Below are 144,179 nucleotides of genomic sequence, written 5' to 3'. Positions count from 1 at the left end.
AATCATAGAATCGTAGAGTTGGAAGGGACCTCCTGGGCCATCTGGTCCAACCCCCTGCTCAAAGCAGGATTCGCTAAATCATCCCAGTCAGATGTCTGTCCAGCCTCTGTTTGAAGACTTCCATTGAAGGAGAACTCACCACTTCTCGTGGCAGCCTGTTCCACTCATTGATCACTCTAACTGTCAAAAAGTTTTTTCTAATATCTAATCTGTGTCTCCTCCCATTCAGTATACAAAACTTCCTAGATACTTTCCGCAGGTTATTTGATGAGCCTGGACGTGTGGCCTCCACCACTGAGGCTCTTTTCAATCTTCGCCAGGGTTCCCTCACCGTAGGACAGTATGCTATCCGCTTCCGGACACTGTCCTCTGAATTGGGATGGCATAATGAGGCCTTGGTCGGGGCCTTTTGGAGGGGACTCTCCGGTAAACTAAAAGATGAGCTTGCCGGCCGAGAAACTCCTACCACCCTGGAAGATCTTATATCCCTAGCCACCCGTATAGATTTACGGTTTCAGGAACGCTCCCGGAAGTCAGTTAGGGAGAAGAGATCTTTTAGGCTGTACCAAGCACCCATTCCCCGCTCTCCGGCGTCTTCTAGTAATTCCACTCCCGAGCCCATGCAAGTGGACCGAGTAAGGTTATCAGAGCAAGAACGCAGGGAGAGAAGGACGCAGGGGCTATGCCTTTATTGCGGCGGGGCCAATCATTTTATGCGTACTTGCCCAGTGCGGCCGGGAAATGCCTCCGCCTAGGCCAGGTAAGAGAGGCCTTCCTAGGTAACAACGATTCCTCTCTGCCCCTTACCATTTCGGCTTTAATTGTTTCAGGTTGGGAGCGCAGCTCTGTGGAGGCGTATGTGGACTTGGGTGCGGCTGGTAACTTCATCCGGCTGAAAGAAGTAGACCAATTTCGGATTCCAATGGTTACGCTAGAGAATCCACGCACCATCGCCTCCGTGGATGGTAAACCGCTACCAGAACCCATCACCATCGTCACTGTCGAGGTGGAGATACAAGTTGGAGCTCTTCACCAAGAAAGGATCGCCTTTTATGTTTTGCCCAGTTTATCCCACGCTGTGCTTCTCGGCTTACCTTGGCTTCGCCTACATGAGCCTGTTTTGGACTGGCATTCTGGGGAGATCCTCCGCTGGGGACACTTCTGCCATGAACATTGTCTGTTGCCGGTATCTCGCCCTGGTCCGCAGCCAGCTCCTACCGATCTTCCTGGGCTTCCTACGGCCTACCACTTGTACGCTGATGTCTTCAGTAAAAAAGAGGCTGAGACCCTGCCGCCGCATCATTCATACGACTGCCCAATTGAGCTGTTTCCTGGTGCAGTTCCTCCCAGGGGAAGAACTTACCCTCTGTCTCCGGCAGAGACCGCGGCCATGTCCGAATACATCCAGGAAAACTTGGCTCAGGGTTTTATTCGGAAGTCATCCTCCCCTGCTGATGCAGGGTTCTTTTTTGTACGGAAGAAAGACGGATCCCTTCGGCCACGTATTGACTACCGAGGTCTAAACAGTATCACCGTCAAAAATAGGTATCCCCTTCCACTGATCCCTGAACTCTTTGACCGCCTGAGAGGGGCCCGGATCTTTACCAAATTGGATCTGCGGGGAGCCTATTACTTGATCCGAATCCATGCCGGGGATGAGTGGAAACCGGCCTTCAATACTCGGGACGGCCATTACGAGTATTTGGTTATGCCTTTTGGTCTCTGCAATGCTCCGGCGGTTTTCCAAGAGTTTGTGAATGAGATCTTCCGAGACCTACTCTACTCATGTGTCGTCGTGTATCTAGATGACATTCTCATCTTTTCATCTGACTTATCCACCCACAGGAGGAGTGTTCGGCTGGTTCTGCAACGTTTACCGGAAAACCGACTTTACGCTAAACTAGAGAAATGTCTGTTCGAGCACACCTCATTGCCCTTCCTAGGGTATATCATCACCGACTCCGGAATGAAGATGGACCCCGAAAAGTTGTCTGCTGTGCTCAACTAGCCACGTCCGGTCAGAGTTAAGGCCATCCAACGGTTCCTAGGTTTTGCAAACTATTACAGGCAGTTCATTTCCTACTTCTCTTCGGTGACCAAGCCCATCTCCGCTTTGACCCGGAAAGGGACCAAACTAAATGTCTGGACTCCAGAGGCTGAAGAGGCCTTCCTTGCCTTGAAACGGTCCTTTGCTACCTCCCCAATTTTACACCGGCCGTTAGTTAATAGGCCCTTCATCCTAGAGGTGGATGCGTCCTCTACTGGGGCAGGGGCGGTCCTTTCCCAGCGGACATCTTCTGGTCAATTGGTGCCTTGTGGGTTCTTCTCGAAATCATTCTCCCCCGCAGAATGCAACTATTCAATTGGAGATCGGGAGTTACTGGCCATTAAGATGGCTTTGGAGGAGTGGCGGTATCTGCTGGAGGGGGCAGTCCATTCATTCATAATCTTCACGGACCACAAGAATTTGGCATATCTTCAGTCGGCACAAAGGCTGAACTCCAGGCAAGCCAGGTGGTCACTATATTTCTCCCGGTTTGATTTCAAACTCCATTTTCGACCTGGGAACAGAAACATCAAGGCGGATGCCCTATCCAGGTCCTTGCAGTCACCTGAGATGGAGGAGGTTTCTTCTCACATCATTGAGCCTGCCAAAGTTATCTCCATGGCACCCGTGACACTCTCCCCCATTCCGCCGGGCAAGACCTTCGTCCCACAGAATAAGAGGTCAGAAGTCCTAGACTGGGGGCATTCCTCCAAGGTTGCGGGCTATGTCGGGGTCAAGAAAACCCTCAGCCTTCTCTCTCGCTACTATTGGTGGTCTTCTCTTCACCAAAATGTGACAGATTTCGTAGCCTCCTGCACGACTTGTGCTCTGAACAAAGTACCCAGAAGTTTGCCGGCCGGCCTGCTTCACACTCTGCCTCCTCCTGAGGCCCCTTAGCGACAGATTGGTATGGACTTCATTACCGATCTACCTTGCTCTTCCGGGTGTACTACCATCCTAGTAGTGGTCGACCGCTTCTCCAAAATGGCCCATTTTATCCCACTGCCCGGATTACCCACCGCACCTGAATTAGCCAAGGTCTTTATCGACCAGATCTTCAGGATTCATGGACTTCCTCAATGGATTGTCTCCGATCGAATTCACCTCCCGATTCTGGAGGGTGCTCAGCAAACTCATGGGTATATCTCTGGACTACTCCTCTGCCTATCACCCTCAGTCCAATGGACAAGTGGAATGGATTAACCAGGTACTGGCAACCTACCTGCATCACATTTCCAACGCCCATCAAGACAACTGGGCGTCTTTCCTGCCATGGGCAGAGTTTGCCCATAACAACCATCCTAATGAGTCCACCACTAAAACACCCTTCTTCGTGGTTTTGGCCAGAATCCGGGTGTTCTGCTACCTCTCGCCTCGCCTTCTGGTGTTCCCACAGCAGATGCGCTTGCTTCTGAGTTTTCTCAAGTCTGGAGAGAGACTAGAGAAGCACTTGAAAAATCAAGCATCCGGATTAAGAGACATGCTGACAAGAGACGCAGGGACCTTCCGCCATACCAACCTGGTGACAAAGTCTGGCTGTCAACTAAGCATATTCGCCTAAAGATGCCCTCTTACAAACTGGGTCCACGGTACATCGGTCCATTCGAGATTCTGGGACGCATTAATGACGTGGCTTATAAATTGAGGTTGCCGGCTTCACTCCGGGTCCCTAACGCCTTCCATGTCTCGCTCCTTAAGCCTGTTGTTCTTAATCGGTATCGTCCTGTACCACCTCCTTCCCCTCAGCCAATAGGGGCCGATAACATCTTCGAGGTAAGGGATATCTTAGCCATGAAAAGAATTCGGGGGCGAACCCTCTTCCTTATCGATTGGAAGGGTTTTGGTCCTGAGGAGAGGTCTTGGGAACCCAGAGAGAATGTTAATGCTCTTCTTCTTTTAAAAAAGTTTTTGTCCAATCTCAGGAGGGGGAGACGTAAAGGGGGGGTACTGTCATGGCTGCGGCGGTAGCCGCTGCCGTTCCAGCAGCTTCGGGGTCCGCCACTGCCAATACTCACCCGTCCTTGCCTCGCCGCACTATGGCTGCCTCCTCCTCGCTCCCGTTCCAACGGCGCCTAGGGTGCGGGCGCGCACTCTGCAGGTTCCTTAACCCTGCAGCACCCGCCCAGAGCTCTGGCCACCAATCAGACCGCTGCACGTGCTATATCAGGCGTCTCCAAGATGGAGGAGACGCCTGATTATCGTGTGCCTTTCCTGCGGTATTCTGGCCAAGTTGTAGGGGCTCTCCCTGCAACTCTTCCTCTGTCCTGTACTCTGTACCTCAGCCCTGTACTCCATGCCACAGGCCCTGTACTCCGTACCTCAGTCCTGTACTCTGTATCTCTGTCCTGTACTCCGTACCTCAGTCCTGTACTCTGTACCTCTGTCCTGTACTCCGTGCCTCAGTACTGCGTACCTCAGTCCTGTATTCTGTACCTTAGTCCTGTACTCCGTACCTCCGTCCTGTATTCTGTACCTCCGTCCTGTACTCCGTGCCTCGGTCCAGGACTCCATTCTCTGTCCGGTACCCTGCATTCAGTCCAAAACTCCGCCAGCTCCTCTCTTGTCCCTTGAGCCACCCCTCTTGGTTCTAGCAGTCGCGGTATCTGTCTTCCGAGGGTCTGCCCCTAACGGTCCCTGTATAGGGGTCGGCACCACCTGGCGCGCTCGCCCCCGGGAGCTCCAGTGCCGCGATCCATAGGGTCCACTCTCGGATGTTACCTTCCCGATTGTTACACACCCATTGTGAAATCTTGCTCCATACCCAGCTGCTCCGCTTGCAAAGATTCCATTTTTTGATTCTGCAGTGATTTTTTTCAGCAGACATAGCATAGGGATGGTTGCGCTGATAATAACCTGATCACCGCTCACAAGCTTGGTGCAGTACTCAAAGTTATCAAGCACCTCACAAATATCAGCGATCCACACCCACTCGACAGTTTTTATCTGTCTTGGCTGAGTCTCAGTGTGACAGGCATGTTTAAGCTGGTATTCAGAAAGTGCCCTCTGCTGCTCACTTACCCTTGCCAACATATGATATGTTGAGTTACACCGTGTTGGCATGTTGCAAATGAGTCTGTGGTTTGGCAAATTAAATTTCTTTTGAAGCGCTGCAAGACCGGCAACAGTGGTTGAGGAGTGGCGGAAAGGGGCGCAAATACGGCGCACCTTCTCAAGTAGGTACGGCAAGTCCGGGTATGTTTTTATAAATTTCTGCACCACTAGGTTCAGCATGTGAGCCATGCATGGCACGTGTACCAGCTTTCCGAGCTTTAAAGCTGCCATCAGGTTACGCCCATTGTCACAGACAACCAGACCAGGTTGGAGTTGCAGTGGGGAGAGCCACTGATCGGTCTGTTGTTTTATTCCTTGCCACGGCTCAGCTGCAGTGTGTTGTGTTTCACCTAATCAGATCAGCTTCAGCAGAGGATGACGAGGCGGAGGAGGAGAAAGAGGGGAGACTGGACATATATGATGAGGCGGAAACCCTGATTGAGGTTGGGCCCACTATTCGTGGCGTGGGTAGGATATGTGTTGATGGTCCAGTTTGAGACTTTGTCCCACCCTCCACCAGGTTGAGCCAGTGGGCCGTGACAGAGATGTATCGTCCCTGGCCACAAGTACTTGTCCACGTGTCTGTTGTAAGATGGACCTTCCCAGTTACGGCATTGGTGAGAGCCCGCTTTAGATTGTTGAAGACGTGCTGGTGTAACGCGGGGACGGCACATCGGGAAAAATAGTGCCGGCTGGGAACAGAGTATCGTGGGGCAGCCACAGCCAAAAGACCACGGAAAGACTGTGTCCCCACAAGCCTAAATGGCAACATCTCCATGGCTAGCAACTTGGCAGTGTGCGCATTCAGCATTTGTGCTTGTGGGTGTGTGCCTTTCATACATCTGGGGTACGAACAATTGGACGCTTTTCTGGGACAAACAAGTGGATGAGCTTGTTGTGGCCTGTGTCTGTGCAACCGCAGCTTGTGAGCAATAGGTATGATGAGCACCTGCTTCCTGCCCAGCAGATTGGAAAGGACGTATCACAGGCGACATGGCAGTGGTTTGACCCACAGTTGCAGACACTGATTTGGTACCCTGTTGTTCAGCCCACCGACTAGGGTGCTTGGCTGCCATGTGTTTCCACATACTGGTGGTGCTTAGGTTGCCTTTGCCCTGGCCTCTGCTCAGCTTCCTATGGCAGATGTTACAGACAACAACATTTGGTTCAAAAGGACTATCAGAAAAAAATTTCCAGACAGTGGCTAAACGCACCCTTGCCTTGACTTGGGGCACAGAGGGATTGCTCTTGGCATCAGTTTACCAGTTCGCACTCTGCTCAAACCAGTAGCCCTTGGTGCTTTTGTTGGTGCTACGTATCCACCTTCATCCTCTGTGCTGCTGTGCTGGCTATGCGTGCCAACGGCGTAGGTGGGATCGGTGGTCTCATCATCGACCACCTCGTCGTCCATGTCATCCTCCTTCCTTGTTGATATTGGCGACTGGCCAGATGGCAACTGTGTGTCATCATCATCAGCCTCCACCTCTTCAACCGGTATATTACATGGATGAAAGTGGTTTTCTTCTGGACGTGGGGTTTCAAATATTTGGCCATCTTCAACAGAGATCCTCGGAGTGACCAAGGTCTGGGTCAAATGTTTCCTGTGACTCCTGACTAGGTGATGAACTAGGAACAGGTTGAGAATAGGATGACTCAGCGTTATCTGTATGGACAGTAGACTGTTTTGTCATGGACGATTGGGTGCTGCTAGAACATTTTGTTGAAGCCTTATCAGTCATCCAAGACAGTATCTGCTCTTGTTCTCCTGGCTTCCAAGCCTGTTTATGTTCTAGACCTTGAAATTTCGCCAGGAACTCAGATGCATCAACTTTCTTGATATTGGGGAACAAGGAGCAGTTAGTGCTTTGTGGAAGGTAGCACTACAGCCTAGTACTGCTTCGTGTTTTACAAACCGCACCGCAGCAGCAGAAAAAAATTGCCCTGAGGTTTAAGGTGAGATTACGCACCCCAGTAACCACACAAGACGGCAGTGCTGCCACTAAAAAATTGTCCTGAGGTTTAAGGCAAGAATAGGCAGCCCAGACACCACACAAGACAGCGGTGCTGGCTGCGTGTCAGTTGTGCAGTACTGTGCATGCGCACTATTCGCTGTGATTATGTGAACACAGCACTGCAACAGCACAAAAAAACTGCCCTGAGGTGTAAGGCAAGAATACGCAACCCAGACACCACACAAGACAGTGGTGCTGGCTGCGTGTCAGTTGTGCAGTACCGTGCGTGCGTACTATTCTCTGTGATTATGTGAACACAGCACCGCAACAGCACAAAAAACTGCCCTGAGTTGTAAGGCAAGAATACGCACCCCAGACACCATACAAGACAGCGGTGCTGGCTGCGTGTCAGTTGTGCAGTACCATGCGTGCATCCTATTCGATGTGAACACAGCACCGCAACTGCACAAAAAACCTGCCCTGCAGGGGTAAATGTGACCTAAAAAAAGCTGGGAAAACGATCACTACTCAGTCCCACCCTAACCTTACACTATCAGCTCTGAAAAGAGCTTTTGGGTTTCACAGAGGATTTCTGGCTGATTTGAACCAAAAAACACAACTCTCCCTAGCAGCTCCTCACACTCTCCCTACACTAGCTGTTCTGCATGCCATGTGCAGAAAATGGCGGTGGCAGGGCTTAGTACCAGGTTATGATGACTGATAGGACGCTGGGCGGCCAGCCAATCATAGTAATGCCGCCCACAACCAAGAAGGGTGCTGCAACTGCTGGGCGGGAGAACCGAATAGCGAGGCGAGTAGTAAAATACTCGCTATTTTCTGAGTACCGCATCACTCGCCGAGTAACGAGTACCCACGAATATGCTCGCTCATCCCTATTTCTCACACATGCAATGTTACCTGGTGTGTGAACATTTTTATGATCTGTAAAACTGCAAAAAAGCTTTTAAAAATTGTGTATGCCTCCATTTTCTCAGACATACAGTGTTATATGATTGACTACAAATGCGGACCCCTGAAAAAGCCAACACGAAATGTGCATTTGGGCTGCTATCGTGGTGTCTGTCTGGGGAACTATTCGGCATTATTTGATCTTTGGATATGTATAGCATGGGGTGCATTGTCATTATCACATAATTTATACACTTCAAATTTGCATGTGGTATATGGCTAAGTCTGACCATGTAAATACCCACATGTTATTGTAAGCACTAGCATTTTTTAAAGTATTTTAATACATATATCTGATTGCTCCCCCCACCCCTTTACATGATACAGACAGAGAGACCCATTTTTCTGCTTTCCCAACCCTCTTTATGCTGCTTGTCTTGATACAGTTTTAAATCCATGTTGATGTGCCCTTATATTGAATAAAATTGCTATATGTTTGCACAAAATTTATTGGACCCTACTCTTTTTGTGTTCAATAGTATTGAGTGTCCATATGGGTATTTTCCAAGTCCTTAGAATTGAGGCAGAGGACTTTTTTCTATATGCTGTTATGCAATAATGTATTCTGTTCTGATTTTTTGGTTTTCCAATAAAGTGTTATATGGTCCATGAATATTTCTGTGATCTCAGAGAACAAAAGCTTTTAAAAATTTTAGAAGCCTCCAGTTCTCAGACATACAGTGTTACGTGGTGTGTGAACATTTTTGTCATCTCTAAAACTTAGAAAAAACATTGCAACATTTTTCTGGATTGAATTTGATTGTCATCCATACACTTTTGTGTACTTCCTGTTACATTATGGTGGCGTAAACTCACAAAAACTGCTTTGATTGCTGCAGGGAACCAATTTTTTTTCTTTTATTAAAAATAAACTTGGCTTCAAGAGACCTAGCAATTACAAAATACGTAAGGCGAGCGTTAAGGGATGGGTAGTGGAAGTGCTGATGATGGTTCACACAAATGCTGAAGACGTAGTGCAGGTGCGACTACACCTTTTGCTGGAGCACAAGAAACATGCACATCCATGAAACATAGACTCCTGTCCCAATTTGCAGGGAGGCACGGTACACTACTTGTGAAGTCAGAGCAGTATGAACAGGTAGTCAGTTGCATAGCAGATAATGCTTTCAACAGGCTTGACAGCACCACACGGTCTTCCACACAGTCCAGTCTCACCAGTCTAAAGTCTGGGTCACTTAATCCTCAACCTGATCCTCCTTCCTCCCATCATGTTGAGTCCCAGGAGACTAGTGATCCCACACTAGGACACTTCGAGAAGCTGCTTACATTTGTTCATTGTGGCCTCTCAACCTGCATGCTCCAAGAGGGACAAGACGACATTCTGTTTAGTCATGCACAAAACTTAGAACAGCAATGGCCATAAGAACACAATGATGGGGAACGGCATAAGGAGTAGGGAGATGATAATGTCGCACACAGTGTGGGAAGACTAAGTGCAACATGAAGGTGAGGGGAAGGAAGCCCAAATGGGGGAGTGGAGACCCCTAGGCAGATCTAATAGCACCCTGCCTCCCCCAAACATCCCTATATTGGTAAATGTATGGGCTGACAAACATTTACCCCTGGGTGGTTTATATGAACATACTGTATAGTGGAGAACCACTTCCTAATAATGAGAACATTGCTTTCAGAAGGCCCTCTTGTACATCTCTTCAAAGGGGTATTGGGGTGCTTCTAAATTTTGGCCAGGCCTTCCATTCACTGCATAGGCAAACAGTATGGGAGAACCACTTCCTAATAACGGGAACATCGTTTTCAGGAGGCCCTCTTGTATGTCGCTTCAAAGTGGTATTAGGGTGCGTCCAAATTTTTTGCAGCTCTTGCATTCACTGCATAGGCAAACAGTATGGGAGACCAACTTCCTAATAATGGGAATATTGCTTTCCGTAGGCCTTCTTGTATGTCTCTTCAAAGGGTTATTGGGGTGTGCCTAAATTTTGGCCAGGCCTTGCATTCACTGCAAAGGCAAACAGTATGGGAGAACCACTTCCTAATAATGGGAACATTGTTTTCAGAAGGACTTCCTGTATGCCTCACTGCATACGCAATAACAGTATAGGAGACCCACTGTTTAATAATGAGAACAACAAAGCATAGCTGGCTGATGGCTCTCTAGGAATATTGAGGGCTGACTGCTGGCCCTTTAAGAATAGTAAAGGCCGCCTGATGGCCCTATAAAAATAGGCTTTGTGACATTCAGAGTCTCTCCTTCATAAATGAAACAGTATGTGTCTGGTAATGTGTCACACACCACATTACCAGATGAGGTTGTAAAATGTTAAAATTATATTTCCCAGTGAATGCATTTGTCTTGGTTGAAAGCAATGCTAAAGTTGGAAAATGCACCAAAAACACTATGTGTGAACATAGCTCAAGGTGTGGAGGAGCATTTTTGTTTTGGGTTGTTTATTTTACCTTATGTACAAGTTTTTACCCTGGAAAGGATGTTCCTTAACATATTTCCCAGGAAAATACATTTTGTTTTTTTTGTATGTTTTATTGCGAGTCTGTAAAAGTGACGTAAGACTCTGACAGCATTGTGCACAGCAGTGACCTGGGAGTCAGAAATGCTTCCAGGTGTCTTCCTCATGCTGTTCCCACATCATTTTAGCACTGTTCCCATCGATTTCCTCAATTTCTAGTCCCTCTAAAGACCCCCAGGGAGGCCGTGGGAAAAATGCTTGAGTTTCCCATAGATTTACATTGGGCTCGTTGCGCGAGTCGAGAACCTCAGCATTGCAATTTGCTCGACACAACCAACAAGCACTCGAGCATGTTAGTGCTTTCCATCACTACTGATTAGCTGATTGACATTTGCGTTTTATAAGATGTGTAAGACTTTATTCTTCAGTAAATGCCAAATGTTTAAAAATTAGACAAGACAGGAGTGGCTTCAGGGAGAACTGGGTCTCTGGCAAGGGGGTACTGGACCACAAATGTGGGCAGTCAGGGAGCCACAGATGCTGACAGCAAGACAGGACTGTGTTCACAAGGACTAGACAGGGTCAGCTTCACACAGGACAGACAAGAAAGAAAGGAACAAGCTCACACTGGGTACTTACAAAGAAGTAGCAAGAGTACTCACTAAACACTAAAGTTGCACAGAGACAAGAGATTCAGCAGATAAGAGATCTGCATGTGTTCAGGAATTGCAGGTTACAGAGATTGGAACAGGTGCAGACACTGCAGATTTTAGGGACACGAACAAGTACAGACACTGCAGGTTTTAGGGATAGGAACAAGTTCAGACACTGCCGGTTTTATGGATAGGAACAGGTTCAGACACTGCTGCTTTTAGGGATAAGAACCGGTTCACACACTGCAAGTTTTAGGGATATGTTGTGAGTTCATGTTCCCCTTCACCATTGAGGTCTGATGAACTCCCTCTTCTGGTGAAGGAAGGTAGTGAGGCTGATTACCAAGCATCTGCGCAGGATGATGATGACTGGGTGACGGGAATTGCTGTCTGGATATAAGGCAGCCGACGCCCTTCTGCCTTGCTGGTGATCTCTCTGAGGGATTCTAGGAGACCAGTCTGATTCCTGCTCCTCAAAAGCTAAGTTTTCTGCTCTGTTTTTTGCATTTGTGTTTTGGTTTTGTTTTTCCTTGTTTTTCTGGAATTCTGCCATTCCCTGCTGGGGTGTGCTGAATTCCTTTTTGCTCTGTCTTCAGAAAATAGCTGAGTACTGATATAGTCTTTTTGAAGCCAAGCGTCTTCAGGGCTTTTTTCCCTATCAGCTGTTGGCTCTTGTTTTGATAGGGTTTTGGTGGATTACAGACAGCAGCTTTTCTATCCTGTCCTATGCAGTTAGCTTGGGCCCCATCGTTTGCTCAGCCTATCTTTCTATCTGTGTGAGTGTTTTTTCATCTTGCTTCACCGTCATTATATGTTGGGGGCTGCCTATTGCTTTGGGGTCTGCTCTGGGGCAGTTTAGATTTCCCTTTCTGTCTTTAGGCTATGTAGTTCTCCGGCTGTGATCGAGGGGTCTAGGGCACCGTAGGAACCCCCTCACGGCTACTGCTAGTTGTTGTTGATAGGTTCAGGGGTCTGTAATCCGATAGCTGCCAACTTCTCTGGTTTTCTGGACTTAGCTATTATTTCTGTTTTTGCCTCCTACGGTGACTCATTCATAACAGGGATAAGAGCAGGTTCAGACACATTAGGTATTAGGAATAAGAAAATGTTCAGACACTGCAGATTTTTGGGATAGAAACAGGTGAAGACACAGCAAGATTAGCTAAAGATTCAGACATGGATACAAACAGGTTCTGGGATAGGTCCTGATTCAGAAAATGACAGGACACAGGTACAGATACAGATATGGGTTCAGGGTTCAGAGTAGTCAGCCTCCAGGGTGGCAGAAACAGGAGAGGACCTGGCAACTCAGCAGGTGTACAAACACATTGAAATAGAATGTTGCTCAGGCACCTCCCAACAGGTGGAGGTGCTTTAAGTACCCGGTGCCTCTCAGCAATAAGCTGGGGACAATTTAGGAATGCATGCACTGTTTCTTTATGAGTCAGGAAATGCAGGAGTGGCCACCTTAAGCTTGCAGCCTTGAAGTATGCACAGTAAGCAGAGGACACAGAGCTTACAGCACACAGCAAGCACAGGTCAGAGAACTCACTGTACGGCCTAGAGTGGTGAGTACGTTGGTGTCCCTGCATGGTAAGGGATGGGAAGCCATGCAGGGATGCTGGCAGTGATGTTACACACAGGCATCAGCAGTCTGAGCTGTAGAGTAGTATTATTAAATACAAGTTACACTTTGCCTCTTGCCTTTGTCAAGCATATTTATAAATTGTATTTGTAGGAGAAAGTGAAGGGCATTATGGCCTTTGTCATAGCAGGAAGATGTTACCTCTGACAGTGACACAGCCAGTTTGAGTCAGTTGTCTGCGCAGAATAGTCTAGCTGAGACGACTAAGAGTCACCAAATATGGTAGATTTATTCAGATTTAAAGGTTCTGAGTTTTAGAAGCACACATTTATGCAAAAAATCTGCTATGTGTACAGTATATACCTAAAGAGTTTGTCAAATGATCTTTACATGCCTTTTAAAGGTTGCCCTACTCTCAATAGAATCTAAATATTCATATTCTTCATAGTATGTCCACAGCTGCCTTACTGGTATTTTACCAAACCTCTAGAAAGGATTTGATGAAGCTCAAATATTTAATTCTATATTAATACTGGAATTCAAGAAAATGCCTGTTCATTTGAAAGTCCAAGGTGGCAGACATATATTCAAAGGTGAGTTTTAAATCACATTTTATTTATTATGCTTTGCTTATAAAGTGCTTCCATATTCCGCAGCACTTTACATTACCATCACTGTCCCCAATGGGGCTCACAGTCTAACTTCCTTATCAGTATGTCCTTGGAATGTGGGAGGAAACTGAAGTACACAGAGGAAACCTCCCAGTGTTTGCATGGAACATACAACCATTTAGCCACCGCGCTGCCCATTTAACTTTGTTCATAGAAAGCATAGCGTATTAGAATCTGTTCTGTCTAATAAGAATGCCAAAATAGCAATGTTAAAAATGCCATTGTTTATACAGGGTGACTCAACCACTATTTTAGGTGCAAAATTGCTGTAACTTCTGAAAGAGATGGTCGACCACATTGAAATTTGGATTGTAAATACTTTGGTTATGGAGAAGTGAGAGTGCAATGAACCCCAGGGACACCAAATTGTCACCCCACAGGTCATCTCCACTATGAGATGGACCTGCTGCACACCTGCATACAGTTTGGAGGAGTGTGTTTTCATTGTGAAAACTTATTTGAAAACTGAGTACCAGATAGGTGCCAAAGTGAGTTTCTAAAAGAAGTTTGGAGGTTGAAATCCACCACCCAAACCATGTATTAAAGCTTTATTTGATGAAAGCAGTCACAGTCCCTTGGAGATTGTTCTAAGTTTGCCTGATTTAACACGGCTTGATTTTTTTTTCCTTTAGGGTCATTTGAAAGGTCAGGTGTGCAGTAACAAGCCACAAACATTCCAAGAACTTCAAAACAAACAGCAAGAAATTAATACTGCTATGGTAAATATTTATACTTTGATTATTATTTTGGACAATTAAATCTACCTATATATCTTTGAAAATTCTATAATTTCATATTAGCTTTATAAATGTTATTCAAAAAAGCAATAACACAGTGCGCAGTCTTTGATATAGAGGTGTCAGTGTGTTAAACAATCCTTCGTCTCTGAAAGTATAGTAAGCTGGGTAGAGCTGGTTTGATAATAATTTGACAGAATCCATAATTTATGATTTTGTTTTTCCCAACTTAAATAATGGTAATGTAATGTAAGAAACCATTCCCACTTTCTTTATCTCTGTTGTTGTAATAAAGACTTGTGACTTGGTTTCTGAGAACCAGACAAGAATTGTACACAGACAGACACTGGCTGTTTGTAATTTCTTGCCTCCAATGCATCATATTTATTTTATTTCATTTTAATTTGGACCAATAATGGCAGAGAAATTGGAGATATAGTTTGTCTCTCAACCTGAATTAGTTATCCTTGGAAGGGGCTACCGCAATTCAACAATATGGAACGGTGCTTGGATGCAAACAGTGGACATTTTCATCACACGCTGTAAAACATCAATTTCTCATGAACAAATATATGTACAGTCCAAATATCAGAACAATAGATAATCTCTTTTAAAGTTTCAGCAATTTTTTTACGATACAGTAGTGAGTGAATCACTTTTTATATTCTTTCTGTGTTTTAATGGTTTCATCTGTTTTTTTGGTTTACTCCAGGACATTTCTATGAAGGCTGCAGAATGAGTAGGTGTAGCGTGGGCTGGTACTCATGGGTGAGGCATTCTTCCCTGTCACGCCCTTGCATGCTACATGAAAGAGTGGGTCCTGGATGGGTGTTGGTGCTGTGAGGGACTGTGGCTGATGGTGTTGTCCGGCTAGGACCATAGGTTTTGAAGTTCAATAAGGGAGACTCCCGTTCGAAAGCAGTCTATACTGAATGATAACTTAGTATGGGTTATGTACAAGGGGTAGAGGGTACAAAATTTTATGGATGTTTCCTTCACAGTGAAACACATTTTCAGACACATAGTTTCCTTCCACTGTAGTCTAGTCCAGGGCCAATAGAGAACAGTGTTTTGCCCTACTTAGTGACAGCCTAGCTTGTCTCTAGTCAAGATCAGCAGGTCTCTACTTGCTCAGCAGTTCCATGACCTATTTCTTCCACTACCAGCACCCTGAATCTGCCACTCAGGACCACCCACTAGTCCCATGAACTCAGTCCTGTTTAGGTCTGTTACCTTTAGCGTCTAGCAAGCTCATGGTTTCCCATGACATGTTGTCCTATCCAAGGACCCCTTTAAGGTGTCAGGCCACTCTCTTCTGTCAGTTCCAGGTCGTGCTACTCCCTCATCCGTTTTGTCCTCCTAGTACACCCAACAGCAGCACTGTTCAGACACTTCCTACTACTACTTGAATTTGTCCCTATCTAATTATCTACAGGAAGCAGTCACTTACCCTAATGCTAAACCGCTCCCACCACAGGCTAGTTCTGAACATTAACTCCTAACTTATCCTAATGTCATTAACTAATTACAGTCAATACCTTGGACTACCTATCTTGTGTATTAAGCCCTAAGCTATGTCTTATCATGTACTGTATTCTACCAATATAACTCGTACACTACACAGGAAAACATATTACACTTTACTTGACATAATATGTACAAAAAACACATAACATCCAGTCCACACTCCTTACATAGGTAATAACAAATATAGATTGCTAGATCCATTTGAGGTAGTAACTGAACTCTAGTGGTCCCAAAATTTAAGTGTGTATTGATTATCTGATTGTTGATTACCTTGATTATTTTATGAAAAATGGAGAGTGGAAAACAAGAGCAATCATTTGGTAATACAAGGTCTTCTAGGTCCTAACAAGCACTAAATTAGTGGTCAAATGATCCTTAAAGCATAAAAAAGAACAAAAAGTATAGCAAACACCACATAAATGGTTACGCTAAAGGCCCTTTTACATTTAGCGATGCACCAGTGATCCGACCAGCGATACGACCCGGTCAGGATCGCTGGTGCATCGCTAAATGATTGCTAGTGAGCTGTAACACAGGCAGACCTCACAGCGATGCAGCAGCGACGCAGTGCACAATACTCACCTTTCACACACAGCGATGAAGACGTCCTCCCGCCCGCCTCCACGCGTCGCTCGTCTAACACAGCAGGAAGCCCAGCAGGAAGCGCCCGACGAGAAATGGAGCCACCTGATCTCGCGCGATCAGTGATGGACAGCGGGGGAGCCGGTCGGAGGTAAGTATCACACATAGCGATATCGCTATAACTTCACAAAATCAGTGACGTTTTAGCGATATTGCTAGCGATATCGCTATGTGTAAAACCCCCTTAAGGCCTATACATTGGGAGTAATAATCACAGGATTTGTCATCTGTTTAGCTCGCTTCGAAACCGTTAAATTATTTGTGTAATGAACTTAAGTGTCTCTATGGCATTCTCAACTGAGACTGGTCATGGGTTTTATGTGCTTAACAGTGTGTAAGGACAAATCATTTCATGCTCATAGTTTTCTACAGCGATATAAGCCGATTATTTCTTAAATCCAATTACATTAAGCCTATTTTATTCTATTTGTGGAGTGATAGCTAAAAACTCTTCCATCCTTTTTGCAAAACTCGGGAATAAAACAGTGAAGAGAATTGATTCAAACAAGGAGATAGGCACATTTGGGCAGTAATGAATTTGAAAATGGTTTTCATTTGCACCTGAAATTGCTTGTTTAACTTTATGTAAACTGTTTATTTGTTTTATTACTGGTTGAAAAGACAAAAAAAGATTTTTAGAGGAAAACATGGAAGCCTAGTGTAAATTGTATTCTATATTCTAGTCTTCTTATAGGACAATTGGCTACTACATTCAGTCGACAGTAAATATATGTTTAAAGCTAATTCTAATTTTGATCTGATATTTCCACCAGGACCTTTGCATTGTCTTTTTTTGTAGTCTTTGCCTTTTTAACTCCTACATGACCATGTTTTATTGTTTGTTTGTTTTTTTATTATGTCATTATAGCTGTACAAGTACTTGTCTATGCCGGATGTTTTGTAGATTGACATACAGTGCACTAGAAAATGTGAGCTGAAAACCCAAACTTTATTCCCATTGGCAGAGTTCATTTCTTCACGGCAGCGGGCAGGTTCAGAATGCTACTATCCTTCAGATTAACTCCATATCTGCAGGTTAGTACCATTTTTTCACATGACAGGTTCCCTTTAAAGTGATTAAGTATACTTTCTGAATCTGGTAACATTAATTTTTTTAAAGTAAAAACATGCCAAAATATAAATTTTCAAGACGTTAAAGTACTTTTCTTTTTCAAGCCTAATTTCTGTGTGTGCTCTATGAGTGAGAAGTAGTGTTGAGCATTCCGATACCGCAAGTATCGGGTATCGGCCGATATTAGCGGTATCGGAATTCCGATACTTAATTCCGATACTTTTTTCATATCGGATTCCGGGATCGGAATCGGAATAGGAAGTTCCCATCATGCTATGAGCCTGCTTGCTTTGATTAAGCCAATGGGAATCCTCCGAAGTGTGGGCACATCCTGTTAGGCATGTAGGCATGTTAACTATTGGCATGGCTGTGATTGGCTGCCGAAATGATGTCATGATGCACTATAAAAGCCACCGCAGCCGCCATTTCTGGTCACTCTGCTGTGAATTCAGTTAGGGACAGGCTGCTGTAGAAGACTGTGAGGGACAGTTAGAAATAGCGATTCCACCAAACATCTAGTGCTTTACCCAGGCTACATAAACCACCACTGTAGCCTTCTTTGCCCTAGCAGCAGTGTTCACAGCTGTCTGCAAGGGCTGTGTGAGTGCAGCTCACGCTGTGGAGTGGGTCCTGCAGCCACGTCAGGCTGTAGGCCACCCAGTGTGATCACTGCTGCCTCATACATCTTTTATTTTTTGAGCTGCATTTTTTTAATAATTTCAATCTAGTGTGCTTCCATCCGTATCCATATACGTTGGTTGCAAACACTAGTAGTAGACAGCGGAGCCTTTCTGCAGCCTTTCAGTGCTAGTGTCCACTTTGCTGCACTGTTCACGGCTGTCTGAGAGGTCTCTGACTGTGTGTGAGTGCAGCTCATGCTGAGTAGTGTGTCCTGCAGCTACGTCTGGCTGTAGGACGCTCAGCGTGCGTCACTGCCTCACACATATTTTTATTTGAGTGCAGCTCATTTTTTCTTCTATTAGTGTGCATCCATCCGTCTCCATCTACGGTGGTTGCAAACACTATATAGGAGTACACAGCGGAGCCTTTCTGCAGCCTGTCAGTGCCAGTGCCCACTTAGCTGCACTGTTGACGGCTGTCTGAGAGGTCTCTGACTGTGTGTGAGTGCAGCTCACGCTGAGTAGAGTGTCCTGCAGCTACGTCTGGTTGTAGGACGCTCAACGTGCGTCACTGCCTCACACATATTTGTCTCTGAGTGCAGCTCATTTTTTCTTCTCCTATTAGTGTGCATCCATCCGTATCCATCAACATTGGTTGGTTGCAAACACTATATAGGAGTAGATAGAGGAGCCTTTTTTTCTGGCTTGTGCCCTGCCGGCGCAGCCAGATTAGTATTACCCAATTTTTTTGGAGCCTCATCTTTTGCATTGTAGGTTACCTGCCTGCATTGTAATAGCTCCAAAAAGTTGGTGATACTATCAGTTTCAATTCTTTGTTCTCATACTTTGAGTTTGTTTCAAACAAAGAAACCACATAAAAAGTTCACCAAACACTACATTTTGAACTTGTGTAGGCCACATCAGCTCCTATTAAAGTCTAGTCCACACACACACACTTCATAAAATTAGTGTTTCTTGTACCTGTAACCAGCTGTTCAGGAATAAGCACACTAAGGCCCCCCTTTGTACTTTTTTGCCTATCTTAAGCAGTCTTGCAAGATGAAGAAGGCAGGGAGTAAGGCGCGGGGGCGTGGGCGTGGGCGTGGAGTTTCAGCAGGGAGAGGACGTGGGGATTCTGCAGGGAGAGGACGTGGGGATTCTACAGGTAGAGGACGTGGGGATTCTGGGCCTGCTGCGGGCACCAGTGGATCAGCATCCCCCAGTTTTAGCAGGCAACAGTCCTTTATGCGCAGCTTTGTAGGACCTCAACGTACCCCACTGCTGCGGGAGGAACAAATTGAAGCCGTTGTCGGATGGATGGCAGCTAACGCATCGACTTCAATTACTTCCGCATCCTCTCAGGGTCAGAGCACCGAAGAGCAACCATCTGTCTCTTCACCACCTGCCAAAGTGCCCAGGCAGTCAGAGAGACATGGACAGGAGCCATCACAGTCTCTACTTCTGTTCTCGGAATCTGTTGGCTTGGAAAGAGGGGGCCAGCCAAGCAGCATTCCTGAATGTGAAGAAGAGGGAGTATGCAGTGATGCGCAACTTCTTTGTCCCTCTGAATCTGAAGAGGCGAGTGGGCCAGTGCCTATGGTCAGCACACCTCAGTACGCATCAGATGATGACGAGACTCAGTTGCCACTTTCTGGTGCGTACGGTGCTGGCGAGACAACCCCGGAGAAGCAGCTGTTTGAAGAGGGGAGGGAAGATGATGAGGTCCTTGACCCATCATGGCGTGAGCAACAGGAAGGTGGTGGGAGCAGCTCGGAGGAAGAGATTCCCCTACCGGCCAAAACAGGAGGCAGAGGGAGGGGGAAGACTTGGTTGCCTGTACCCTCCACTTCGGCACCCGTTAGGAGCATTCCTCCTTCCAAAGGCAAACCGGGCGCTCACAAGAGTTGCAGTGCGTGGTCCTTTTTTGACACAGTTGCAGATGACATTTGCTTTGTCAAATGCAAGCTGTGTCATCAGAGAGTCAAAAGAGGGAGAAATGTCAGCAACCTCAATACCACAAATATGTGGAAACATGTGCGCACCAAGCACGAGTTGGAGTTGCAGAGACACCCTGAAGACGTAGGCCAACGTACAGCACCACCTACCACCTCTTCAGTTCGTGTTGGGCCCTCTTCCTCCAGCTCACACACTGCTGGTTCGGCTTCCTCACAGGATCGCCAAGGAAGAACCTCTGCCACTGTTGTCCGGAGACCCTGTCAGATTCCACCCATAACAGCACGTTCCCATCCATCACAGCCATCGGTAGCACAGGCATGGGATAAAAGGCGCCCTTACTCGGCAAACCATCCCCGAGCACAGTCTCTGAATGCTGGCATTGCCAAACTTCTGGCAGTTGAAATGCTGTCATTCAGGCTGGTGGACACTGACACCTTCCAGGACTTAATGACATTGGCAGTCCCCCAATACAACGTGCCCAGCCGCTTTTATTTCAGCAGGCGAGCCGTCCCTGCCCTGCAGAAACATGTTGAGGGCAAAATAAAATATGCGCTACTAAACGCCGTTAGTAGCAAGGTCCACCTGACCACCGATGCGTGGACCAGTAACCATGGACAGGGACGATACCTTTCCCTCACTGCCCACTGGGTCAATGTTGTGGAGCCGGGTACGGATCTGGAGAGTGGCGCTGTACGCGTTCTTCCAACGCCACGGATTGCAGGACTCCAGTCTGTACACATAGACTCCTCCTCCTACTCAAGTTCCTCAGAAACAGCAGAGCAGGAGCCTGTTACGACCGATATGAGCACAGCCGTGGCCAAACGTCAACAGGCTGTACTCAAATTAATTTCTTTGGGGAATCGAAGCCACACAGCGCAGGAGCTCTGGAATGCTATCAAGCTGGAGAGCGATGTGTGGTTTGGGCCAGCGAATCTCCAGCCGGGCTTGGTAGTGTGTGACAATGGCCGAAATCTGGTGGCAGCTCTTGGCCTAGGCAACCTCACACACATCCCATGTCTGGCACATGTTCTTAACTTGGTCGTGCAGAGCTTTCTGAGGGACTATCCGGATCTTGATGCACTGTTGCACAAGGTCCGCATAGAGTGCGCTCACTTGCGACGTTCCAGCACGGCAAGATCGCGCCTCGCTGCTCTGCAGCGACGATTTGGCCTTCCGGAACATCGCATCATATGTGACCTACCCACCCGGTGGAATTCAACGTTACATATGTTGGAGCGGTTGTGTGAGCAGCAGGCAGCAGTCATGGAGTACCAGCTGCATCAGGCGCAAACAAGTCGCACTGTGCGCCGTTCACACTTCAGCACCATTGAGTGGGCCTCTATGAAGGACATCTGCCTCGTTTTGCGTGCCTTCGATGAATCCACGCGGATGGCGAGTGCAGATGATGCACTAGTCAGCATGACTGTCCCCCTTATCTGCCTGCTTCAACAAACACTGCAAGCACTAAGGGATGAGGTTTCAGAAGAGGTGGAGGATGAGGAGTCCCAAATGCCATCTGCTTCTGGACAGTCTGCGCTACGTGTTTCCTCACAAAGGCCTAGGCAGGGGACACTTTGTGAGGAGGATGAGGAGGAGTCGATGGAGGAGGAAGACATCTCTCCAGAGGAGGGAGGTACACAAACCTCTACTCAGTATGTACAGCGAGGGTGGGGTGATGCAGAGCAGGTCGAGGTCACGCCTCAAACAGGGGACAGCGGTTCTTTGGCAGTTGGGAGTCTGCAGCACATGGTTGATTTCATGCTGCAGTGCCTGAGAAACGACCGCCGCATCGCCCACATTCTCGTCTCGGCTGATTATTGGGTGTACACCCTCCTAGATCCTCGCTACCGGGACAGCGTACAAAGGCTCATACCAACGTTGAACCGGGAGCGTAAAATGCGGGAGTACGAAGAGTCACTGGTGCAGTCCATAATGTTTTCCATTCCACCCGACAGCATTGTTGCTAGTGCTTTACAAAGCAGCTCTGTGCGTCGAGGCAGTGGAGGAAACTCTGCACAAAGAGGGAGCAGAGGCAGTGCCGCAGCACAAGGCAAGACCACTATGGCCCAAATGTGGCAAAGTTTTGTGTGTCCACCACAATTGTCTACACCATCAGCGACGCCTCGAGTCAGCAGGAGGCAACGCTTCCGTCAGATGGTATCAGACTACATGTCTTGCCCTGTCGCTGTACTCCCAGATGGCTCTTCCCCCTTCAAGTTTTGGGTCTCTAAGCTGGATACATGGCCAGAGCTTAGCCAGTATGCATTGGAGGTGCTGGCTTGCCCTGCTGCCAGTGTATTATCGGAACGTGTCTTTAGTGCCGCAGGTGGTGTACTAACAGACCGTCGCACGCGACTATCTTCCGATAATGTTGACCGGCTGACTTTTCTGAAAATGAACAAGGCCTGGATCTCCAAAGACTTTGCCATTCCTCTTACAGACTAAATTAGTGGTTGGCAACTGTATCCAGGTCTGCTGGTGTGTTCATTTTTCTACCACCTGAACTATAATCCCTGTGCTTCAACACAGCCAGTTGTCGCTCAGATGTGTCGTCTGCACAGAGAAACACACTAGCTCCTGTGTTACTGGGGTTCAGTAATGCCAGCTGATCCCCTGCTGTGTGGACGGCAGAGTCACCAGCTCCATCAACATTCAAACCACTACTGATTTTTAACCGTGCCCAACTTAGGTCTCTGGCTCCACTGTCTCTACTATTTCCCCTGACCTCCAACCCCGCCATCTACATCTCTGAAGTGGCGTCAGCACAATCTACACTTGTTCCTGTGTTCCTGTGGCTCAGTCCCATCAGTTTATCCCCTGATGTGTGTCCGGCAAGGTCTCCTGCTCTGTCCACATTCCCATAACCAGTAGTGGGAATGAGGACAGAGCTGGCGAACTTGCCGGACAAACATCAGGGGATCAACTGATGGGACTGAGCACCAGTAACACAGGAACAAGTGTAGATTGTGCTGACGCCACTTCAGAGATGTAGCTGGCGGGGTTGGAGGCCAGGGTAAATAGTAGAGACAGTGGAGCCAGAGGCCTAAGTGGAGCATGGTTAGAATCAGTAGTAGTCCACAACCTCCATAAAAACCGATGCCCATTGGCCTCTGCATGCGGCATGCGTAATCCTGGGCTCCAACAGCGTCAGTTGGTGTTCAGAAGTGTCGTCTCCACAGAGCCAAACACATTCGTTCAAGTGTTAGTGGGGTTCAGCACTGCCAGCTGTTCCCCTGCTGTGGAGATGGCAAGTCTCCTGCTGCATTCACCTGCCAAAATCCAGTAGGCCCCAGCCTGCTCCTCGCCTAATCCTGGGCTCCAACAACGTCAGTTGGTGTTCAGAAGTGTCGTCTCCACAGAGCCAAACACATTCGTTCAAGTGTTAGTGGGGTTCAGCACTGCCAGCTGTTCCCCTGCTGTGGAGATGGCAAGTCTCCTGCTGCATTCACCTGCCAAAATCCAGTAGGCCCCAGCCTGCTCCTCACCTAATCCTGAGCTCCAACAACGTCAGTTGGTGTTCAGAAGTGTCGTCTCCACAGAGCCAAACACATTCGTTCAAGTGTTAGTGGGGTTCAGCACTGCCAGCTGTTCCCCTGCTGTGGAGATGGCAAGTCTCCTGCTGCATTCACCTGCCAAAATCAAGTAGGCCCCAGCCTGCTCCTCGCCTAATCCTGAGCTCCAACAACGTCAGTTGGTGTTCAGAAGTGTCGTCTCCACAGAGCCAAACACATTCGTTCAAGTGTTAGTGGGGTTCAGCACTGCCAGCTGTTCCCCTGCTGTGGAGATGGCAAGTCTCCTGCTGCATTCACCTGCCAAAATCCAGTAGGCCCCAGCCTGCTCCTCGCCTAATCCTGAGCTCCAACAACGTCAGTTGGTGTTCAGAAGTGTTGTCTCCACAGAGCCAAACACATTCGTTCAAGTGTTAGTGGGGTTCAGCACTGCCAGCTGTTCCCCTGCTGTGGAGATGGCAAGTCTCCTGCTGCATTCACCTGCCAAAATCAAGTAGGCCCCAGCCTGCTCCTCGCCTAATCCTGAGCTCCAACAACGTCAGTTGGTGTTCAGAAGTGTCGTCTCCACAGAGCCAAACACATTCGTTCAAGTGTTAGTGGGGTTCAGCACTGCCAGCTGTTCCCCTGCTGTGGAGATGGCAAGTCTCCTGCTGCATTCACCTGCCAAAATCCAGTAGGCCCCAGCCTGCTCCTCGCCTAATCCTGGGCTCCAACAACGTCAGTTGGTGTTCAGAAGTGTCGTCTCCACAGAGCCAAACACATTCGTTCAAGTGTTAGTGGGGTTCAGCACTGCCAGCTGTTCCCCTGCTGTGGAGATGGCAGTCTCTCCTGCTGTCTCCGCATTACAAAGACAGTAGGCCTCTGCCTACACCCTCCTATTTCCTGGGCTTCAACACAGCCAGTTGTAGTTCGGAAGTGCCGTCCACACGGAAAGAGATACTTGCTCCCGTGTCTCAGTGGGGTTCAGTAATGTCAGCTGATCCCCTGCTGTGTGGATGGCAGTCTCTTCTGCTGTCACCTCATTCAAAATACAGTAGGCCTCTGCCTACACCCTCCTATTTCCTGGGCTTCAACACAGCCAGTTGTAGTTCGGAAGTGCCGTCCACACGGAAAGAGACACTTGCTCCCGTGTCTCAGTGGGGTTCAGTAACGTCAGCTGATCCCCTGCTGTGTGGATGGCAGTCTCTCCTGCTGTAAACTCATTCAAAATACAGTAGGCCTCTGCCTACACCCTCCTATTTCCTGGGCTTCAACACAGCCAGTTGTAGTTCGGAAGTGCCGTCCACACGGAAAGAGATACTTGCTCCCGTGTCTCAGTGGGGTTCAGTAACGTCAGCTGATCCCCTGCTGTGTGGATGGCAGTCTCTCCTGCTGTCACCTCATTCAAAATACAGTAGGCCTCTGCCTACACCCTCCTATTTCCTGGGCTTCAACACAGCCAGTTGTAGTTCGGAAGTGCCGTCCACACGGAAAGAGACACTTGCTCCCGTGTCTCAGTGGGGTTCAGTAACGTCAGCTGATCCCCTGCTTTGTGGATGGCAGTCTCTCCTGCTGTCACCTCTTTCAAAATACAGTAGGCCTCTGCCTACACCCTCCTATTTCCTGGGCTTCAACACAGCCAGTTGTAGTTCGGAAGTGCCGTCCACACGGAAAGAGACACTTGCTCCCGTGTCTCAGTGGGGTTCAGTAACGTCAGCTGATCCCCTGCTGTGTGGATGGCAGTCTCTCCTGCTGTAAACTCATTCAAAATACAGTAGGCCTCTGCCTACACCCTCCTATTTCCTGGGCTTCAACACAGCCAGTTGTAGTTCGGAAGTGCCGTCCACACGGAAAGAGATACTTGCTCCCGTGTCTCAGTGGGGTTCAGTAATGTCAGCTGATCCCCTGCTGTGTGGATGGCAGTCTCTCCTGCTGTCACCTCATTCAAAATACAGTAGGCCTCTGCCTACACCCTCCTATTTCCTGGGCTTCAACACAGCCAGTTGTAGTTCGGAAGTGCCGTCCACACGGAAAGAGATACTTGCTCCCGTGTCTCAGTGGGGTTCAGTAACGTCAGCTGATCCCCTGCTGTGTGGATGGCAGTCTCTCCTGCTGTCACCTCATTCAAAATACAGTAGGCCTCTGCCTACACCCTCCTATTTCCTGGGCTTCAACACAGCCAGTTGTAGTTCGGAAGTGCCGTCCACACGGAAAGAGACACTTGCTCCCGTGTCTCAGTGGGGTTCAGTAACGTCAGCTGATCCCCTGCTGTGTGGATGGCAGTCTCTCCTGCTGTAAACTCATTCAAAATACAGTAGGCCTCTGCCTACACCCTCCTATTTCCTGGGCTTCAACACAGCCAGTTGTAGTTCGGAAGTGCCGTCCACACGGAAAGAGATACTTGCTCCCGTGTCTCAGTGGGGTTCAGTAATGTCAGCTGATCCCCTGCTGTGTGGATGGCAGTCTCTCCTGCTGTCACCTCATTCAAAATACAGTAGGCCTCTGCCTACACCCTCCTATTTCCTGGGCTTCAACACAGCCAGTTGTAGTTCGGAAGTGCCGTCCACACGGAAAGAGATACTTGCTCCCGTGTCTCAGTGGGGTTCAGTAACGTCAGCTGATCCCCTGCTGTGTGGATGGCAGTCTCTCCTGCTGTCACCTCATTCAAAATACAGTAGGCCTCTGCCTACACCCTCCTATTTCCTGGGCTTCAACACAGCCAGTTGTAGTTCGGAAGTGCCGTCCACACGGAAAGAGACACTTGCTCCCGTGTCTCAGTGGGGTTCAGTAACGTCAGCTGATCCCCTGCTGTGTGGATGGCAGTCTCTCCTGCTGTAAACTCATTCAAAATACAGTAGGCCTCTGCCTACACCCTCCTATTTCCTGGGCTTCAACACAGCCAGTTGTAGTTCGGAAGTGCCGTCCACACGGAAAGAGATACTTGCTCCCGTGTCTCAGTGGGGTTCAGTAATGTCAGCTGATCCCCTGCTGTGTGGATGGCAGTCTCTCCTGCTGTCACCTCATTCAAAATACAGTAGGCCTCTGCCTACACCCTCCTATTTCCTGGGCTTCAACACAGCCAGTTGTAGTTCGGAAGTGCCGTCCACACGGAAAGAGATACTTGCTCCCGTGTCTCAGTGGGGTTCAGTAACGTCAGCTGATCCCCTGCTGTGTGGATGGCAGTCTCTCCTGCTGTCACCTCATTCAAAATACAGTAGGCCTCTGCCTACACCCTCCTATTTCCTGGGCTTCAACACAGCCAGTTGTAGTTCGGAAGTGCCGTCCACACGGAAAGAGACACTTGCTCCCGTGTCTCAGTGGGGTTCAGTAACGTCAGCTGATCCCCTGCTTTGTGGATGGCAGTCTCTCCTGCTGTCACCTCTTTCAAAATACAGTAGGCCTCTGCCTACACCCTCCTATTTCCTGGGCTTCAACACAGCCAGTTGTAGTTCGGAAGTGCCGTCCACACGGAAAGAGACACTTGCTCCCGTGTCTCAGTGGGGTTCAGTAACGTCAGCTGATCCCCTGCTGTGTGGATGGCAGTCTCTCCTGCTGTAAACTCATTCAAAATACAGTAGGCCTCTGCCTACACCCTCCTATTTCCTGGGCTTCAACACAGCCAGTTGTAGTTCGGAAGTGCCGTCCACACGGAAAGAGATACTTGCTCCCGTGTCTCAGTGGGGTTCAGTAATGTCAGCTGATCCCCTGCTGTGTGGATGGCAGTCTCTCCTGCTGTCACCTCATTCAAAATACAGTAGGCCTCTGCCTACACCCTCCTATTTCCTGGGCTTCAACACAGCCAGTTGTAGTTCGGAAGTGCCGTCCACACGGAAAGAGATACTTGCTCCCGTGTCTCAGTGGGGTTCAGTAACGTCAGCTGATCCCCTGCTGTGTGGATGGCAGTCTCTCCTGCTGTCACCTCATTCAAAATACAGTAGGCCTCTGCTTACACCCTCCTATTTCCTGGGCTTCAACATAGCCAGTTGTAGTTCGGAAGTGCCGTCCACACGGAAAGAGACACTTGCTCCCGTGTCTCAGTGGGGTTCAGTAACGTCAGCTGATCCCCTGCTTTGTGGATGGCAGTCTCTCCTGCTGTCACCTCTTTCAAAATACAGTAGGCCTCTGCCTACACCCTCCTATTTCCTGGGCTTCAACACAACCAGTTGTAGTTCGGAAGTGCCGTCCACACGGAAAGAGACACTTGCTCCCGTGTCTCAGTGGGGTTCAGTAACGTCAGCTGATCCCCTGCTGTGTGGATGGCAGTCTCTCCTGCTGTAAACTCATTCAAAATACAGTAGGCCTCTGCCTACACCCTCCTATTTCCTGGGCTTCAACACAGCCAGTTGTAGTTCGGAAGTGCCGTCCACACGGAAAGAGATACTTGCTCCCGTGTCTCAGTGGGGTTCAGTAATGTCAGCTGATCCCCTGCTGTGTGGATGGCAGTCTCTCCTGCTGTCACCTCATTCAAAATACAGTAGGCCTCTGCCTACACCCTCCTATTTCCTGGGCTTCAACACAGCCAGTTGTAGTTCGGAAGTGCCGTCCACACGGAAAGAGATACTTGCTCCCGTGTCTCAGTGGGGTTCAGTAACGTCAGCTGATCCCCTGCTGTGTGGATGGCAGTCTCTCCTGCTGTCACCTCATTCAAAATACAGTAGGCCTCTGCCTACACCCTCCTATTTCCTGGGCTTCAACACAGCCAGTTGTAGTTCGGAAGTGCCGTCCACACGGAAAGAGATACTTGCTCCCGTGTCTCAGTGGGGTTCAGTAATGTCAGCTGATCCCCTGCTGTGTGGATGGCAAAGTCTCCTGCTGCCTACACAGTCGTACCACTACTGATTTTTAACCGTGCTCCAATTAGGCCTGTGGCTCCACTGTCTCTCGTATTTCCCCTGTCCTCCAACCCTGCCAGTTACAGCTCCGAAGTGGCGTCTGCACAATCCACACTTGTTCCTGTGTTACAGGTGTTCAGTCCGGTCAGTTAATCCCCTGATGTGTGTCCGGCAATGTCGCCTGCTCTGTCCACATTCCCATTATCGGAATGTGGACAGAGCAGGCGACATTGCCGGACACACATCAGGGGATTAACTGACCGGACTGAACACCTGTAACACAGGAACAAGTGTGGATTGTGCAGACGCCACTTCGGAGCTGTAACTGGCGGGGTTGGAGGACAGGGGAAATACGAAAATCAGTGAAGCCACAGGCCTAAGTGGAGCTTGGTTCAAATTAGTAGTCTACAACCGATCTTAAAATTTCTTCAATGCAGCCTAAGCCTGCTCCGTGCTTGTCCCTGGGCTTCAACACAGCCAGTTGTTGCTCGGAAGTGCCGTCTTCACAGAGTAAAACACTAGCTCCTGTGTTTGTGGGGTTCAGTAACGTCAGCTGTTCCCCTGCTGTTTTGATGGCAATCTGTCCTGCTGCCTCCCAATTGACAGCACATCAGGCCTCAGCCTGCTAAGTGCTTGTCCTGGGCTCCAACATCGCCAGTTGCTGCTCATAACTGACTTTGGCACGGGTACTCCCTCCTGCCCAGCTTGGTTCCAGCCCTGCCTGCTGTTTCCGGGAAGTGTCAATGTCAGTTTGCCACCCCAAGTTGCCATGTCGTGTTGCGGTTGGGTTAGCCGAGGCTAGGGTGCCAGCAGTTTAGGTGCTTCCTATGTGGACTGCGGGTTCTGGTAAGAAAGGTTTGTTCCATAGTGCCAGTAGGACAAGCACCCCCTGTAGGACTGTGTGATTCGGTAACTGCGGCCAGCTTGCGGCATGCCAACTTTGCTTTTCAGGGGTAACTGTAGAAGTACGTAAATTTACTTTCAAAATATTTACGTTCCAATTCAGTTAGTCATCCATACAATTTGACGCGGTTATTCGTACATTAAAGTGGTATGTAAAACTCCAAAGAAGTGATAAAAATTTGTCGAGGTTAAAATTCTCACCCATGCACTATTCCATGGTCTGGGGTAAATTTCTGTGATATTGAACCATCCAAAAAAAGTTTAAAAATGTATCTGGATTCAATTCCTCATCAATGCAATATTTCATGTTCTGAGGTACATTTCGGTGGTATGTAACCCTCCAAAAAAATTATTTAAAAAAATAGTATTATGTTGCCATCCGTATAGTATTACGTGCTCTTGGGTACATTTTGGTGGTATCTAACACTCATAAAAAAGTTCAACATTTTTTTCCTGATTCAATTAGTCATTCATACAGTTTAACTTGCTTTTGTGTAAAATTACAGTGGTTGAAATTTTTACAAACAGCTTATCCTGGAACAGTTAAAATATTTTTGTTCAAAAAGTTGACTATTGTCACATATACTCTACACCTTGGTTTGTGTGAATTTTCATTGGTTTGACATAGAACCTAAAATTGGCCTGGTGCAGGTGTAGAAATTTGACTGCTCAAAAATGTCTTATTGTCACATTTACTCTAAAACTTGGTTGGTGTTAAAGTTTGTTGCTTTTAAAAAATACTAAAAAATTTTGCTGATATAGGTGCAGAAATGTGGATCCTCACAAATTGTCATATATAGACTAGAACTTGGTTTGTCTGAAATTTTCCTGGTTTGAAATAAAAAACAAAAATTGTCCTGCTAAACATGTACCAATCTGATCCCTCTGTACTTGGTCCCCAGCCACCACTACTTCTCTCGTTGTGGCTTTCCCACCTTATACCATCACATGTCCAGGAATATTACCCTTGCCCTTACCAATGCGGTTACTGTGATGATAAACTTAACACCAACACGTGTACAAGTTATTGTGGCTAGAGATGCTACATTTCCCTGATGGCACTCTGAGTGAACCTTGTGGAGATTGGGGCCGAGACCCACCCTGGCATGGCACATGTATCCCGGTTTCCTCCACCTCTTACAGCAGTTCCTGCACTATCTCCTGATCCTCCTCATTATCCATCTCCAATGTGCTATTTAAGAGCACATCGTCCATATCAGTCGGAAGCTGGACGCTCTGCAGCACTGCCTAAGCAAAGCACCAACAGGATCTGCTGAAGCTAATTTGTCTAGGAGACAAACTGCACACAGCAGCAGAGTTATTCAAAGGAATACCAGACATATATGTGACTCTTGCCGCTGAACCTCCAACCAGCCATGGTTGTGTGTGATAATGGGCGTAAACTGGCGAAGGCTGTGAAGCTTGGCAAGGTCACACACATACCATGCTTGACTCACATTCTAAGCGTGGTAGTTTAGCAGTTTCTGAAAACTTACCCAGATTTGCCAGAGCTTTTGTTCAAGGTACACTGCATCAGCACTCATTTCTAAATGTCGGTTACAGCTTCTGCCTCTCTGGCAGTTCTGCAGCAGTGCAAGCAAGTGCTAGCTCACTGACTGGCATGCGATGCACTGGAGCTCCACACTGCACATGCTGACAAGACTTTGTAAGCAACAGAGACGCAAGGTGTGGAATACCAGCTGCATCACGCCCGTTGGTATTCTGGCCAGCATGCATACATAATAACCGAAGAATGGGCATGCATGTCTTGCATTTGTGCAGTTCTCATAGACATTGAGCACTCCACAAAGATGGTGAGCAGCGATGAAACAATAGTCAGCGTAAGGACGGAGTCACACTACCTTACAATACAGCCGAGTGCTATGCGAGAAAACATCACATAGCACTCGGAACAGTATTACTTTATGGGGCAGCTCAGATCAGTGTATTTTTTCTCAGGCATATTCGGCATGCTTGTGAAATCGCAGCATGTTGCGATTGGCACAAGACTGATGAGAGACTCACCAATACAAGTCAATGGGTGTGAGAAAAAAAAATTGCACTGCACTCAGACCATGCGAGTGTTGTCCGATTTTTATGGAGCAATGTCCTTTAAAAATCCGACAATTGACACTTTGTTGCGCCTAACTGATGAGATACTTTGTTGCGTCTAACTGATGACTCCTATCCTAATTCTACTAGAAACTTTGATAACAACACAAAAAAAAAAATCGAGAATTACCCGACTCTCATGGAAATCATGAACCTCGACCCTCTATTACGCTAAAATCGTCTGACCTTCCTAAAAAAAAACATGAGACGTCAACAATACTAGCTGAGGGTACCCATTCAATGTCTTTGATCTCTTCAAGGGTCTCTGGACGTTATCTTCATGACCCAAAGATAACCGCTTCAATCAAAATTAAAAGTGACACATTACAATCAAGTGACTCTCAAACGCTGTCCATGTTCTCAGTCTCATTGAATAAAATTAAAAAGGACATTGCTTCTTTCAACTCCACCCTGGCCAATTATAAGGATTTTAAAAGAAAAAACAATGTTAAAATACGAGGGATCCCTGAGTCAGTCCAGACCTACCAACTAAAGAGCTACATATCTTCAGTGATCATCTACTTGTTCCCCAATGCCAACGAGAACTATCTGATCGAAAAAACTTTTCGAATACGCAGACCACCCGCACTTCCGCAAGACTTAGCAAGAGATGCTATTGTGTCGTTTTATCCAAACTGGATAAGAAATGCGTTTCTTGGAATGTCTAAAGAACCAAAATTCAAATCTTCCCCCTACAGCCATCTGTATTTCTTTAAGGACTTATCAAGAGTCACCTTACAAAAAAGGAAAGCATTCTCCTCTACTACACGTGAACTGCTACGTGCTGAGATACCATATTTCTGGACTCTTCGACTCTTCTGATCAAATATGCAGCAAGGGTAATTCCTATCTCTTCTCCAGATGAAGGGACTGACTTTTTAGAGTGTGCCGGAATTAAGACTTCCAAGTTCTCCCAGGGTATCACTTCTTCGACCATGGTCCTTCATCCGGACTGAAAGAACTGTACTTTACTTTTTTATTTTCTTCAGGTTTTCATACTTGCCTTTATTAGCATTATATTTCACTTTTATATTATTCTGGGATTGAACCGGACATTCCCCCCCAATCGGTCCCAGGGGCATCACCAGATACCCCAGATGGGGCAGGCTACTATATCTCTTATACTCTACTCTAGATATGTTCACTAATTGACACATTGGAGGCAAACGAGAATAATTCTTTTTTTTTCTAGGTATTAATAAGAAGATTTCTAAACTATTATTATAAGCCTTCTACGTTATTGTAGAGAAATTAAGCAACTGGATGTAACGTTGAGTTTGTAGTTTTTTCTTAGTTAGCACAGATATGCAAACATTACAGCATATTTCTGTGCACTGATTTTTATTTCTTACTGATATTTAACTCTGATGATCACTTAAAAGATTATTTGTATTATTCGAGGCAATATGTAAAACTCTGTGGTCTCTGATGTGTTATGTACATAGCCTGTCTATTTCCCCATTCTTTTGGGGATTCTCCTGTCTTCACAGGGAAATGTCTTTTTTTTTCCTATCCTATCCCTTTGTTTTTGTACCCCTTCCCTTATAAAAATTCTTAAAAATCTAATAAAGATTATTGGAAAATAAAAATCCGACAATTCATCTGTTGCATACAGTAAAATCACAGCGTGACGTGTTAGAATAGATAGAATAGATATATACACATAGAATAGATAGATATAAAGATATCAGAGTGGTAGTGGTGTGAGACTCACTACTGAGAGGCACAGAAGCAGCCGTCTCACTAAAACAGTACGGTCTGCTGCGACCAGTTCCTCGTTCGAAATCAGCCCCGTCCATCAGCAGACTTACTATATATCAGGTCAGAAACCAACCCGGGTAGCGTATAATAACCAACGGAGCGTGCGGACATGGGGATTTGTGTATCGAGATAAAAGAGCAGCCCAAGATTAATTTTATTGTCATGCCCTCAGCCGCAGGCCCGGTCTCTGCTGCACATGGAGAATGACGCCTATCTCACAACTCCACTGGAACTACTCACCCTGTCCATGGCTCTAGACAATCAGCGGCTCCTTTCTCTGCTAAGAACATGCATCCTCTTGGGAGGTCTCCTGGTAATGCTGTTAGTAGACGCGCCCCGCTTCCTGCACATACTTAAAACAGCAGGGCACCTGTTCTCTATTAGGTCTGTCTGTGCTGTGATGTGATGTTCTGTGCATAAAAGGCATCCTCCCTTTGAGGGAGGTGTCTGAACAATGTGTTCATTCTGTGGGATCTCTGCCTTCCACTCAGACCACACTCTGCTTTGCTCTGCGTACTGAAGGCTGTTGCAATATTCTAATATCTCTGTCTCCTCAGAATGCTCTGCTGGCAGTTCCCTCTCCTGGATCCTTCTGGACACTCTAGTTTCTACTCCAGACTGACCAAGGCTCTCCTCTTGGAATCATCCAGTTACCATTGCCAGCTAGATCAGCCTTTCTAAGTTTACACAGACCTTCTAGGATTCTCGCCACCTCTTCTATACGGTCTGTATGGGTCATCCCTCTGGTCCGGGTATCGCAGCATTAAGGTCACCTGGTGTTGTGACGGGGGAGCCTCTGTATAGTACACCTTGCCAAGTGCTCCACTACATAGTTCTGTGTCATGGTCCAGAGGCTTCTTCCCTCAGGCACTTTTTCCATTTGTTTGCTTCCTTTAATAAACATCCTTGGTTTTTAGAAGCTCATTCTCCTGTCTCTTGTGTATTGGGTATACAGTTACCACTGCACCATCAGTGGTCTAGTGAGTCCACTATACATCTTCACACCCTGTGGGCGTAACATTTATATCTATTCACCGAAAGACGCACTAGAAATATACAGGCATACATTTACAAAGCAATATACAGGTATACAGTTAAGACCACAGGGAGGCGCTGATGGATCACAGGTCCAAATCTTAGTTACGGGCTTTCCTGGCCATGTCAGGTAACGGATCCTCCTGCCAGTAGAAAATTAAGCTCAAAATGAGGAGCTGCCTCTTATCTCCTAGGCTGCTCTCTCCCACACTCTGTGCCCACCCCTACACTTGTGAAGCCTCTCTCCTCCCATATCTGAGAGTATGGTTTTCTGTCCAGAACCATGGAGGATCATAACATTCCGCCCGAAACTCTGAATGGAACGGCAGCGGTGCTGCTGGATTCTGCTGGATTTTATCTGCACAGGGAGACCAAATATGCCTTCCGTATGTAATCCCTGGTTGCTATGCTTCATAACTCCATAATACCGAGGTCTATAGGTGGCTGCAGGGCACGGGCGTGTGGGGGAGGGAATGCCGGTTCAGAGAATGTGCTCGGCTAGGCTCAGAGATATTGCATTCTGTTGTTATAGGTTATTTTCCAGATTCAATAACTCAAAGCCTTACTGTGACAAGGTGCTTGAGTTTGAAAAAAGGAATCCAGTTTGGCTGTGCCTACAGGATAGTTCACACCCCTGTGCTAATTGGTAATGACAGAGCTTCAAAGGGCTTGTTCCTGGAATTTAATTAAAGGAAAACATTGCATTGCCCTTTATCGCCTGGGGGGAATGCAAGGGTGGGGGCACACTCCAGGAGTGGACCGAGATCTACTTCATCCCTCATAGGGGGTAAACAAATGGAGGTTAGGCGGTCACAGATCTGCGTGAGAACACTTGCCACATTAACGGAGGAGGAAGAAGCAGCAGATGCGGTTGATTGGATGGACGCTGGTTGGCGAGGCCCGCTAGTCCACATTTCAGCTCAGTGAAATTCCCAGACTAACGCATTTGATCACGCATGTGGTGGTTTGGGCATGTAGTAGTCAAGTAATTGCAATTTTTGCCTCTACTGAGTAATTTTATGAAAAGTTGGCAGGTAACATGAGTTTGCACATTCTTTGCAGTCTCAGGGTATGTGCACATGTTGCACATTGCTGTGTGGAATTTTCTGCGCAGAATCTGCATCTCTTGGCAGAATCCACAGGTCAAAATCCACGTGTTTTTTATGCAGATATCCTGCGGATTTCCTTCGGATTTATTGCTGATTTGGTATGCGTTTTTACACCTGCGGGTTCCTATAATGGAATGATTGTGAAAAAACCCTGCGGAATCCGCACAAAGAATTGACATGCTACGGAAAAATAAACCGCTGTGTTTCAGAGCGGATTTTTCTACAGCATGTGCAAGCAAATTTTTTTCCCCATAGAATAACATTGTACTATCACTTGCGGATCTGCAGCAGATTCGCAGAGGCAAATCCGCTGTGGATCCGCAGCAAATCCGTAACGTGTGCACATACCCTCAATGTCCCTGGCTAGGCAACCCTTGCCGCCCTTGCAAACTGCAGAATCACGACTGCTGCTGGTCACAGGCAGAGTTGACGCTGAGGATGCAGTGCTTGACAAAGTTGCATCACTCCATGTCTGTACAGCAAGTAGCAATGTAACCTCCTCATCTTCCTTCTCTTTCACCTCCCCTGCTGAGCTACCCAGCTACATGCCTCTTGGTTCACACAAAGTGGGATATACAACCTCATCGTTATCCTCTCTGTTCTCCCTTTACACGGCCGGAGAGTCACCATGTGCCTCAGGTATATGATTTTCATTAGGATCACCTCCACGCTTGAGGGTTAACGTGTGGTGATGAGGGTCAGTTTCTGCACTGACCCTACTTTGTCCGGCCCCGCATCCAAATAAGAAAAATTTTGGGCATTGTTGCAGATGCTTTCCTCCTCTTAATTCTGTGAATGTTTGGAGCAGAAGGGTAATTTGACTGCCACTTCTGAGGACTGTACTGTGTGTGATGTTAAGGTGGAGACAGAGGAGCAGAGGCCACTTGTTGCAGAGTTTGCCATCCACTGGAACACATGCTCTTTTTGGCCTTCATCTACAAAGTGTACTGTTGTAAGGCTGCCAATAAAAGTTACTGAGCTTTTGCCTGAATTTTGACGAATTTGAGGAAAATACTCTGGAATCCGAACACTAATCCGAACGTGCAAAATTTGTGCCGAATTTGAGATAGGCGAACATTTTCCGAACAAGTTTGCTCATCTCTAATTGTCAACAACACCTGATCAGTTCCTTCCACATCAGGATGGCTATTTAATCCTGCTCAGGCCTTTGCTGTTTATTGCAGTTCCTATGTGCTTTGGAGATGAGTGGTGCTGACAATATTGGTAGCTATCCTTTCAGGGTTTTCCTTAGGGTTTTTCCCCCTGTCTCTTTGTGCTTCACACCCAGGGGATCTTGCAGAGGTATCCACCTGGTACTTGGCTAAGCACCAGCTGCATCACTGTCAGGTGACAGTGGGCCTAGGAAGGGCTCTGTTAAAGTGTCCCTTGCATCTTTGGGAGCTAGTATAAAGTATTCCCAGCCCTCAAGGGCCCTCCTGGCTGGACAGCTTGCGCCAAGTGCATCTGTGGCTGAGCCTTTGCTGGTTCGGTGCCAGTCTTGCTGGGTCTCTGTGTAGCGCGTAACAAAAACCCATTGCTTGCAGCTCCATTTGCAATTTCTAATCCATAAAACATCAGATATACTTCATGATAGACAAGTACAGAAACAATGTATGTAATCATGGCACATTTAGGCCATGTAGGCAGCCCATAGTAGCTAAAGCAACATGTGACTTGGCCTTTGACAGGTTTAAAACTGCTTCTTGGACATTCTAGAGAAACGGCTGAACCATTAGACATTATATTCCAAGCCCAAGGCATTCAAATCATTAGAAGGCATTTGCTTGACATTGAGCTTCGAGCCAGATGTCCATCTATAGGTGTTCCATTGACCTCATACCACTGCTCTCAAAGGCTATCGTGATGTACAGCAAAATGGCAATGGAGGCTGGAATGGAGGTCCACGATGAATGATTCATCAGCATTATGAAGGAAGCAGCCAGCAGATTTTGAGTGTCCAAGTGCATGGCAGAGAAGTCCTCAGACGTCCATTAATAACATCAACTATTACATGCCAATGCTTGTAAGGGCGCTTATACTGTACTTGATACTGAATAAACTGAGGTCCTAAATATTGTTTTCTTTCTTCATTGCTGTTGCAATTTAAATGTTGAAAAGTGTATTACACTATATTGTTACAGACTAAATGCAATAGTATGTGGCACACCAAGTGGTTAAATTGAAAATAAAAATAAAAACAGTATGTACTGTAGATAGAAAAAAACTAAAGCAGTTGCTGGTTTCTTATCTGATCTAGCAGGATTTCCGAGGTATTGATGTCTGCAGCTGATGCTCTGGTATAGGAAAAACATTAAAATGTGTAATTAAAATAATTTGCTTCAAAGCTGATATGCTATTGCTCAGACTGAAAGTTTATCCTACAGAGGATATGCATGGCATATGGCTAGATTAAAGCAGACAATAACACAGAGCATATGACATATTTTAATGTAATGTAGTCTTCCCTGAAATGATGCCATCCTCTTATAATCTGGTCTTCACATTTTAATAATTTCTGTAAAATTTTCCCCTTTTCACAAGTAAAGCGCCATGGAATAAATGGCACTATATAAATGTATAATAATAATAATTTACAATTTTTAATGGTCTTGCAAAAAAATCATATTGTGTACATTCTGTTCTGCAAAATTTGCACTCTGCTAAATATATGCTGTTTTTTAACCCCTTGCTAAATTCAATACTGTAATATATATGTTTGGTCTTAACAATTTTTTTTTTCTTTACCGCTAGCACTCTTCACTTCTATATGAATGCTGGTGTTCTGATGAATTTCAGTGATACAATATCATTAGCCAATTTCCCAGAGGACCACAGTTCATTGCTCTAACTACCCCAATGTCAGCACTTAATTGAAGCAGATTTCACATTTTCTAGGGTTCTCCTAAATCTCTGAATACTCATTTAAATAGGGCAGAAAATAATATCTGGAAAACTGCTTACAAGAAGGAAATGTGTAAACCAAACTTGAAATACATGTTTTTTTATATAATTTTGGATCTTTTTCTATAAAGAATATAAGCTATTTTTTATATTTCCCACTGTTAATTAGCTGCAAAAAGCTAATATGAAAAAAATGGTAAAGACATGCAATCTGTAAAATAGTTGCTGAAATTAGGCTAGCTCCTTCATCTTCATGATGACCTCATACTTCCTCTCCGTTTGCAGATGTGTGCAATTTTGTGTTTAAACACTACCATGAGTATAAAATGTTATGTAGACATTCTCTCAATGATCCAGGAGCAATATGGTTATGAATAATGTTTCTTCAGTTTGATGGAGCACCATTTCATAGAGTAAAACTGATAATGAAGTGACTCTGTGAAGAAAACCTGTTTTCCAGCATCCCAGGGCTAAGGGCAGTACTCTTGTAAATAAAGTTCAACAGAGTGATTATTTCTGTCTTTGAATAAACTTGTTACATAATTACATAGGTTGAAAAAGACCTAGGTTTATCAAGTTCAAACTTTCTTTACCAATTAGACATTCTTTGTCAAAGAACCAGGAGGTTCTTGTTCTTTGTGTAGCTGGAGCCCATTTTTATGTACACTTTGCAAGCTGACAGACAATATCCTAAGCTATAAGAAATACCAGTTGTAAGTGGTGTTATCGTTGCTCCTGAAAAAAAAAATATTCATTGTCGAATAGTTAGAAAGAACATAGATTAATCCGCTACCAACAATATATCTAAATGATATCTCCTCTGAAACATCTTTTTTCTAAGCTAAACAAGCCCAACTAATCCAACCTCTCACTATATTATGAGAGGCCTTCCAACCCTTCTAATAATCTAGTTGCCCGTCTTTGATCTGACTAACTTAAGAATATCCTTTCTATATTGTTGAGCCCAAAACTGTTTACCATATTCAAGATGTGGTTTTACAAGTGATTTATAGAGTAGTAACAACACATTGGGAATACAGAATTTTTTATTTCTATACACCTTAAAATCTTGTTTGCATATGCAGCTGCTGCTTGACATGGAGCACTGCTGTTCTGTCAACTTGTGATGGGCAAACCGTAAAGTTCGGAGTCCATACCAAATACCTACTGTCCGTGCACAGACCTAGAACACTGACTTCTCCAGGAAGTCCATGTTACTGTTCGGGTTTGCATCCGAATATTGTGTGTTTGTCACGCTGTCATCTGTGATAGCTAGAGAAACACTATGATCGGTGGTAAGAATGTTACCGCTGGTCAGAGAGCTGCAGTTCCCATGCTGTCAGATGACAGCATGTGAGCCAGCAGCTGTGACCAGCGATAAAAAGGTTACCGCCAGTCACAGGTGTTGGCTGATGAGTACTACTCTCATCATCCTATGCCTGCTGTCGCTGGTAGCAGCTGGAGCAGACAAGGCTGATGAGTATCCATCATCCGGCACCTGTGCAATAGACAAATAAAAAAATGAGGGGTCTCTTTTATTTTTGATAACCAGCGCTGACAAAACCGACAGTTGCATGCTGCAACACGCAGCTGTCAGCTTTATTATGGCTGGTTATCAAGAATAGAGGGGTCCCACGCTGTTTTTTTTAAATTATTTAATGAAACAATTAATAACCGGCATTGGCTTCCATTTATTTTTGACAACCAGCCATGCTAAAGCAGACAGCTGGGGGTTGGTATTGTGAGACTTGGGAAGAGGCCATGGATATTAGATTTCCTCAGCCTAAAAAATAGTAGACACTGTTCATATGTTCGGGTTTTAAATACATTAGATAGGGACTGCTCCATTAAGGGTTACCTTGATGAGGTGGAGTAGCTTGGTATACATTTTTTTGCAAAAAAACGTATCAACTAAATACCCTGTATTTGTTGCCATCTTTTTACCAGCACCTGCTGATTACTGTCATAAATGTTACTGCAGGGTATTTCTGCACATTTGTCATTCTGTGTTTTCTTTTTGTGTTTCAATCAGTGGGTGGTGTGAACACTGTCCGACCGACTTGTTCACATTTGTGCATGTCACATGTGTTTTTAATCCCTTTTTTCCTTGCTTATGCATGGTTTGAGAGACCCCACCCCTCTCTTGTGTGATATGCACATAAAGAGCTGTCTTACACCACGTGCCCATACTAGGAAGCGCCTGTCTGAATCCTGTTCATTTAGACACTGTTCATATGTTCAGGTTTTAAATACATTAGATAGGGACTGCTCCATTAAGGGTTACCTTGACGAGGTGGAGTAGCTTGGTATACATTTTTTTGCAAAAAACATATCGACTAAATACCCTGTATTTGTTGCCATCTTTTTACCAGCACTTGCTGATTACTGTCATATTTGTTACTGCAGGGTATTTCTGCACATTTGTCATTCTGTGTTTTCTTTTTGTATATATTTAACATGATGTACGCAAGGACATGCGTTTGCATGCTTTTGTGTATGCATGCGTCGTTTCATGGTGTGCGGCGGGGAGAACGCAACTGCATTTTTTGAGGAGTCAAAAATCTGTCAAATATGAGCAGGCATGCACATGAAGATGAGTGCGCAAAAAAAACGCATTTTTGTCTATGGGAACGCATTGGTACACAAGGACATGCATACGCATGCGTTCGATACGCATGCGTACTTCAGAATGGGAAGGTCCAGGTAATTGTTTCACCCACCCCCAAAACAAAGCTGTATATAAAAGGAAGTGTGGAAACTGCAATGCCATTACTTTCAAGACTCTGGATCTGACAACAACACTGGGTATGTAAGTATAGAACCTTTGAAAATGTCTGTCTCTGTCACTGCAGTCTGTACTTGTACTAATTTTTTTTTCTGTTCCTTTTAGACTGGTTGTCTCCTAGTGCTCCCTTCTCTCCTGGTGCTGGCGTCTCTCCTGGTGCTGCCGTCTGTCCTGCTGCTGCGATCTGTTCTGGTGCTGCTGTCTCTCTTGGTGCTGGTATCTGTCCTGGTGCTGCTGTCCCTCCTGGTGCTGCTGTCCTGGTGAGGATAACACTGTCTATGTAAGTATAGAAGCTTTGAAAATGTCTGGGTTTTTTTCTGCTCCTTTTAGACTGGTTGTCTCCTGGTGCTGGCGTCTCCTGGTGCTGCTATCTCTCTTGGTGCTGCTGTCTCTCTTGTTGCTGCCATCAGTCCTGGTGCTGCCGTCCTGGTGAGGACAACACTGTCTATGTAAGTATAGAAGCTTTGAAAAATATCTGTCTCTCTTAATTTTTTTTTCTGTTCATTTTAGACTGGTTGTCTCCTGGTGCTTATTAAATATTCATTGTGTGGGAACCTACTCTGGCACCTGCCTACGGCTGTTCACACGTCACTCTACTCTCCTGGTACTGGCGTCTCTCCTGGTGCTGCCATCTGTCCTGGTGCTGCTGTCTCTCCTGCTGCCTACCGTCTGTCCTGGTGCTGCCGTCTGTCCCTGTCCTGTGCTGACTGCTGTGCTGTTGGACTATTGCCTGTAATGTAAGTATTGGTGTCCATTGTTTTGTTTTTTTGGGCTACATTGTGTTTGGCTCTTAACAAGTTTAATTTTTGTTATCATTTTTTTCTGTAGTGTTTCACTTGACTGCTGTTTGCTCTTCAACCATGTCCTCAAGTGAAGAACTGACTGCTTCCCAGGGTGGACATGACACAGTTTATGTAATCACATTTGCTATACTGATTGGTGTGTATTGGCTGGCAATCCTATACCTGTGTTAAATCATGTAATTTTTTTACAGGTACCTTACACTGATGAAGAGCAGGAGCAGTTGAGTGGAAATGATTCTTCCCAGGGTCGTCGGGCTCATGTGTCTCAGGAGGAAAGACGGGGTGTAAGTATTCTTTTCATCAGAGTTGTAATTGAATTTTTTTTTCAGTTTTACTTAAAAGTCTTTTGCTTTATTTGACCTCTAGTTTCCACAATGGGAAGAAGCCAAAAGAGACATTCACAATGATCAACTAATTAACCTTGTGCAAGAGCGAATACCGTTGTGGGACACCCGTGATCGCCACAAAATGGTACCGAAGCTACATGTCCGCTTTTTATATGTAGAGAAATATGTGACTTCGGCAGCTAATGACACAAGCCCTTGTTGTCTGGACCTTGTGGCTGGTTTCTGTGAAACTTACAAAAAGTGTGGAAAAATACTTCTGGAATAGATTCCTCATGCATTTTATATTATGTGCTTTTTCTCATATTTTGGTGATATATAACAGTTCATATTTCTTACCCATGCAATGTTCTGTGCTCTGGGGTACATTTTCATCATATATATAGCACTCTTTCTCGACAATGGCAGTAACAGTGCTTCCAACTCAGATACAGGATGGGATGTTCTTCAACTTTTATCTCTTGAGAATGCACGTTTAAACCAACTTCTGAAGCACTTATCTGGGCCATGAATTCTCTACTGAAGTCTAGTGCAACTAGGACCGACTGTTTATATAGGGCCAGCTTCAGCTCCTGGATTGTCATTTCTGTTTCAGCAGTACATTTGGCCATTGTCAATTTTGGTGCCTTTAAGGAGTTCAGTTAGTGATGTGGTAATCATGGCAAAATTTGGGATAAGCCACCGGTAATATCCCACCATAACAAGAAACTTGCCTGGTCCTTGGAAAGCAGTTTCGGTAACTTCTGGCTTGCCTCTACCTTGTTTACTTGTGGCTTGATTTTGCCTCTCCCGAGAATGTATCCTAAATATGTGGCCTCCTCCTTCCCCATGGAACATTTTGTTTTGGATTCATGGTAAACCCCGCCTTCCTCCGAGCATTCAGTAGTGTAATAAACCTCAGAAAACATGTTCCAGATGTAGTCCTTAGTCATTGCTTCATGAATAAGGACTACTTTTGACACATGTTTGCTGTGGTTCATTACTTGACAGATTTTTATGCATTTGTGAATTTTTTAACAAACTTCAAGTTTTATGGCTCTCTCCTGTCACACACTGGATGGGAAAGTTCAGCGGGCGGCACAACGCACACAAACAACGGAATGGAAAAAGGGAGAGAAAGGCCCTAACAGTAGGGAGCGAGGGATGGAGCACTTCCTCACCACAACCTGTGCCTATCCCTAAGCTCCCATAATTCCCTATGCGGGTCCTTCTCCCCACCGCCGTCACATGGCTAGTCCCTAGCTGTCACATCACAATATCATGGCTAGTGCACTGGCTGACAAGGATGCTAGCCTCACCACTGCAGATGGTATCAACACAGGGAGTAGTGACAAGCAAAAGACAGACAAGGAAAGGAACAATGAAACTTAGCTCCAGCCTCTGCTGCTAAGATCCAGGCAGCAGAGGATACGGAACCAGGAACCTGAACTCATCAGAAGCTGTAGATACACTGCTGGCACCAGAAAGCTCCAAACTCCTAGGTTGGTCTTCATAGACAAACTCTATTACCAACAGTCAGCTGTTTCATCATATGACTATTTAAACCAGAGGTCTCAAACTGCATTCCTCAAGGGCCGCAACCAGGTCATGTTTTCAGGATTTACTTAGCATTGCACAAGGTACTGGAATCATTATCTGTGCAGGTGATTAAATTATCACCTGTGCAAAACAAGGAAATCCTGAAAACATGACCTGTTTGCGGCCCTTGAGGAATGCAGTTTGAGACCTCTGATTTAAAGGATGGTGAGAGTAGTCACCACCCACATCAGCTGACCAGCAAGAAAGCTGCTGCCAGCAAGGAAACTGACATTAACCCTTGCTGGCCCAAAAGGAAAAAGCAATGTTTAAATTAAAGCAGATCCAGAGCTGCCACAAATCCAAAAATGAATCGTGACACCTCCCTTTGCTTTATTTTTTCTTCCTTTGCTAATTATTCCTTTGCACACTGCAGGGTTCTGTGCATGGAGCATCCTGACCTGGGTGAGCTGAAGTTGCCTCTGTGCCTGCTCTTAAATTACTAATAGTGTTGATTGAATAACTTTGGATTAGCACTTATCTAAATAGCTATAGCGCTTGCCGAATAGCTGCTTCGGGAACCTGGATACCTAGAGCGCTCCCGATAATCAGCTGTTCGGCACTTTAGCTGCATGTGTCGTGGCTGTGTGACAGTCACAACAAATGCATAGAGAGCTCTGATTAGATATTCATAATGCAGACTGCTGAGAGGTCACTGATCCCTCACTGACCTAACACCTAGTTTGCATAATGAATGCCATAACATACTGAATAAAAAAACGCTTCTGTAGGCAGGTGCCAGCCGTGGCATCTGTGCTGCAGAATAATCGCATGGTTACTGTACACTTAATCCCTTTTGCAGATTTACTTGAGTGAGAAAAAAAGTCATTTTATAAATGGAGCCCTTGGCGCCTGCGCAGTTGCAGCTATCGGTTTGTATAGAGATCCGATAGCTGCTGTTGTGCAGGCGCTGGCAAAACTATCTTGCTGGAGAAGAAAAAAATGTCTTCCACCAAGACGGCTCCACCCATGCATGCGCAATAGCAGCTGTTGGTGATCCCCGAGAGCTGCTACTGCACAGGTGTTGGTGGCGACATCTTGGAGGTGGACTTTTTTTCTTCTTCAGCAAGATGGCACTGATGGCGCCTGCGCAACAGCAGCTATCGGATCTCTATACAAACCGATAGCTGATACTGCACAGGAGCCCCGGGGGTACCATTTTCAAAATGACTTTTTTTCCTCGCTCAAGTAAATCTACAAAAGGGATTAAGTGCACAGTAACCATGCAATTATGCTGCAGCGCGGGGGCAAAAGCTTTTTTTTTTATTCAGTATGTGATGGTATTCATTATGCAATCTAGGGGGCAGGTCAGTGAGGGATCAGTGATGTGTCAGCAGGCTGCATTATGAATATCTAATCAGAGCACTACATACATGAACCCCGCCTTAGGACAAGAGCATATCATTAGCAAAAAGCTGAAAATAAAGATTAAGAAACAGCCACAAGACAGATTTCATCAACCACGGTAACACTTTAAGGCCGGGGTCACACTTGCGTGTATGATGCGAGAAGCTCGCGAGAGTCTCTCGCATCAATACCAGGCACTGCCGCCAGCACTCGGACCAGAGTGTGCGGCTGCATGTATTTCTATGCAGCTGAGCACTCCTGTTCGAGTGCCGGCGGCAGTGCCGAGTATTGATGCGAAAGACTAGCGCAAGTTTCTCACATCACACACGCAAGTGTGACCCCAGCCTAATCAGTATAACATAATAATAATAATAATAATAAATTTTATTTTTATAGCGCCGACATATTCCGCAGCACTTTACATTTCAGAGGGGATTTGTACAGACAATAGACATTACAGCATAACAATAATCACATACAGTAGATTATAACAAATACCAAGAGGAAAGAGGGCCCTGCTCGCAAGCTTACAGTCTATGAGGAAAGAGGTAGACACGAAAGGTGGGTGGTAACAATTGCCCTGATTGTATGGACCAGCCATAATGTTAAGTGTGTAACAGTACAGACACAGAGGGCTAATGGATGCATAAAGCATGTGGGAACAAGATGCGGGAAATCTGGTTATGGTAAAACTTTTGGCTGTGCCACACAGGGATAGATTAAGTTAATGTGTTGAGGCGATAGGCCAGTCTGAATAAATGTGTTTTCAGGGCACGCTTAAAATTTTGGGGATTGGGGACTAATCGTATTGACCTGGGAAGTACATTCCAAAGAATTGGCGCGGCGCGTGTAAAGTCTTGGAGACGGGAATGGGAGGTTCTGACTATTGAGGATGCTAACCTCAGGTCATCAGCAGAACGGAGGGCGCGGGTAGGGTGGTATACTGAAACAAGGGAGGAGATGTAGGGTGGTGCTGAGCCATGGAGGGCTTTGTGGGTGAGGGTAATAAGTTTATACTGAATTCTGGAGTGGATGGGTAGCCAGTGTAATGACTGGCACAAGGTAGAGGCATCGGTGTAACGATTGGTGAGGAATATGATCCTGGCTGCAGCATTCAAGACAGATTGGAGAGGGGAGAGTTTGGTAAGAGGGAGACCGATTAGAAGAGAGTTACAATAGTCCAGACGAGAATGAATAAGAGAAACAGTAAGAGTTTTTGCAGAGTCAAAAGTAAGAAAAGGTCGAATTCTAGAAATGTTTTTGAGGTGCAGATGACAAGAGCGAGCCACTGATCGAATGTGGGGGGCAAAGGAAAGCTCGGAATCAAGTATGACCCCAAGACAGCGGGCCTGTTGCTGGGGAGTAATAGTGGAACCACACACAGAAATGGCAATGTCGGGTATAGGTACATTAGTAGAGGGAGGAAACAGCAGGAGTTCAGTCTTTGACAGGTTCAGTTTCAGACATAGTGAGGACATGATGTTAGACACAGCATTTAGACAATCGCCTGTATTTTCTAGAAAGGCTGGCGTGATGTCAGGAGAAGAAGCGTATAATTGGGTGTCATCAGCATAGAGATGGTACTGGAAACCAAATCTACTGATTGTTTGACCAATAGGGGCAGTGTACAAGGAGAAGAGGAGGGGGCCTAGAACCGATCCTTGGGGGACCCCAACAGTAAGGGGAAGGTGAGAGGAGGAGGAACCGGCAAAAGATACAGTAAAGGAGCGGTCTGAGAGATAGGAGGAGAACCAGGAGAGAACGGTGTCCTTGAGGCCAATGGAACAGAGCATAGTGAGGAGGAGCTGATGATCCACAGTGTCGAATGCTGCAGAGAGATCCAAGAGAATTAGCATGGAGTAATGACCATTTGATTTAGCTGTTAGCAGATCATTAGAGACTTTGGTGAGGGCAGTTTCAGTGGAGTGTAAAGAGCGGAAACCGGATTGGAGAGGGTCGAGAACAGAGTTTTCTGAGAGATAGCGGATAAGACGGGAGTGGACCAGATGTTCCAGGAGTTTAGAGATGAAGGGAAGATTAGAGACAGGTCTATAGTTAGCGGCACAGTTTTGATCGAGGGATGGTTTTTTAAGTAGTGGATGTATGATGGCATGCTTAAATGAGGAGGGAAAAATACCAGAAGAGAGAGAGAGGTTAAATATTTTAGTTAGGTGAGGGGTGACAGCAGGGGACAGGGACTGGAGGAGATGTGACGGAAATGGGTCACTGGTGCAAGTAGTTGGGCGAGAAGATGCAAGGAGCCTGCTTACTTCTTCTTCTGTGACTGGTTCAAAATCAGAGAGTGAGCTAGATGCAGTGGGGGAGGGAGGACAGTGCATGGTATGAGGTGATTGGGAGATAATTTCCTGTCGAATCTGGTCAATTTTTTCTTTGAAGTAATTGGCCAGATCGTCAGCTCGGAGCTCTGTGGTTGGGGCCTGTACTCTTGGATTGAGTAGAGAATGAAAAGTGTCAAAGAGACGTTTCGGTTTATTGGACAGTGAGGTGATGAGGGTGTTGAAATAGATTTGTTTTGAGAGGTGAAGGGCAGTGTTGTATGTTCTAAGCATAAACTTATAATGGATGAAATCTTCGTGTAGATTGGATTTTCTCCACAGTCGTTCGGCGCACCTGGAGCACCGCTGCAGGAAACGTGTTTGCACCGTGTGCCAGGGCTGTCGCCGTCTGCGTTGTGGTGTTCTATTTATAGGGGGTGCAAATTCATCCAGGGCACTTTGAAGTGTTTCATTGTAATGCTTCAATGCAGAATCAGGACATGAGAGGGAGGAGATAGGGGCCAATGAAGACTACAAGTTCTGCATAAGTTTCTGGGTGTTAATGGCCTGTATGTTTCTATAAGTCTGGACAGTGGGGGTGACCTGAGCAGCCTGGCAGTTCTTGATAGAGAATGAAAGAAGATTGTGGTCAGAGAGCGGGAGAGGGGAGTTTGCAAAATCATCCACTGCACAAAGCCGAGAGAAAACCAAGTCGAGGGAGTTTCCGTCTTCATGCGTTGGAGAATTAGTAAGCTGCGAAAGGCCAAATGAGGAGGTTAGAGATAAAAGGTGAGTAGCAGATGGGGAGAGGGGAAGAGCAATGGGGATGTTGAAATCTCCCATGATGAGGGTAGGGATGTCACAGGAGAGAAAATGTGGAAGCCAAGTGGCAAAATGATCCAGGAACTGATGGGAGGGGACGGGAGGACGATACACCACCGCCACTCGCATGGAGAAAGGGGTGTAGAGTCTGACGGCATGGACCTCAAAAGAAGGGAAGACTAGTGAGGGTACTTGAGGGATAACCTGAAAGGTACATTTTGGTGATAGGAGCAGACCAACGCCTCCACCTGCTCTACTGTCTGATCTTGGGGTATGAGAGAAGTGTAGCCCCCCATATGAAAGAGCAGCAGCAGCGGTAGTGTCTGACTGCTGGATCCAGGTTTCAGTAAGAGCCAGGAGGTTAAGAGAATTAGAAAGGAAGAAGTCATGGATGAAGGAGAGTTTGTTACACACTGAGCGAGAATTCCAAAGTGCACAATTAAGAGAGACAGATGGCATGCAGGGAATATTAATAAGATTAGAGGGGTTTCTAAGTGTAGCAGACGGGAGGTTTGACTTTCTATAACATGGGGGACCAGGGTTAGGAGCAATGTCTCCTGCGACTAGGACAAGGAGGATAGAAAGAGTGAGCAGATGGTTAAGTGATTTGTGAGAGCGTCTCTGATGTTGAATGGTGGGACTGACAGGATCTGTGCAATTTAACAATGTGAAAAGAGCGTGAGAGCTATACATAGGAGAGGAAAGGAGCGAGGAGCCGATATGGATGGAGTGTAGAGAGTTCATGCCAGGGCAGTGGATGTGTGTGAATGCAGCGGCCAGGATAAAAATTACATAAATGCATATGGTATATATTTGTTGTACTCCTAATGTACAGGGAGTATATGTATATAAATGTCTTACCTGTCTCCTGCCCTGTCTAACTGCCATGTTATAACTGCCTCGTACTTTGATACATGTACTTCGATTATATGTGCATAAATGCTTCCCTTAGCTAGGTCTGAATATATAGGAGGTTAAGGCTATGATTTTTTTTTTTTTTTTTTTTTTGCTCTCTCTCTTCTCATTAATCAATCACACTAAATTGAGACACCAGGACCCAATAAAGTGTTGTGGTCAAATAAACACATGTCCAGCACTACATGGATCATAAAGCACTTTGAAAAGTTTCTTGACCTCACAACATAAGGGGACAAGCAGAGTAAGTTGAAAAAAAAAAAAACTATATACCAGATATAAGCTTGCAGAGTTGAAAACACATAGATAGCATTCAGGATTAACGGCGCCAACCTGACATTGTGTGTAGGTTACTGTTCATAATCCTGCTGAAAGGTTCCATTTAAGCAGAATAATGCTTTTCATGTGGACTTATTAACAAAACAAGTTTACCACTGATGATATTTTATAATTGAAGATAATATACATAAATATATGTAAACTTTCTCCTCTGTCTCTGTCTTTTTCTGCTGATGAAGCTACCTTGAGCAGCCATACGCCTTTACCAATATACATAGGCTGGCACTGTTCTCTATGTTCTGGATCAAATTTCTTTTGGTCTGATGCTCTGTCTTTATTCCCATATTGCTGTCCCTTTACAATACACTTTATTGCATCATACTGTGGTAGAGTATAAATTATAATTTACATGTTGATATGACTCAGTGTTTCTATGCTCTATGGATATTTTGTCTTTATTTTCTTAATTTTTACTATATCATTTGTTATCTTGGTCCTCTTTTTCATATTTTTGTATTTTGAACTTTGGAACATATAACATTGTTTGCCCTTCTTTATTTGTTTTTTTGTTTGGCATCCATACTTGTTGTCTTTATTCGTAGGGTCTCTTTCCTTTGTCTATATACAATTGTATGGGATTTATACCTGGTTATACCACTTACCTGTAGGTGTTCATTATATTATATTTGAAACTAAACTACTATTCACTATTTTAATGGTTTATATTACCTTTTGGATGTCAACGTTGAGTCTTTGGTTTTGTTTTTAATTTGGTAATTTTGTCATACCAATAAATATTTCTGTGTGAACCGGTACTTACTTGCGCTATCGCTTTATGCTGCAACAAAATTTCAAACAGTGAGAAAAAGGAGAAGAAGAAAAAAACGGAGTGAATTCTCTCAGATCAGGTTAAATGTGGTATATCTGCATGCTAGATGTAGTGAATACTTTTTCAATTTCTTATAAGTATGAGATACAACACACATGGTGTGAATTCTTACCATATACAGTGGGGAAAAAAGGATTTTGTCAGCCTCCAATTGTGCACGTTTTCCCACTTAAAAAGATGAGAGGCCTGTAATAGACATCATAGGTAGACCACAACTATGAGAGTCAAAATGAGAAAACAAATCCGGAAAATCACCTTGTCTGATTTGGCAAGATTTACTTTGCAAATTATGGTGGAAAATAAGTATTTGGTCACCTAAAAACATGCAAGATTTCTGGCTCTCACAGAACTGTAACTTCTTCTTTAAGAGGCTCCTATGTCCTCCATTTATTACCTGTAATAATAGCTAGTGATGAGCGCGCATGCTCGCCACTATTTTTTGCTCACCCGAGCATCGCAGTGCTCGCGATGCTCTGAGCTCGCCGAGCATTAAAGGGGTTGCTCGGCTGGAGCTGGGTTCCCCACCCTGCATGTTTGGTGCTCTTTAGAATGCCAATGAACATGCTGGGATTGTATGCTACACACTGTAATGCCACAGCCATGTTGGTTGTGGCATTAGGCCGGGGGTAGACTGGCGAGGAATACGTACGAGTGAGAGGCGTTAAAAGCACGCATTACACACGGACAAATTATTCTCTATGGGTTTCCTCCCAACAGCCGTATATTTCTCGGGCGTATTCTACAGTCCGTGCCAATCGCAGCATGCTGCGATTGTCAGCGTACTACGCCCGTAATACGCCAATGAAAGTCTATGGGTGCGCAAAAAAAAAAAGATTACACACGGACCACACATGTGACTTGCGAGAAATACGCACCCGGTGTCTTTTAGAAAAGCCGGCAATTCAGTGCGCTATACAGTAAACTCACACTGACAGGTTTAATAAAGAAACGAAAGAATAGATATATACACATAGAATACATATATATATATATATACACACATACATGTTATTGTGACAAACAAAAATATATATTTATATTTCACAGAGTTCTTCATAGCAGAATAGCCGCTAATTAAATTGGCGGCTTCTATCAAATCATTCCCCAACCCGACATGAAATGACACATGGTTTACATTCAGTAAAGCATTTAATCTCATGTTTTTTTATATGTCCCTGACTAATAATTAGATGAGGGTTTGTGTGCAAAATTTGGGAGTTGTAGTTGTTATTTTAAGGGGTTAATTCGTTGTTAAAAAATGTGTGGGCTTCCCATTGCCCTATAGTGGTTGCGAGTGGGTTAATCTAACAAAGGGTTAATGTCACTTTACAAACGAATGTCACCTTAATGTCACCTTAATGTCATTCGTTTGTAAGGTGACATTAACCCTTTGTTAGATTAATCCATTCGCCACCACTATAGGGCAATGGGAAGCCCACACATTTTTTAACAAATTAACCCCTTAAAATAACAACTACAATTCCCAAATTTTGAACACAAACCCTCACCTAATTATTAGTCATGGACATATAAAAAAACATGAAATTAAATGCTTTACTGAATGTAAACCATGTGTCATTTCATGTCGGGTTGGGGAATGATTTGATAGAAGCCGCCAATTTAATTAGCGGCTATTCTGCTATAAAGAACTCTGTGAAATGAAAATATATATATATATATATGTTTGTCTCAATGACTTGTATGTGTATTTATATATATATATATATATATATATATATATATATATACAGTGGGGCAAAAAAGTATTTAGTCAGTCAGCAATAGTGCAAGTTCCACCACTTAAAAAGATGAGAGGCGTCTGTAATTTACATCATAGGTAGACCTCAACTATGGGAGACAAACTGAGAAAAAAAAATCCAGAAAATCACATTGTCTGTTTTTTTTTCATTTTATTTGCATATTATGGTGGAAAATAAGTATTTGGTCAGAAACAAGCAATCAAGATTTCTGGCTCTCACAGACCTGTAACTTCTTCTTTAAGAGTCTCCTCTTTCCTCCACTCATTACCTGTAGTAATGGCACCTGTTTAAACTTGTTATCAGTATAAAAAGACACCTGTGCACACCCTCAAACAGTCTGACTCCAAACTCCACTATGGTGAAGACCAAAGAGCTGTCAAAGGACACCAGAAACAAAATTGTAGCCCTGCACCAGGCTGGGAAGACTGAATCTGCAATAGCCAACCAGCTTGGAGTGAAGAAATCAACTGTGGGAGCAATAATTAGAAAATGGAAGACATACAAGACCACTGATAATCTGGCTCGATCTGGTGCTCCACGCAAAATCCCACCCCGTGGGGTCAGAATGATCACAAGAACGGTGAGCAAAAATCCCAGAACCACGCGGGGGGACCTAGTGAATGAACTGCAGAGAGCTGGGACCAATGTAACAAGGCCTACCATAAGTAACACACTACGCCACCATGGACTCAGATCCTGCAGTGCCAGACGTGTCCCACTGCTTAAGCCTGTACATGTCCGGGCCCATCTGAAGTTTGCTAGAGAGCATTTGGATGATCCAGAGGAGTTTTGGGAGAATGTCCTATGGTCTGATGAAACCAAACTGGAACTGTTTGGTAGAAACACAACTTGTCGTGTTTGGAGGAAAAAGAATACTGAGTTGCATCCATCAAACACCATACCTACTGTAAAGCATGGTGGTGGAAACATCATGCTTTGGGGCTGTTTCTCTGCAAAGGGGCCAGGACGACTGATCCGGGTACATGAAAGAATGAATGGGGCCATGTATCGTGAGATTTTGAGTGCAAACCTCCTTCCATCAGCAAGGGCATTGAAGATGAAACGTGGCTGGGTCTTTCAACATGACAATGATCCAAAGCACACCGCCAGGGCAACGAAGGAGTGGCTTCGTAAGAAGCATTTCAAGGTCCTGGAGTGGCCTAGCCAGTCTCCAGATCTCAACCCTATAGAAAACCTTTGGAGGGAGTTGAAAGTCCGTGTTGCCAAGCGAAAAGCCAAAAACATCACTGCTCTAGAGGAGATCTGCATGGAGGAATGGGCCAACATACCAACAACAGTGTGTGGCAACCTTGTGAAGACTTACAGAAAACGTTTGACCTCTGTCATTGCCAACAAAGGATATATCACAAAGTATTGAGATGAAATTTTTTGTTTCTGACCAAATACCTCTTTTCAACCATAATATGCAAATAAAATGAAAAAAAAAAACAGACAATGTGATTTTCTGGATTTTTTTTTCTCAGTTTGTCTCCCATAGTTGAGGTCTACCTATGATGTAAATTACAGACGCCTCTCATCTTTTTAAGTGGTGGAACTTGCACTATTGCTGACTGACTAAATACTTTTTTTCCCCACTGTATATGCATTCTATGTGTCTATATCTATTATTTTGTTTCTGTTAGAAACCCTGTCATAGGGCTCCATTATATGTCCATTTTGCAAGGCAGCAAGAAAATCTTGCCATACGGATTGCATACGGATGCCATACGGATTACATACGGATGCAGACATGCGCAAAATACGCAACCACACCTTGCTTACAGATGAAATACGGAGCACTATTTAGGGGTCATTCATCCGTAATACGCATGTAAACTACGGACCGTATTTTGCATCGGTTAGTGTGACCCCGGCCTTACAGTGATTTGCTGGCCACACAGCGTCAGCAGGTGTATTTCAGACCTTGCGCTGCCATGCTCGTCACATACTGTGTCTGTGTGTGCTGAGGTGGACAGGTGTCTGTGTGTGTGTGGCTGTGTGTATCTGCAGGTGTTTGTGTGTGCGGTAACACTACCGCCGGTACTGTCGGTCACAGCGCTGCAGGATCGTACTGTCATATGTCAGTGTGTTTCCGCAGCTGACTGTGACCTGGAGTGGTGAAGAAGGCTTGGCCCGGTGAGACTACTGCTCCCATCAGGCTATCTCTGGTGTCACAGTTAACAGTGACAACAGGTGCCGCTGATGGGAGAGTAGTATCATCTGCCGGCACCTGTGCTCACTGTTAAAAAAAAAAAATTAAATTACATACATATTCATTTTTCACAAGCATATAGATAAAGAAGTATGAATGGCACAAGGCTTATTAAAACTCCAGGGACACGGGTGCCGATCAGCATAAATAGAGCCAATATCCAAATTCACCATATAGAAAAGAGAGCATGGCACTCACCATCCCAAACAAATGTCTTTTATTATGGATGCATGTAAAACAGAGGCAGGGAGGCCTACAAGTGGAAAACGCACCAGACAATGACTGTTTCGCGCTGAATTTGCGCTTCTTATAGATGCACCAATTCTGGCACTTAGCCTCGCTCTTCCCACTTGCCCTGTAGCGATGGCAAGTGGGGTAATATTTGTGGGGTTGATGTCACCTTTGTATTTTCTGGTGACATCAAGCCCACAGCTTAGTAATGGAGAAGCGTCTATAAGACACCTATCCATTATTAATCCTTTATATATGGTCAATAAAGACACCAGAATAAAGTCCTTTATTAATCTTAATTAACCATACTTACTGCATCGCCTAATCCCCAACTCTATCTTCTCCTGGTGCAAAAATAAAATAATAAACCAACATATAATACTATCCTATCCACCCTAGTCCATGTACCGAGTGTCTCACGATGATCTCACATGTAGAACAGTTCTCTGGTCCGAAGGCATCGCATAAACGCACATCGGCATGGACGCATGTGTTGCTCAGTGCCCCCTCTTCCTCTCTCTACACGGTGTCTACGTGAGGTATGCTTGTTACAAATGCATTGTATATACTCTGCCTGCCACTACTATTGTGCCTTTTTTGCATGCTTTATATGTTTGATCACCAGATGATTGAGAATGACATTATGGGGCAATTGGTCTAGATAGTTTTGTAGTAAGGATGGCTATTAGCCAACTATAGCCGTCCCGTTCTTGTATACTGCACATATGCACTTTGTGGTTTCCCTTTCTTAACTTGTTCTCTTATTCTGAATGTTAATTAAGCATTTTTCATTTTTTAATTACTTTTGGGCTGTATGATCATTTTTTCTTTTCTGGAATCTATTTAAAGGGAACCTGTCACCTCTTTTGGTCGCTATACGATGTGGCCACCGCCTTTCAGGGCTTATCTACAGCATTCTATAATTTTGTAGATAAGCCACCGGTCTGGCCTGCAAGATAAGAAGAATGTTTTATTATACTCACCCAGGGGGGCGGTCCGATGCGGGTCCAGCGCCTCCCATCTTCTTGCGGCGCCGTCCTCCTGCTTGCTTTGTCGCTCCCCAGCATCCCGCTCTTGCGCAGGTGCACTTCTCTGCCCTGTTGAAGGCAGAGCAAAGTACTGCAGTGTGCAGGTACTGGGAAAGGTCAGAGAGGCCCAGCACCTGCGCACTGCAGTAGTGGACTGATATGCCTGATCAGTCCACCACTCGATCCTCAATTTGTGTACCATGGTTAACAATATGACACTATAACATAATTAATTATTTATAATGGTACTATTTTCTCTGCTGAGTTATTTTTACCCTGTGTCAGATACAGCAAAGCAGCCCCAGAACATAACAGAGCCTCCTTCATGTTTCACAGTAGGGACAGTATTCTATTCTTGTTATGCTTCATTTTTCTGTCTGTGAACATAGAGCTGATGTGCCTTGCCAAAAAAATTCCATTTTTGTCTCATCTGTCCATAGGACATTCTCACAGAAGCTTTGTGGCTTGTCAACATGTAGTTTGGCAAATTCCTTTATGGCTTTTTTTAAATTTTTTTTTCAACAATTGTGTCCTCCTTGGTCATCTCCCATGAAGTCCACTTTGGCTCATACAACGACGAATGGTGCGATGTGACACTGATGTTCCTTGAGCTTGAATTTCACCTATAATCTGTTTAGAAGTTATTCTGGGCTCCTTTGTTACCATGTGCATTATCCGTCTCTTTAACCCCTTCCTGACATGAGACGTACTATCCCGTCCACGGTACCCGGGCCCGTATGACCGGGGACGGGATAGTACGTCTACCGCGATCAGCGGCGCCCACGTGGTGAGCGCCGCTGATCGCGGCCGGGTGTCAGCTGATTATCACAGCTGACACCCGGCACAATGTGTCAGGGGCGGTCACGGACCGCCCCCGACACATTAACCCCTTGCACACCGCGATCAAACGCGATCGCGGTGTACCGGGAGTTAAAGGGAAGCATCGGGAGGGAGGGGGCTCCCTCCGTGCTTCCCTGAGCCCCCCACGGCAGCGCAATGTGCAGCGCTGCTGCGGGGGGCTCCTATCCTCCAGGCCCCCGAATCCAAGATGGCGACGGGGGCCTTCGGGGGCCTGGGGAAGCTGGCTTCCTCAGTGCCTGCAAAGCGCAGGCATGAGGAAGCCTTGTGCACTGCCTGTGACAGATTGCTGATCTGTCACAGTGATCTGTGATGTGACAGATCAGCGATCTGTCACAGGACAGTGATGTCCCACCTGGGACTATGTAATAAAGTAAAAAAAAATTAAAAAAAAAGTGTAAAAATAAATTTAAAAAAATCGCCAAATAAATTAGTAAAAAAAAAAAAAAATATTCCCCAATAAATTCATTTTTTTAAAATAATAAAAAAAAAAAACAATAAATGTACACATATTAGGTATCGCCGCGTCCGTAACGACCTGCCCTATAAAACTGTCCCATTAGTTAACCCCTTTAGCGAACCCCTTAAAAAATAAAAATAAAAAACGAAGCAAAAAATAATGATTTATTATCATACCGCCAAACAAAAAGTGCAATAACGCGAGATCAAAAAGACGCATATAAATATCCATGGTACCGCTGAAAACATCATCTTGTCCCGCAAAAAACGAGCCACCACACAGCATCATCAGCGAAAAAATAAAAAAGTTATAACTCGCAGAATAAAGCGATGCAAAAATAATTATTTTTTATATAAAATAGTTTTCATTGCATAAAACCGACAAAAACATAAAAAAACGACCTAAATGAGGTATCGCTGTAACCGTACTGACCCGAAGAATAAAAGCGCTTTATCAATTTTACCGCACGCGGAACGGTGTAAACGCACCCCCCCAAAAGAAATTCATGAAACGCTGGTTTTTGTTCATTCTGCGTCCCAAAAATCGGAATAAAAAGCGATCAAAAAATTTCACGTGCCCGAAAATGGTACCAATAAAAACGTCAACTCGTCCCGCAAAAAATAAGACCTCACATGACTCGGTGGGTCAAAATACGGAAAAATTATAGCTCTCAATATGTGGTGATGCAAAAACTATTTTTACAATAAAAAGCGTCTTTTAGCGTGCGACAGCCGCCAAACATAAAAACCGCCATAAATAGTAAATCAAACCCCCCGTCATCACCCCTTTAGTTAGGGAAAAATAATAAAATAAAAAAAATGTATTTATTTCCATTTTTCCATTAGGGTTAGGGCTAGGGTTAGGGCTAGGGGTGTGTTGGGGTAGGGTTAGGTTAGGGTTAGGGCTAGGGTTAGGGTTAGGGCTAGGGCTAGGGTTAGGGCTAGGGCTAGGGCTAGGGTTAGGGCTAGGGTTAGGGCTAGGGTTAGGGGCGTGTTGGGGTTCGGGTTGGCGTTAGAATTGGGGGTTTCCACTGTTTGGGCACATCAGGGGCTCTCCAAATGCAACATGGCGTCTGATCTCAATTCCAGCCAATTCTGAGTTGAAAAAGTCAAATGGTGCTCCTTCCCTTCCAAGCTCTGCTATGCGCCCAAACAGTGTTTTACCCCCTCATGTAGGGTATCAGCCTACTCAGGACAAATTGCAAAACAATTTTTGGGGTCCAATTTCTCCTGTTACCCTTAGGAAAATAAAAAATTGGGGGCAAAAATATCATTTTTGTGGAAAAAAAATGATTTTTTTATTTTCACGTCCGAGTGTTATAAACTTCTGTGAAGCACTTGGGGGTTCAAAGTGCTCACCACACATCTAGATAAGTTCCGTGGGGGGTCTAGTGTCCAAAATGGGGTCACTTGTGGGGAGTTTCAATAGTTTAGGTACATCAGGGGCTCTCCAAACGCACATGACACCCGCAGACCATTCCATCAAAGTCTGCGTTCCAAAACGTCACTGCTTCCCTTCCGAGCCCCGACGTGTGTCCATACAGTAGTTTTCTCCCACATATGGGGTGTCAGCGTACTCAGGACAAATTGGACAACAACTTTTGGGGTCCAATTTCTCCTGGTACCCTTGGGAAAATAAAAAAAATGGTGACTAAAAGATCATGTTTGTGGAAAAAATACGAATTTTTTATTTTCACGCCCGGGCGTTGTAAACTTCGGTGAAGCACTGGGGGGGTCAAAGTGCTCACCACACATCTAGATAAGTTCCTTGGGGGGTCTAGTTTTCAAAATGGTGTCATTTGTGGGGGGTTTCCACTGTTTAGGTACATTAGGGGCTCTCCAAAGGCAACATGACACCCGCAGACCATTCCATCAAAGTCTGCATTCCAAAACGTCACTACTTCCCTTCCGAGCCCTGACGTGTGCCCATACAGTAGTTTTCTCCCACATATGGGGTAACAGCGTACTCAGGACAAATTGGAAAACAACTTTTGGGGTCCAATTTCTCCTGGTACCCTTGGGAAAATAAAAAAAATGGTGACTAAAAGATCATGTTTGTGGAAAAAATACGAATTTTTTATTTTCACGCCCGGGCGTTGTAAACTTCTGTGAAGCACTGGGGGGGTCAAAGTGCTCACCACACATCTAGATAAGTTCCTTGGGGGGTCTAGTTTTCAAAATGGTGTCATTTGTGGGGGTTTCCACTGTTTAGGTACATTAGGGGCTCTCCAAAGGCAACATGACACCCGCAGACCATTCCATCAAAGTCTGCATTCCAAAACGTCACTACTTCCCTTCCGAGCCCTGACGTGTGCCCATACAGTAGTTTTCTCCCACATATGGGGTAGCAGCGTACTCAGGACAAATTGGAAAACAACTTTTGGGGTCCAATTTCTCCTGGTACCCTTGGGAAAATAAAAAAAATGGTGACTAAAAGATCATGTTTGTGGAAAAAATACGAATTTTTTATTTTCACGCCCGGGCGTTGTAAACTTCTGTGAAGCACTGGGGGGGTCAAAGTGCTCACCACACATCTAGATAAGTTCCTTGGGGGGTCTAGTTTACAAAATGGTGTCATTTGTGGGGGGTTTCCACTGTTTAGGTACATTAGGGGCTCTCCAAAGGCAATATCACACCCGCAGACCATTCCATCAAAGTCTGCATTCCAAAATGTCACTACTTCCCTTCCGAGCCCCGACGTGTGCCCATACAGTAGTTTTCTCCCACATATGGGGTATCCGCATACTCAGGACAAATTGGACAACAACTTTTGGGGTCCAATTTCTCCTGGTACCCTTGGGAAAATAAAAAAATGGTGACTAAAAGATCATGTTTGTGGAAAAAATACGAATTTTTTATTTTCACGCCCGGGCGTTGTAAACTTCTGTGAAGCACTGGGGGGGTCAAAGTGCTCACTACACATCTAGATAAGTTCCTTAGGGGGTCTAGTTTCCAAAATGGTGTCATTTGTGGGGGGTTCCACTGTTTTGGTACATCAGGAGTTTTCCAAACGCGACATGGTGTCCGATCTCAATTCCAGCCAAAAACGTCAAATGGCGCTGCTTCCCTTCCGAGCTCTGCCATGCCCCCAAATAGTGGTTTACCCCCACATGTGGGGTATCAGCGTACTCAGGACAAATTGCACAATAACTTTTAGGGTCCTGTTACCCTTGGAAAAATAAGAATTGAGGGTGAAAAGATCATTTTTGTGGAAAAATTATGATTTTTTAATTGTATGGCTTTATGTTATAAACTTCTGTGAAGCCCATGGGGGTTCAAAGTTCTCACCACACATCTAGATAAGTTCCTTAGGGTGTCTAGTTTCCAAAATAGTGTCATTTGTGGGGGGTTTCCACTGTTTTGGTACATCAGGGGTTTTCCAAACGCGACATGGTGTCCGATCTCAATTCCAGCCAAAAACGTCAAATGGCGCTGCTTCCCTTCCGAGCTCTGCCATGCGCCCAAATAGTGGTTTACCCCCACATGTGGGGTATCAGCGTACTCAGGACAAATTGCACAATAACTTTTAGGGTCCTGTTACCCTTGGAAAAATAAGAATTGAGGGTGAAAAGATCATTTTTGTTGAAAAAATATGATTTTTTAATTGTATGGCTTTATGTTATAAACTTCTGTGAAGCCCATGGGGGTTCAAAGTTCTCACCACACATCTAGATAAGTTCCTTAGGGGGTCTAGTTTCCAAAATGGTGTCATTTGTGGGGGGTTTCCACTGTTTTGGTACATCAGGGGTTTTCCAAACGCGACATGGTGTCCGATCTCAATTCCAGCCAAAAACGTCAAATGGCGCTGCTTCCCTTCCGAGCTCTGCCATGCGCCCAAATAGTGGTTTACCCCCACATGTGGGGTATCAGCGTACTCAGGACAAATTGCACAATAACTTTTAGGGTCCTGTTACCCTTGGGAAAATAAAAATTGGGGTGAAAAGATCATTTTTGTGGAAAAAATATGATTTTTTAATTGTACCGCTGTACGTTATAAACTTCTGTAAAGCCCTTGTGGGTTCAAAGTTCTCACCACATATCTAGATAAGTTCCTTGGGGGGTCTAGTTTCCAAAATGGGGTCACTTGTAGGGGGTTTCCACTGTTTAGGTACATCAGGGACTCTCCAAACGTGACATGGCGTCCAATCTGAATTCCAGGCAATTTTGCATTGAAAAAGTCAAACGGCGCTCCTTCCATTCTGAGCTCTGCCATGCGCCGAAACAGTCGTTCCCCCCCACATATCAGGTATCTGCGTACTCAGGACAAATTGCACAATAACTTTTGCAGTTCAATTTCTCCTGTTACCCTTGGTAAAATAAAAAAAATTGAACCTGAAGTATTTTTTTTATGAAAAAAAGTTAGATGTTCATTTTTTTTTAAATATTCAAAAAAATTCCTGTGACGCACCTAAAGGGTTGATAAACTTCTTGAATGTGGTTTTGAGCACCTTAAGGGGTGCAGTTTTTAGAATGGTGTCACTTTTGTGTATTTTCTATCATATAGACCCCTCAAAGTGGCTTCAAATGTGATGTGGTCCTAAAAATAAAATGGTGTTGTAAAAATGAGAAATCGCTGGTCAACTTTTAACCCTTATAACTTCCTAACAAAAAAAAATTTTGGTTCCAAAATTGTGCTGATGTAAAGTAAACATGTGGGAAATGTTAGTTATCAAGTTTTTTGTGTGCCTTATCTCTGTGATTTAAGGGCATAAAAATTAAAAGTTGGAAAATTGCGAAATTTTCAAAATTTTCGCCAAATTTCCGTTTTTCTCACAAATAAACGCAAGTTATTTGAATGAAATTTTACCACTAACATGAAGTACAATATGTCACGAGAAAACAATGTCAGAATCACCGGGATCCATGGAAGCGTTCGAGAGTTATGACCTCATAAAGGTACAGTGGTCAGAATTGTAAAAATTGGCCCGGTCATGAACGTGCAAACCACCCTTGGGGGTGAAGGGGTTAATTTATCATTAATTTTCCACCCACAATCCACCCGCAGCTATTAGCTCATTAAATTCCGCTGTCAAACCCTGACAGCAGCATTTAAATGCGCTTCCTGCAATTGTGCCGGAAATCTGCTCACCGGTGACCCCGTTACGTAATTGCGGGTCATCGATGAGTTGGCATGACAATCAGATGTCTCCTGGAGACCTCAATGGTTGTTACTGCTGAATTGCTGTGAGCGCCGCCCAGTGGTCGGTGCTCATAGTAAGCGAGTTAGTCAGCTAAATACAGACTAATTGATCATCACCTGTATGTAGCTGAGTCGATCGAGTTATGGCAGCTTCTAGTCTCCCATGGAGACTATTGAAGCATGCCAAAAGTTAAAAACATTTTAAAAAAATATAAAAAAATATAAAAGTTCAAATTACCCCCTTTTCGCCCCATTCAAAATAAAACAATAAAAAAAATCAAACATACACATATTTGGTATCGTCGCATTTAGAATTGCTCGATCTGTCAATAAAAAAATGGATTAACCTGATCGCTAAACAACGTACCGAGAAAAAAGTAAAAACACCAGAATTACTTTTTTTGGTCACCATGACATTGCAGTAAAATGCAATAACGGGCGATCAAAAGATCGTATCTGCACTAAAATGGTATAATTAAAAACGTCAACTTGGCACACAAAAAATAAGTCCTCACCCAACCCGAGATCATGAAAATTGGAGATGCTACGGGTATCAGAAAGTGGCGCAAATTTTTGTAAAATTTTTTTAACAAAGTTTGGAATTTTTTTCCCCTGCTTTGATAAAAAAGAACCTAGAAATGTTTGATGTCTATGAACTCGTAATGACCTGGAGAATCATAATGACAGGTCAGTTTTACCATTTACTGAACATCGTAAAAAAGCCAAACAAAAAACCAGTGTGGGATTGCACTTTTTGTTGCAATTTCAGAGCACTTGGAATTTTTTTCCTGATTTCTATTACAAGACATGGTAAAACCAATGGTGTTATTGAAAAGTACAACTCGTCCTGCAAAAAACAAGCCCTCACATGGCCATATTTATGGAAAAATAGAAAAGTTATATAAGGCTCTGGGAAGAAGGGGCGTGAAAAATGAAAACGCAAAAACGAATATACCTCTGGGGGTTAAGGGGTTAATAAAGTGTGTTATTTTTTTTTATAGGATTCATGACTGGAGGTGTGCACATAGTTATTGCATCTCTTTCTCTTCTCCCCTACATATAGGATTGTCTTGATGCATGATGCTGCACCCTAATATTATATACTATCTGCTAATCTTTCAGTTTCTTGTTGCTAATGTGGTAGTTTTGTCATACCAATAAATATTTTGCTTTTGTAGATCCACTTTTTTGTTTTGTAAAGTAAGTGATGTGATCATTGAGTGATCCTGGTGGACCACTGAAGTAGTCGTGATGGAACTCCGGGGGCTTATATAGGCAGGTAAAAGTTATTCTGTCAAATTAATACATTCTATAATCAATCACGTATGGTCAAGTCATGTTTATCAATTTTCCCGAAGTCAGTTAAAGATCTATGTAACTATATATTAAACTATTTGACATTCCCACAACGTGCACACATTGTATAATCTTATTTTGGCTCTTTTCCAGGGAAAGGATTAAAATTGTATTTCCCTGTTTGAGGTAAGAGCATATCAGAGGCTCTGAAACATGCAGTGACTGCAGAGGAGATCAGACTACGAATGGGCTCAGCCCAAAGTTAATAGTTTGCACTTTGGACCTATCAGTGTCTGCTGCTGACTCCTAATAGAGTCAGTGCAGGAAGCTTTAATCACTGGACAGAAGTGGATCCTGTTGTTAAGACATGGCATGGAAATCCCTGTGCTGTGTGCTTCTGCCTCTGCTGTTGGCATATTATATCTACAAACCTCTACCAGAGAACATTGAGGAGAGATGGAAAGTTATGCTTCTTGATGCTACTTTTAGAAGTCTTGAACATTTGGTAAGATATCTACTTTTTCATTATTGCTATCTTGATATATTTTGCTTTTTCAGCAGCTTCTGAATGCTTATAGACTGAGGGTAGTATAGTGCCTGCAAGGGGGATTTAGGAAACCCTGCATGAATATGATAGTGGAAACACAAAAATTGAGCTTGGCTTGAGTTGATACACATGCAGCATTGGCCATAAAACCTGCTAAAGACAAAATGAGCAAAAACCCTGCTGTAACTAAATAAGTAAAAGCAAAAGTGCATCTAAATAATACAAAGTCTTTAGTAATAATGTCTTTGATCAAAAGTAGCATGCAAGCTATCCCACCGACACGGTAACTCTGTTGGGATAGTCCTACACTGTCTAATATTAAAAACCTTGCCTTGTGTCAAAGTTGACCTCAATGTGTGAACAAAAGCAGACAAAAGGATTGGGTCCCAAACAGTAGACACCAGTCTGGGGAAGCCTTATATTCAGTTTCCAGCTCAGGAGAGGGAGACCACACCCCAGCTTGCACAGAATGCAAAAGTAAGAATATGATAGTGGGTAGGAAACCTGGTTGCAATGTCTCAATAATTACCTAGAGACGCACATGTATTTACTTGCTAATATATGCATAATACACCTTTTGTAACATAACATCACTTTCCTGCAGCGTTGCCCAAAGATCTGCCACTTCTCCTTATTTAAACATACAGAGCTAAAATAAAAAAAAAAAATTTCTAGCTCCATCTTAGGCCTCTTTCACACTTCCGTTTTTTACAATCAGTCACAATCCGCCAGGTTTTGAAAAAAAACGGATCCTCAAATTTTTTTTGAGGATCTGTTTTTTCCCATTGACTTGCATTAATGGCGGCTTGTGACGGATTGCTGTCCGTTCTGGGTGCTGGACAAAAAAAAAAAAAAAAAAATCTCTCTCTCTCTCTCTCTCTCTCTCTCTCTCTAACGGATCCTGTGCCATCCGTTCACATCAGTTGAGAACGGGTCCGCCATTTTGGCGGATTATAACTGATGCAAAAAACTGAAGTGTGAAAGAGGCCTTAAGAGACAATAGCAAAGGCTGATTGCAATTAACCTAATGACTTAAGTTGACTCTAGAATTATAAGCTAACTCCTCACAATGCGTGTTTTTTTTTTTTTTTTATGCAAAAATGTAATATCTCCTAAAGATTTGGCAAGTCTTTAGTATGTATATGATGCCCCCCCCCCCTAAAAAAAAAAAATATATATAATCTCAGAGCTGAGCTCTGACTTCCCAGCTATTGCATGTTTTAATTAAAAATCTGAGCTCTCTTTGTTCTTATAGTCCTTCTCGGGTCAGGAGGCTTACAGACACCGTCCTGACAGTCAGGCCAGCATCACAATGTTATCTCTAGATGTGCCTGCTGGTGTAAAACTAAAAATCTACAGCAGAGTGAAGTCTGAAACGATCACTGATTAATAATTAAGTGTCTATCAACTTAATGTAGTAGTTTAATCATTTCTAATATACTCTAAATGAAAGCCTCTAGCATTCCCTCTATCCTTGGACTGCTTTATAGTATTCTACTAGTTTGATTACAAAGTCCTGCCCCTGAATGTGACAACTCAGGGGGTGGACTGGTCTCTGCTTATCTTGCTCACCGGTTTCATTCATTACGATAAATCCTTAAGATTTGGACCACTCATTTAAGTGGTTTACTCTGAAGCTTGTATTTCTGATAAATAAGCATGTCCTCTCCCTGATGGCACTTGAAAGTTGGCACGTAACTGATTTAGTGTTACTAATGGCGTTTACTGACAAATGTGCAAATGTACCCAGGGCTGCCACCAGGAATTTCTCGGGGGCCCCCTTGAAACTCCGTCCAGGTCCCACCGTTCTCTTGGAAAAACACGACTTCTCACCAATCACACATTAAGGCTATGTGAACATGTAGTGTTTTTTTTTTTTTTTTTTTTTTTGTGTGCGGATTCTGGAGAGAAAACCGCAGGACAAAAGTCCTGCGGTTTTACACCTCATAATGGATTAGGTGTAAAACTGCAGCGTTTCTGCACCAAACAATTAACATACTGCGGATTGTAAACCGCAGAAAAATCTGCAGCATGTGCACAGCGCTTTTTAATTTCCATAGGAAATAAAGGTACTGTACAACGAGGCAGAATCTGCTGCGGACCCGCAGCTGCAGAACCGCAGCAGAATCTGCACTGTGTGCACATACCCTATCAGTTCCCATCTCCAGATCACACACATAGCCAGCAGCTCTTGTTTTGGCCAAAAGATTTTCTTTAAAGCTGCCACGAGAGGTAGTGAGTTCTCCTTCAATGGAAGTCTTCAAACAGAGACTGGACAGAGATCTGTCTGGGATGATTTAGCGAATCCTGCTTTGAGCAGGGGGTTGGAGCAGATGGCCCAGGAGGTCCCTTCCAACTCTACGATTCTATGACCACAACAAGGTAGACTCTCTTGGCCGGGCCCCACTTTACTCTAACCTATTAAACATTTGTTAAAATATCCAATACAATTTTAAGGTTATTTTTTTTTCAGTTTTTAAAATGACCAAATATCACATCCAAAGGGACATGCCATGACCTACAACACCACATGAAAGGGACAAATGCCACCACACCATGCCCAGACCACATATTACCACCACATGGTGACTGAATACTACAATACTGATCATTAATTAAAAAAAAACAAAAAACATACTAGTGCCATTATACACAGGAGATCTGTACTTAGTATGCAGTGTCTATGTACAGATAATACAGTGATCACCAGTGACATACACAGGAGCTCTGTATATAGCGTCAGTGTACAGGTAATACAGAGATCACTAGTGATATTATGCACAGGACCTCTGTATATAGTTTAGTGTCAGTTTACAGGTAACACACTTGCTTACCAGTGACATCTCTAGGTGAAGTCCTTCAGTTTGCCTCTAAGTAACTGAATTGCTGACTTGCTGTGAGTGCCAACCCCTAGGTGGCACTCACAGCAAGCCAGCACTGACAACCATAGTGGCCTCCAGGAGACCTCAGGTTGTCACGCCGACAAACCGGTGACCCACAGTCATATGATGCAGGTCACCGGTTGCATATTTCCAGCATGATTGCCAGAATCGCCATTTAAATGCCACTGTCAGTGTTTGACAGTGGCATTTAACTAGTTAATAGCTGCAGGTGGATTGCGATTCCACCCACGGCTGTTGCAGGCACATGTCAGCTGTTCAAAACAGCTGACCTGTCACAGGAAAGATGTGCGCTCATCGCCGGAGCCCACATCAAAGGGAGGGAGTCTGACATTGGTATAAATATACGCCTGATGTCCAAAAGGGGTTAAAGTTGCTGTTGGAAGAAGGCACCCATCAAATATGAGACCTGGTGCAGTTTGCAAAAGAGTGGTCAAATTCCAGCTGAGTGTTGTAACCAATTTGTTCATGGTTATAGGAAGAGCTTGACTGCAGTTATTTATTCAAAAGACTGTGCAACCTAATAAGTTGAGCATGCCAACAAAATTCTGTCCCGTTTTTGTGTGAATTTATGTCCAATTTTTCTGTTTTAATTTGGTGTTCCAATACACACGGGGAACGTGTGTAATTACAATTTTCTGGGAGAAGTACTTCACTTTCTGTAACCATTTCAAAGATTGCAACACTTTCAGCCTTGACTAGATACACTGGTGAGTTAGCCCTTAGGTCAACTTGCTACAATGAATGTTTAGTGTTTTGATTTTGCAGCATTTCTGCATGTTTTTTTTTCTCCATTGCGTGTGTGTGTATATATATATTCTTTTTTTTTTTTTTTTGTATGTCTTCCATTAAATCTGCTTTATTTTTTTGCTTTTATACTTTCTGGTATTTAGCCTTAAAGGGAACCTGTCACCTCATTCTTAGCATATAAGCTGCAGCCACTGCCATTAAATGCTTATCTACAGCATTCTGTTGACATCTTCTTCCTTAAGGCCCTTCTACATTTAGCGATGCACCAGCGATCCGACGAGCAATCTGACCCGGTCAGGATCGCTGGTGCATCGCTAAATGATCGCTAGTGAGCTTTCACACAGAAAGATCTCACAGCGATGCAGCAGCGACGCAGCGCACGATACTCATCTTTCACACACAGCGATCCTGACGTCCTCCCGCCTGCCTCCATGCGTCGCTCGTCACAGCAGGAAGCCCCAGCAGGAAGCTGACGACGAGAAATGGAGCCAGACATTCTCGCGCGATCAGCGATGGACAGCTGGGGAGCCGGTCGTTGGTAAGTATCACACATAGCGATATCGCTATAACGTCACAAAACCGGTGACATTTTAGCGATATTGCTAGCGATATCGCTTAGTGTAAAACCCCTTTTACTTCTGTTGTGGCTCCTGCGCAGGCGTACTGATTTGCCCTGTTGAGGGCAGAGTAAAGTACTGCAGCGAGCCTCTGACTTTTCCCAGCACTGCAGTACTTTGCTGCAGTACTTTTGCTTTGCCCTCAACAGGGAAGAGAATTACGCAGGGGCCGCGACAGAAGCAAGGAAGAGGATGCCATCGCATGAAGATGGTAGGCGCCAGACCACCCCCTGAGTGAGTATAATCGAAGTTGGTTTTTCTTATCTTTCAGGTTACATCAGGAGCTTATCTACAGCATTATAGAATGCTGTAGATAAGCCTTTAATGGCAATGGCTGCAGCTTGTATGCGAAAAATGAAGTGACAGATTCCCTTTATTGATGAGTAGTGAGTAAATGCCTAATGATTTGCACAGTGACAACAAACTGCATGTGCACTCTTACCTGTGGATCTTCTACCTTTTTTTTAAATGCAATTCAATGGGGAAAATCCACAAATCCTGTTGTTGGTATCCTATGTTACAGATTCAAAAAAAAAAAAAAAAAAAAGTCTATGTATCCCAACCACTTTGCTGGAACTGCATGATAATAGTGTCCAATTTGGCAAATGGCTATAATTTGTTTATATAAATCATGACTGATGGCAGAAGTCCAAATGGCCAATCTAGTCTTCCCTTTAATCCTTAAGGCCTCGTCACACTAAGCGACTTACCAGCGATCCCGACACCGATATCAAGGTGTCAGGGTCGCTATGTGATCGCTGGCCATCGCTGTAAAAAATAGAATCAAAATAAAAAATAGTTATTCTCACCTTCCGACGTCCCGTTCAGCCATCCTGCCTCTCTCCACGCTCCGGTCCCAGTGATCCTCTGCACGAATGACCGCGAGATGTCACGGTCTCGCAGGATAACAAAGTCTCGTGGTCATTCGTGCAAAGGATCACTGGGACCGGAGCGTGGCAGGAGGGCTGAACGGGACGTCGGAAGGTGAGAATAACTATATTTTTTTTACACCTGATCGCTGGTCTCCCGCCTGTCACACACAGCGATGCGTGCTGGTCAGCGGCAGACCAGCGACCAAAAATGTCCAGAGGTTTCTTCCAGCGATACCGGCAGGGGGGCTGATCGCTGTCACACACAGCGAACTCGCTGGTGAGATCGCTGTAACGTCACAAAAGTTGTGACTCAGCAGCGATCTCGCTACCGAGATCGCTTAGTGAGCCGGGGCCTTTAGAATAGATGTAGGATTCTCCCAGGCCGTTTGCTCACTGTCAATTTATATAACACCTGCTAGGAGTTTTTCCAGTAATGTATTTTTAGCCAATACTCTTTATAACTGCCTCTGTTCAGACTGTGCAGAGTTTACAATCCATGGGAACATGAGCTAAAAGGAAGGCATGAGCTCCTTCTACACATATTTAAAAAAAAAAAAAAAAAGCCTTTTTTAAATTTCATGTAAGGTGGTAAAAGGATAAAAACTTGGAGGACAATAGAGGTAGCAGTAGCTTGCTCGGAAAGCATTATTAGATGTAAAAAGGATTCAGGTGCCGTTTGCACGGCTTTTAGTCATCAGAAATTAGACTGTTGTATACAGTTGAGCCTCGGGAAATACTAAGGGCAAAACATGTCATCTGCTCATAGTAAACACTTGATTTGTGGCGTTTTCCCATTTGGACTTCGTAACTATTTTATCTGAACACACGAGTGTCTATTTCAGCAAGAAAGAATGCTGAGCAACAAAAACAACTTGCATATTGATAACAGATGGTATCATGAGAACCTCAATTTAATGAGGATCATAAAGCATTTACTACTATATTATGTTTCGTCATTAGACAATTACACTTTAAATCAAAGAGTGACCCAAAAAACCCTGTTTAACCCCTTTCCAACATCAAGTGTACACTTACACTGATGCCAGACTCTCTCCTTGTTATGGGCTTCGGCGCTGAGCCCACTTCTTTCCCGGCATGTCAGCTGTTTTGAACAGGATAGGGAGGCTCCAACTCTATTTGTGCACAGGGGCCCTTTGCTCTGTCTGCCCTGCATAATAAATGATGATTAGCCTTTTTACAGATTAATAAAATACATCGGTTTTGCCCTTTGAGCTCAGCTATCACATTTATATAGATAACTGCAGCAATCTACCTACCTTAAATATTTTATTGCAGATGACTTGTTTAGAAGGGCCCCTGCACAGACTAGACCACCCACCGTCATGCTTCTTCTAAATATACAGGTGCATCTCACAATTAAAATATCATCAAAAAGTTAATTTATTTCAGTTCTTCATTACAGAAGTGAAACTCCTCTATTATAGTGATCTATTTCAAGTGTTTTCTGTTGATTGGCTGTAAGCCATAATCAATGAACACCCAAGTAATTATCTCTTTAAATTGGACTATTCTAACACCAGCTTGAGAATTTTCTTAAAATCCAAAGTTTCCACAATCAGTGATGATTTGGGGAGCCATGTCATCTGCTGGTATAGGTCCACTGTGTTTTATCAAGACCAAAATCAGCGCAGCCATCTACCAGGAATTTTAGAGCACTTCATGCTTCCCTCTGCTGACAAGATTGAGAGAGAAATGTCATTCTCCAGCAAGGCTTGGCACCTGTCCACACTGCCAAAAGTATAAATACCTGGCTTGAAAATAACAGATCACTGTGCATGATTGGCCAGCAAACTCACCTGACCTTAACCCCATAGAGAATCTGAGGTATTGTGAAGAGGAAGATGAGACACCAGACCCAACAATGCAGATGAGCTGAAGGCTGCTATCAAAGCAACCTGGGCTTCCATAACACCTCAGCAGTGCCACAGGCTGATCGCCTCCATGTCACACCACATTGCTGCAGTAATTGATGCAAAAGGAGCCCTTTCCAAGGATTGAGTGGCTTTACTGAACATACATTTTGGATTTTAAAGTCATTTTTCAAGCTGGTGTTATAAAGTATTCTAATTTACTGTGATAATGACTCTTGGGTTTTCATTGGCTGTAATCCATAATCATCAATATTAACAGAAATAAACATGAAATACATCACTCAGTGTGTAATGACTCTATATAATGAGTTTCACTCTGTGTTGAAAAACTGAATAACTTTTTGATATAATTTTGTGAGATTCACCGATGTATGCACATTGCATATATGAAAAATGCACAAGCATGCTTATACACATCACACCTTCATGTAAAATGGCAATCACAACTGTCTAACAAGGAACACCAAAATAAAAAAAATGTATGAACACTTTTTTTTTTTTCTCTCCTCAAATCATAACTTTTTATCAAACGCATATGTAAGCATTATTTGTATTAACTCTTAATAAGAGTTAAAACCTGTCTCCCAAACATTTTGAATCCAGTGGGACAGTCCTAAATCCAGGTAAGCTGCACTATTCTGTCAAGGAAGAGCCTAAGGCCATGTGCACATTTGCAGAATTTGGTCAGTTTTGTGTTTTCTGTTTTGGTGTTTTGTTTTTTTTTTTTTTTTTTTTTTGTTTCCCCCCCCCCCCTCAGTATTTGTAAGCCAAAATCAGGAGTGGGTGAAAAAATGTAGAAATGTTGCAAAAGTTTCTACTATAATTTTTCCTCTCACTGCTTCACTCCTGATTTTTGGCTTATAAATAAAGTAAAAAAAAATTCCCAAATACTGAATCTAAACCTGACCATCAGGTTTTCAAGTGACTGAGACCAAAAGCACAGAAGGGGCATACTGTAATGTTACACCTTAGTGTATGTATGCTTGCGTAGAAAGCCAGACAGTGCTACTAAATCTGCAGGTAAATGGCGCTGGAGGTGAAAGATTCTCTTAGGCCATGTTCAGTATTTGGTCAGTATTTCACATTGCTATTGTATTTCACACATCAGTGGAATAGTCAGAGTATGAATTATAGAAACCTCACTTCTGCCTCTTCACTCGCTCCTGGTTTCGGTTCTCAAGTACTGAAGTAAAAACTCGCCAAATACTCAACGTGTATTAATGTATGAAACCAGCTGTACTGCCCTGAATGAAGATGGGAGTTGAGCAGATCGATGGTATGAAAATGCCTTCCATTTTCCTCTTGCCGAGTATATTAAAGGGGATGTCCGGGCTTTTCACATAATCTCAGTGCATATCTGGGCTGCAGAATGGTGACAAGAAGTAATTTACCTTCTGTCACCAGTTTGCATTGTTTTCTAGATATCACTCTCTTGCTTCCGAGCAGAAGGTCAAAGGGGGGTGTGTTCTGGCATTGAAATGAGAACTGGCTGCTTCCTCCTACTCTACTTAAAACCTGCCCTCTATAGCAACAGGCCCTCCATGTCCACATGAACAAGCCCTCCTCACACAGTAACAAATCCTCCCCCTCTAGCAGCCTCAGTGCAGAGAGCAGAACCACCCAGCTGCTCCTCCCCCAGACACACTGAACAGTGATCTATGGAAAGTGAAACTCTTGGGAGGAAGGAAAATTGTCCTGTATTCTGGGCCACTCCATGATTACAATACATATCTCACTCATTATCAGTGATTCCTTCCCTCAGTGTCCCAGGCAGCTGGCAGTGATGGGGCTCGGCTGCTGGCAGCAGTGAGAACAGACTGTGTGATGGGGGGGGGGGGGGGGGGGGGGGGGGTCTGCAGCTTCTAATCTGCACAGGGGATGGCAGTCACTGATGTAATCTGTTCTGTGACAGCCTCTGTGTGAATGAGACAGCTCTGTCACTGATGTCTTCACACAGCAGCAGACTTGGTGCAGTGTATGTGTGAGCATGTCTATTCTGTATACAGCCTGCAGCAGCCATGTAATGTACTATAAGGCATGATTGTGTTGGAACCTTCCAGAATCCTCCATTCTAGGAGAATATCTCCTTGTCACAGCTGCAGCCCCCCTCCTTTTTTTTTTATTTTTTTTTTTTTTTTCCTCCCTCCTTATTCACTTACAGCTCTCTGCCTGCACTTGGTAACAGGACACTGTCCATTTCCTGTTGTAGAAAGGAATGTTGATTAGTTAAGGGACAGCATTTCTTTGTCTGAGACATGCGGCTGAAATAAAACAATGAGTGATATTAAAGCTCTAGTGTGCACCTCCCTCTTGGCAGAGATATAATAATTACATTTCTGTGAAGGGCACGAAACCAACTTTTTAATCCCTAATTCTCACGGCTCTGACCCCTCCAGAAACTGAGATATGGATTGCTCCCAAATGGAGTGTCTTAATTATGGCATGTTTGAGTTATTGGATTCGATAAATTGAGAAAAATGAGACCATCGGTGTGCTTATATGAGCTTCCCTTGATAAGATATGGTTATTATAAGTTTCTTAGTTAAATGGCAACTTTAAGAAAGGGGGGCTGAACTTCCCCAGACTGCCCCTTTCGTGATGTAACCAACCCTAGGCTATAAGGTACCCCTGCCTTACAATTCCTCAGTTGAAGCTGCAGATGTCTGGGGATGTGTGGTTGGCTGCCCCTTCCCCGAGCCGCATGGGTTACCTAAAGAACCATAAGCAACTGTAAGGTTAATTTCTGTTTTCTCATCCATGTTTTTATATTTGTAATGTGCATATTTAATGTCTCAACTTTGTAACAACTTTCTGTGTAATCACTGCCCACATTTTGAGAATAAATGATAAAATTATCAGTCTGTCTTCATGCTCTAAGAAACGAACTATGCGTTTTTTTTTTTTTTTTGATCGCTACTAATTTGGGGGTTTGCCACGGACCCTCTTAATTAACTTTGATTAAGTGAATCGTGGCTGGTGGCAGCGTGGTGTGTTCGGTTGGTTGGGCTAGTTGGCAGTACGGAAGGGTCTTAGATGCTGAATGAGTGGCTGCAGCCAAAGCATCGATAATTCCCTTACTGCAGTAGTCTAATTGCCCGTGCATAACAAGCAGCCCATCTGGCGACTAATTATCCTAGGTGCAGTTCCCTGATTGACCTGAGGGTAAGGGGGGCACCGGAGAGCTGTGCGTTCCAAAGTGGAACTGAGAAAGTGGGATATCCATAAATCCCTGCAGATCTTGGAAGGTTGTTGGCAGTGGTGGGGCATCCAAAACAATCCCCCTGTGGTAAATTGAGCGAGATTAGCTTGCTGTATATTTTTGTTACATGGTACCAGTGGCGGGATAACTAAGATAAGCCCCCACTGTGCCTGTGATAGCTGTGTGCCGGCAGTGCGTCGCATCCCTCCGTCCGCTGACATAAGTGTCAGTGGTGGGATCGTGACATATTGGTGGCACAGGGTGTAATATATAATGCTGGAGTGGAGGATGGGTGGCATCTCTAGGGGACCCGAATATGTTGTCAGTAAGGGACCCTGAAATTTTGAGTTTCAGCCCTGCAGGGATGAGAGCATAGATGGAAGAAGAAGAAATCAAGGTGGAGAGAGCACATGAGGGGAGAAGACGGGGTGAAAGACAGCTCCACAGAGCTCACCCCATCATGACATCACTGCCCTCCTGATGCAATAGCATCAGGCCCACATCTAGTATATATATTATACACATATATCTACTATAGACTTGCATTAGGTGCTATATATAGTTTTCATTACACAATATACAATTATCTACAAGGAGTATGGCATGGAACATGAAATGGCCCTATCTATTACCATTGTGGATGTGATGTAGCTTATGCTGCTTTCACAATTACAGGATCACTGCTGTGTTCTTTCCAATGCTGGAATGATAAAGATGAGTGCTGGTGCAGTATACTGACAGCCAATGAGTGAGCAGTGGGTGGTGCTGGTCATGGGAGCTTGGTGGAGCTTCACATATGCACTGCACCAAATCTGCTGCTGTGTGAAGACATCAGTGACACAGAGCTGTCTCATTCACACAGCAGAGGCTTTGTCACAGAACAGGTTACATCAGTGACTGCCATCCCCTGTGCAGATTAGAAGCTGCAGAACCCCCCCCCCCCCCCCATGACACAGTCTGTTCTCACTGCTGCCAGCAGCCGAGCCCCATCGCTGCCAGCAGCCCAGGACACTGAGGGAAGGAATCACTGATAATGAATGAGTTATGTATTGTAATCATGGAGTGGCCCAGAATGCAGGATGACTTTCCCCCACTAGAATTTCACTTTCCATAGATCACTGTTCAGTGTGTCTGGGGGAGGAGCAGCTGGGTGGTTCTGCACCGAGGCTGCTAGAGGGGGAGGACTTGTTACTGTGTGAGGAGGGCTTGTTCATGTAGAGGGCCTGTTGCTATGGAGGGTGGGGTTGTTACTATAGAGGGCAGGTTTTTAGTAGAGTAGGAGGAAATGACCAGTTCTCATTTCAATGCCAGAACACCCCCCCCCCCCCCCCCCCCTTGGACATTCTGCTCAGAAGCAAGAGTGATATCTAGAGAACCCTGCAAACTGGTGACAGAAGGTAAATTGCTTATTGTCACCATTCTGCAGCCCAGATATGTACTGTGATTATGTGAAAAGCCTGGACAACCCCTTTAAGATCTAGAATTCTATTAATCACTCCAAATCCTGTCTCAATTATTGCAGTGAGCCAATTTCAGAGGGTCAGTGTGTTAGGGCTTGGTCCCAGTTACGATTAAATTGGATGGATGCAATCCGATTTAAGAATCAGATTACGATCAGACCAATTTATTCTTATTCTGTTCTCAATTGCGTGTATTTATTTTCTGCTCTAATAGGACAGGGGATAAAAAAAATTGCCCACACCCATAGAAGTCTATGCAATCTATCAACAAGTAGATTTATGTGAAGGGGTTGTCCATCTTAATAATTTATTTTTTTTGCCTTCATTAAGGCTATGTGCACACGTCCGGAATTCCAGAGTATTTTATGCACCCCCCCCCCCCCCCCCCGCTGCATAAATAAGCATGCCATTATTTTCAATGGCAAGCCGCACATACTGTGCTAATGCTACTTATTTTTCCGTGAAAAAATACGCAGCATGCTCATTCTTTGTGTGGAATCGTGGGAATTCCGCACACATAGGAATGCATTGATCCGCTTACTTTCCGCATGTGACTATGCCCACAATGTGGAAAATGTGCGGACGGTACCCACGGTCTGGAGGAGAGATTCTCCTCCAGGCTCTGAGTAGCATATCCCTGTGAAGAAGGGAAAAAAAAAAATGAAAAAAATCATGATATTCTCACCTTCCAGCATCCCCAGTGATGCCTTGACCACCTTTTGTAGTGGTCTTGTGAGACTGTCATCAAAGGTCATTGTCTCAAGGCATCGCTGGGAACGTGACTTGCCAGGAGTATCGCTGAGGCCTGGGAACGTTGCATGGGATGCCAGAAGGTGAGAATATCATGGGTTTTTTTTAAATATTTTTTTATTTTAAACTTTGTCTTTTTACTACTGATGCTGCATAGGCAGCCTCAAAAGTAAAAAGTTGGTCACACTTGTTTGACAAGTGTGACCAACCTGTCAGTTTTTCAAGCGATGCTACAGATCGCTTGGAAAACGCTAGCATTCTGCAAGCTAATTACGCTTGCAAAACGCTAGTTTATCACAGGAATTACGCATGTGGAATTCTAGCGTATTTCCTGTGGCAGGGAGTTGTGGAATTCCTGTGGAAATTTCCTCGGCAATCTCGCAACGTGTGCTCATAGCCTAAATGCACCCAAGTGCAGTGTGATTCCTGCAGGCAGCAGAGGAGATGGGGGGAAAAATTAATTTTTCAGTCTCCTCCACAGCTGTGCTCCAATCTTTCCATGCAAGCGGATCAGAGCACTGACACTCAGCTCCCGCTTGCAACAGAGCAAGAACAGAGTGTCATCAACATATCGCATATGTGATGTGCTAGTAGGACCCTGGCCTTAGAGTTACTACCATATGAAATAACATTCATCAAGTAGGGAAGCTTATAAAAAATTTGTTCCATTGTTTAATATCCTAAGCAAAGGAAAATTGTCTTATAAGGATGGATCCATAACAGCAGCTCTCGTGAGGGAAAAGGTTTCCTTTGCTAAGTCACCATTTATAAGGCCTTTTGCAGAAGTAAACAATATAAAGAGCTCAGTCACAAAGGCAAAATTTTGCCATTCACTTGCAAGACTTGGCACACTTTGCCTTATTTATTTGCTATAAAAGTATTGTCAAGCCTTTCATAATCAGGGCCGCTCCTGCACAAGAACAGAATGTTGGCAACGCATCTGATAGATTAGTCAATCCAATAAAATATTAACCAAAAGATTTAAGTACAACCTCTCATCAAGTTTTTCAAGTTATAAAGTAGGACTTTTTTTATAGCATACAGGAATGGTGTAAAAGTCCCCAATCCAAACTGTAGGGTTGTGTTTTTTTTTTTTTTTTTTTTTTTTTTTTTTTTCTTTAAAGGCTTTTATTATACTATCATACACTCTGGTCAGATGAGCCATTGGTCTTGATCTAGTGACCCTCTCTTCCTATAATCGCCATCCTTCATCACAATGGCCCTATTGCACTCTAGCACAGGCACACTCCTGTCTGCCATGCTGAGGATGGAGCAAAGTACTGTTGTGCACATGCGCCTGCTTTACTTTTGGGTCATCGGTGTTTGGCCTTTCTTGGTGCATGTGCACTACAGTACTTTGCACTTATCATGCCAGAGAGTGTGTATAAAAAAAAGCACAATGTGACCACTATGACTATGACATAGGATGCATCATCTTCAAAAAGCAGGGAAGGAGGACAGCAATCGCAAGAATAGGGGAGGAGCTGGTTCAAGACCAGAGACGCCCATCGGATCAAACTACTCAGGTTGAGTATAACAAAAGCTATAATGGGGGGGTGGAAACCAAGTGATGCAATCCACTTCAGCCTGTTAACCACTTTCATGACTAGGCCAAATCTTACAATTCTGACCAGTGTCACTTTATGTAATAACTCAAAGCTTCAACAGATCCCACTAATTGTGAGATGTTTGACAACTTGTATCTCATTATAGTGGTAAAATTTGTTCTATTTGACTTGTTTGTTTGTGAAATATGGAAATTTAGAAAAAATGTTTTAAGTTTAATGCCCTTAAGAGTTGTCATTAACCCTTTCATGACTGGAGCTTTTTCAGTTTTGCATTTTCGCTGCTTTCCAAAGCCATAACTTTTTTTTTTTTTTTTTTTTTTTTTTTTTTTTTTGTCAATATGGCCATATAGTGGAACAATATGCAAATTGTAAGGAGCTCTAAACATAGATCAATCACATCAGGGCTTTTGTTAGAGCTAAGGACAAGACGTCGTACACAGGCTATTCCTAGGTCACAGTTCAGGCGAGTGTAGAGAATTGTCACTGACCCCACTAAGAGCGCACAGAGGATTAATGAGATGCAGATGAAATTTGTAAAACATGACTATCCTCCAACACTGCTAGCAGAGGCCAAGAAACCCTCTGATACACCACTGCGATCGGTTGAGAAACGCATTCCACTGGTACACACAACATCCGTATGTGCACATCTTACACCGCACGATATGTAAACACTGGAACCTACTACAGACAGCATATCCCAATGTTGGTGAGCTTCACAACCCTTTTTTGCCATGCTGCAAATGCCCCTCCAACATCTGGGACTCACTAGTGCATGCAGATGTTGGCACCTGGACACAACTGTCCACACAGAGGTTCCTCCATACGCCTAAGTTAGGCACGTACCCCTGCCTGCATTGTAATCGGTGCAATAATGTATTAAAGGGTGACGCTTTTTACCATCCCCACTCAGGCAAAAAATATACAGTAAGAGATTATTCCACATGTGACTCATCCTTTGTGATTTATCTAATAAAATGCCCCTGCGGACTATATGTAGGCAAGACAACACAACCCATAAAGGACCACATCTCAAAACCTAAATCTGCCTTCCGCTGCAAGAATGTTATTACAGGTTCCATTTCATCACCAAGGGGCATACCATAGCCCAATTGAAATTTCAGGTGATTGAGCACATTCCTATTCCCAGAAGAGGGAGCAACCGTATCCTAACATTGAAGAGCAGAGAGTCCTATTGGATCCATCAATTACAGACCTTGTTTCCCAAGGGGTTAAATAGAGTACGATTTACATTCTTTTGAGGCTTTTTTTTGTCTGTACTGTATCCTTTACGTATACCTCTGAGAAATTGTGGGTAACTATTGTGGTGATCTGAAGTCAATCAATTCTGCATAAAATATATATATAATCTCTATATCATGTTCTTTCATCAATTGTATTTATGGGCATTGTATTAATACCTTTTTCCATACAGAGCTGTCTTTACTGAACACACCTTGAAAACTCTCTACCCTGATTCATCTCTCTGGATTCCTACCCCCTGCTCGACTGCTATACAGATTACTCGTTTCTAGTTACATAGCGCTTAATTCTTGTTTTCACATACTAATTTAGCTTACACCTATTCAAATATGGCTGCTGGGACATTAACCTGGTAAATGACATCACTTCTTGTGACACACTTCCTGCATGATCACACAGGCATGTCCCGCCCCTTTCCAATTTATACAGTGGACACCGTGCTGATGAGCCTGACGCACCACCCACTGAACCACCACTGGTAAGATACACTGTGCTTCTGAATACATTTAACCCTATAATGCTTTCCACTAGTAGCAGTAATGGGCCATCTTATTTTCTTAGGGCTGATACTGCCTGGGGACACAGTGAGACCATACATAAGTAAGCATATCTCTGGTTCCAGTTTCCTCTTACACTAACTGGACATATTTTTTTTTTCTTATTTATTGGACATATCATTATAGATAAAGGCTTTTCCCTATATGAGAGATTTAAATACTCTTCCATTATCCTATTAGAGGACATTTTCTCCTGAATACATCTGGCCATATTTAAGTGCCTTATGCCATCTATGAAAGTAAGCACCACTGATTTTTACTAATTTTGAGCGCTCTTTACTTATTTACATGCTCATACATATCTCTTCCTTTTACAGATTTTTTTGATACCCATGGTAGTGGATGCTCATTAGATTCAATTTATACAAATATTTTCAGGCTGGCTTCTATCCCAACATATTGGAGTGTGTTCACACTGAGCAGTCGGGTAGGTATCCCCATACCCCTCTTTCCTTCCCAACTTCTCTTTTGCACTTTAAGCACATATGTGATGCCTGATTGTCTGATTTTTCACTTTTGACATTTATATTTTTGTCATGTTTGTGTTCAAAGTATCATGTATTTGCGATGTCGCTTACTTATTGTATATGATATACATTTGTTGCAGTACCTGATGAAGGTTCACATAGGGACCGAAAAGTTGTTGATTTTGGACTGCATTAAAATTTTTAAAATCAAAAGTTGAGTGCCAAGTTTTCTCTTGATATTAAGAGTTCATAGACTCCAAAAAAATTGTGCAATTCTCAGAGACCCATAGCGTCTACACTTTCCAGGACATCCTCCTTGCACGGATGGGAAAAGCACATGAGGTTAAAAAGAGCCCTCTCCACCCCCATTCCCTCAGTCTTTCCTGTCCCTGAGTAGAAGCACGCACAAGAAGATCCTTTTCTTACCGGATGGGGCAGCTGGTCCATATCTTCCCCCTGTCAAGTAGCCCTGGGCTGAAGTCCTCCTGGGTGGGGGTCCCTTAGCCACAGAGACCAGGATGCAGATGATGCCCCTGGGTAGAGCCACTTCCTCCTGCAGTGAAGGCTCTCGGCTCCAACGCCGGCCAGTATGCAGTACTGAGACTGGAAGTCGCACAGAGGGGGGTGACGTCAGAGCGCCGAAGTAAGAGGCCGGCGTGCGTTCCAGGGAAGGAACAAAGAATCAGCGAGACAGGTGACGGTATCCTTCCTGTTTCTCATGGGGCACAAGACAGCAGTGGCAGAGCTAACCATGGAGGAGCTGGGCAGGACTGAGCAGGAGGGGGTAAGTGCGCTGTGGACAACCTACTGTCCCGGACCAGGGCCCTAGCTGTTCCCTCTTGCACTATGCAGGAAAAGGGATCCCCAGCAATGCCCCTACCCATGCCCAAACAACCCAGGAAAGCCTCAGCAAAATCTAAGATGCCCTGTATGCCACACATAGCTCCCTGACATGTGTATGGCCAAGATCATGAGGGCAGGACAGCCATCCCTCCTACTGGAGAAGAGGTCTATGATCTGGAAAGAAGTCCAGGCTTCCATGTCCACCCTTTCCCTTCTGCAGCCCCCTGGCCCTGGTCCTAAGCGAGCCAGGTGGGAGATGAAGCTAAGCTCAGATGAGGATTCCTATTCCCAGGGGTCTGACAAGGAGGAGGGTGAGGTATTTTCAGAAGAACATGAGCGAGGGCGAAGATCTGTTCTTGTCTGAGGATACGGACAGCCTGGTCCATGTGGTCAGGGACACAATGCAGGTGGAGGAGGCTCCAAAACCACAGTCCAGACAGGACATAATGTTTGGAGGCCATGGAGCACAAAAACAGGTGTTCCCAGTGAATGATCACGTGCATGCTATGTTTCTGGAGGAGTGAGAAGATAAGCACCTTCTGATGTCTTGGGACTTTAAAGACTGCTTATGTTTGATCTGGAGGACATTAAGGTTTGGGAATAAGTTCATAAAATTGACATTCCAGTGGCTAAAGTTGCCAGAAAAACATCATCCCCTTTGAGGACTCGTCAGTTTGAAAGACCCTATGGACAAAAAGGTGGCTAATTTACTGAGACGAACCTGGGAGACATCAGTGGCTTAAATCGGGACAAATAAAGCCAGTTGCAAGATCTGTTTTTATGGATCGGGCAACTGGAGGAGCATCTAACTAATAAACCCCAAGGGAGGATATCTTGGCTTCCCTTCCTCTTATGAAGTCAGCTATGGCTTTTTCTAACGCATTGGCCAAATCTTAAGATTCTTAGCCAGAAATGGCTCACTTTCCAAAGCGGCTTGTAGGGCTATCTGGCTGAAGATGTGGCCGGGGTATGGGGCTTCAAAAAAAAAAAAAAAACTCTGCTCCCTTTTTCTAGGTTGAGAGTTTTTTGGGCCTGCTCTAGATATTCTAGAGAGGGTTCCCAGAAAAGAGTTAGAAGGGATCAGTCCTTTCAAAAGCCAGGCACCTCTAGGAGAGTACAGGAACCAGGGAAAGTCTCATAGGGGTCCCTACAGTAGTACCCAATTTGGAGGTGGGAAAAGTAGGGGATCAGGTGCAAGATTCAGAAAACAATGACGCTGTCTGGATCGGGGGTGACTCAAGCAATTATAAACTTAAAACCCTTAAACACCTGGGTCACCAATGAGAGATTCAGGATAGTCAGTCAGATCCACAGTCCACTTAATAATCAAATGCCCTAATGTGCACCCTAGACCTGAAAAGCGCCTATCAAGTTCCGGTCCACTCGGCATCCTAGAAATTCCTGAGACTTGCGGTGAGGCTGCTAAATTGGACCTGTCAGTTTCAGTGCCTTCCATTTGGCCTGGCTTCAGCTCCCCGAGTGTTTACCAAACTGGTCTCGGTGGTGGTAGCCTTTCTAAGAAACCTGGGACTAATAATGCCATATCTAGACTATGTTCTCCTGGTGTCCAGTTCGGCAGAAGAACTCCAACAGCATAGAAGTCCATAGCAGTTATGGAATCCCTCGGCTGGGTCATAAACAGGAAAAAAAATCAGACCTAGCCCCGGAAAGAAGGAAAGTTTTCATGGGAGTGTTGTTGGACTAGTGCCACAGAACATTCTTCTTGCCCCTGCAGAAACAAGGAACCGTGCGAAGAAGAGTAAGGGAGCGCATGAAGGGTCATATCTCCATCAGATCCGCAATGCGAGTCTTGACCCTCATGGCATCTTGTGTCTGCTGGGCTCAGTGCTTAGACTACTTTATTCATTGGGTGGGTGCAATTACCATCACTTTATTCTGAGATCTATAACTTTTTACAGCTTTCTGTCGATGGTTGTGTGGTGTTTTTTTTTTTTTTTTTTGTATTTTTTTTTTTTTCTTTACTTTCTATGGGACACTTTACTTTCAGCAGCCTGTCTGCTGTTAGAAACAATTTCAAACAATGATGCTCATGCATTGCAATAGTTCTATAACTGTCAGCACGGCATTGACACAAGCTTGCTAGCCCTGGTGACCTGCATGTTGTCATGATGGCATCCGGTCACCGTGGGCTGATTTTAATGTCTAATTTTATGAGATCCAGCCATTTTGGTTTCTCATTGATTTTAGCTAAATAGGCCAGTGATGATAGAATATGGATTAAGTTATTCTTCACTAAATGGGAGTTATAGATTCAAGGTTAATACCAGCCAAACAAAAACCACAATGGCACTATTGCTTCTCAAACATGAGAAACTGATGTTTCACCTGCAAAACTGCAGCTCTGTGTGGCATTACCCTAATGAAATGTCTTAATTTCCTTTTTTTTTTTTTTTTTCCCCCCCCCCCCCCCCCACTGTTTTCAGGGAATCTTGGTAAATTTTTGCTTATCCAGTCCCCCTCTTACTTGTGAAACTTTTTCTCTATATATTCCTGTATTTTTTTTGATGGTGCATTTTGGGCCAGATTGGCTGGCTTGCTGAGTGCAGCATGCTTATTGCAGTTCCTTTGCTATCTTGTGTATACTTGTCACATAGGACACAGAAAACTAGTCTATGACCTCTTATTGGCTTATGTGAGAGTGTGTGTGTGTGTATATGTATGTATGTATGTATATATATATATATATATATATATAATTTTTTTTTTTTTTTTTTTTTTTCCAACCCATACAAGTCATCCTTGTCTCACTCATTAAGTTGTCTGGATATTGTGTTGCACTTCTTGTGATGTAGCTCCTTTTTACCTGTAAAGGTTGAGCAAGGGTCTCTGCCATGGGTTTGGTACTTGAAGCCCTTATAAACACTTACCCATTAATAAAAATCAGCAGGCTTAGCCTGACAGTCTGTGTATGACGGACAAATGATATCAGGGAAAATTGGGAGCTGCAAGCCTGATTTTGGACTTCTGATCCTTTTATGTTCTGTAAGAAACAAGTTTCTGGCAGAAGATCTCATAGATCTAACGGGAGCCAGGGTGGTAGTTATACAGAGGGTCTGCTGCTTCCTCATCACACCCCGATGCTCCGCTACAGAAAGTGTCCATCTTGTAATGTACTGTCATGCAGCTCACCCACCTGTGGGTCAGAGTCCTTCACATCATGCAGAGCTCCAATTTGCCATAGGCACTCTAGTATAGTATCTAAGTCCAAGTTCTAGTTTTCTAAAACTTAATTTGTGCATCTTCAAAGCAAATTTAGTTCAACAGTCTTCAAATGTCATCAGAACTCCTTCTCCTGAGATCTCACTCGTCTTTTCTGTCATCATAATATCCAACAACATAGTATCCAGTCCTGCAGTTTCCTGGCTAATCAAGCTAGCGGATTCTAGGTGCTCCCAGTCCACTTTCCCCACATCAGACTCTCACTATCAATGGAAACCTTCAAGAAGAACCTGAATACCCACCTGTTCCGACAAGCCTACAGCCTGCAATGATCCTCAGTCTACTGAACCACCCCATGACCTGCTCTACCCTCTCCTACTGTATCCTCACCCATTCCTGTAGACTGTGAGCCCTCGCGGGCAGGGTCCCTGCTCCTTACGTACTTGTGTGTCCCTTGTCTTACACATGTTTTATTATACTTGTCTATGTGGTGCCACAGAGGTACTGCACCTCCTCCTGAGGTGTGGTACCACACCATTCAGGTAAGGTGGAGACTCCTGACCACACTCCAACACCTGCATCCCACACAACATACAGTACTAGTGTAGCAAAGCACCTTTGGTGGCTCCCTACTTGGAACACGGAGTGCTGGGAGGTGGGTGGAGCTTAGTCTGCACAAGGGAGCAGGAGATTATTAGGGCAAAGTCAGTCAGTCTGACTTGGAGTCAGAAAGAAGATCCGCTGAGTGAGATGGATTGAAGGAGGTGCTGCAGCAGTCTTCAGTGACCTGAGGCTGCTGGGATGGGAAAGAGATACAGAAAGCCTGATTCTCCATAAGAAAGAAAGATTTGTACGGAACGTAAGGAGAAGAGCACTAAGGACTAGGGTTAGAGCAGAACCCTTCCTCAAGTTCTAAGCGCATGGCCAGGGTCCAGTCCCCGAGGTTGTATGGATACTAATGGTCCTGCAGCAGACACCGGAGGAATAGAAGTTGTCACCACTTTATTCCCACACAAGACTTGGGGGTACAACAGCAACATGAGTGAGCCAGGACTTGGTAGCAAGGAGTCCCTGAAGCAGGCTACAGCTGTCTGCCGTACAAGTAGAGTTCTAAAGAACATCTGCAAGGAGGAACTTGGGTTTAACACACAACCACAAGTACTTCATTACAAGCGCTAGAAAGGAGACGTTCAGAAAAGGCATATGTTGGCAAAGTGTTGGAACGGAGTACTTCATCTTGCCTGGAGGTTGACTGAGCCCCTGACCTGGAGGACACTGCACGGATGTGAGCACCTGTATGCTCAACAGACTGTGAGTAAAGCTTTGGATCTACATGCCCTGGTGCCCTCCGCTTATTCCTGCGCCAACCCACTCAGCACTGCTACATCTCTGTGCTTAACATTGCACCATTACGCTCTCCTCACTAGCTCTTCATCTACACTGCCCTGGGACTACAGCCCTACCTGTGGAGGGCCACAACATCATTGCTGCACCACACCATCTGTCCAAGAGGATCTGTCTGCAGCGTCGGCTTAACATCTTCATTGCCGAACACCACAGGTGGCGTCACGAATCATCCACTTATAAACTTTAATCATCATCCCCATTACTCTACCCTTTTACAATGGACACCCAGGGCCACGGACCGGGTCACAGCTACCGTGACCACTCCCATTGAAACTCCAACGGGCCCGGTACAGAGTACCCCACTGCCCTGGCATGGGGTGCTCAATCTATATTTTCCCTTTTCACATGTGAAGTGCCATGGAATAAATGCATAATAAAAATGGGTGAAAATTCAGGATGCCTGTGCAAGTCCCAGATGTCACGGAAGTTACCCCAGTCTAGGCACTGATCCTTTCAGGCTGCCCTGCAATCTCATCCTCCAGAACTCTCATTTCCAGTACATCTTGTCTGTCACTCGGCAATCACTACTCAAACTCTTCACTGTTGCTCTGATTGACTCTCTGCAACAACTACTCCCAAAACTTTGACTAATCTACAGCTACGTAACTCATCCCACACTCTTCCTATTGGCCTAACACTATCTTATCTAAACCTAATCTCCATTTCTGCCTCTATAGTGGCACTTTAGCCGTAACCCAAAACTACACTGTAACACTTTATCAAAGCTACATCTGAGTCACTAACTGTCCCAATTCTCATCCCTAGCACAGTACAATGTAAGACATCAACACATGAGTTATATACAGTAATAGATTACTACTCACATCATATACTTTACACAGTATAAACAGTAGCCACGTATTCACACTGTACCCGGTTTCACCAGGCAGGCATGTGTAAGGATGCAGGGCACAAAGCAGCCACCTGCACACCCCCTACATAGAGACCACAGGACAGACTGTTACAGAAGGGTCAGGCGGCATGTCTCCTGGCTTAACCATGTGATAAACTTGTTTAACCAACAGCTAGCTAAAGTGTATGGAGAGCTTTAGTAACAGATTTATAGCACGTGCTTTCATGGTATCAAAGTAGGTGCCTTCTGTATCAGCCAATAAGAATATTTACCTTTTTAAAAAAGAAAAATGCATTGTTTCTAGTGACCTGGGGGGGGGGGGGGGGAGAGATTGTGTGTGTATTTTGAAGGCAAGTATCTCAAATTTTTCGAAACTGACTTCTCATTCAGACATGTATAGTTTTTTACGTATGAAAAACTGGTCTTAGTGTCGGTGTTCTTAATCATAATTTCATGTGCGGTGGTCATTTTATTTTTCCAGGTACTTTTATATAAATTACAAAGCTTCTCCTATACAATGTTATAATCTTTATTTTTATATAGCACTAACATATTCCGCAGCGCTTTACAGTTTGCACACATTTATCATCACTGTCCCCACTTTAACTCACAATCTAAATTCCCTATCAGTATGTCTTTGGAGTGTGTGAGGAAACCCACGAAAAAGAGAACACACAAACTCTTTGTAGATGTTGTCCTTGGTGGGATTTGAACCCAGGACTCCAGAGATATCCACTGTGCTGCTCAACATGATGATGGAGACTGTGTACATTTTCCATCTGTGAAAAACACTAATAGAGCATGATTGTGAAACACGAATGCGTAAATAAGAACTTATCCTGTGTTTTAAAGAAGAACTCTCATCAATTTTTATCCTCTTAACCGCTTTCCGACGTTGGGCGTAATGGTACACCCATGTCGGAATCCCTCCCTTTGATGTGGGCTCCAGCGCTGAGCCCACATCGTTCCAGGCACATGTCGGCTGGTAACTAGTGAATCAATCTCTGGCAGCAGTATTTAACCTGCGCTTTCTGGAAGCCTCGCCCAGCGATCTTCCCGTCACCGATGGGTTGGCATGACAATCAGAGGTCTCTAGCAGACCTGTATGGTTGTCATAGCCAGGTTGCTATGAGTGCCACCCAGTGGTTGGTGCTCATAGCAAATGAGCATTTCTGCTTCACACAGGTCTGATAATCGCCTGCATGTAGCAGAGCTGATCAAAGCACTGCAGCTTCTATTCAAAGTTTAAAATCTTTTTAAAAAATTAAAGTTAAATCACCCCCCATCCAAAATCTATTATATAAAGCTCAATGTGTGTGTCTGGGATTGGCATCTGCACCGTCGCAGCTACAGCCATAATTTGGCACAGTCACACGTCTGGACCCCGAGAGCGTCATAGGCTATGTTGTGAGGTGAAATTTTAACCCTGCACGTTTCAATTCACCAAACAATTTTGCTCCTATCTACATAATTGGGGGGGAGTGAAGGGAGAAGTGTTGGAGGCAAATTGACAGCTGCCAGATGTGAACAAGGGGGACTTAAAGAATGAGCGATGGCGCCAAAGAGTATATACACCGTACAGTTGCTAAAGTGGGGCCCTGACATGGGATACTCGCCACACACGGGGATATGAACACACAAAATGCGCCACACTACCACGTGCTTCAACACACATACCACCCTCAGCACACATTTCGCCACACATACACCAACCTCGCCACATAAGTCGAAACACAAAAGTCGCCACTCAAAATGCGCCACGCTGTTTAAAAGATGAAAAATGAGCTGTGATTTGGTTGCTATCAGCAACAGTTTGCTTTGTAGACAGTTGTGGTAACTGAGACCTATTCTTATTTCTGTGGTGGTTTCGTCCTTCTGTAAAGCTGGAAATAACACAATTTATTACCGTGCCAACACAGACCACCCTCTGACACAGACTGCAGTGGGAGCTCAGTATCACATAGAATAGGATTAGATGCACGGTTTTTATGTGCAATATAATCATTATAATTTGTTATAACTAACCACAGTTGGCTACTATGCCCAGGCAACGCCAGGTTCTTCAGCTAGTATAACAATAAAAATCAAACATACACATTTGGTATCACTGCACTCAGAATCACACAATATTAATATAAAAGTATTAACCCGATCCGTAAGCAGCGTAGCAAGCTCGAAACGCCAGAATTACGTTTGTTTGGTCATCTCTACGTTGCAATAAAAATCTTTTGATCGCCCGTTATTGTATCTACATCAAAACGTTATCAATAAAAATAGCAGCTTGGCGCATGAAAAATAAGCTTTCACCCAGCCCCAAATGAGAAATTGAGATGCTACAGGTCTCAGAAAATGGTGCGCCTTTTTGAATAAAGAAGCTAGACATGTCTGGTATCTATGAACTCGTAATGACCTGGAGAATCATAATGGCAGGTCAGTTTTAGCATTTAGTGATCATGGTAAAGACCTTAAAACTGTGGCATTGCAACTTGTTCTGCAAAAAAAACAAGCACTCACAAGGCCAACTTGACCAAAAATAGGGTTATGGCTCTGGGAAGAAAGGGAGAAAAAAACTAAAATATCTATCGTTAACCCCTTCCTTACCGATGACGGAATAGTGCGTCATCGTAAGATCCCCCGCTTTGGGGTGGGCTCTGGCGGTGAGCCCACCTCAAAGCCGCAACATGTCAGCTGTTATGAACAGCTGACATGTGCCCGCAATAGGCGCGAGCGGAATCGCCGTCCGCCCGCGCCTATTAACTAGTTAAATCCTGCTGTCAAAGCTGACAGCGGGCATTTAGATAGCATTTCTGTCCGCCAGGCCGGAAATGAGCTCATTGCTGACCCCCCCCGTCATGTGATCGGGGGTCGGTGTCATGTTGCCTGGACAACCAGATGTCTCATAGAGACCTCTATGGTTGTTCCAGGCAGATGGCTTTCAGTGCCAACCGGTGGTCGGCGCTGAAATCCCAGCAGTAAATCTGCTACATATGGGCGATTGGCTCATCGCCCATATATAGCAGAGCCGATCGAGTTGTGTAAGCTTCTAGCCTCCAATGGAGGCTATTGAAGCATGCCAAAATTTTAAAAATTCGCCCCAATCAAAATAAAACAATAAAAAAATCCCACATACACATATTGGGTATCGCTGTGATCAGAATCGCCGTATGTGTGTCTATCTATGTATGTGTGTCTATCTATGTATGTGTGTCTATCTATGTATGTGTGTCTATCTATGTATGTGTGTCTATCTATGTATGTGTGTCTATCTATGTATGTGTGTCTATCTATGTATGTGTGTCTATCTATGTATGTGTGTCTATCTATGTATGTGTGTCTATCTATGTATGTGTGTCTATCTATGTATGTGTGTCTATCTATGTATGTGTGTCTATCTATGTATGTGTGTCTATCTATGTATGTGTGTCTATCTATGTATGTGTGTCTATCTATGTATGTGTGTCTATCTATGTATGTGTGTCTATCTATGTATGTGTGTCTATCTATGTATGTGTGTCTATCTATGTATGTGTGTCTATCTATGTATGTGTGTCTATCTATGTATGTGTGTCTATCTATGTATGTGTGTCTATCTATGTATGTGTGTCTATCTATGTATGTGTGTCTATCTATGTATGTGTGTCTATCTATGTATGTGTGTCTATCTATGTATGTGTGTCTATCTATGTATGTGTGTCTATCTATGTATGTGTGTCTATCTATGTATGTGTGTCTATCTATGTATGTGTGTCTATCTATGTATGTGTGTCTATCTATGTATGTGTGTCTATCTATGTATGTGTGTCTATCTATGTATGTGTGTCTATCTATGTATGTGTGTCTATCTATGTATGTGTGTCTATCTATGTATGTGTGTCTATCTATGTATGTGTGTCTATCTATCTAAATTTCTCATTAACCCGATCGCTAAACGTTTTTTTTTGTTTGTTTTTTTTTTTCCAAACTTTGGAATTTTTTTTCACCATTTAGATAAAAGAGAGCATAGATATATTTGGTGTCTATGAACTTGTAATGACCTGGAGAATCATAATGGCAGGTTACATTTAGCAACTAGTGAACCTAGTAAAAAAAAAAAAAAAACTAGTGTGGGATTGCACTATTTTTGCAATTTAACAGCACTTGGAATTTTTTTTCTGTTCTCGAGTACACGTCATGGTAAAACCAATGGTGTCGTTTAAAAGTACAACTCGTCCCGGAAAAAATAAGCCCTCACATGGCCATATTGACGGAAAAATAAAGTTATGGCTCTGGAAAGAAGGGGAGCGAAAAATCGAAGGGAAAAAAAAAGCTCCGGGAGTGAAGGGGTTAAAGGGTTAATATGTTGCAGTAATCTTAATATAGGGCACTGTGTATCCTTCTAAATGGGCCTTTACACATAGCGATATCGCTAAAGCGTTACCGATTTTTGTGACGCAGCAGCGTTATCACTATGTGTGATACTTACCTCCGACCGGCTCCCCCGCTGTCTGTCGCTAATTGCGCAGCTCCATTTCTTGTCGGGCGCTTCCTGCTGGCGCCAATGAGCGACGTGTGGACGCGGGCGGGAGGATATCAGGATCTCCGCGTCTGAAAGGTAAGTAACGACCGCTGCTGCATCTCTACATCACTGTGAGATCTGCCTGTGTGACAGCTCACTAGCGATTATTTAGCGATGCACCAGCGACCCTGACCGGGTCGTATCGTTGTCGGGATCGCTGGTGCATTGCTAAATGTAAAGGGGCCTTAAGATCTATGTAGAATCAGGAAGTCTCTTCTCTGCAGGAGTCATCCCTAGAACTACAATATTGCATTACTGCAAAATCCCTGGCGGTGGAGGCAGTGGAGTAGAGCAGCTGGGTCAGGAGTTGAAGGGGGGGATAGCTTGTAAAGGGAAAAGACTTCCTGTTTTACTCTTCGCCATGACAGCACCCACTTGGAGAGAGGGATCTGCCCACAGGAACAGGAAACCTACAGAGACAAAAGAGGGCGGTCCGCCTCTCCTCAGTTGGTTTCCTGTTCCTATGGGAAACAGCAGGATTCTCCTACAACATACCTGGGCCAAGGAACCGCCTGTGCAGTGTCTGCGGGAATGGCAGGGGTTCTGGTCCGGAAGCATCGACGGGGGAGTGCTGTGATCCGGCTCCCTCCTCGACTGATGCCGCAGCAGCGTGGGCAGCAACGCCAGATCCGGGTGAGGCCGACTGGGGTTCCCCTGCAGAGCTACACGCCACCGGGATTTGGGGAAGAACCATCCTGGTCTGTGTGGGAGCGTGGAACCGAAGGAGATGGTGATAGCCTCCGGCGTTCCTAAAAGGCTTCAGTGTCCAGGAGGAGACGCACATGCAGCGCTGACAGGAAATGTTAAGGAGGAACTTCCGTGTTACCGGAGGCTCCTCAGCACCGGGTGCACGCGCGGCTTCGGGGGAAGTACCGCGAGACCACGCGCGGCATGTAGGAGCGCTCCCCGCCCCCTCCTAAAGAAAGGAGGGGGAAAAAAAAAGAGACTATTTAATTTACACAGTGGGCCGGCGGCTGTATTCCAGGCTGGACGCATACTAATTAGCCGCGCCTAAGATAAGCGGGCACACCTGGAGGGGGAGGTACCGGCATAATGAAGGGGCTTACAAAAGACCTCGGGATTATGTTTTTTGCATGCAAGCATGTCTTCCCCAGGACAAGACACACATCCCCAGGCAGGTGATACAGCGGCAGCCAAGGATCACTCGCGCCGAGGTTCCTCAGATAGAAGCCACGCCAACAAGTCTCCTTCTCAGCCTCCTGATCTGGTACCTACAGCTTCTCTGGGTGAGTGGACGACTCTGTCTATCAAGCTGATAAATACCTTTTCTCTTTCTCCTGCTCTCCCTCTCTCCTTCGCTACGTCCACCTCAGGCTAAGAAAAAGGAGAAATCAAAAAATAGAGAATGTGCCCTTTGTACACGTCCCCTGCCGGACTCTTACACAAAAAGTCTATGCAAAAAATGCATTAATGAAACAGCAAAACAGGCATCAACATCAGCCACAGACATAAGGGCTATAATAAGGGAAGAATTACAGGCCCTAACCCAGCCTAGCAGCATACCCACAAGTGCTAAGACTAACAAACCAACTGCGGTTAGCTTAGACTCCGAGGACGAAGCAATAGTCTCTGATAGTTCCAATGCATCCACATCATCTTCCTCAGATATGGACGACTTGGTTAAATCCGTGAGGAACACCATGGGGTGCACAGAGACAAGGGAGCCGCAAATAACACAAGAAATTATGTTTGCAGGATTAACAGATGGGAAGAGGAGAGCTTTTACGGTTATACCAGCTATAAAAGCTCTGGTTAAGAAGGAATGGGACAAGCAGGACCAGAGAGGTTATCTCCCCTCAACCTCAAAAAGAAGGTACCCCTTCAGCGACGAGGAGTTGTCAACATGGTCTAAAGTTCCAAAAGTAGACACGGCGGTCGCCTCCACCTCAAAACAATCGGCCTTATCAGTGGAGGACGCAGGGGTTCTAAAAGACCCACTTGACCGAAAAGCTGATGCCTCACTAAAAAGGGCATGGGAGGCAGCTACCGGGACGTTTAAACCGGCAATAGCTAGAACTTGCACAGCTCGTTCTATGCTGGTCTGGATTGATCAACTAGACCAGCAAATGGACCAAAAAATCTCCAGAGACAAACTACGAGCTGCTATCCCGTTGATCTGTGGCGCGGCTGCGCATTTAGCGGATGCTTCTGCTGATTCATTACGTATGGCAGCCAGAACAGCAGGCTTACTTAATAACGACAGATGTAGCCTGTGGCTTAAACTGGAGAGGTGACACCCAATCCAAGGCAAAGCTTTGTGCCATTCCTTGCGAGGGTGAGTTTTTGTTAGGAAAAACCTTAGATGTAATCCTTACCAAGGCAAAGGGGGGGGGGGGGGGGGAAGGGTTCCCTAACCCCTCTCTCCCATTTTATAGGAGGGCGTTTAGGAGATGACCATTTGGCAGAGCAAGACCAGCGGAAAATCAAAATTGCTGGGCCACAAAGGAAGAAAAGGGCAAAGGTGCCATGTTTAGAGGATCCTCCCGCAGGGACAGGAGCTAAGGAGCCAGTCCCTCCAGTAGGAGGAAGACTAAAACTTTTTCTTCAGGAATGGGAAAAAGTCAGTCAGCCCTTGGGTTCTGGGCATTGTTAGAGAAGGGTTAAAAATAGTTCCACCATGTTCCCCGTAACTCAGTGATCATAACATCTCTCAGCTCGACAGTCCAACAGCGGGCCCTAGAAACTGAGATTCTGAGTCTGCTGGACAAAAAAGTATTGGTCCATGTGCCTAAAGGACAGGAAGGGAGAGGATTTTTACTCCCCTCTTTTCCTGGTGCCTAAACCAGATGGCTCATTCAGGACTATAATCAACCTGAGGAAGCTAAATTCATTTATAATAAATCATAAATTTAAAATGTAATCTATTGGATCTGCAATTAAGCTCCTCTTCCCCAATTGTATAATGGCAGACTTGGATCTGAAAGATGCTTATCTTCCCATCCATTACAGATATCAGAAATACCTCAGTGGCGGTCTCCCTCAATGTCACCATACAGCATCTCCAGTTCACAGCCATGCCATTCAGCCTTTCCATCGCACCACAAGTCTTTACAAAGGTGATGCTGGAAGTGATGGCCTTCTTACGCCAGAAGGACACACTGATAATACCCTATCTGGATGACTTTTTAATAATGGGGAACTCAACTCGACAATGTAATAGAAGAGTTGCTGATGCAATCTTGTCTCTACAGGCTCTAGGTTGGATAATAAACTTCAAGAAATCCAGAATCGAGCCCCAATCTGTCCAGTCCTTCCTGGGTCTCCAACTAGACTCCATAAACCAAAAATGCCTACTGCCACAGGTAAAGATTGCAGCGATCAAAATGAAGGTCGGGTTGGCAATCGACAGGCTGTGCATGTCCTTGAGAGATGCAATGTCTCTCCTGGGGTCCCTTACTACCTGCATCCCGGCAGTTCAGTGGGCCCAGTTTCACACAAGGGAGCTACAAAATCAAATTCTCTTGGGGAAACCCATGACCGAAGGAATTTGACAAAGAAAATTACTTTATCCCAGACGGTCCTAACCTCCCCCCTAGCGTGGTGGCTAGAGGATGATAATCTATCGGGAGGAGTACCATGGGTGATAACGCCTTCCCGTATAATTACTACCGACACCAGCCCCACAGGATGGGGAGCTCATATGGGAGGCACCTTCTCCCAAGGCCTGTGGGATATAAGAGTATCAGGATTCTTCAAACTTGAAAGAGCTAAATGCAGTTAGTCATGCATTATAACATTTTGTTCCGCAGTTACAAGGAGAAAATGTGAGAATCCTGTCAGACCACACCACAGTGGTCGCATATCTGAACAGGCAAGGCGGGACTCGATCAGTCGCCTTAATGTCTTCCGCAAGAAAGATCTTGTCCTTAGCCGAAAAACAATTTTTGTCTCTCTCGGCCCTCCACATAAGAGGAAGAGACAATTCGGAAGCAGATTTTCTAAGCCGCCATACACTATGGCAAGGAGAGTGGTGCCTGAGCTGGCAAATAGTCACACGCATTGTGTCACTATGGGGTCTTCCCCAAATAGATCTCTTCACCACCAGGGAGAACAGGCAGGTGCAAAGATTCCCCTCTTTGAACGTGACAGACTGTCCAGAAATTCTGGATGCCCTCCAAGCCCCATGGCAATTCAAACTAGCATATGCATTTCCCCCAATCATACTACTACCGCAGGTCATCAGGAAGATCAGGGCGAAGAAGGCACAAATCTTAATAGCGCCATTCTGGCCCAGGAGGCCATGGTTTTCATGCCTGCAAGCAATGTCAATGACAGACCCTTGGGTGCTTCCTTCAACTCTCAAGCTCCCCTCTCGGGGGCCTTTCTTCCATCAAGTGGACAATCTCCACTTGACGGCTTGGAACTTGAAAGGGAAATGATGAGAGCAAGAGGATTCACAGAAGGATTAGCCAATACACTCGTGCAGTCGAAAATTGGCTACTACAAAAATTTTACACGAGTATGGAGGAAGTTCCCAGAGTTTCACACAGCTACCGACTCTAGAGAAATCCCGATAACATTGATCCTAGAGTTTCTACAAAAAGGGAAAGATTTAGGACTATCTGTTAACACACAAAGTCCAGGTGTCTGCTCTAGGGGCCCTCTATAGTTATGACGTGGCAGGCAATAGATGGATAGCCAGGTTCATCTCGACCTGTGAGCGGAGCGAACCGGTATACATACCCAGAGTTCCTCCTTGGGACTTGAATTTGGTACTAGAGGCCCTAACATGTTCCCCCTTTGAACCGTTAGACTCAATATCCCTTAAGCACCTATCACTTAAGCACCTAGCTCTCAAGACAGTACTACTAGTTGCTTTTCAGCCAGAAGAGTTAGCGACATACAAGCACTCTCAATAGAACCCCCTTTCCTGTTTACATTCCAGGATCAGCTAATATTAAAACCAGACCCCTCATACCTACCAAAAGTAGCAGGAAAGTTTCATAGGTCGCAAGAGACCCACCTCCCTTCATTTTTTAGCAACCCTTCTACTCCAGAGGAAGAAAAATTAAATACACTAGATGTTAGAAGAGCAGCATTACAATACATCGAGAGGTCTAGCAGCTGGAGGAAGAGTAGGGCTCTATTTATTTCCTTCCAGGGCCAAAAGAAAGGATACGAGGTCACATGGGGTACCCTGTCTTGGTGGATCAGAGACTCGATCGGTCTGGCATACCCTCCGGAGGATCTTCATTGCTCACGGAGTATCAGGGCACACTGCACCAGAGCTATGGCTTACTCATGGGCAGAGGGGAGACGTTGCAATCGAGTATATATGTAAGGCTGCAACTTGGTCAATGCCCTCTACCTTTTTATAACCACTATAGGCTTGATTTATCATGCTCATCTGACCTAGCCTTTGGTAGAGCGGTCCTCGGCATGGTGGTCCCTCCCAGGTGAAGGTCTCTGAAAGTCTCTCCAAGTGGGTGCTGTCGTGGCGAAGAGTAAAAAGCCGGATTACTTACCGGTAATGCTCTTTTAATGAGTCCACGACAGCACCCACTCGCTACCCTCCCTGAAGATAACCTAATGTATATACACCTTCTTAGATGTAAAATTGATGAATTTAAAATATTGAATAATGGCCTAATAATTGGCGGTCCTCTGGGTACTCAGAAATCCAACTGAGGAGGAAAGGCGGACCGCCATCTTTTGTCTCTGTAGGCTTCCTGTTCCTGTGGGCGGAGCCCTCTCTCCAAGTGGGTGCTGTCGTGGACTCATTAAAAGAGCATTACCGGTAAGTAATCCGGCGGCTTTTCTACATCGAGGTTAGAAGGATTCAGCTAGTCTGTTTAATCACATGATAACATAGACCTACTGGAAAAATAGAATTCACTGTGTGGCAAATGAGCAATAGTTAGTGTTGAGCATTCCGATACTGCAAATATCGGGTATCAGCCGATATTCGCTGTATCAGAATTCCGATAGAGTACCAATATTTTTTCAATATCGGATACCGGAATCGGAAGTCCCCGTAATGCAATGAGCCACTGTTGTGGCTGTGATTGGCTGCTGAAATAATGTCATCATGATGCGCGGTCTGTGCTGACAGCCGGGGATCTGTATGGTCCTGCCGGGGGCTTGTGCCGGCTGCCGGGGGTCTGTAGGGGCCTGCCGGGGGCTTGTGCCGGCTGCCTGGGGTTTGTGCGGGCCTGCTGGGGGGTCTTTGTGTGTGTGTTTGTGTGCAGGCATCGTTCGATGGGGCTACAAGTCCCATCGGGCGATGCCTGCTACAATGACAGTGATTGACACATTAGCCAATGATGGGACAGTAGTAGTCCCATCATCCGGCTAATGTGTTGAATGTAAAAAAAAATATATATATATACAACATTCATACATACTACATAAAATACGTACATACAACATAGAGTACATGCTCACCAATACTTGTCACTTTGATCCCCGAAGCCAGTGTCATCTGTGGAAAAATATGAAAATAACAAACAATATACTCCCTGATCCGCAGAAATCCACACGTGTCCCACGCCGATCTCCCGTGGAGAACAGCAGCATCAGCTGATGTGACCGCTCTCTACGGGGCTCCAGGAATACAATGACGAGAGGTAGGTATCCTTCTGCACTGTATTCCTCCGCCACTGTAAGAAAATAGTCCCTGGTCTCACTTTATGGCAAAAGCTGCGTGGGAACTTTCTCACACGGCAAAGCCAAAAGTGAGACTAGGGGCTTTGTAGTCCTCCGCCACTGTTAAAAAAAAAAAAAAAAAAAAAAAAAAAACCCTAGTCTCACTTTTGGCATTGCTGTGTGAGAAAGTTCCCACGCAGCTTTTGACGTAAAGTGAGACCAGGGACGATTTTCTTACAGTGGCGGAGGACTACAATGTGGAAGGATACCTACCTCCCGTCACTGGATTCCTGGAGCCCCGTAGAGAGCGGTCGCATCAGCTGATGCTGCTGTTCTCCACGGAAGATCGGCGTGGGACACGCGTGGATTTCTGCGGATCAGGGAGTATATTGTTTTTCATATTTTTCCACAGATGACACTGGCTTCGGGGATCAAAGTGACAAGTGATGGGGAGTATGCACTGTATTATATGTATTGTATGTAGTATGTATGTTGTATGAATGTAGTATATATGTTGTATATATGTAGTATGTTGTATGAATTTTGTATATATAGTATGAATGAAGTATATAGTATACAATCTTTGAATCTTGTATGTACATGTTGTATGAATTCTGTATGTAGTATACATGTTGTATGAATGTAGTATGTATGTTATGTATGAATGTCTGTATGTGTGTGTGTGTGTGTGTGTGTATATACATACATACATACATACATACATACATACATACATACATACATACATACATACATACATACATACATACATACATACATACATACATACATACATACATACATACACAAAGCAAAGTCCAGCAATAACGTGAGCAATCCAGGATGCTGTTAAAAAAATTTTTCTTTTTATTCATAAATCCATTAAAATACAATGGTCCAAGCAGTTCAAAACAGCAATAACGCAGAAAAGTCGTGCAGATAGGGCTACGCGTTTCAGCGGTAGAACCCGCCGCCTTCACGGTCCAGAATCTGGACCTCAGCCCTGGTTGGAGAGGGTTTAACATCTGCACTACCATCACATCTACTCCCCCAGGGATCATCTGCGGTGCTGGCTATACTACAGTCGAACGCTCCAACTGGTGTCACGAATCACTACATAAACTTATTCCCTAATCAATACTCGTCCCCCCCCCCCCCCTTTTACATGACCGCCTGAGGCCATGGACCGGGTCACTGCCACTGTGACACTTCCCACTGGAGTTAATGGGCTCGGTACCGAGTATTCCACGGCTTCTGGGGCGCATCAGTGCCTTAATACATGACTGCAATATATGAAGATGATAAAACAAACTTTGATGGGAGTGCATCTTTAAGTGTTTTTCCAGTAGACATTAAAAAATGGATGGTACAAAATAAAAAAATACACAAGTAAAATATACATAAACTTTTGAAACTAATGCTGTTAAAGAGAACCTGATACCATGAAAATACAGTCCAGTCTCTGGGCACTATGCTATAGAGCAGGAACGGCTGAACTATAAATGGTTTAGTGAGAAAATGTTTAATATGGACGCGTCTTTTAATCATTTAATTCTGTACTTTGTGGTATTCTTGGTCCAATCAGTGATGGCTTTCTTTGTATGTGTTCATAGAGAGATGGCAGCAAGTGCCCCCAGTGGATCTAAAATCTCAGAAAGAGAAGAGTATTAAAACATGGGTTATACTGAATATTTTCTCACAAATTATATATGAATCTACTGAGCTCCCCTTGCTTTTATAACATGGTGCCTGCAGATCGGACTGCGTTTTCATCGTGACGGGTTCCTTTTTAAAAAAATGTAGGGTTATGTAAAACATCTTAAACAGTCAGATGTACAGGACAAGTGATAAATGAGCTCACGGAGAACATACAAACACCTTGCAGATGGGGTCCTTGGTGGGATTTTGAGATTACCCTGTATGAACCAGCTTCAGAAGCAAACTACAAAAGTTGGGGACAAAATTCTTTTAAATTTTTCTTACCTCTATCTAGAATGAAGCCAAATATCCTATTAACTCCAGGAAAAATCTTTAATGGGGAATTGAGCGCTATAGCGTAGGAGTCCAAATACATTTCAGCTGCTGTGTCACGCATCTCCTGCAATGGTTACAGTTCCTCTTGTGATGGTGTGGTTTTTTTTTTTTTTAATTCACATCTATCTTATATATGAACATTTATATCTCAATCACAGAGTACCTTGGCAGAGCTGTTCGGGGTGAAGCATTTCATGGAGGTTATGATGCTTTTAACCTATGCTGAACACACAGAGCCCACATCTGATGACCACGTTATTGTCACAGACACTGTGTTTAGCGATGTTCCAGTTCGGTTGTATATACCTAAAAGCAAATCTAACACACGGAGAAGAGCGATCATCTACATTCATGGTGGTGGATGGTGCTTGGGAAGTGGAAGTAAGTAACATTTTACACAGTAAATTTCCTGATATGTCAATATATATCATTTTCATAGAAGAAAACTGACTCTTAACTGATTGCTGTTTTAATAAACACAAACAGGGCACTTGTGTTTTGACAACTACTGTATATTTGTAAAAAAAAAAAAAGACCCCAGTCTCCCATTAAATTTATCAAAACTCCTCATGCATATGTAACCTTCTGATAACATCTGGTTTGGACGAGCCTTGTCTACAGATTTTATTACATTTGGTTGGGGGGAAAAAATGTGCAGCATGCAGAAGGTGTGTGGGTTTTTTTTTTTTTTTTTTTTTTTTCAAATAAAATAATGAACAGCAGGACAACAGACTTCCCTGTAAAGGGGCAGGTACTGTCAGTGGTTGTCACGATCATTTTACTAAGGATATTGTCATAATGGTAGATGTGGACTCAAAGTGACAATATAAAGTGAAAAGAATTCATAGTTCTAAATGTAATATCATACAAACGATCTAGCAGTCAGAAATGCCTGCGGGGAGAAAACTGAATGTTAGCAGCATAGTAGTCCAAACACAAGGATATCTCCAGGTAAAACTTGGAGTCACATGATGCAAACTTCTAAAGTTAGGAAGCCTTCTGGGCAGAGGTACCCGATGGGACCAATTAGCAATTTCTACCGCACTTTCCATAGCTCCAACAAATTATAATCTCAGCATAAAAATAATGGAATGAAAGCAAACAATGGTTGCCTTGCACCAAGTTATACGTAGCATCAGCCACCAGATGTTTAATCTCCTCATAACACCAAATGCTGTGTGAATATTTCAAACTCTACCAAAGTTCTATTTCAGCATGTTGGCTTTCTAGTGTAATATTGCAGTAGGAAGCCAAACCACTTCACAGCTGCCTGACAAATTAATGGGCTAATGGCATGGTTCATATGCTGACACTGCAAGTTCCTGAACTCGGTCCCATTATTTTACCATCATATTCTGCAGCACTTTACAGACTTTGCCATCACTGTCCCATTGGGTGTTACAATTAGTATGTCTTTAGCGTATACGAGGAAACTGAAGGACCCTGACTAAATAGCCGCAAAAATGGGGAGAACATACAAACTCCTTTCTGATGTTGTTAAAGGGAAGGTGCCATAACAAAAAATTCAGTAATTGAAAAAAATGTAAAGAACTAATGTTTATATTTTATTAAATATTATCATTTGTTTATAATTTAGTAAAGTATGAAAAATAATGTTAAAGTTTGGCATTTCCACTTAACACTAGGGGGAGCAGCTACTGAAATTTGATACAAAACCTAGTGTACAACTAGCTACATAACTGCCCTGCAGTAAATATGGGCTGAGTCTGCTGACATGGGTGTGACATATCAATTCTTTCTGCGGATTCCGCTGCGGTTTGCCACCTATTCCATTGTCCAGGTGTCAAACCGCAGGTCAATTTACCTGCGGATCCGCAGATACAAATCCCGCGGGTGAATCCGCAGCGTGTGCACATAGCCTTAGAGATAGACAAGGGTCGGGAGCCGACCACATGTCCAGGGACGGCCATATTTGCAGACTGCAGGAGTCCTCCACAGATCTGCAAATCAAGATGGCAGCGCTCAGTGGCTACATTAAAACATTATTACAAACAAACCATAAGTCCTAGTTAGTACAACACTTGCTGAAACATGTTTTGTTACTACACTTTTTTTTTTTTTTCACATTATATCAAATTGCGGCACCTTCCCTTTAATAGAGTGTGATCATGGGTTCAAATTCCAGAGCCACAGAACCATCACATGAACACCTGGATACTCTAATGCAGTGTTCCCCCAACTCCAGTCCTCAAGTGCCACCAATAGATCATGTTTTCAGGATTTTCTTAGTATTGCACAGGTGATGATTCTTTCACCTGTACAATATTAAGGAAATCCTGAAAACTGATGGTGGCTTTTGAGGACCTTAGTTGGGGAATGGGTCGCCCTCCCAGGGCTGTGGGGTACTCTGTACCGGGCCGGTCTCTCAGAGGGGAATGTCACAGCAGTGGTGACCCAGTCCATGGCCCTGGGTGCCCATGTAAAAGGGATTAAGTGATGGAATAAAATTTGAGTGATTCGTGACGCCACCTTTCGTGTTTGGCAATGAAGATGTTAAGCCGACGCTCCAGACAGATCCTCTGGGTGGTGTGGTGCAGCAATGATGGTGTAGTCCCAGGGCAGAGTAGATGAAGAAGATGGGTGTTAAGGAAGAGAGTGTAGTGTCTGGCACCGAGATGTAGCAGTGCTGAGTGGGTTGGCGCAGTAATAAGCAGAGGACACCAGGGCATGTAGCTCCAAAGCTTTACTCAGTCTGTTGGGCACACAGGTGCCTGCCTCGGGACCGTGTCCTTCAGGCCAGGGGCTCAGTCAACATCCAGGCAAGATGAAGTACTCCCTTCCAACACTCTGCCAACATATGTGCCTTTTCTGAACGTCTCTTTTGCGCCTATCGTGAAGTACTGAGTTACACTGGAGTTCCTCCTCTCAGATGTTCCTATGAACTCTACTTGTATGGCAGACAGCTGTAGCCTGCTTCGGGGACTCCTTGCTGCCAAGTCCCAGCTCACTTGTTGCTGTTGTGCCTCCAAGTCTTGTGTGGGAATAAAGTGGTGACAACTTCTATTTCTCCGGTGTCTGCTGCAGGACCATTAGTATCCATACAACCTCGGGGACCAGACTCTGGCCTTGCGCTGTGAACTTGGGAAGGGTTCTGCTCTAACCCTAATGCTTAGTCATCCTCTCCTCACATTCCATACTAATCCTTCATTCTTATGGAGAGAGTCAGGCTTTCCATCAATGTCTCTTTCCTGTGCCAGTGGACCCAGGTCACTGAGGTCGGCTGCAGCACTTCTTTCATCCATCCCACACAGGGGATCTTCACTCTTCCACTGACTCTGTCAGACTGACTAAATCCTAAACTCTTCCCGCTCTTTTGGTGCCAACTAACTCCACCCGCCTCCCAGCATGCTTCGTGTTCCAAGCAGGGAGCCACCAAAGGGTGCTTTGCTACACTACTATGTTGTGTGAGATGCAGGTGTTGGAGTGTGGTCAGGTGTCTCCACCTTACCTGGATGGTGGGGTACCACACCTCAGGAGGAGGTGCAGTACCTCTGTGGCGACTGAACCCTCAGGGGAGCCACATACACCCCCCCCCCCCCCCCGTTAAACACAGCACGTCCGCGGGCTGCAAGTGAAACAAAGTTAGACAAACAAAGGAACATACAAAAAAATTTTTGAATGCTGATAAACAATTCTTATCTAAACTTCCCAATGTGGGAGGCACTCACTCTAAAACGTTGCAAGCAATTTAACTATCTATGTCAAAATATAGTACCTAATCAAAGTGCTATTGGCAGTAAACTCACTATCGGTTCAAGTATTATCATTAACACATTTTCTATTACTTCTAGACTTCTAAACCCTAGGTGACAACTGCTGATGCCTGGTTCGTCACCTGCATTTTCAATCTTCATTCAAATTTTCATCTTTATTCAAATCCTTCATCTCTTTATTAAAACATTCCTAATTGTTATTGGGTCGCCCTCCCAGGGCTGTGGGGTACTCTGTACTGGGGATGTGTCACAGCAGCGGTGACCCAGTCCGTGGCCCTGGGCGCCCAAATCAATGGTGGTTTGTAGTTAATGGAATGCAATAGTTCGTGACGCCACCTGTGGTGTTTGGCAAACAAGATGTTAAGCCAATGCTGCATGCAGATCCTCTGGGGCTGATGGTATGTTGCAGCATAGATGGTGTAGCTCCCCACAGGTGAAGCTGTAACCTCAGGGCAGTGTGGTTGCAATAGATGAGAATAGGTGCAGGTGGTGTGAGGAATGTTGGTACCCAGATGTAGCGGTGCTGACGGTGTTAGCGCACAAATGAATGGAAAACACCAGGGCTTGTAGTTCCAAAGCTTTACTCACAGTCCGTGGTACACACTGGTGCCTGCCTCGTGCCATGTCCTCCGGGGCAGAGACTCAATCAACCTCCTGGGCAAGTCAGGATTCTCCTCTCCAACACTCCGCCAACATGTACCTTTCCTGAACTACTCCTCTATTGCACCTTTTGAGTGGGAAGAGCTCCAGTACCGTAGTACTCTGAAGTTCCTCCTGTCAGATGTTCCTAACAACTCTACTTGTATGACAGACAGCTGTAGCCTCTCTCGGGACCTCCCTTCTCCGGAGTCCTGGCTCTCTATTCAGTTGCTGTTGTGCCCCAAGTCTTAGATGGGATTAGTGAATTTACAGCCAACTACTCCACCGGTGTCTGCTGCAGAACCATAAGTGTCCTTACAACCTCGGGGACCGGGCCCTGGCCTTGCGCTGAGAACCTATAGGCAGGGTTCCTCTTCCAACCCACGTCTCCTCTCTGTTCTCTCTACTCTTTCCTATGGAAGCTTAGGTTGCAGTTCTACGTCCTTCTCCTTCTGTTCCTTTCCCGTGCCAGCTGGCTCAGATCACTCAGGCAGCTGTAGCACTCCTTCCCCTCTCCCTCTTCTAGGGATCGCCTTCCTCTCGGACCCGTCCTCAGACTCTCCTGACTGTCCAGACTGATCCTGTCATTCTAAAGACGAGAGGGGCGGTTTAACACTGCTTTGCTTGTTTGCAAAGCATCATTAAAAACAAAAAATCATGTTATACTGTAGTTCAGCACCTTAACATCACGCATCAGTCCATTCAGTCACTAACTCTGGTGTGCAGTAAGTGCATTTCACAGACCTAATGACTTGCTTCTGCCCTTGTCATTTGTGCTGCCACAAAATATGGACATGTGAATAGCACCATAGATTCTAATTAATGATGAGCAAATGTGCTCAGTGATACTTTGATATCACTATCTGGGTGTTATGTGCTCAGCACTCCTTAAGCATTGGGTGGTGGTATGTTTGAATACTCAAATCCCTGCCCCGCATGTTTGGCACCTGTTACACAGCCAATATACATGCAGGTATTGCCTGCAGGCACTGCAATGCCGTAGCAAACTTGGTTGTCGCATTACTGTGATTGGATGGCCGAATTACCTTATCAGTGCTTATAAAAGGATATGTTGCCAAACTCTGCTAACTGATGCCATTACACAGCTCAGGGACAGTTGTGATTGCAGGGGGAGAGTTGTTTAGGCCTGTATGTACAGTCATTAATCAAAGTCCTATAGTGATTCTACAGCTGCTGATGTTGAATCATCATAGTAAAACTCCTAAAGGCTTATCTTGTTTGTTCCATTTTTATATGCGATAAATTTTTACTTTAGCCTAGAGACAACTGCTGGAGGAAAGTGACTGAATACTGCTTCTAGGCAGGGCTTAAGGCTTTGCAATCGATAAAAAAACTATCGCTGCTGCACATGACGACATCGGTACCCAGTCCCCAGGCACAACTATTTTGTCCCAGTGTGACGTCCCTGCCTTGTTCCAGGACACATGCTGGTACATCACCTGTATTTTTGCCCACACACTTATTGGGATTGTCCATTTAACGACCGACACATTCTGTGGCCAGGGAAGCTACATTTCTGACTGCACACTGTAGTAAACATTGTTGAGGCCTGGGTCAAGTCCCACTGTCATCTGGAATTTGCTGCCCCTAGTTTAAGTTGTAGTTTAAGCCCCTACTTTTATCAGGGTTTCCTCCACCCCCTCTCTCATAGAATGTTGTCCACATAACTGGAAGCTCTGTCTAGGAGACAAACTGCACATTGTGGCAGAGTTACTTAAATGAATAACAGAACAGACAGATCTGTGACTCTCACCACTGAACCTCCAACTGGGCATGGTCATGTGTGATTATTGCAGTAACCTGTCGCTGGCTGTGAAGCTTGTCAGGCTCACTGCAGGGAGAGTGCAGTTTGAGCATGGAGAAAGTGAAAATGTAGGGAGAGTGATTTAAGCTGTTTAATTTCAAAAATCTCTCGAGCTGAAGACTGTCAAGATTACTTGTTTTTGTTTGGTGGGGATTTAGTAGTGAGATTTAATAGGAGGGAGGGTGGTTGAAGTGCAGGCACCTAAGTGTAGCGATCATTGCAATTACATGCTGCAGCTTTCTATTTTTGGATGTGTGGCGCCCCTGAGGCTCGGCCGCCACAGACGTACTGCACCTTCTCCTAAGGTGTAGTGCCCCACCAACTAGGTAAGTTGGAAACTCCTTTCCACACTCCAACACCTGCACCCACACACGATAGTTCAGCAATGGACCAGATTGCGGCTCCATGCTTAGAGGGTAGCAGAGCACCTTTCGTGGGTCCTTGCTTCGTATCACGAGATGTGCTGGGAGTTGAGATTCATATAAAAGGTTGGAAGGTTTGGAATTACAGGTCAGTCTGATGGCAGGTCAGGCAGGAGAGACTGAGGTCGGGTCAGAGAGAGAGAGAAAGGAGTGCTGCAGTTGCCTCAGTGATCTGAGCCAGCTGGCACGGGAAAGGACCAGAAGGAGAAGGATGTAAATCTGCAACCTAAGCTTCCATAAGAGAGAAGGAACAGCGCGGAACGAAGGAGTAGGAGAACAGAGAGGAGTTGTGGGTTGGAAGAGGAACCCTGCCTATAGGTTCTCAGCGCAAGGCCGGGGCCCGGTCCCTGAGGTTGTATGGACACTTATGGTTCTGCAGCAGACACCGGTGGAGTAGTTGGCTTTAAATGCCTTACTCCCATCCAAGACTTGGGACACTACAGCAACATGGATAGAGAGCCGGGATCCAGGAGGTCCCTGGTCAGGCTACAGCTGTCTGTCATACAAGTAGAGTTGTTTGGAACATCTGACAGGAGGAACTCCAGAGTAACCACGGTTCTGGAGCTCTTCACACTAAAGGCGCAATAGAGGAGTCGTTCAGGACAGGTACATGTTGGAGAGGAGAAGCCTGACTTGCCCTGGAGGACATGGCATGGAAGTGGGCACCAGTGGTTACCAAGAACTGTGAGTAAAGTGTTGAAACTGCAAGCCTTGGTGTCCTCCATTTCTTCTTGCGTCCGCCAGCACTGCTACATCCCCTGCGCCGGACACTACACCATCAAAGTGTCCCCACATCTACACTGCCCTGGGACAACAGCACTGCCTGTGGAGGGCTATGCCACCATTGCTGCATCCCACCATCTGTCCCAGAGGAGCTGTCTGCAGCGTCGGCTTAACATCTCCCTTGCTGAACACCACAGGTGGCGTCACAAACTATTTCATTACATTTCCCCATTACTAGGGCGCCCAGGGCCACAGACCGGGTCACCGCTGCTGTGACACATCCCACTGACATCGGCCCGGTACCGAGTACCCCACAGCCCTGGGAGGGTGACCCAGATGGCGAAGACTCCAGTGTGCTGACAAGCAGTACCAGTCTTCCACATGGTCCAGTCTCGGTAGCCTAGAGGGTGGGCCTCTGAATCATCAACCTGGTTGTTCTTCCTCCCACCAAGAGTCACAGGAGACATGACCCCAAAGCTGGCTACTGAGAAACAGTTTATATTCCCTTGTAATTTGCCAGGCCTCTCAATGTGCACCATTACAGTGGGACTTGAAGAGATGAGTGCAGTGATGCCCAAATAAGTGTCAGATTGAAGAATTGGAAGACTACGTGGTCTATGAGGCCACTGATCCAACCTAGCACGGTGGCACACCTAGTGAGCACAGCACTGCAAAGAGGGATGGATCCATAGCAAGAGCACAGGCAAGAAAAGGTAGTGTTTGCTCAAAGGTAGAAATCTGGCAACTGTTCCAGAGCCCCCAACTTGGCTAGATAACAGGACATGGGTGAGTTGTTCCCCTGTATGGGGTTTTTTTTTTTTCTGAAAATTTAAGATAATGTAATTTGCAGCATCTGCCAAATAAAGCTGAGGCAAGAACCCTGACAACCTGAGCACCACCATCATGCAAAAGCACATGGCAGCCCAGCACCCCGTAGTTGGGCAGAACACCTGGGTACCAAATCTGAGCCTGAGGGTGAAACCACTGCCCCTTCCCCTGTTTACAGCCTTCCCAAACTGCTAACCATGAAGCAGGTGCTGATGCCTCCTGTACACAACCAGCGGTTGCACACACCAGTCAGCCAACACGTCCACTTCGTTGTCCCAGTGCACCATTCAGTTGTCCCTGACTCAGACATTTACTAGAAAGCAGAAATATCCAGCCACCCCCAGGCGCAAGCGCTAAACGCCGACATTGCCAGATTGCTATCCAAGGAAATGTTGCCGTTTCAACTTGTGGGAGCTAATTCTTTCCGTGACCTCTTGGTGGTGGCAGCCCCACAGTGATTGGTTCCCAGCCTACACTTTTTTTTTTTTTTTTTTTTCCCATGTGCCATACCCATGTTGCATAAGCGCGTACTACACAATATCTGCCGTGACTTGGCCAATGCAGTCACAGGTAAGGTCCACTTAACCACAGACACATGGACCATTTTCCCTTCACCCATGACGGCACCACCTGAGAGAGGGATCGGCCCCGCCAGGACAGGAACCTACTGAGACATAAGGGGCGGCACCTCTCCCCCGCTTCAGTTGGGTTCCTGTCCTGGAAGGAACCCCACTGTCGGCGGTGCCTGTCATGGGCAAAGAAAATGGACCCAGCCCTGTCCCGGCGCAGGAAGAACAGGTGTCTCACCTGCAGCGCCGGCCGTCGGGTGCTGGATGCGCAGTCCCCGGGCCCTCCGGGGTTCCGGGTTCATGCGGGGGTCTGCGGGAAGCCCCCACCACGCCGCCCTCCCCTCGCGCACGCCGCATCTCGATCCCCATAGCAGGGGAGAGAAGCTGGCTTCTTCCGGCCGCTGACGTCAGCTGCGCATTGCATGCTGGGTGCGCCGACTGACGTCAGAGAAGGGCGACGGTTTAATGGCGCCGGGTGCGACGCCGGCTTTCTGAAGGGGCGGTTGCAGGGGGGAGGGGAGAGGCGCTCACCTGAACGGAGGCGCGGTATTTAAAGAGAAGGAGGCAGCAGACGGCGGTGCAACATGGAGTCAGAGCAGGAACGTTCAGCGTCCCTGCCTCCCTCTCAACCCTCTGGGAGAAAGCATGGAAGCCATTCCAGCAGCAGTCGCCCCAGCCGCAGGTCGGGGGATTCATCAAGATCCAAAGAACGCAGGTCACGTGCCCCGACGCAGCCTCCGAGTCCGGTACCCTTGATTTCGGGTGGTGAGTGATCTTTGTGAATGTTAGCATATGTTAATAGGGATTGTGCTATATGTAAATCTCCCCTAGCAAGAGATTGGCAAAAAGATCTCTGTGCTGCGTGCATTCAGCGGACTATGGCGGAGGAAGCGCCTAGTTTCGCAGCCAATCTGATATCTGCCCTAAGGTCAGAAATGGAAGGCTCAATTAAGTCCCTATTGAAAAAAGGGAAAAAAACCAGGAAGGATCCCTTTAGTTCCCCCTCGGATTCCGCGTCAATGTCATCTCAGGCGGAAAAATCATCCTCCTCAGACAGAGACATGGAGAGGATGTTATGTTTGGGGGGCTTCAGGAGAGGAAAAAATGAACTTTTCCAGTAAACAAGAAGATCCAGGCACTTATTGAGAGAGAGTGGAAAAAGCCCGAAAAATCGGGGGCCCTTCCATCCACTTCTAAGAGACGATATCCCTTCGAGCATAAGGATGCAGAGATATGGGACAAAATCCCCAAAATAGATGCAGCAGTGTCCAGATCCTCCAAAAGGTCGGCCCTGCCCCTGGAAGACGCAGGGGTTCTTAGAGACCCACTAGACAAGAAGGCGGACTCACATTTGAGGCACGCATGGGAGGCGACAGCAGGAGGACTAAAACTGGCAATAGCGGGCATTTGTACGGCACGCTCCCTCATGATCTGGCTGCAGCAGTTAGAAGAAAAGCTGGCTTCTAGGGTCCCAAGAGAGAAAATCTTATCGGAGATGTATCTCTTGCACGGGGCAGCAGCTTTTTTGGCCGATACCTCGGCGGACTCTATGCGGATGACAGCCAGGGCAGCGTCACTATCAAGTGCTGCTAGACATGCGTTATGGCTTAAGGGCTGTCCGGGTGACCTTCAGTCCAAGGCCAAATTATGCTCCCTCCCCTGCGACGGTCAATTCTTGTTCGGCAAGAACTTGGACGATATACTGGAGAAAGCAGGCGATAAGAAAAAAGGCTTCCCCAGATTCCCTATGGATCAGAGGAGACAGCCCTTTCGGAGGGGGAGATTCAATAGGGGACGCCCTCCTGCTGACAGGAGAAAATGGGAGGAAAAAATCGGGATTTATGTTTGGTGGAGGCACCTCCACCTCAAAAAAGTCTCCACAGTGATGCCAGTATTCCAGTGGGGGGGAGATTGGCACTCTTTTTTCCAAACCTGGGAGAAGATCTCCTCCAACGCCTGGATCCTAACTATCCTAACAGAAGGCCTGAAAATTCACTTCATTTGTCAGCCAAAATCCGTGGTCGTCATCACACCCATCAGGAAGGTGACCGAAGAGCAGGTGGCCTTAGAAACAGAGATCCTGAGCCTGATAGACAAGCGGGTACTCTCCGAGGTACCACGCCTACAGGAAGGGAAGGGGTTTTATTCGCCCCTTTTTCTGATAAAAAAAACCCGCTCAAACTTTCAGGACAATCATAAATCTCAAACGGCTCAATCTATGGATAAGGAACTCGACCTTCAAGATGGAATCAGTAACTACGGCGGTGAAGCTGCTACATCAAGATTGCTTCATGGCCGTAGTCTATTTAAAGGATGCGTATTATCACATCCCTATCCACCCAGATTACCAGAAATATTTGAGGGTAGCACTTTATATTCAAGGCACACTAAGGCACTTTCAGTTCAGGGCTCTTCCGTTTGGCATATCTATAGCCCCGAGAGTTTTCACCAAGGTCATAGCGGAAGTGACTGCCTTTCTCCGGATTCACGATACGGTCATAATACCATACCTGGACGATTTTCTCATAGTAGGCAGCTCAGAGGACCACTGTACAGCGCAGTTGACCCGGGTGATCAACACCTTGCAGGAATTAGGGTGGATAGTCAATTTCAAAAAATCAAAATTGCAACCCCTGAAAGAACAGACCTTCCTAGGATTCGTACTAGACTCAGAAAAGCAAGAGTGTCTGCTCCCAGAGTCCAAAATAGAAAAGGTGCAGAATCTGGCCTTCACGGGCCGAAACCAACCACATATGACTTTAAGAAGAGCAATGTCCCTGCTAGGTACCCTAACATCCTGTATTCCGGCGGTCAGGTGGGCTCAGTTTCACACCCGGCAACTCCAGTGGGAGATACTAACAGCACCAAGATCGCTAAGAGGGCGTTTAGAAGGAAAGCTGGAGCTTTCCTTAAAAACCAGAGACTCTCTCAATTGGTGGCTGGACAAGAAAAATCTGACCTTGGGAATACCGTGGGACAGACAAACGTCAGATATAATCTTAACAGATGCAAGCTCCTCGGGGTGGGGGGCACACCTAAGGGGCATCATAGGTCAGGGTTCCTGGACACATCAAGAAAGGGAAGCATCCTCCAGCCTGAGAGAAATGTGGGCAGTGAGCAAGGCCCTAAGTCACTTCATTCCGCTACTCCAGGGTCGAAATGTACGCATCATGTCAGACAACAAGGAAGTAGTGGCATACATCAACCACCAAGGAGGGACAAGATCACACTCCTTAATGGAAGCGGCGACAGACATTCTGAGCAGAGCAGAAGAACACCTACACTCCTTGACAGCCTTACATATAAAATGGGCAGAAAACATAGAGGCAGACTTCTTGAGTCGCAATACCCTGAAGCAGGGGGAATGGGCGCTAAACCGGTCCATTTTTCAAAAAATAACTCAGCTTTGGGGGAAACCGGTGATAGACCTCTTTGCCAACAAACACAACAGGCAAACAGAGGTTCTGCTCTCTAAACCTGAGAGAAAATCCATGGGCAGTGGACTCATTGCACATCCAGTGGAACTTCAGGCTAGCTTATGCGTTTCCCCCCCCCCCCCCAGTGGCTCTGATCCCAACAGTTGTCAGAAAAATCAAACGATCAGGCCAGGGTGATTCTAATAGCTCCATTTTGGCCAAAAAGGCCCTGGTTTGCTCTGCTACAAAGGATGTCCCTCTCCGATCCATGGGTTCTGCCAGAAATCCCGGACCTACTAGCTCAAGGTCCAATATTCCACGCTCAGGTCAAAGGATTCCATCTGACGGCGTGGAATTTGAAAGGTCGCTTTTAATGAATAGAGGGTTCTCCCCCGGGTTGGTGGCCACCCTGCTAAAGAGTAGGAAACCAGTGACGACTAACATCTACGGCAGAACATGGAATAAGTTCCTGCAGTTCTTAGGTAGGCCATTAGGAAAAGATCCCCCGATTAATGCCATCCTGGAGTTCTTACAATCGGGGTTGCAGATGGGGTTAGCAGTGAACACGCTTAAAGTTCAGGTGTCTGCACTAGGGGCGCTCTACAACTGCAAATTGGCATCAAATAGATGGGTAGCCAGATTTATTAAATCCTGCCATAGAGCTAGGCCTATCCCAATACCCCAGATAGCCCCCTGGGATTTAAACCTAGTGCTAGAGGCCCTTACAAAAGATCTGTATGAGCCATTACATCAGCTACCCCTAAAGTTTCTGACCCTAAAAACAATCCTGTTAGTGGCCCTCACGTCAGCCCGCAGGATAAGCGATTTACAGGCTCTCTCAGTAAATCCACCTTATACGCAAGTCTTTCATGATAGGGCAGTGTTAAGAACAGACCCCGCTTATCTGCCCAAAGTGGCATCAGATTTCCATCGGGGCCAGGAAACTGTCCTTCCATCTTTCTGCGAGAACCCAAAAAATCTGGGGGAGGAAAAGTTCCATAATCTGGATGTTAAGAGAGCTCTCGTAGAATACATATCTATGACTAGCCAGTGGAGGAGGTCCCAGTTCCTATTTGTAGCTTTTCAGGGTGCCAGGAAAGGCTATGGGGTTTCAAAAGGGACTATTGCTAGATGGATTAGGGAGGCCATTAGTGTAGCCTACACAGCTAGTGGTATCCCGATTCCTGACGGCATCAAGGCTCATTCCACCAGAGCCGTGGCGACCTCCTGGGCCGAAAAAGCAGAGGTATCGATCGAACAGATTTGTAAGGCCGCTACCTGGGCCTCACCTTCAACCTTCTTTAAGCACCATAGGTTGAATCTATCCTCCTCTGCTGACTCTACCTTTTGGTAGAAGGGTGCTGCAAGCGGTGGTCCCTCCCCAAGGTGTTTCGAATCTCCAAAAATCTCTCAGGTGGTGCTGTCATGGGTGAAGGGAAAACCACCATGGCTACTTACCGGTAGCTGGCTTTTCTGGAACCCATGACGGCACCCGTATATTCCCCCCCCCCCCCCCCCTTTTCACCATATGGGTGTGCACAATTGGTAGGGTGTTTTTTGAGTGTTGTGGTGTTGGATTAAACATGTAACTAACCGGGAAGTCCTCTCAGTGCTCTGTAACCCAACTGAAGCGGGGGAGAGGTGCCGCCCCTTATGTCTCAGTAGGTTCCAGTCCTGGCGGGGCGGATCCCCCTCTCAGGTGGTGCTGTCATGGGTTCCGGAAAAACCGGCTACCGGTAAGTATCCATGGTGGTTTCTTGTGGACAGGGTCAATACATTTCCCTGATGGCACACTGGGTTAACCTGGTGGAGTCTAGGACAGAGGCTGGGTTGTCACACATTTTGCACACACCAAGAACAGCAGACCCAACTTCCATCAGGGTTTCAGTCTCCTCGTAATCCAGTTCCTTTCTCTCCTCCAAAATCTGCAGCGCTGCCTTGGCAAAGCGGCAGCATACCCTTCTGTTTTTGTGATTAAAGCTGAAAAAGCAGCCAAGCTGTTGAAAGGGATAAAAGAACAGATCGATCAGTGGCTCTCCCTTCTGAACCTCCAACCAGGTCTGGTTGTGTGTCATAATGGGCGAAACTTGGTGGCTTCTTTAAAGCTTGGCAAGCTGGTACACGTTCCATGCATGGCCGATGTGCTGAACTTGGTTGTACAGTGTTTTTAAAAACATGCCCTGACTTGTCTGACCTACTTTCCCCCCGCACATTTCCAAAAGTTATCTCAAGAAGTCATCGGTCTAGCTTTGCTGCAACATCGCTTATTTTACTTTTGTCAACTGATTTGTGACCTGCCCACATGCTGGAATTCGACCTTCCATATGTTGGCAAGTCTTAGTGAGCCGCAGAGGGCAGTATCTGATTTCCAGCTTCTCAATGCCTGTCAGATTAACACTCAGCCCCCACACAACTGCCGAGTGGGTGTGGATTACTACCCATGTGAGGTTCTTCAAAAGTTTGCATACTGCATCAAGATGATCGCTGATGACTCTATTATGAGCATAACCATCCCACTGTTCTGTCTATTAAAACATTTGCTGCAGAATCTGAAAGAGGAAGCTTTGAATGCTGAGCAGGTGGCTATGGAGCAAGATTTTACAGTGGCTGATACCACACAGCCCAGCCTCAGAAGTCAGAACATCCATCCAAAACCATTTTGCTCAAAAAACAACTCCTCGTCTGTCTTCACTTTTTTTTTTTTGGGGGGGGGGTCAGCACTTGGACATTTTGTGAACATAAATGCATTAATATGTTTCACACAATTCATGTTTCAACCTTACATAGAACAATAATATAAGTAATGAATCGTGTGTGTGTGTGCATATATAATATATAATATGTACTAGCTGCTAATTTGAAAGTCTTACACACATCCTTTTTAATAAAGGAACAGTCCACATAATTTCTCTAACATACACCATATCCTGCTCATATATGCAGCACCCCAGTAGGTGAGCAGAATGCCTGGTTACAAAATCTGTCTGACGGTGAAACTACTGGCTCTTCCCCTTACATCATTCCCACTCTGCAGTCCAGGAAAGAGGCGCTGAGGCCTCCAGTCAACCTGCAGTGGCACACACAGCAGTCAGCAACCACATCCAGTTTGTCCCAGCACAGTGCTCAGTTGTCCCTTGTCAGCAGATGTCTGTTCACAAATCTTTAGTGCATACATATTCATTAGCGATTTACATTGTCCGGTGCTGGACAGAGACCATTGACTTTTCCAGGCTCCTAAATGAGACTTGTCTCTTTATTAAACTCTCGACCCTTACAATTTCTAAATTTGGGTCCTTACAAAAAATGGTGGTAGGGTATTGGCCAGTTTCTGTACATTTTCAGCACGTTTAAGAGCCTGGGTTAATACGCTCCACAGACCTATTCAGGCTGCAGCCTTGCACATATTGGAACATGGTCATTGCGACTCTAAGGCCTTTACCTGAACTCTGTAGCACTGCCTGTCACCTGAGTAATACACTCTCTGGGACATCCTGCAACTCATTGTTGCCCAAAACCACGCAAAAGATACATTCTGCCTGCTTGGTTAGTTTCCAGATTTGTGCAGATTGGTCAGTGGCATTCCTGTCTCTTTCCCTTGGAGGATGTTTCCAAATAAAAAGAGGCTTGTACATGTTTCAGGCCTGACACTGACTATAATACAAGCCCTTGCTTGCATACACTGTATTTCAAATTTAATTTGAATGCTCTTGGTGTGTGGTAGAATCTAATTTACTGATATTGGTCTTATAGCTCACGCAACTCCTGTACTATGTTCTCCTTACAGCAGCTTCACCTTCTATGACAGTGGTTCCGTTTGGATTCGGTGGAAAAAATGAACTGTGGATCTTACAAAATGCAGGTTTCACAGTGGCAGTGGACTTGGTGGCGGGCAAATGCCAAAATTTAAATGGGCATGTTTTAGCTGGCATTATAAAGTGCTGGCCAATAAGTATTTCACGATCTTGCTAACTATTTGGCATGAGCGAGGGACCTTTCAAATGATAAAGTTAAAAACTAAAGCCAAAACGCTTTGTGTGAACATATGCTATGGTTTTACAGATTTTTAAATGGACCTACCAAAAATTTTTGGTTTGACAGCAGATTGATCCATTCATCTCTCACAGGACTAATAAATTCAATCTGCATTGCATCCTGAGGATGCTTTTATGTCTACAAATATAAACTGTTCTGCAATTCCCTCACATGAAGAATTAATCAAGTTCCTTGTTTTGATGTCTTGCAGCTATGATGCCATATGATCTTCTATCAAGACAATCTGCGCATAAGCTGAATGCAGTAATTGTGTCAATTAAGTAGGTACTGTGCAGTTCTCAAGCTGCCATTGTTAAGTTTGTGCCTTGCCTCATGCTATGACCTTGTGCCCCTCATCAAATATGTGCAACAGACTTTTGATCCTGGATCACATTAAAGCATTAAGTCAACAATTAACTTATTAACAAATTTGTAAATCACATTGAAGTATAAAAGCTGAATAAGAGGGTCAAACAATACCTAAACCACTGTTAATAACTTTGACTATTCTTCTAGTCTTCAGAAATTCATTGAAAAATGCAGATATTGGTACAAAATGTTTCTCTTCTAGTTAAAGGAAACTTGTTATGTAAAAAATGCTTCTAAAGGCCCCGTCACACACAGCGATATCACCAGTGAGATCGCTGTGTGTGACGGGGATCAGCGACTGCCCCCCCTGCCGGTTATCGCTGACCGTCCTCGATCGGCCTGGGCCGTTTTTCCATCGCTGATCTCCCGCTGGCCAGCACGCATCGTTGCGTGTGGCAGCGAGAGACGAGCGATAAGTGACGCTGGAAGCTTGTTTCCAAGGTAAACAGCAGGTATCCATGAGTCACATGGCTCCTGGATACCTGATGTTTACATTAGAATCCAGCGTCGCTGGTCCTGATCGCTGGAGGGGCTGTCTTGTGACTGCTCACCAGCGATCAGCCTAACTATGTCCCAGCGATCCCATCATGTCGGCTCGTTGGTGGGATCGCTGGGACATCGTTATGTGTAACGGGACCTTAACTTGCAGTTAGATTAAATTTATAGATTTACTCTATTTAGCTACCCGGCATCCACTCTGAAAGCGCTACTGACACCTTTAAGCCTTCAGTCATGAGGCGGGTCGGTGTGGCTTCAGTCACCGCTCAGTGCACAGTGAGCGACAGCTCTAACTGCCCCAGGTATTGACTGACAGCCGGCTCAGAAATTAGGTTATTTTCCTTCTGGCAGCGGGGCTCTCAGTGTAAGTGTCAGGCAGCTCCAATGCTATTATCCTGCAGATTAACCCCATATCTGCAAGTTTAACTTTTTTTTTTTTTTTTTTTTTTAAACATGAAAGGCTCCCTTTAACCACTTTACCCTCAACCTGTCTCATTTCATGACCAAGCCAAACTTTTTCAATTCTGACCAGTGTCACTTTGACGTACTAACTCAATCAATGGGATCCGTTAAAGCGTTCCAAAAACTTTTTTTCTTCATGATGTTTTACTTCAAGAAAGTTGTGAAGTCTCTTTATAGATTGCATTTATTTAAATTTTCAAAACTTTTGGCCAATTTCTGATTTTGAATTAAAGTTTTGAAAAAAAGTAACATTTCCCACATGTCTAATTTACATAGACAGTTCTAACAATTTGTGTTAGAAAGTTATAATGGTAAAAGTTGACCAGCGATTTCTCATTTTCACAACAAAATAAAAAAAATTTAAGGTCCACATCACATTTAATAATCTTTTATACTTGTATAGCACCAACATATTCCACAGCGCTTTAGTATGCACACATTATCATTGCTGTCCCTGGGAGAACATACAAACTCCTTGCAGATGTTGTCCTTCGTAGGATTTGAACCCAGGGCTCCAGCGCTGCAGTGCTATTGTGCTGTCCCACATTTGACGGAACTTTAAGGGTTGTATATGAAAAAGCAACATTTAAGGAGTTTATTAACCGTTAAGATGCGTCACCGAACTGAAGTAATGTGGAAGAAAAAAATGTTCGTTGTGTTTTGTTCACTTATTTTAGACCCCAATTTTATTTTCACAAGGGTAAAAGGAAACAATTGATCGCAGAATTTGTTGTGCAATTTCTCCAGAGTGTGATGATACCCCATATGTGGGAGAAAAGCTACTGTTTGAGTGCATGACACAGCGCAGAAGGGAAGGAGTGACTTTTTGGAATATAGACTTTGATAGACTGGTCTGCAGGCATCATGTCAAGTTTATAGGCATGTTAGGGGCTCTTCAGAAACCCTACATGAGTGACCCTATATTGGACTTGATCTAGTACTTTCCTGGTGTTTGAATCTTATAATGTGGTGGAATATATATGTAAGGGAGGGACAGGACTGTAGTTGTGACGTGTTACTGTAGCAGCTGTGTACAGTCCTTCCCCCTACATGAAACAATACTCTTCTCCTTCGGCATACCTGCATCTCCAGATTCAGCTTCACCCGGGCACTTCCCAGGCCATACTGGTCCCTCTTCTAGGCAACACCCCCCCCCCCCCCCCACCACCATCAATGGAGACACAGTCCAAAGCATCTTTAGTACTTTCTTTACTTGGGCTTTTGCACGTTACATCCACAGGTGGTACATCATAACATTTGCTTGCTTCCTCATCTTTTCCTTGTTTGCTGTCACTTCTGTGCAGTACACACCCGGACAGTCCTAGACTGCTTCCCAGTTCCTTCCTGGCCTGACCTCGCTATAATGATATTTCCTTCAGCCTGTTTCGCCCCAGACATGAATTCATCAGTCAATGCATTTGGTGGCCCCTGGTGAAGCATCTGGCCCGTCTGTACCGATCTCGTCGAGGCTCCAACTCCCTTCATCCTCTTAGTCCAGCCATCTTCTGCCCTAAATGCATTGGCCCAGGCAATCAGACACCACATCTTCCTCTACTGCTGCGACCCGCAGTGGGCTATAATGACTTAACGTTACATGGCTGCCGAGCTATCCAGGCCTATTGCCCATGTGGACACTTGGGCGCCCTGGCCCCATCTGACTAAACTTCTCTTCAGCACTAACCTTAACTCACAGCAGCCCCTCCTACAATTAACCCTCTTTGAACATCCTATCATGCCCCACTAGTATACCCATCTAGTGGCCCACAAAATAAATGCATCTTCCCGGTCTATGGGGAAACTTGTCACTGATCAGGATGCATGCATGAAGGTGGTGCAAAGGGAGGGTGGGAAATGGGCAGGGATAAAAAAAAAAAAAAAAAAAAAAAAAAAAGTCCTGGAAAACAGCAAGCATGAGTGCGGATCAGTGATTTGTTATTGATCAGCTCTGTGGCTTGAGGATGCACAAAAGCGAAAAAAACCTATCAAAAAGGGAGGGGGGGTCTGGAGGGGTTAGGGAGATGGGGATTGGCTTTTGATTAGGAAAGATCAGGGACATATAAGGGTACTGTTACACCTAGCGATGGACCAGCGATATGACGCGGTCAGGATCGCTGGTGCATCGCTAGGTGGTCGCTAGTGAGCTGCCACACAGGCAGATCTCACCAGCGACATCGCTGGGGACGGGGATCGCTGCTTACCTGTCATACGGGGCAATCCTGCGTCCTCCCGCCCGGCTCCATGCGTCGCTTGTCGTCACAGCAGGAAGCGGCCGACTAGGAATGGTCCAGGAGCTTCTCGCGCGACCAGCGATAACCAGCGGGGGAGCCGGTCGGAGGTAAGTATCACATGCAGCGATATCGCTAGCAATATCACTGCAACGTCACAAAATCGGTGACTTTACAGCGATATTGCTAGCGATATCGCAGTGTGTAACTGGGGCTTTAGGGAAGGATCAGGAATATTTTGGTGGTTCAGCAAAAGTGATGGCACAGGCTTGATAAAGTCTGTGGCACCACAAGTCCTAGTACAGCGAAACACATCAGTATGACTGTTCTGAGGTCAGGTCGCCTCTGTGCACTATGATTGGTGTGATTGTGACAATCAGAGCTGGCCTTGGTGACTCCATCTTTGCTAGGTTCCAGACTATTATCGGTGCTTTTAATGGTGGGGGTGGCCCACTCCCTGGAGGACTCCACCAGGTGCCCTGCTGTTAGAAACAGCAGGCCCTTTAATGCAATCACCATGACTGGTGTAGAAGTCTAGCCATGACATGCTTAGTCTGCATCTCAACATCATTCTCCTGTGTTTAAGATATTTTTTTTTATTGAACCCCAGGGTCTTGTTTAGGCTTTCAATTAGGTACATTTATTACCTCACTGTCTAAGAGTATGATAAAGCAATCTTTTAGGTGCCAGCATTATTATATGGTTAGTAGTGCTGAGCGATACCTTCCGATATCGGGGAAATATTGGATTGGATCGGACCGATACTTTTTGGGTATCGGATATCGCCGATTCCGATACCGGAAACCAATGCAAGTCAATGGGACAGAAATATTGGAATTAAAATAAACCCTTTCTTTCTTTGTAGGTTAATTCTACATGAAGGAAAGCTACTAAGAATAATGTAGAATGTATTGGGGAGGTGGAGGAGACATTAAAGGCATAGAGGTTTAGCCCAATCAAATGGAATAGCAGGAATTAATTTTTTTTTTTTTTTTTTTTTTAAGACATTCGGAGTTACAAAGATATTGACTATGTTAAAGGGGTTGTGTAGCAATAGAGGGAGACGTTCAGAAAAGGCACATATGTTGGCGGAGTGTTGGAACGGAGTGCTTCATCTAGCTTGGAGGTTGACTGAGCCCCTGACCCGGAGGACATGGCATGGATGCGGGCACCTGTATGCACAACAGACTGTGAGTAAAGCTTTGGAACTACATGCCCTGGTGTCCTCCAGTTATTCCTGCGCCAACACACTCAGCACTGCTACATCTGTGCCTGGCACTGCACCATCTACGTCTCTTCACTACCTCTCCATCTACACTGCCCTGGGACTACAGCCCTACCTGTGGAGGGCCACAACATCATTGCTGCACCACACCATCTGTCCCAGAGGATCTGTCTGCAGCGTCGGCTTAACATCTTCATTGCTGAACACCGCAGGTGGCGTCACAGATCATTCACTCAAACTTTAATCATCATCCACACGTTCAACATTTCCCTTTTACAATGGATGCCCAGGGCCACGGACTGGGTCACAGCTACCGTGACATCTCCCATTGAATCCAACGGGCCCGGTACCGAGTACCCCACCAGCCCTGGCGGGTGATCCAACTTGGCGGAAATACATAACAGAACAGGTTGTCTGGGCTTTTCACATAATCTCAGTGCATATCTAGGCTGCAGAATGCTGACAATAAGTAATTTACCTTCTGTGGCTAGTCTGCACGGTTTCCAAGATATCATCTCTTGCTTCTAAGATAAATGTCCGGGGGGGGGGGGGGTTTCTGGCATTGAAATGAGAACTTGTAGTTTCCTCCTCCCTCACTAGTTTTACTTTACATAGATCACTGTTCAGCGTGTGTCTGGGGGAGGAGCAGCTGGGTGGTCTGCTCGCAGCCAATCACAGGCATGCCATTAGTTGACATGCCTACATGCCTAACAGGATGTGCCCACACTTCTTAGGATTCCTCATTGGCTGAATCAAATCAAACTGGCACATAGCGTTATGGGAACTTCCGATTCCGGTATTCAATATGCAAAAAGTATCGCAATTCCGATAATGCGAATATCGGCCGATACTTGCAGTATCGGAATGCTCAACACTAATGGTTAGTACAGGTGAAAAAGATGTCTATAAAGTTCATTTGAGGGGTGAGTTCAGGCAAGAGTAGTAGTTAGAAAAACAAATTATGCCTCCTGTACTCGCTGACTAGAAAGTGAAAGGATTGATGGCTTTAATTATGATCAATCCAATGTCTAAACTCGCATGGTGAAAAAAAAAAAAATCACTTGTCTCTTCTGTTCCCTTTTTACTTTGCCAATAAAAAAACTTCTAAAATTTTGTGGTGTTTGCTAGTGACAAAACTGGAAAGATAGTGCCTATTCTTTTTACATGTCAGCTTCGCTCTATAGACTGGGTCAAGGTCACCAAGGGCTTTGTTTATTAACGGAAATATACTCGTGTAGCCCCCCCCCCTAAATTTTGTCACAAAAAACTGAGAACTTATTGACTTGTGTATAAGCCTAGGGTGGAAAATGCCGAAGCTACTGCCCTTACAATGCTGCACAGTGAGCGGCCCCTTACAATGATGCACAGTTATTAGTGGCCCCTTATAATGCTGCACAGTGAGTGGCACCTTACAATGATGCAGAGTTATTAGTGGCCCTTAATAATGCTGCTGCTGCCTCAATTTAAAAAAAAAAACAACAAAAAAAAACCTATATACTCACCTCGTCCCTGCTGCTGCTCCTCAGCGTTGCCGGCTCTGCACAGTGACTGTTCAGGCAGAGGGCACCTGCTAACTACGTCATGGTGCCCTCTGACCTGAACGTCATTGCCAGAGGAAGCAAGACAGCAGAGCAACGTGGAACAGGGGACAGGTGAATATGGCTCCCTGCGCTATACTCCCCTCTCCTAGCATGTCTCTTGCAGCCCCCATGCTTATTCCATATTCTCAGCGCTGTTCTTCCTGCTTTCAGCGGTCACATATACATATGTAATGAGCGGCACCACGTGACCGCTGAAAGCGGGAAGAACGGCGCCGAGAAGATGGAATAAGCACGGGGGGCTGCAAGAGACATGCTAGGAGAGGCGAGTATGATCTCCTACACCCCCGACTGGCCGACCCCCGGATATGACTCGCGTATAAGCAGAGAGGGGACTTTCAGCCCAAATAAAGGGGCTGAATATCTCGGCTTATACGTGAGTATATAAAGTAGCTATTATACTCTTGGAGGCTTAATGTAGCAAACATTTTGTTTTCAGGTTTTGTCACGGTCTATTCAATTCCAGGAGATTATAATGATATAGCAATTACTACCACTTGGCACAGACAATGAAGACCAATTAGGCCTATAATGCCTGATAGATACTGATTTACTAATAATTAACCCCTTAAGGAACAGAAGTTTTAATTTCTTATTCTAAATCAATACGACACCGGAAAATTGATAATGTCTTTTTAGACTAGACAAGGAGGTGAAGGCAGATTTCTCTTGCATTCTCAAGTCGTGGGTAAAATATGTCTGACTACAGATTCTCCAATTAGATCGGAAATGACAATTGGTGCTCAAACGTTCTATTGAAAACTGTGCCTGTCCGTCAAGACAACTTGCACCAGAAAGTCTGTCTGCTTCTAGCTTCTCCCTCACCTTCTCCATAGAATTTTAGAAGCACAACTATCATCTCTCATAATCTATCTTCACTAAATATAGACTTTGCTTACCTTTCTGGACTGATCATCTTTAATTCATGAGCAATGTTTTAGAAAATATATATATAGCCAAGATTTATTTTCATGTCCAGTATTACGCTGTTACAAAAAGTAAAAAATAAATTGGTATTTAATAAAGACATTAAAGCTTGTGCACACAATGGTAAAGACCGCTTCTCACTGTGTTCTATTAAAATATCACTAGTGAAAGGAGTTTCACGTTGCCTGCTCTTCATGGATCCACAGCTGTATATTATACATATTGCACAGTATGCACTCAGTGATTTTCCCTCCCCCTCCACATTCCCAAGCCTCTTTTGGATCCCAGATTATCCACATTTGTTTAAATGTAATTTTGTTTATTTTTGCATATTGGATGTCACTGAAAGTGACCATTTCCACTTGTCGACATGTTGGAATTCACTTTTTTCTCAAATACCAGGTCCAAAGAAGTCGTGCCCTCTTTGCAAAAGCGTCCAGCTTCTTTTTCTGTGCTGTGGTTGCTACTTATGATTGACAGGATCACTGTCCTTCTGGCAAGGGGGCTGGCAGTACTCACTGTGTAGGACACATGTCCATATTGACCAAGGAACCCACTTTGGTAATATATGCAGCAAACGAAAAAATGTAGACAGCTTCAAGTACTTGAGGAAAGACCCTACATGTGGTCGAAACGTTGTATTTATACTTTGGCGAAATTAAAACTTCAGCTTCTTAAATTTCACCTTGGACAGGACGTGGTCTACGCTTTTTCAGTTTGAGGACCACTGTCCTTATCCTACCAAGAACAAAATCTTAACAGTAATGGGAACATATTATAGTAAATGTAAAAATCCCAACATCTGAATTATGTGCAGTTATTGCATCCAAAACCATGAATTGCCTCATTCTTCAGTTATACTAACTGAAATTAACATCCTTGATTGGAATTAAGTGGTTTTCATTTCACAATGTGTTTAAACTGAACTGGCATCTTGAGTGTCCCAGTTGGCAGTTGACCAGTTGGTGGAGCTCAAAACTGGAAACTGTGTATTCCTTCAAGCATCCTGATGTTTCATCAATGAGCCACAAGGCGGCTGCAGCAACCATTAGCGCTTCCACAGGCGTTATGCTTGCCTGAGCGACGTGTGTAGGCACATTGCCTAGATCCAATATATTATTATAAAGGTTTCTCCCCATGGTTTGCTGTGCTCTGGTTTCCTACAGTGTTTATCCAATTTATATAACATGTACATCCGCCTTATACTAACAATGTTATCGCTAGATTTTTGTTTTTTATTTCAACTTGCAGAAATATCAAAATGCTTCTTCGCTTTTATATTCTGAAGGTCTGGTTTCACTGTATTTAATGACTTTTCTTCCCTCAGCTACCGCCTAGCACCAAAGTTTCACTTCCCAAACCAGTTTGACGACGTGTACAATGCAGCAAGATTCTTCATGCAGGAGAAGGTTCTAGAAAAGTATTCTGTAGATCCTAAACGAATAGCTGCATCTGGAGACAGCGCGGGAGGAAATCTAGCTGCAGCTTTAGCACAAATGGTATGAATGCTAATGTATGATTTTCCAATTTCCAGTCTCATTATAAACTGTATACAATACCTTTTTCACACTGAGCAGTATTACAGATCAGTGTGGATCCAGAATAAGGTCCTCGAAGTGATTATTGTATTACTTTGAAGTCATAAAAAATTTTCTCTTGGAGCTCACTGCAACTTTTCATACAGAATCAGTACTTCTGGTTTGGAACTTGTTGCAGAAATGTACTGTTCTATTCATCTCTACTTGGTATACTTGACAACCTGGATAATAGTCCTACCATGCAGGTGTGGTCAGAAGATCTGAGGCAGGCCTAGTCTGGGTTGCGAGATGCCCACTAAAGAAATCTTAAATTACTTGCAGGTTACACTACAGGATACACTTTTTTTTTTTTTTTCTCCAAACACTGCAGCCTAGTATGTACACAATGCAATACCAGAATACAGAAAACCCCATGCATTATACTAGATTAGTGGGAACCTGACAGGTCCTATATTAATCTTGTTAGCACTGCTAAAATTTTAGCTTTATTTTTTTTTAAAGATGGCAACCCAGAGAGCCTTCAGGAGCATACAAAAAATATAAGGTTTATGGGGCCAATTTCTCTTCTGTTAACACTGCAGTTTGGCATATGAGAAAAATCGCTAACATCTGAATGAGGCCTTACAAGAAGCTCCCCCCCCCCCCCCATCTTTTTCTGTCCCGACAATTACTTTGGAAAAGATTTTTCTTTTTTCTAAGGCTTTTACTGCTGCCCTTCATGTGTACTATATAGAAAGGCTGTACAACTCCCTGTCATAGTGGTTTTTATCTCGTCAGTGCCGAGTAGTTTGAAACGTTTCTATGTATTCTGCATCTCCTAAAAGTATCTCAATGTCCTTTTGCAAAAAATAAACACGTTGGCTCCGCATGTCATGAAATACTTGCTGACTCCTAAGCAGAAACTAATTTGTTTATTAAAACATGAATTTGATTTTTACAGCTGCTTCATGACCCAGAAGTCAATGTGAAACTCAAGATTCAAGTGTTAATATATCCAGTTCTACAAAGCCTTGATTTAAATACTCCATCTTACAAAGAAAATGCCTACATGCCGATACTGCCCAAGACACTGATGGTCCGCTTCTGGAGCGAATACTTCACCACGGATCGATCGCTGTTTGATGCCATGATGGCCAACGAGCATATTCCATCTCAAGATGCTCACTTATTTAAATATGTAAACTGGAGCACTTTATTGCCAGGAGATCTAAAAAAGAATCATGTGTACCAGATGCCGGACAACCAGAATTCATTGTTTGTGAAAAAGTATCCAGGACTCTTGGATGTTAGAGCATCTCCTTTGTTGGCAGAAGATGAAAAATTAACTGGTCTGCCATTGACATATGTAATCACATGCATGTATGATGTGCTTAGAGATGATGGCTTTATGTATGTATCCAGACTTAGAAATGCTGGTGTACATGTAGTACATGAAAATTACGACAGCGCCTACCATGGTATACTTTTATTGGTCAGCGGACCAATCCCTATTTCTCTAGCAGATAGAATAGTAGAGAACTACTTACACTGGCTCGATACTAATTTGTGACAAGTCTTCATAAAAGAACTCAACTTTTTGACTATATTGGGAGTCAATTCTACCTACAGAAACCTGAGAAATGTTACAACTGCTTGGTTCTCTCAAACTGTCTTTCAAAGTATTGACTGTTCATTCATTTGCCAATAAATTTGTTTTTCACATTATCCATTTAAAATCAAAGTATCACATTTCTTATGATGGGTAGCGTGGCTATCATTGAACTATATTTGGAGACTACAAGAATGGATCAATCCTCAATCATACAGCTTCTTCAGGTTTCTGTAGGAGCGAACGCTAGTGTTCAGCAGGGCTGCGGATGGCAGCCTACTCTCTTCTTTCTGCCTCCGTTAAGCCCTGCCCACTGCCGCACCTCTTCCTTCAGCTCCAACTACATCTGCATGTGTCCTTCATACCATACCTTATCTTTAACATTGGGCACGCAGGCCATGCAGATATCTGCTGACGCATCTGCATGTGTCATTTTGACGCGACTGCAAACCGCAAAAAAGTAACACGTTGCGTTCGGCGCAGTGTCAAAACGATGCATGCAGATGCATCGACATACACCCGCATGGCCTGCATATCCAATGTTAAAGATGGAATACACAGGATGCATGCAGATGTAGGTGGAGCTGAAGGAAGAAGTGCGGCAGTGGGCTGGGCTTAACGGAGGGCCTCCGCAGCTCTGCCCTATACAAATGTGAAACCAGCCTAAGACCACAAGGGCAAAAACATTTTTACAATGGCTTGTAAATGTAATCTGTACTAGCAGTACAGGAGAGGAAAACCTCTTCTATTGGCAAACAATGGTTGTATGCAATGAAAGAAGACAAAAAAGTTTATTTGAAAATTCTAGTCTGCCTGTGTGACATTCTGCCATGGCTGACATTTTCCTAGTTAGCTGACAGCTCGGAGCTGAAAAGTTGGCCATTATGATCCCACAAAAAATGCATAGCAACTGAGCTCAGAGTTTTACCTTTTTCTTTGTCGCCTTTTTCCGTATTGATATTAGAAAGGTGCTGCTGAACTATTTTGCGAAGTTCCTGTGTAGTTTGTCCAATATAGATCTTTGAACAGCGGCAGACCAAGGCATACACCAGATTCCTAGACCTACAATTAAAATGGGCTTTAGAGAAAATAGGCGATTTAAGAGTAGGAAGAGGGACTCCTTCTCTGCCCACCGTGAGATGGCAGATGTTACAACCGCCACAGGCAAACATACCAACTAGGCGTGTGCCCCTATTTAATTTGTGTGGGTCTCTTAAAATGACTGGCAGAGAGTCCTTAAGGGACTGTTCCTTCCTCGCTATCAACATAGGCCTAGGGTGAATGAGGTGCCAATTTAGGTTCATTTGCCAACATGTCCCAATATTTAGATAAAATGCCATGTATATCGTGCCACTGATTATTGAAGGTGGTGATTAACCCAATGGGTTTGGTGGCATTACTTACTTTAGGCTGTAATAATTGTACCTGATCACTGTTCTTGGCTGTCTGGAAGGCCCTGGAAATTACTTTCCGAGGATATCACCTATTCTTAAAGCATTCTGTCAAGTCCTGTGCCTGGGTAAGAAAATCCTGTTCAGAACAATTTCTTCTTACCCGATAAAATTGTCCCTTCAGGATTCCATTTTTTTTAAATGGTCAGGATGGAAGCTTGAATAGTGCAGGATACTGTTGGTAGATGTGGGTTTCTGATATAAGGAAGTCTTCACAGAGCCGCCTTCTATTGTCAAATTCAAATCAAGAAATTCTGCCACAGGACACCAAAAATTCGCTGTAAGGTGAATGTTGAAAGCATTGTCATTAAGCAGATGCACAAATCTTTGACATTCCTCAAACGACCCAGTCCAAAATAAAAGCACGTCGTCAATATATCGACACCATTGGAAAACATGATTTCTAAACTCAGGTAGATCGTAAACATAATTGACCTCCCACCACCCCAAGAATAAGTTGGCGAACGATTGTGCACACCGTGCCCACATCGCCGTACCAGATACCTGCCTATAGAAGGAGCGATCGAAGACAAAATAATTCTTGTCCAGGATAAAGTGATTTAATCCATGTTAAAAGAATCATGTTGACGGTCGCCGGTAGTATGTTCCAGAAAAAAGGATACTGCTTGAATTCCCAAATCGTGCCGTATGTTGGTATACAATGATTCCACATCAAGAGTGATGAGGAAAGTATTAGGGGAGATATGTAAATCACTGAGTAAGACCAAAAGATGCGATGTGTCCTTAATGAAAGTAACTACTTTGGATTCTAACGGTTGCAGAAAAAAATCAACATAAATACATGGTTTTTCAAAAATCCCCCCAATACCTGACAATCGGCCTACCTGGCGGTTATATGCACTTTAGGCAGCATATAAAAAGTCAGAATTCTTGGGTGATGGTTAGTCAAAAAATCCTTTTCTTTTTGATTGATGACTACCTGCCAATGCCATTTCAAGAAATGTATCCAATTTTGAGTTAAAAACCACAGTGGGGTCAGATAGAAGTAACTGGTAAAACATCAAGGATTATTTAGTTGTCTTTTTGCTTCCTTAGCATAAAGTTCAACAGGCCAGATAACAATATTCCTCCCCCCCCCCCCCCCCATCAGCCTCCATAATGACCAAATCCTTATTATTGCCAAGTTCATGTATAGCCTTTCTTTCTGATTGATTAATGTTATTCAGGTGATTAGGTTTCACATCAAGAGATCATATGTCCCTACTCACTGCATCAAAAAAGATCTATCACAGGGAAAATAGAGAAATTGGGGGTGGCCTGGGAAGGTAAACGTCCCTTGAAGCGTGTCCTAGTCATTGGATGTTCATTTTCTTCCAATTATGATACAAGATCCCTCAGCACCTGTCTCTCCTCCATCGGTAAACTATCAATGATAGACAGTTGATGGTACATTAGTTTAAAGGTAAGTTGTCTACAGAATAATTATAGGTCCTTTTACAAAAGTAAATTTGTCCAAGGTGTTCATACAGTTGTGGCCAAAAGTATTGACACCCCTGCAATTCTGTCAGATAATACTCAGTTTCTTCCTGAAAATGAATGCAAACACAAATTCTTTGGTATTATCTTCATTTAATTTGTCTTAAATGAAAAAACACAAAAGAGAATGAAGCAAAAAGCAAAACATTGATCATTTCACACAAAACTCCAAAAATGGGCCAGACAAAAGTATTGGCACCCTCAGCCTAATACTTGGTTGCACAACCTTTAGCCAAAATAACTGCGACCAACCGCTTCCGGTAACCATCAATGAGTTTCTTACAATGCTCTGCTGGAATTTTAGACCATTCTTCTTTGACAAACTGCTCCAGGGCCCTGATATTTGAAGGGTGCCTTCTCCAAACTGCCATTTTTAGATCTCTCCACAGGTGTTCTATGGGATTCAGGTCTAGACTCATTGCTGGCCACCTTAGAAGTCTCCAGTGCTTTCTCTCAAACTATTTTCTAGTGCTTTTTGAAGTGTGTTTTGGGTCATTGTCCTGCTGGAAGACCCATGACCTCTGAGGGAGACCCAGCTTTCTCACACTGGGCTCTACATTATGCTGAAAAATTTGTTGGTAGTCTTCTGACTTCATAATGCAATGCACACGGTCAAGCAGTCCACTGCCAGAGGCAGCAAAGCAACCCCAAAACATCAGGGAACCTCCGCCATGTTTGACTGTAGGGACCGTGTTCTTTTCTTTGAATGCCTCTTTTTTACTCCTGTAAACTCTATGTTGATGCCTTTGCCGAAAAAGCTCTACTTTTGTCTCATCTGACCAGAGAACATTCTTCCAAAACGTTTTAGGCAAGTTTTGGCAAACTCCAGCCTGGCTTTTTTATGCCTCGGGGTAAGAAGTGGGATCTTCCTGGGTCTCCTACCATACAGTCCCTTTTCATTCAGACGACGGATAGTACGGGTTGACACTGTTGTACCCTCGGACTGCAGGGCAGCTTGAACTTGTTTGGATGTTAGTCTAGTTTCTTTATCCAACATCCGCACAATCTTGCATTGAAATCTCGTGTCAATTTTTCTTTTCCATCCACATCTAGGGAGGTTAGCCACAGTGCCATGGGCTTTAAACTTCTTGATGACACTTCGCACGGTAGACACAGGAACATTCAGGTCTTTGGAGATGGACTTGTAGCCTTGAGATTGCTCATGCTTCCTCACAATTTGGTTTCTCAAGTCCTCAGACAGTTCTTTGGTCTTCTTTCTTTTCTCCATGCTCAATGTGGTACACACAAGGACACAGGACAGAGGTTGAGTCAACTTTAATCCATGTCAACTGGCTGCAAGTGTGATTTAGTTATTGCCAACACCTGTTAGGTGCCACAGGTAAGTTACAGGTGCTGTTAATTACACAAATTAGAGAAGCATCACATGATTTTTCGAACAGTGCCAATACTTTTGTCCACCCTCTTTTTTTTTTTTTTTTTTTATGTTTGGTGTTGAATTATATCCAATTTGGCTTTAGGACAATTCTTGTGTTTTTTCATTTTAGACAAATTAAATGAAGATAATAATACCAAAGAATTTGTGTTTGCAATCATTTTCAAGAAGAAACTTAGTATTATCTGACAGAATTGCAGGGGTGTCAATACTTTTGGCCACAACTGTAGGACAAAAGGACAAACCACGTTGTAACATGGAAATTTCAACCTCTGATGGTTCATATTGGGACAAATTAATGATTGACAACTTACCCTGATTAGACCCAGATCTTAATGGAGAAGAAGCTGGAAGAGCCAGTGAGGCACTCAATTCCGCTTCTGCCTGGTTTCCCTCTGATATTTGGGGGACCACTGTCTGTACCCCGTGGGTTTCTTTTTTGGATCTCTTGCCATGTCTACCCCTCCTACAGTTCCTTCTATATCACTCTGTTCTGACGAGAAAAAAATCGCTTGATTGAAATTCAGCTATTGTGGAATTATCTTTGTTAGGAGTCTAGTTGGGGAAAAAAACGTCTTTTGGTTCCCCTATGCACCCATTTATAGGCTTTTTCAATATTAAAGTCCATTTGGTCACGTTTAAATTTACGTTTTTTACCCCCGATTTATGTCTCTCATATTGTTCAATTTGTATTTTTAAGACAGGTCTGAAAAGGTTCAACCAATGTTTTAGCATCATAAGTAATCAATTTAGATTCACAGATTTTGATCTTCTCTTTGATATTAGAGATGACCGATCATGTTCAATGAGCAAATTCATTAGGATAGTGGAACACTGAAATAATCCTTTTTCCCACATTTTTTGAAATGTACATTCTGCTTCCCAAGCAGGAAATATCTGAACCCTCAACCCCCTAGGTACCAGACCAAACCTCTTGTACTCCTCAAGGCTTTTGATGTTCCACCAAGTCTTAAGGTACTGTCACACTTAGCGATGTACCAGCGATATGACACGGTCAGGATCGCTGGTACATCGCTAAGTGGTCGCTAGTGAGCTGCCACACAGGCAGATCTCACCAGCGACATCGCTGGGGACGGGGGTTGCTACTTACCTGTCACACTAGGCGATCCTGACGTCCTCCCGCCCGGCTCCACGCTCGTCTCTCCACAGGAAGCTGACGATGAGAAGCAGTCAAGGACATTCTTGCGCGATCCGCGATAACCAGCGGGGGAGCGGGTTGTAGGTAAGTATCAGACACAGTGATATCGCTATAACATCACAAGTTATACTGTAGCGATATTGCTTAGTGTGACAGTACCTTTAGTGAGAGATTTGTGTAAATTCACCAAATCTGTGGAAATGCTATCAAAATCTGTGTGTTTAACACCATTGATCAAGGGAGAAGAGGTTCCCCTGACATCCTCAAAAAATCCCCTGGGCCTGATTATTCCAAGCCGCCTCTTTAGCTGCCAAATCCATAAGTCACATTAGAACACAGGTGTGCCAACTCTCCACCACAGAAAAGCGGCTTATGAGGCCACTATAGAAGCCTAATGAAACAATAGAAGTAAGGAGGGCACCACCAAAATACATATGGGGATACACCAGTAGCCAGTACAAATAAGCCATGCAATGAGAGAGAAAAAGCTACTGACCAAAAAACTGGGATCACCACATTAATTACAAAAGTTTTATAAAATTCAGACAGACAAAACACCAATTAAAAAGTCTCTCCATGCCAATTGCAATAAACCCATGAGGCTAATAATGTAACCCTCTAGACTCCCCTTTCACAATGTTGAACATATGTACAAGCAAAAATGGTCATTAAAGAGTTAAATGACAGAGTCACTTTGTGTCATAAATAGCATGAACCTGGACCAATATGAAACCCAAATGGGTAAAACAAATATCAACAAGACCAGAATGTATGCATTACCATATAGTAAAGAAATGCCCACATTACCCAATTCCCCTAATAGTCAGAGAAATGACATAAGGGAAAGGTGAAAAACACCCGAGTAATAAATATATATCCGGACTTAGATTAAAAAAATGTCCAAGCAAAATAGCGCTCATCCAGGATAGCGCATCAAATGAGCGCTAGGTGCATAACTATCATACAATACCAAAAATAGGGGGTGCCTGTGGAGATGCCCGACGCGTGTCCCTACCGCAAGGTAGCTTCGTCAGGGGCTGAAGGTTAAGTCTGAAGGAAGTCAAATGTGTGTATATATATATATATATATATATATATATATATATATATATATATATATATATACTATTTAATATAAACAATAAGTAGCAGCTGAGATCAATACCTGAACGGTCGCATGTGGAGAAAGGCGGGACTGGATGCTCAGACTATGCCCAGAGGCGTTCTCAGATATCACTTCCTGCGAAAGAAGGTATTCCCCGAGACGGTGGCCAAAATTGGCTAATGCGCCTGTGCAAACACGTTACTATTATCAATTCGCAATCGTCACTTCCTGCGGAAGAAGGTCACCTTGCAAGATGAAATAGTGACAGTAATTCACTATTGTGCATGCACCTGGACATAGAACCATTATAATGGCTAATTCAATGCGCAAGTACAAATATGTCCCAAAACGCAAGTACCTCCCTGAAGAGGAGTGGCGACCGAGACTCACACAGGCGCATAAAATACAAATGTTGCGTATATATCGCCGCCATGGAATTATTTAGCGTATGTTCTACATCAAATGAAAATATATGAAAAACCATACAGCAGTGTATAATACATTTAAAGTGTTATAAGAAATATTCAGCAAAAATATGCTTAAGACGGTTATAAAAATATAATCTGCGCCGATTATCAAAGGCTGCAGCTGAAGCGCATATATTAAAGACCCAGTTAACATGTCATACTATATCCAATATACTCAAAAAAAAAAAAAAAAAAAAAAGGAAGAAAGACCTAAATACAGGCCAAGGTGTATATAGAGTCAGACACATACATAGATCCGGTCAATAATGACAAAAAAACGGCACAAGTAATTATAATACGCATGCGCTGCTATAATCAGTCAGACAACTGTAACCATAGCCGAACAAGATAATTCTGTTATTTGAAGATATCAAAAAATTCATCCAAAATTGGTGTAAGCAAAAAGCCTACAATGAACAAACAATAATTTGATCCATACGCAAAGGCGCTATCGACGCAGCATATATTATTGATCAAGTATTAACAAAAAATCCTCAATAGAGCCATCCCAATATCCCCATATAAGGAATATATCAATACCAATCCTGTACAAAAAAGCCTCCGACAAGGCTAATATTTTTGTTAATAATTAACCCTTGTCAATCACAGCAAGGGTAGATGTCATATAAACAGCACAAGATATAGATAGCATGCCTTATGGATATTTAAGTAATCACAATTGATCATAAACATGAGTGGATAGTATCAAATACCATATAGAGTGTGGTTTTTGATACTATCCACTCATCTTTATGATCAATTGTGATTATTTAAATATCCATAAGGCATGCTATCTATATCTTGTGCTGTTTATATGACATCTACCCTTGCTGTGATTGACAAGGGTTAATTATTAACAACAATATTAGCCTCGTCGGAGGCTTTTTTTGTACAGGATTGGTATTGATACATTCCTTATATGGGGATATTGGGATGGTCCTATTGAGGATTTTGTGTTAATACTTGATCAATAATATATGCTGCGTCGATAGCACCTTTGCGTATGGATCAAATTATTGTTTGTTCATTGTAGGCTTTTTGCTTACACCAATTTTGGATGAACTTTTTGATTTCTTTAAATAACAGAATTATCTTGTTCGGGTATGGTTACAGTTGTCTGACTGATTATAGCAGCGCATGCGTATTATAATTACTTGCGCCGTTTTTTGTCATTATTGACCGGATCTATGTATGTGTCTGAGTATGACTATATACACCTTGGCCTGTATTTAGGTCTTTCTTCCTTTTTTTTGTTTTTTTTTTAAGTCTATTGGATATAGTATGACATGTTAACTGGGTCTTTAATATATGCGCTTCAGCTGCAGCCTTTGATAATCGGCGTAGATTATATTTTTAGAACCGTCTTAAACATATTTTTGATGAATATTTCTTATAACACTCTAAATGTATTATCACTGCTGTATGGTTTTTCATATATTTTCATTTGCTGTAGGACATACGCTAAATAATTCAATGGCGGCGATATATACGCTACATTTGTATTCTATGCGCCTGTGTGAGTCTCGGTCGCCACTCCTCTTCAGGGAGGTACTTGCGTTTTGGGACATATTTGTACTTAGGCATTGAATTAGCCATTATAATGGTTCTATGTCCAGGCGCTTGCGCAATAGTGAATTACTGTCACTATTTCATCTTGCAAGGTGACCTTCTTCCGCAGGAAGTGACGATTGCGAATTGATAATAGTAACTTGTTTGCGCAGGCGCATTAGCCGATTTTGGCCACCATCTCGGGGAATACCTTCCGCAGGAAGTGATGTCTGAGAATGCCTCTGGGCATAGTCTGAGCATCCAGTCCCGCCTTTCTCCACATGCGACCGTTCAGGTATTGATCTCAGCTGCTACTTATTGTTTATATTAAATAGCATATATATTTGACTTCCTTCAGACTTAACCTTCAGCCCCTGACGAAGCTACCTTGTGGTAGCGACATGCATCGGGCATCTCCACAGGCACCCCCTATTTTTGGTATTGTATGATAGTTATGCACCTAGCGCTCATGTGATGCGCTATCCTGGATGAGCGCTATTTTGCTTGGACTTTTTTTTACTCTAAGTCCGGATATATATTTATTCCTCTGGTGTTTTTCACCTTTCCATTATGTCATTTCTCTGACCATTAGGGGAATTGGGTAATGTGTGCATTTCTTTACTATATGGTAATACATAAATTCTGGTCTTGTTAATATTTGTTTTACCCATTTGGGTTTCATATTGGTCCAGGTGCATGCTATTTATGACACAAAGTGACTCTGTCATTTAACTCTTTAATGACCATTTTTGCTTGTACATATGTTCAACATTGTGATAGGGGAGTCTAGAGGGTTACATTATTAGCCTTATGGGTTTATTGTAATTGTCATGGAGTGACTTTTTAATTTTTTTAATTGGTGTTTTGTGTGTCTGAATTTTATAAAACTTTTGTGATTAATGTGGTGATCCCAGTTTTTTGGTCAGTAGCTTTTTCTCTCTCATTGCATTGCTTATTTGTACTGACTACTGGTGCATCCCTGTATGTATTTTGGTGGTGCCCTCCTTACTTCTATTGTTTCATTAGTCAAGGCCACCTTGCTTGCCACCGCAGCTCTTCATCCTCCCTCTTTACCCTCCCCCATCTCGGCGATCTGGTTGAGTACCAAGAAATAAACCTTTTTGAAGTCTACACAACAGTTTAACCAGAGATGAGCAGTATAATAATTAATAATAATAATAAATTTTATTTCTATAGCGCCGACATATTCCGCAGCACTTTACATTTCAGAGGGGACTTGTACAGACGATAGACATTACAGCATAACAATAATCACATAGATCATAACAGATACCAAGAGGAATGAGGGCCCTGCTCACAAGCTTACAATCTATGAGGGAAAAAGCGGAGACACGAAAGGTGGGTGGTAACAATTGCCCTGATTGTATGGACCAGCCAAAATGTTAAGTGTGTAACAGTATGGACACAGAGGGCTAATAGATGCATAAAGCATGTGGGAACATGATACGGGGAACCTGGTTATGGTAAAACTTATGGCTGTGCCACACAGGGATAGATTAGGTTAATGTGTTGAGGCGGTAGGCCAGTCTGAATAAATGAGTTTTCAGGGCACGCTTAAAATTGTAGGAATTGGGGACTACTCGTATTGACCTGGGAAGTGCATTCCAAAGAATTGGCACAGCACCTGTATAGTCTTGGAGATGGGAGTGGGAGGTTCTGATTATCGAGGATGCTAACCTCAGGTCATCAGCAGAATGGAGGGCACGGGTAGGGTGGTAGACTGAAACAAGGGAGGAGATGTAGGGTGGTGCTGAGCCATGGAGTGCTTTGTGGGTGAGAGCAATAAGTTTGTACTGGATTCTGAAGTGGATGGGTAGCCAGTGTAAGGACTGGCACAAGGTAGAGGCATCGGTGTAACAATTGGAGAGGAATATGATCCTGGCTGCAGCATTCAAGACAGATTGGAGGGGGGAAAGTTTGGTAAGAGGGAGACCGATTAGAAGAGAGTTACAATAGTCCAGACGAGAATGAATAAGAGAAACAGTAAGAGTTTTTGCAGAGTCAAAGGTAAGAAAAGGTTGAATTCTAGAAATGTTTTTGAGATGCAGATAACAAGAGTGAGCCAGTGATTGGATGTGGGGGGTGAATGAAAGAGTCAAGTATGACCCAAAGACAGCGGGCGTGTTGCTGGGGAGTAATAGTGGAGCCACACACAGAAATGGCAATGTCGGGTATAGGTGCATTAGTAGAGGGAGGAAACACAAGGAGTTCTGTTTTTGACGGGTTCAGTTTCAGATATAGTGAGGACATGATGTTAGACACAGTGTTTAGACAATCGCCGGTGTTTTCTAGAAAGGCTGGCATAATGTCAGTATAAATTGTTAATAAAAACAGATTTTATTAAACAAGATTGAAAGCTATTCAAACAGCTAGTGTATTCAAGGTGGCTACTAACCAAGCAGGGATAACCAGCACCAATCTAGAGAATGAAGTGCATACAAAGTATAGTATAAGTCGGGCCAGTAATTCATAGATAAGTCAGTGGGATATAATGCTCCCTGTAGTGTCTTTTTTTTGGTTTTTTTTATATCTGGTAGTAAATAAACAGCATTTACATGGATGGAACACTGATTTGTGTGGCATCCCTGCCGCCCCAAAGCACGTTTTGCTTCTTTGTCAGGAGGCATGTGTTGGAGAGGGGTGAATCAAGTTAAATAGTGTGGGCAGCAACTCAAAACTGAAAAAGCTGAAAGGTGTGATTGGGTTACATAATTGGTGAAGGGCAGATGTGGTCAGTGGAGCAGGGTGGGCGGATAGCTGTTCCCAGTGTAAACGGCACATGTGCCATTGACATCACACTTCGTAGAGGGATGTACAAGCTTGTGGCCGTGGAACGCAAGCTAACACAGGCCGTCATGGAGACTGTGTGTGCACAGAGGTTTCCGCTTGGCCACTTGCCTTGACATCAAAGTGAGAGAATGCAGCATGCGTACCACTGGTGGAACTGTCAGCTATGTATGGGACTACAATATGGAGCAAATGGAGAACAAAAAAACATGAGTGTGTAAAATGGCTACAAAGATTATATTAATGCTAGTAGGAGTAAGGTGGTGATAAGCATGACAAAATGGGGGATAAAAAATGGTTATGTTATGAATGGCATTATGAACGGGCATACATAAAGCAGTAAATGGAGTACATGATAAGGATGAACATTTATACCAGTAGCTCCCTAATTACTTTTTAAGTGCATTGTGCTAAAGTGCAGAAAAGTAAAAAGTATAGTACTGGACATATGTTAGGAATGAGAGGTGAAGGTTATGGAAGGTTAAAAGGAAAAAATCAATTTTTAAAGAATTGGTCGTATATTTCATTGATAATGTATAGAGCAGGCTTGCATAAAATCCATAATCGGGGTGGAAGGACATCAAAAGAGTAGGGTCATATATATAAGGACTGATGTACAAAATATATTGTATAGATAACAATCAATTGTAAAAGGATATAGAAAGCCAAAAAAGGAAAGGTGAAAACAATTGGAGTAACATGATGAGAAATGTCCAAGATCAGTCATATGGATTTTCTGGAGGTGGCAGGTATGCCGCAACAGAAAGGGAGAAAAACTGCCATATGAAGAACTGTTCAAGGACGTGAACCAAATTGGCACAGAATAACCACAGAAAATTCCAGAAAATAAATGAGTATAATCCTATGGAAGAACAAAAATTAAAGTTTAACAAGCATAAAACGCAAAATGCTAAAACAGCTAGAACACGTATGATAGAATGATTAAAACAAAAAAATGCCTCGCCCCCCCCAATAAAATGGGATACCCAACATCAAAGAAAAGAACTAAACCAAAAATTCTCATTAAGACCCAACTTACCAACTGTATGTAAATTAAAAATCCAACAGCTTTCGATCTGAGCCAAGGTTTTAAACTGCCACCCCTATGACCCAATGATACCTGGTCAATGGCTTTTAGAACAAGCTTGCTTGAACTAACTAGAATTATGGAATTGTTTAAAATGTTTTGGTAGACTCTTCAAGGTTTCATCATTGTTTGTGGTCCAGGCTTCGTCAATGTCATTTAAGTGCTCCCTTACATGTATTTTAAATTCACATGTGGTCATTCCAATGTAGATTTTTACATGGACAATGGGCATAGTAGATTACACCCACAGTTGAACATGAGTCAGTGTAAAATCTTGAAGGTATGTGTCCCTTCCAAATTTTGAAATTTTTTACATTTAATCCAACTTTTTCAAGCTTTGCATGGCCCACATGGGAAGAAACCTTGCAACGGTGGACCAGATGAGTTAGATTTGTAAGGGACACGTACCTTCAGGATTCTACACAGACTCACATGCTCTTAAACGGGTGTAATCTACTATGCCCAGTATCCATGTAAAAAAGATCTACATTGGAATGACCGCATGTGAATTTAAAATGTGTAAGGGAGCCATTTATGTGACTGACAAAGCCCAGACCATGAACAATGTTCAGCCCTTGAAGACTCTACCAAAACATTTTAAACAATTCCATAATTCCATTTCAAGCAAGCTTGTTCTAAGAGTCATTGACCAGGTATCATTGGGTCAAAGGGGTAGCAATTTATATAAAACCTTGGCTTGAATTGAAAGCCTTTGGATTTTTAGGTTATGTACAGTTGCTCCTTTGGGTCTTAATGAGAATTTTTGGTTTGTTTCTTTAATGTTGGGTATCCTATTTTACTGTGGTTGGGGTGTTGGGTGTTTTTTGTTTTTAATCATTTTATCATATGGGTGCTAGCTATTCTGGCATGTTTTGCTTATTATTCTCCTCATGCTTGTTAAACCAATTTCATTTTTGTTCTATAGGATTATGCTCTTCTATTTGCTAGAATTTTCTGTGGTTATTCTGTGCTAATTTGGTTCACATGTCCTTGGACAGCTCTTCATATGGCGTTTCCTTTCCTTTCTGTTGTGGACTACCTGGCACCTCAGGAAAATCCATATGACTAATTTTGGACATTTCTCATCATCTGACTAAGACTTATCGCGTTTCCCCCTTTTTGGGGGGGCTATTTATATGCTTGTATAAATTATATTGATAATTATAAAACAGTCCTTGTATAGGGCCCTACTCTGATCACTAGCTCTTTAAGATTCAGTTTTTCCTTTTCACCTTTTTATAACCTTTAACACTCTTTCCTAACATATTTATGTCCAATACTACACTCTTTACTTTTCTAGTACAATGTGCTTAAAACCAATTATGGGGCTATGTTAGTTTAAACATTCATCCTTATGTATTCCAGTTTAAATTTTCATCCTTATGTATTCCATTTACTGCTTTATGTATTCACGTTCTCAATGCCATTCATTACATCACCATTTTTTATCCCCTCATTTTGTCATGCTTATTATCAGCTTACTCCTATTAGCATTAATATAATCTTTGTAGCTATACATCCCACAATCACTTTTTTTTTCACTCTCAATTTTCACCCTATTATAGTCCCATGCATGTCTGACAGTTCCTCCAGTGGTACGCATGCTGCGCTCTCTCACTCGCCGATTTGTCAAGTGGCCAAGTGGAAACCTTTGTGCATGCGTTGTCTCCATGACTGCCCATGTTAGGCCTCTTTCTCACATCAGTGTCCCCAGTACATGTGGTGACAGTTTTCACACATACCAGAGACATGTAGACCCATTCAAATGAATTGGTCTGTGCACTTGTCGGTATGTTTCCATGGACTGTGTCCGTGGACAAAGCACACTAACATGTCTGTTTTTAACTCTCCGCACAGACGGCAAAATGTCCCACTCACGGAGAACACACATTGATGTCCTCCATGTGACACATCGGCACAGGGGAAAAAGTGCTACAGTAAGCGCTGTTCCCTGGCGGCAGGTGGTGAAGACAGCTCTCATTCTCCCCTTTTCTGCCGGCGATCGGCGCAAGCAGAGGAGAATGATGAGTTATATTAATCAGAATAATAGCAGGTGGGGGCTTTTGGGACAATTACACCCATCATCCGACACCTGCTTCCGCTGACAACAGTGACAGCAGGAGCGGATAATCGGGGTTTTCCTCAGCGACCACCTGCGATCTAATGAAATAAATGAAAATCCCGACGTGGGTTCCCCCCCCTGTATTTTCTTGAGCCAACTAGACAAAACTCACAGCCACCCCTCAGCTGTCAGCTTCAGCAAGGTTGATTGTCAAAAATAGAGGGGTCCCCAATCTTTTTTTTTATATTAACTTAAAAAAAAAACAGCATGGGGTCCCCCTTTTTTTTGGACAAACAGCCTTGCTAAAGCTCACAGCTGGGGGCTATTATTCTCAGGCTGGTAAGGAGCCATTGATGTAGCCCTCCCCAGCCTAAAAACAGCAGCCTGCAGCTACCTAGAAAAGGTGCATCTATTAGATGTGTCTTTTACTGGTGCTTTGCCTTGCTCTTCCCTCTTGCCCTGTAGCAGTGGCAAGTGGGGTTAATAATATTTGTGGGGTTGATGTCACCTTTTATGTTGTTAGGTGACATCAAGCCCATGGCTTAGTAATGGAGAGGTGTCTATAAGACGCCTCTCCATTACTAATCCTATAGTTATGCTAAATATAGACACATCCAGAATGTGTCCTTTTTTTCAAATAAATGATTTTAGACTCCTTTTATTAATCTCAATTAAACCATACCTATTGCATCGCCGAAACCCAGTGATGCCCTCGATCTCCTGTAATAAAAGCAAAAAACAATATACCACACCTGTCCATCGTGTCCCATGCCGTAATCCATGTCTGGGGGCTAAATGGTTTTCAACCTTGAAGGTGCCAAGATGCGACTGTCCTGGCTAAAAACCACTGGTGAATGAGCTGCTGAGAGCACAGCATTATTCACAGCAGTGACATCAAGGCCGGGCTGAACAGCGGTGACCTCAGGACTGTAGGGAAAATGCCTGTGAGATTGAGGGCTTTGCTGGGATTAGGTGTTGCAGTAAGTATGGTTGAATTAATAAAGGAGTCTATGTTCTTTTCTCAATTAAAGTACTTTATTCTGGCTGTCTTTATTTACCATATAACAATAGGATTAATAACGGACAGGTGTCTTATAGAAGCCTCTCCATTACTAAGCTGTGGGATTGATGTCCCTGAACAATACAAAGGTGATATCAACACCACAAATATTACCTCACTTGCCACCACTACAGGGTAAGTGTGAAAAGATGCATCTAATAGATGAGCCTTTTCTGGGTAGCTACAGGCTGCTGTTTTTAGGCTGGGGGGTCCTATATCAATGGCCCCTTACCAGCCTGAGAATACCAGCCTGTTATGAATGGGTCACCGAGGAGGAAAAAACAAAACCAGCTAAGTCACAGAAAACCAGAGAGGTTGGTAATGATGCAGATTGCAGATCCCTGATCCTAACCACACAACTAGCAGTAGCCGTGGAGCGTTCCTACGATGAACCTAGACGCTTGGTCACAGCCGGAGGACTAAATAAGCCTAAAGCAAGAAAAAGGGAAAACTAACTGCCCCAGAGCAGACCCGAAAGGAAAGACAGCCCCCACACATGTATTGACGGTGAAACAAGATGAAAACACAAAAACAGGCAGAAAAATAGGTTGAGCAAATGATGGGGCCCAAACTAACTAGAAAGATAGGAAAGGAAAGACACTGTCTGCAATCTGCCAAAAACCCTACAAAAATAATGTCCAACACTTCTGATAACAAAATTAACCCTGAAGTCACTAGACTTCTCCCACTATATCAGCACTCTGAAATATTCTGAGACAGAGCAAAAAGAGGCCAATCTTATAAGGGACAAAAAGCAAATTGGCAAATACAGATAAATAAGAGAGGAAATTCAGCACAGCCACAGCCAGGGCTGGCTGACCACACAAAAACTGAATAGACCAACAAAATCAAGTGTAAACACTAGCAGAAAAACTTAGCTTGAGCTGAATGGAACAGAGCTGAGAACCAAGACCTGACAAGCGAGAAGGAATCACCAGCACCAGAATAGGGCGTCGGCTGTCTTAAATCCAGTCTGAGATTCCTGAGGTCCAATCTTCATCCTCCTTATCAGGTGGCAGACCTCCACTGATTAAATCAGCCTCAATACCTTGTGTTACCACCAGAGGGAGCCTGGAAGGAGAACTCACAACTGGTAGACCAGAAAATGAACTCACAACAGTACCCCCCTTGAGGAGGGGTCACCGAACCCTCATCCACGCCACCAGGCCGATCAGGATGGGCCCAGTGAAAAGCATGAACCTATCTATTGGCATGAATATCAGAGGCAGAGACCCAAGAATTATCCTCCTGGCCATAACCCTTCCATTTGACCAAATACTGGAGTCTCTGTCTAACTAAACGAGAATACAATATTTTCTCTACCTCATATTCCATACTGCCTTCAACCAACACAGGGTCAGGAGGTGCTGCCATAGGAACCACTGGCTCAACAAACCTCTTCAACAGAGATTTGTGAAATACGTTATGGATCTTGAACGTAACTGGAAGAGCCAATTGAAAAGAAACAGGATTAAGAATCTCCAAAATCCTATAAGGTCCAATAAATCTTGGCTTAAATTTTGGAGATGAAACCTTCATAGGAATATTCTTAGATGACAACCAAACCATATCACCCACTTTAAACCAGGGACCAATGGTCCTATGCTAGTTGGAAAATCGCTGGGCCTTTTACTGAGAGAGTGACATCTTATCCACCACTTGGTCCCATATCTGCTGCATTCTCTCAACCACAGTGTCCACACCGGGCAGGACGAAGATTCCACTTGCCCTGAAGAGAATCTAGGATGAAACCCAAAATGACAGAAAAAGGGTGACATCAAAGTGGCAGAACTAGCTCTATTGTTTAGCGCAAATTCGGCCCAAGGCAAAAATGAGACCCAATCATCCTAATCAGCAGATATAAAACATCTTAAATAAGACTCCAAGGTCTGGTTTGTTCTCTCAGTCTGTCCATTGGTCTGGGGATGAAATGCGGAGGAGAAGGGTAACTGAATTCCCAAATTGGAACAAAAGGCTTTCCAGAATCTGGAAACAAACTGGACTCCTCTGTCGGACACAATGTTCTCAGGAATCCCATGTAACTGAACCACCTGTTGTAAAAACAAGGGTACCAACTCAGCGGAAGATGGCAACTTTGGGAGTGGTACAAGATGGACCATCTTCGAAAATCTATCACAAATCACCCAGATAACAGTCATTTTCTGAGAGACAGGAAGATCAGAAATAAAATCCATTGAGATATGGATCCATGGCCTCTTGGGCACCGGCATGGGCATCAGCAACCCACTAGAATGAGAACAGGGTTTAGACCGAGAACAAGTCCCACAAGACTGTACAAAATTCATGACATCACGAGATAAGGCGGGCCACCGAAAAGACCGACTCACCAAATCTCTGGTACCAAAAATAACTGGATGACCAGCTAATGCGGAGCAATGAATTTCAGACATCAATCTCTTTCTCCACTGGTCAGGAACATACAATTTTCCCATAGGGCAACGCTCAGGTTTGTCCTCCTGAAATTCCTCCAGGGCGCATCTCAAATCCGGCGAAATGG

General features: G+C 44.4%; 1 protein-coding gene across 1 annotated transcript; it reads left to right on the top strand.

Moving 5' to 3' along the window:
- The first annotated feature begins 63,312 nt into the window (after nt 1-63,312).
- On the top strand, nt 63,313-126,140 carry AADAC (arylacetamide deacetylase). The gene is made up of 5 exons (XM_073579050.1): nt 63,313-63,591; nt 99,565-99,787; nt 115,806-115,875; nt 124,226-124,397; nt 125,377-126,140. Exons 1-5 carry the CDS (start codon nt 63,454-63,456, stop codon nt 125,983-125,985), a joined length of 1,212 nt encoding a protein of 403 aa, XP_073435151.1. The 5' UTR covers nt 63,313-63,453; the 3' UTR covers nt 125,986-126,140.
- Nucleotides 126,141-144,179: the final 18,039 nt, after the last annotated feature.

Source organism: Dendrobates tinctorius, unplaced genomic scaffold (genome assembly GCF_039654945.1).
Source record: "Dendrobates tinctorius isolate UK_male_01 unplaced genomic scaffold, ASM3965494v1 ptg000060l, whole genome shotgun sequence".
In the NCBI taxonomy this organism is placed as follows: domain Eukaryota; kingdom Metazoa; phylum Chordata; class Amphibia; order Anura; family Dendrobatidae; genus Dendrobates; species Dendrobates tinctorius.
The sequence above is the reverse complement of the archived record's forward strand: the minus strand, read 5'-3'. Positions and strand labels throughout refer to the sequence as shown.

Excerpts from the sequence above, each read along its gene's own strand:
- AADAC (XM_073579050.1), top strand. The coding sequence starts at position 63,454 with ATGGCATGGAAATCCCTGTGCTGTGTGCTTCTGCCTCTGCTGTTGGCA. Across the intron at positions 99,788-115,805 it reads ATGGTGCTTGGGAAGTGGAA|CTATGATGCCATATGATCTT; the intron begins GTAAGTAACATT and ends GATGTCTTGCAG. Across the intron at positions 115,876-124,225 it reads GCAGTAATTGTGTCAATTAA|CTACCGCCTAGCACCAAAGT; the intron begins GTAGGTACTGTG and ends TTCTTCCCTCAG.